General features: G+C 44.0%; 1 protein-coding gene and 2 long non-coding RNA genes across 5 annotated transcripts; 2 read left to right on the forward strand and 1 right to left on the reverse strand.

The window, feature by feature from the left end:
* Nucleotides 1–38263: 38263 nt before the first annotated feature.
* On the forward strand, nucleotides 38264–41073 carry LOC146892809 (uncharacterized). The gene is made up of 2 exons (XR_015003473.2): nucleotides 38264–38991; nucleotides 39424–41073. It is a non-coding gene; the product is annotated as an uncharacterized LOC146892809 (long non-coding RNA).
* LOC125399696 (uncharacterized) lies at nucleotides 39323–83692 on the reverse strand. Its single transcript, XR_007231755.3, has 4 exons — nucleotides 83343–83692; nucleotides 54273–54456; nucleotides 46585–46659; nucleotides 39323–39907 (listed from the first exon to the last, which is right to left on the reverse strand). It is a non-coding gene; the product is annotated as an uncharacterized LOC125399696 (long non-coding RNA).
* A 317-nt stretch (nucleotides 83693–84009) lies between these two features.
* Nucleotides 84010–113616, forward strand: Ercc4 (ERCC excision repair 4, endonuclease catalytic subunit). Of its 3 annotated transcripts, XM_048433227.3 has the most exons (11): nucleotides 84010–84216; nucleotides 85631–85811; nucleotides 94683–94878; nucleotides 95665–95872; nucleotides 97914–98094; nucleotides 98997–99125; nucleotides 99964–100074; nucleotides 103535–104132; nucleotides 106133–106225; nucleotides 110018–110130; nucleotides 111890–113616. In XM_048433227.3, the coding sequence occupies exons 1-11, from the start codon at nucleotides 84010–84012 to the stop codon at nucleotides 112621–112623; spliced, it is 2751 nt and encodes a 916-aa protein (XP_048289184.3). In that variant the 3' UTR covers nucleotides 112624–113616. The 3 variants fall into 3 exon arrangements, with proteins under 3 accessions (XP_048289184.3, XP_048289185.3, XP_085550663.2); XM_048433228.3 differs by lacking the exon at nucleotides 84010–84216 and having other exon boundaries at nucleotides 85672–85811; nucleotides 94757–94878; XM_085694537.2 differs by lacking the exon at nucleotides 84010–84216 and having other exon boundaries at nucleotides 85677–85811; nucleotides 94627–94878.
* Nucleotides 113617–144179: the final 30563 nt, after the last annotated feature.

Genomic DNA, 144179 nt, shown 5'->3' on the forward strand with positions numbered 1-144179 from the left:
TATCAAAGCAACAGCATATTAGTTACTTCTTGCAACAAAACACCTGTCAATAGCAACTTAAGGGAGAATGGTTTGTTTGGGCTCACGGTAGAGGGCACAGTCATCCCATCATGGTGGGTAAGTTTGAAGCAGCATCCACAGTCTGAACACAGAAAGAGACGAATGGTCAGTTCCTATGATGGTTAGTTTGCTTGCAAATTGGCAGGGTCTTGGATGACCATGAGGCAAGTCTCTGGGCACACATGGGAGGGAGTTTCTAGTTTAGATTAAGTGAAATGGAATGACAGGCACCCTTAATGCAGGTAACAGCAGCCATTGGCTCAGGTATTCCTTGTTTGCAGATGAAGGAGAAAGGCAGTTGCTGGTAAACAGCCATTGTGATCTGATTCTTTAGAGCAGCAGTAGCAGCGGCCTCAGGTGCCTGCTGCTCTGACTTCTCTATGGTGACTGACTGCAGCCACCATCTGCAAGTCAGAAACACCACCCCACCCCCTTTGGCTTCTCTATGGTGACTGACTGCAGCCACCATCTGTGAACCAGAAACACCTCTCCCCCGACTTCTCTATGGTGATGGACTGTAGCCACTGTCTGTGAGCCAGAAACCCCTTTTCTCTTAAGGTATTTTTGCTAGAATATTTTATCACAGCAACAAAGAGTGTAGATGGAAGCTTGTGTCCCAGTCCCCCAGCTGTTCAGTCCCAAAGAAACACACAGAGGCTTATACTAATTATGAACTATTTGGCCTATTAGCTCAGGCTTATTATTAACTAGCTTTAACAACTTAAATTAACCCATAATTCTTATCTATGTTTAGCCACATGGCGTGGTATCTTTTCTCAGTGAGGAATTCTCTTCTTGCTTCCTCTGCATCTGGCTGGTGACTATGTCTCTGCCTTTCCACTTCCCAGAATTCTCTTAGTCTGGTCATCCCACCTATACTTCCTGCCTGACTACTGGCTAATCAGTGTTTTATTAAACTAATATGAGTGATAAATCTTTACAAGTGTACAAGAGCATTATCCCACAGCATTTTTTTCTTACAAAGAAAACATATAATTGAAGTGATAGCTTATAGTTTCAAAGGTTCATGGCAGGGAGCATGTCAGAATACAGTCAGACATGATACTGGCTACACCTTGACCAGAAGGCTTCAGGAGACAGACTGACTATCACATGGAGTAAAGCTTGAGAAAAAGACCTCAAAGTCCACCCAACAGTGACACTTCCAGCAGAAGGTGTGGCCCAGATTAGAGAAGTCCCCTCCAACCTCAAGGTCTGAATTAAAGGCCTGTGTCATATAGTTTCCTCCAACAAGACCACACTTCCTTCAACAAGGCAACACCTCCCACTAGTGCCACACCTATGAGTTTAGAGGGGCCAAATACACTCAAACTACCACATTCCACTCCTATGAGTTTAGAGGGGCCAAATACATTCAAACTACCACATTCCACTCCTATGAGTTTAGAGGGGCCAAATACACTCAAACTACCACATTCCACTCCTATGAGTTTAGAGGGGCCAAATACACTCAAACTACCACATTCCACTCCTATGAGTTTAGAGGGGCCAAATACACTCAAACTACCACATTCCACTCCTATGAGTTTAGAGGGGCCAAATACATTCAAACTACCACATCCCACTCCCTATGAGTTTAGAGGGGGCAAATACATTCAAACTACCACATTCCACTCCCTATGAGTTTAGAGGGGCCAAATTACTACATTCCACTCCCTGGCCCCTATAAACCTTTAACGATATCATAATGCAAAATGCATTTAGTTAAATTTCAAAATTCCCCATAGTCTATCACAGTCTCAACAATGTTTAAAAGTCCAAAGTTCAAAGCCTCTTCTGAGATTCATATAATCTCTTAACTACAATTCCCTGTAAAGTGAAATCAAAAAGTAGATCACATACTTACAACATATAATGGCATGGGGTATACATTACCATTCCAAAATGCAAGGAAGAAAGCATAGCAAGGAAATTCTGGAACAAAGCAAGACCAAAAACTAGGCGGGCAAACTCCAAACTCTTCATCTCTGTGTCTGATGTCAAAATGCTCTCCATATCTTCAATTACATTCAACTTTTTTTGACTGCAATGCCCTTCTTTTTCTTGGGCTTTTCTATTCCTTGTTAGCAGCTCTCTTCAGCAAGTATCCCAAGACTCTGGCATCACTAACATTTTGTGTACTTACAAAACCCAAACCATTTAATGTCTGCAATCCACCCGTGATCTTCTGGACTCCTCCAAAGGGCTTGGCTCACTTCTGACTCTGTCGTCTGCAGGACACACAGCTCGTCTTCTAGGCTCCATGCCACTGCTGCTGCTGCTCTTGATGGTCAGCCCATGGCATTGGCCTCTCCAAAACACTGGGACCTTTTAATCCATCTGTGCTGCACTTTCACCAATAGTCTCTCATAGGCTCTCCTCATGAGACCAAGTCTCAATTTCTTTGCATGACCCCTTCAGTCCTAGGCTTTCAACCAGGATTAAAGGAGTGTGACACCACTCCTTGGCATCTAGTGACTTGGTTTTACCTTCCGATCTTCTGGCAAGCTTTATTTATAAAACATAACTAAAATATCACTTTAAGAAAGAGTAACTAAAACAGAACCTTCCTCCTTTTTGTTCAGTCAGGGAATTAGGGCAAACCTTTGTGCCTCAATTAAAACAGTCTAGAAAATCTCTCACCCAGGACTACATAAATAAAACCTGTAAACACAGATGGTGCTTTCATTTCCCAGCAGCCCAGTCTCAAAATATCCCAAAATAATGACACAAAAACTTATATTAATTACAAACTGTATGACCTATTGACTCAGGTTTATTACTAACTAGTTTTTACAGCTTAACCCATTTCTATTAATCTATGTATTGGCACGTGGCCCATGGCTTTACATATTGCTGCTCGAGCGAACCGCTGTTTTCTCCCCAGATTCCATCCTCTCCTTTCCCTGTATTTTCAGTTTGGCTTTTCCACCTGTCTCCATCCTGCCTTGCTGTAGGTCAAATAAGCTATTTTATTATTCACAGCATACATAAAGATCATCACACAGCATTTCCCCCTTTCTATCTAATCAAAAAAGGTTTTAGTTTTAACATAATTACATACAACAAAAGTGTTATCAAATAAGAATTACAATTACAATATCAAGCCTTTTATATTTGACAAAATTAAAGAAAATATTTCATTATCTATCCTATATTGGTGAGCTTAAAGTTTTATATATAATTTACCTTTTATCATAACTAAGAAAAACTATAATTACAACTATCTACTCTTCAACTCTATCAAAGACCCAAGAAGAAAATGATATTATTACCTGAGTAAGCAGGAAATGAAGGCAAGCAACTTCCAAAAATGTAAGAAATGACAGAAATAGCTGTCTGCCTAGACAGTCACCCAAGGTTCCTCTGTAACACTGGGGCATCTATCTTTGGCCTACAGGCCCAGTATATCTGATAGACTTTTTTTGTGAAGCAGGGAATTTTGAAGGAGTGTCCTACCTTGTCTTAGATAACGTTGGCAGTCACTTTTCTTTGTGTCCTTGTCTAATTTGAACAATAACTGCCAGCAATTGAAGCAAGGGCAGTTTCTTTGCCCACATGGCTAGTTTTTGCTATAAAGAAAATAAACTCCATACAGAGGTTTTTTGATGCTCATCATCTTCTCTGGAGTACATTGGTGCTGTCAGGAGCAGACATGTCTCACTGTCATAAAATGTCTAAGTTATTAAACCATTTTAAATGTCATATTCTGTAGGTCTTTGAAATGTTTGAAGATAAATACTTATCTGAAATTTATCTTTGTATATCTAGAAAACTTAACTAATATGACTATAAGGTTGACTATTATAGAAGACTAACTGTATTTCTGTAATTTTGTCTTTTTAATTATACTTTATACTTTAAATTGAACTGTATAAATATAATACCTTAAACAAGAATAAAATATACATAAAGTATAACAAAGTTAACCTTAGAGTTATATAAATAAACCAAAATCTGTACCAATGTAAAATATTTTGAGAACAACAGTTGTTTTTCAGATTAAAGTAGCTTCAATAATCTACTTCTTTTTTCCATTATAATACTCTACCCTTTTTATCATTTCTATAGCATATCCCCATTTCTTCTTCTCTAAAGAGATTGACTATAACCAATAATAATTTATAACCAACCCCCTTAAATGAAAACACACATTCATAAACAATATTTTGAGAATTTGGACATAGTTTTCTAAACTACTTTCTGCTGATTGGTTGGCACTGGTGGTCTTTGAGGGACCCTGAGAATATTTAAAATTATGGTCAAGTCCTAATGGGGGCATTTTGTGGCTGCAAATTTGAAGCTGTTCTGGACATATAACTCAGAGGAAACTGCAACAGAGGTGCTCTGAAACGTTGGATCATTTGGGCTATCTGTTCCCATTAGAGACTTTTCGGTTGTGGGGGGGATCTTCCTCAATCAAACCATATTAACCTGGAGAGACTCCCTAGCCTCTTGTTTCTTGTGGAAACAAAAGCAAAACCTTTCGTTCCTAAAGGAACATTTTTAAAATATATAGGCTGATCAAAATTCAAAATATCCAAAGAAAACAATAATAAAATACATAATCCAGACTCTGAGTATTTTCCAGCACCATTTGTTAAATATGCTTTCTCTTTTCCATTTGATTTTTTTTTGCTTCTTTGTCAAAAATCAGGTGTTTGAAGGTGTGTGGATTAATATCTGGGTCTTTGATTCAGTTCCATTGGTCTTCCTGTCTGTTCTTATGCCAATACTAGGCTGTTTTCAGTACTGTAGCTCTGTAGTAGATTTTGAAGTCAGGAATTGTGATGCCCCCAGAAGTTCTTTTATTGTACAGAATTGTTTTGGCTATCCTGATTTTTTTTTTCCATATGAAGTTGAGTGCTGTTCTTTCAAGGTCTGTGAAGAATATTGCTGAGATTTTGATGGGCATTGCATTGAATCTGTAGATTGCTTTTGGTAAGACTGCCATTTTTACTATGTTAATTCTACCTACCAAAGAGCATGGGAGATCTTTCCACTTTCTTGTTTCTTCTTCAAGTTCTTTCTTCAAAGATTTAAAGTTCTTGTCATACAAGTCTTCTACTTGTTTGGTTAGAGTTACTCGGAGATATTTTATGCTATTTGTGGCTATTGTGAAGGGTGATGTTTCTCTGATTTCTTTCTCAGCCTTTTATCATCTGTGTACAAGAGAGCTACTGATTTTTTTAGTTAATCTTGTATCCTGCTACATTACTGAAAGTGTTTATGAGTTGTAGAAGTTCCCTCTTTGTTCTTTTAAAGGATTTTATTATTTTTAAATCCTTTTTAATCTTTGACCGCTTCTACTTTCTCTTCCCTCTCCCAAACTACATATATGTATTTTAAATATGCTGCAACCCATTTAGAGGTCCTTCTGTCTGAATCTGTCCATTTTGTGGATATCTAACCCTTTTGGTCTGTATAAGCAAACCCTTAAATCACCATGCAGCACACAGCTGTGTTCTCAAGCCCATAGGCAGCAGCTGAGAGAAGTCTCTTTACTATGACTCCTGTAAGAGGCTGCAGGAACTCGCCATGCCTTGCCTGGCTGTGCTTTTAAGCCATGCATTTATGCCTGCATGCAGTTACTGGGAGGTGCCTCTTTGTACTGCAGCCATTAGAGACTGTGGGAGTACAGCATGCTGCAGCTTGTGCCCACCACAGCCAGAGGACACAGTTCTGTACCACAGCCCACAGTGAGAGATGGGAACTATCAAGCTGCTCTTGGCTCCATTTTTGTACATCTAGAACCTTTTTAAAGCTTTTTTAGGTCTTATGTGGATCCATGCCACACGTTGGACACCATTTATAAATGGAGGTGGCATAGTTTTGTTTTCCATTCTCCCAGTCTCAAAATAACCACACAGAAACTTAATATTAGCCAGTAGGAAAAATACATATTCACAGCATACAGAAAGATCATTTCACAGCAAAAGTCAACCGATTGCCAGGCATGACAGTACACACTTGGAATCCTATTAGTCAGGAGGCAGAGGTGAGAGGATTGGAAGATTACAAGTTCAAGGCCACCCTGGACTACACAGTAAGTTTCATGCCAGCCTAAGCTTTATAGCAAGACCCTGTCTAAAAGAAAGAAAGAAAGAAAGAAAGAAAGAAAGAAAGAAAGAAAGAAAGAAAGAAAGAGAGAGAGAGAGGGGGGGGGAGGGAGGGAGGGAGGGAGGGAGGGAGGGAGGGAGGGAGGAAGGAAGGAAGAAAGAAAGAAAGAAAGAAAGAAAGAAAGAAAGAAAGAGAGAGAGAGAGAGGGGGGGGGGAGGGAGGGAGGGAGGGAGGGAGGGAGGAAGGAAGAAAGAAAGAAAGAAAGAAAGAAAGAAAGAAAGAAAGAAAGAAAGAAAGAAAGAGAAAGACTCTTTGACAAAGTTGGAAAATCACTGTAATGAGGAAAGATAGACTCAGCTTTCTGGCAAAGAGTACTGGGAGAAAGCTTGGCATCCATGTGCCCAAAGAGATGAGCTAGTACACAGATCTGACAACTGCCACAAAAGCAACTCAGAGTAGATCAGTCCTATTGTAAAAGACAAAACTAGAAGAAAAAAGAACAACACAGAAAAATCTAGAAAGCCTGAAGTTTTCTAGTAAATTGCAGGACAACAAAACCACGGCCTGTACCTGTCTCCTCCACTGTTGTCTAAGTCACCTCCACCCCCTGCACCAAGGTAACCATAACTAAGACTAGACAGTATGACACCCCCCTGGTACCGAGATGGCCTCATCCATGGGCTCCTAACCAAAACCAGTGAAAGGAGGGCTTCCCAATCCCTAGCTCTCTGTGGAAATTTCACCCCACTGGGTCACTGGGTGAGTAGACTAGGAGGCTTGGCTAGTGACCTAGAATACAGCCTAGTGGAGACGATCTGATCAGATCGTCTAATGACGTGCTAACAGCAGCACATGCAGCCCTGATCCTGCTGCTCCTGAAAGCAAACTCTAGAACCTTCACTTACCCATGTGCCCCAGGAAATAACAGTTGCACCAGTTTCATAATTATTTATGTGTATCGTATATGTACCGTGCGTGAGGTGGAGCCTGACGGTACAACCGTGCCTGCTCAGCCAGTCCACTGCTTAGTATCTCCCTCTACAGCTCTCCTCTTGTTTTGTTATTTTTATCCATTCGGTCTTGGGTGTTGCTTGTTTGCTTGTTTGCTGTTTAAGACAGTCTTTCACTCACTTTCCAAGGATCCGTCTGCCCCACACATAAAGTGCTGGAGTTAAAGATGCACACTGAGATATCTGGTTCTGCATGCAGGCACTATGGCTCCAGATGCAGGTGCTCGCCCTTGTGCGGCAAGCCCTTTGCTCACTGAGCCATCTCCCCTGCCCACTCCACACTACTTTTTAAATTAAACCTGTGAATTGAACTTCTGTCACTTTAACCAATGGAATTCTAATAAGGAGCAAATGAATAAGAGCTCAAGTCACAGAAGGCAAGAATGGTGGGTGGTAAGCTAAGCACTTACAAAAGTTTGAATTGGTTGGCATTATGATGGGAGTAAGAAAGGCTAAGAAAAAGGGGGGGGAAAGCCAGATCCTGGGGCCTTCATATGGCTAGGATGGTTGAAGCAGGGCCTTTAAGTCCTCCCTTCTAAAGTTACTACAGTTCAGCAAAATTTAAAAGGCTCTGCTAATCTTGAAATGCTTTTGCAGAGGTCAGAGATTCACATCTCAGAGGTCCTACCCAGTAACTTACATAAACATAATGTCCCATCCTGGTTGACCCGGACACTGCCTTTCTTGTTTTGTCAGACAAGTATCAGCCTGAAGGAGGGATACAGTCAATCAAGGGAACAGAGACAATGGGAAAGACCAAATGTGACCCAAGCAATTGCTTTTCAGCCTCTGAAGGAATCCCTCAAGCTTCAGAACAGATGGGAAAAGAAACACCCTCCCCACAGTCAGAGCCTAGGAGCCCATCAAAACCCATACATATTACAGTGTGATAAAATCCAGACGCAAAGATAACAGAAGAGAGAGAAACTGTCCTGCTCCTCTCCTCCCTCCCCCGGTGGTCCTGAGCATCAGTCCTTGACAACACAGTGATATTTACATATTTGGAATAAAATTACAGCCTCTTTGCTAGCACAGACTGTAAGGCAACTCTGGATGCCAGCAGTGTTGGAGCCCGGCATCAAACAGCCCAGTTTCCAACACAGACATTGGAGCGCCATCTTGTGGTTATGTGTGAGGATGAGGCGGCCCAGGAAGAGAAGCAAGCACTTCTAGAGTTAAGAGAAGCAAGCACTGTCTAGAGATAAGCTATGCCTTAGAAAGTCCCACAGGCTACCTGGTCCTAGCAGCTAGCCTTGCTTGAACTCAGCTACCCAAAACCAGGGACAGCTCCAAAAAACCCCTCTCCGTGTGCTCAGCAAAGATGGAGACACGCTCTGTTGATTTTGAACCAGATTTGTTTTAACATTGGCTTTTTTTATTCTTTGAAAACTACATTTTATAAATGTATAAATGTAATTATATGTATTTACTATAAATAAATATATTTTGATATTATCTACTCCCTAACTAGCACCATCCAAACTCCCCTGGTACTTCACAGTGTGTCCCCATCTCGATGTCAGGTGCTGCGGTTGTCGTTGCTGTAATTGTTGCTGTTATTGTGGGCATCCTGAGAACAAATAGTGGTGACATATGTACATGGATGTGGGACCATCCACTGAGACCAGACTTTTTATTCCAAAATTGAAGTCTATTGATCAAGCTCTACCAATGCCTGGACTCCACCCTCTAACATTATATAGCTTCCCTAGAGTAACAAAAGGTTCATAGAGAACAGAAAAATATCTGAGGTGTAGTCTGATAATCTTCATTCTCATCCTGTGCATGTCACTTTACTAGTGCTATGTACTTCCCTCATGCATTTCGGGAGCAAGCCTTGCAAATGTCTCAAGACCAAAAACCATTCCCCTTTGAAATGCAGACCCAACTCTGCTCCAGGATCAAGCCTGTTCGTCTCCTCTCAGCTTCGAGTAAGCGGCAGAGCTTGTGGTGAAGGGAATGAGGAATGCAGGTATTGTCCTCCTGGTTGTGGTGAAGGGAATGAGGAATGCAGGTATTGTCCTCCTGGTTATGGTGAAGGGAATGAGGAATGCAGGTATTGTCCTCCTGGTTGTGGTGAAGACAATGAGGAATGCAGGTATTGTCCTCCTGGTTGTGGTGAAGACAATGAGGAATGCAGGTACTGTCCTCCTGGTTGTGGTGAAGACAATGAGGAATGCAGGTATTGTCCTCCTGGTTGTGGTGAAGACAATGAGGAATGCAGGTACTGTCCTCCTGGTTGTGGTGAAGACAATGAGGAATGCAGGTACTGTCCTCCTGGTTGTGGTGAAGACAATGAGGAATGCAGGTATTGTCCTCCTGGTTGTGGTGAAGACAATGAGGAATGCAGGTATTGTCCTCCTGGTTGTGGTGAAGACAATGAGGAATGCAGGTATTGTCCTCCTGGTTGTGGTGAAGACAATGAGGAATGCAGGTATTGTCCTCCTGGTTGTGGTGAAGACAATGAGGAATGCAGGTATTGTCCTCCTGGTTGTGGTGAAGGGAATGAGGAATGCAGGTACTGTCCTCCTGGTTGCTGTCACACAGCTCCTCCGTAGATGAGGTTCTCCAGCCGCGCTCCTACCAGAGCTCTGCATGGCTGGGCATGGCTAGCACTTTGATACTACTGCTGTTCTGCAACTCAGTGCTGACACCAGGTTCCCATCAAACATGCACATACCACACAGTCACATACAGAAAGAAAATCAAAAGAAAGAAATCATCCTTCTTAGAAGTCTGAATTTTGAAAAGCAAACCCAAAGCATTGTCTTAGGAGAGACCAGGGAGCCTGAGAGCCATGGGCAGAAAACAAGTCAATCAGCAGCATGTGGGAGAGACAGCAAGCTCCAGGCAAGCAGGGAAACTGCTCTGCTCACCCTCAGACTGGCTGCCCTGGTTATCCCTCTGCACTTTCTCCCATAATCATTGTAAATATTTGACTTGAACTAATTCCACAGCAGACTCCATCAAGTCCTCATCCCATTGGGTGCATTCAGTCATTCTCGGATAACCTTAATGCCATCTTCATTAGGTCCTGAGCTCAACGGAACTCAGCTAACAATAACCAAAGACCTGACGAGTACTCAAGGTACATGTACTCATTTCATCTTGCAGATGAAATCAGAGTAGTTATTAGCACTGGGTTCCCTCTTACAGATGACAAACACTGAGGCACATTGGAGCTGAAAACTTACCCAAAGTCACCGAGCAAGAAATGAGGGGCAAAAGTGAAATCCAGGCCCTGGGACCTAAGGGGTGACCACAGAGCCCCTAACATGGCTGCTACCCAAACACTAGAAAATCAAAACCTGAAACTAGAACTTCTAAAAGGAAGCGACAGTCAATGGAGGATGAGAAAGCTGTGCAGCTCGTAGAACCTCCTCACTAGGGGCTGGGGAGATGCTGGGGAAAAGGAGAGCCTGCGTGCGGGCCATCAGCATCCACACAAGAAGCCAAACAACCACGGCAGCACACGGCAGCACACGCCAACAATCCCCGCACTGGGAGGCTGGCTGGCCAATGATCTATCTAATCATAGGCTCAAAGACCTCTGAGACCCTGTGGAGAACAGCAGAGGAAAACATGTCAACACCCAGATGCATTCATTCGTTCATTCTGTCCTAGTTTGCATTCATCAACAAAATAGGCTATAATGGTCTTCACCTTGCATTAATTTGACAATGTTTCTGTTTTTATATCTTAAAGAATAACTTTCTGTGTTGTGTGGTCTGTTTGTTTGTTTTACTTTCTATACCTCTGTGTGTGTGTGTCTGTGTGTGTAAATGCCTATGTAGGCACATGATGTGGGATTTCCCTTTGCATGCTTGAATACCATTAATCAATAAAGAAACTGTCTTGGCCTGTTGATAGGGTAGAACTTAGGTAGGCGGGGAAAACTAGAAGGAATGCTGGGAAAAGGAAGGTGGAGAAAGAGACATGCCATGGAGCTGCTGCCGCCAGAGATAGACATGCTGAAACTTTGCTAGTAGGTCACAACCTTGTAGTGATATACAGATTAATAGAAAAGGGTTAAATTAATATGTTAGAGTTAGCCAATAAGAAGTTAGAGCTAATGAGCCAATCAAATGTTTTAAATAATATGGTTTCTGTGTGATTATTTTGGGGGTCTGGGCGGCCAGGAAATGAATAAGCCACCAAGCAGCCTCCTCCAACAGGAACACAAATGTGGGAAAACATATGCACACATCATAGGTCGGCTTTGGATGCTTCTTCTCAGTATCCACTCACTGGTTTTTAGGGACAGGGTCTTTCAGAGGCCTGGTACTCACCAAGTAGGCAAGCCTGGGTGGCCAGTGAGGCCCAGCGATTCACCTTTCTGCCTCTTCAGTGTTGAGCTCACAACCACCATAGCCAGCTTCTTTACATGGGTTCTGGGGTCAAACACCAGCCCTCAGGCTTGTGCAGTAAATGTTTTCCTAACTGAGCTACTGAGCTACCTCCTCAAGCTGACGGCTGTGTCCATCTTTTCTCGCTAATTTTAGAACTATAAATTCCTATACTAAACATATTTTTATAGGGGGATCTCTACCATGTATTAGATAGCCAAAAGCTATTCTGCCATATTCTACAACATCCTACTCCAAAATACAGAAAGCTGTAAGCTTTCAACAGTGGAAATGGACGGGGAGATGACTCAGCAGGTGAGTTCTTTCTGCTAGTGCAGAGGACCATGCCAGCCATCTCTCAGCTCCCCGGAAGTCAGAGCTCTGGCCTCCTGCACCTGCTCTCAGGTGCCCCCATGCCCCCCCCATACACAACCCACCATTTTCTTTATTCTAAAACCTCAAATATAATGTTTATGCAAATGTAATTATTAAGTCTAGAAAGTCAAGTGTAATGTCTGTTCACACATTTAAAAAGAAATGTCTGTAGGGTCAGCCTGGGAGGGAATGTGGAGGAAGACTGAGTTCTCAGACCTGCTCAGGAGGCTACCTCTGCTCCTACAGTTTTATCTCACTTTATGATTGCCTCGTAATGTAGAAACTGACCATCCATCAATGTTGCCCAAGCAACAATCTTACAATAATAAATCAGACAGGATTCTGAGCAACAAAGCTCCAGGAGACTTCAGGGACATCAACACTGACCGATGGTTAAGACACTGCTCTCTTGAGCTAGAGGGGAACACAGGAGAGATGTCAGCAGGATGCAAAAGTCAATATTACAGGAGGAACAGAACTGATGAGGCCATACAATAATGAAGAATAAATTCCATAGTACGACATCATCAGAGACCAAAGCAGAGGAAGCAGGACTGAGAGGGCACATCCACCCACATGGGGCTGCATATAGAAACCTGACATGCACATACACACAGCCACACGGGGCTGCACATAGAAGCCCGACAGGCATGTACACACACCCACGTGGGGTTGCACATGGAAACCTGACATGCACATACACACACCCACACAGGGCTGCACATGGAAGTCTGACATGCACATACACACACCCATACAGGGCTGCACATGAAGGCCTGAGAACACTTGTGAGAATCTGTCCTCTCTGGGATTAAACTCAGTTCATCTTGCTCAGGAGCAAATGCCTTGACTCATACAGCCATCTCATTGGCTTGACGCTATCTAACATAAGGGAATTGAGCTTCCTGAATTCTGGTACCCATTTTGGGAGTGAGGGTGGAGGCTTGGATGCTAAGAGATGATTTCTGTTGTGAACTATTATTTAACTAGGCAAAGACGTGTTATATTTGTTCATGCTGCAGAATATTACTTGTAGTTACTTTTGTTTCTGCTGTGTTTGTTTAGCAATGTAAGGATGTGTGTTTAATTGTGTGAAGATGTGCTGCATCTGTTTTGTTTTCCTTGCCTAAGGCACCTGATTGGTCTAATAAAGAGCTGGACAATAGCTAGGCAGAAAGAGGGACAGGCAGGGCTGCTAGGCAGAGAGAATACATAGAAGAAATCAAAGCTCTAAAGAAAAAAGAAGAATAAGGAGAGAACAAGGGACACATTCAGGACAAGGAGCCAGACAGACACCAGTCAGCAGACATAAAGAAACAGTGAAATTAAAATTACAGGATAAGAAAAGTAAAACGCTCCAAATTAAAAGAAAGATAAAAAGAAAGATTAATTTATGTTAAAAGATCTAGCCAGAAATGAACCTAAGCTAGGCTGAGCATTCAAAACTAATACTAAATCTCTGTGTCATGATTTTAGGTCAGTTGGTGGCCTAAAAAATAACCTGGTACAAATATCAGTTCATACAATGGTAAAGCCATAAAATGATCAATGATATATGTGAGACTATCACGGAAACTGCTGTGGTTCACAGGCCTATACAGTGAGAGTACAGCCGACGAAATCCTTAGGCTAACATCCAGCTTGCAGAGCTCCGGGGCCACTACCATCTCGGTAAAACCTCAGCAGTGTGTTCATCAGCTCTTGGGCATAACTCATATCTGTACTGGTAACTAGATGACATTGTCGGGTCTTGTTGGGAAAGTAGTAACTCCGTCAAGCCTTTGTTCTCATAGTCAAATCTTCTTAAAACCAGTCTCAGAGAAAGGAATTCCTTCTCACCTGGGCATCACTGGGTATAAGTGCCCCACTGCTTAGCCTGCTTAGCCCAGGGCTGGAAGCGAGTCTTTGGATTTTACATAGCCACCGCTTTTCACCTTGATCTAGTGCTAAGAGAAACCGTTTAATCAGTTAGCATTTGGCAAAAATGCTAAATGGGGATCAAGTGCCATCCATTTTCCTCCTGCAGCTTGCCCTGGTTGCCATGGTTACCACAAACGCTGTATTCCCAGCTGCTGCGGAAGAAAGTACACAGCAATCCCACATTTTCCCTTCCTTTTTTCTACATTTATCAATTACAAACTTCTAGCTTAATAATCACACAAATGTAGCTAAACACAACCTCCCTCTCTCCCCTCTTAGAAATCATAGTCCCTTCCTCTATTTACCCTTTTCAGAAAAGCCCAAGCTTCACAGCCACGCCCCCTCTGAGACATAAGGAAACTAACAAGGTCCCACTTTGTCAGTCTTATCTGATTTCTGGCCCCTGTGAAATGCATGCCTGGTATTCTTGCTATGGCCAAAGAATTGTTAATTGTTTCTGTCTAGGTATATAAACTGGAAATCTCCAGGAATCAAGAGAACACTGAGAGAGAGAACAGAGAGAGACAAAGGGGGGGGGAGGGAGGGAGGGAGAGAGAGAGAGAAAAAAAACAGCAGGAGGAGAGCAGGAATGGAATGACCTTGTCTCTTAAAGGGGCCTTTTACACCTGGTACAGACTACATAGTGATGTAGCAGTCATAGGACCCTGGGCTGGCCAGGGTACTGCCTGAGTGCATCCTGCCAGGTGACAGGGTGCCGGCAGGCCAGCATAATGCCTGTCTGAATCATAACAGTAAACGGGCACAAAACTCAAATCAAGGCATTTAGGTTTGAGATGTGTTTCTCTACACATAATCCTGACTCCGTTAAGAAGCATCAGATCACATGTACATGGCAGCTTGGCCAAAGTTTCTGCCTCTTCTTACCTTTGCCTGAGCAGAACTGCCAGACACTGACAGAGTCAAAGCAAAAGGAGGCCGTAAGGACAGAGAAACTGACTGTAAACATGCCCAGAGAAGCACCTCCCATCACTCTTGGCAGCCAGGTAAGCCACTCCTCCATCTCTACCCCAGGGGAGCAGTTGAGTAATGACCATAAGGAGTCAATATTTTTCCCCAGAATGTTTTCAAAGGGTTCTAAAGCATTGAAACAAATTCCAGTTTTTACAACTGATTGACCAGTTCTATTGATTTTTCTCAGTTCATTTCTATTATATTTTCTTTATGTATGTGAGCGGTTTATCTGCATACATGTAGCTGCACTAGATCTCCTGGAACTGTAGTCACAGATGGTTGTGAGTTGTCATTTTAGTTGCTGGGAATTAAACCTGGGGCCCTCTTTAAGAGAAGAAGGTGCTCTTGACTGATGAGCTAGCCATTTCTCCAACCCAACACCCAATTCATCTCTTACTCTTGCTCTCTCCCATGACAGACTCTCTTGCAGCTAGGAGTAGTCATGTGACATAATACAGACAGTAGAAGAATGTTGCACAGATATTCTGAGAAATGTCTTATTTCAGTGATTAAAAAGCATATAAACAGGTAGCCTTGAGACAAATAATGCTATAGGGATATAATCATCTTGTGATCACAGAGGCAAGAGAATAACAAATACCAACTTTGATGTGGCTGAGACACCAAACCACACCAGTGACAATTAAAAACACATAAGTCTCTTCCTCTTTTTCTTTCCTGCACAAGTTTGCAGCAAATCAAAAAAAAATAAATCTGAATTTTATGAGGTGGGGTTTTTATCATTTTTAAGAAATTATGTATTGTATTTTAACCTAAGTTCACCTGTTCCTTTAGTGATAATTGTATAGGCTTGTTTGAGACATGTGCAGACCACCAGTTCTCTGAACTGAAAAGGCTCAAAATATAAACTATTTCATGAAAATATCTTTAAAGAAAGTTGGGAAATGTTTTCTGTGCCACAAGCAATACCACACAACATGCTGTGTGTGCAGACTGTACTTTCCTGATGTTTTTACTTAAATGAACCCTAAATTGAGGTTTATTTTAGCTTAAATTGGTTATATTTGGTTTCTACTCTTCTCCATCAGTCTAGCTTCAGGCACTGGTGTACCCAACTTATTCACCTCTTGAATTGGTCTCACTTACTCTCTGTTAGCTTCATACTCAGATTATAACAACTTTTAAGTGCATGCTGGGCTCAATAGGTACTTAAAACTCCCTCTGCATTACTGCATTGGACATATCTCTAGCACCTTCTGATGTGAAGGGTCTCCCACTGGAGTGGATAGAGCACCCTTTCCCAGCCTAGAAATGGAGCTGGACCCTATGACCTGTCTTGACCAATAGAACTGAACCTATGTGACAGTGTGCAGGCTCACAAGAGAGGCCCTGGTGAGCACAAGTGGTTTTTGTTTACCCGGTTATGCATCTGCCATTCATGACAAGAAGATCATGACCCAAGTACCTACTGGTCCAAAACTATGAGACACACAAAACAGAGTGGAACTCAAACCTAAATTTTGATTATGGTTCTGTTCCACACTTTCTGTAATGGACTGCAAAGCAACGTAGACCCTTCGCAAACCATCACTGAATGCCCAAGACACAAGACACAACTCCTAAGATGTCCCGTACCCAGGAAATATCAGCATCTGGAAACCTGATTCCACAATTATTATTTCATCACTCAACCAAAGAAATGTCTAGGCTTGGAATGCAACTCAGTGTTGAGAACTTGCCTAGCATGGTGAGGCTCTGGGTATAATCCACAGATACACACATATACAAACAATACAGTGGAGAGTGGTGTTCATCCATACATCAATTCAACCAATGTGCACTGACCACGTTCTCCACAGCAGGCACTTTCCTGGGCACAGGGAACAGAGCAAAACAGGCTAGTCCCCACCTTCATGAACTGACAGCTTAGTGTATATATGTTTGGAAGTAAAGGAGAAGCACTAACTATATTAACAAATACAATAAATGTAAAAGCATGTCTATGCTCTGCAGAAAAAACATGCAGAAGTGCATGAGAGGATAGGAGGGACCGCCAGATTTGGCCATGGATGCCTCCCTTCTGGCTACAGGACAGAGCCGTGAGAGTGTCCAGGAGAACAGCTTTAAATAGAACAGTCAGTGAGAGGCTTGAGGAAAATCATGATCTTTGGAGTCAGAGGAAAAAGAATAAGGGGAAAGTAGAGGAAGCGGAGGGTGGAACTGAAAATGGGGGCCAGTTGATACAGGCCTTCTGGGAACTAGCAAGAACTTCTGAGGACACTTACACATTGGAAATGCATGTGTGTTCCAGACCTGTTCCATACATGTCTCTATACTTCCCATCACATGCACTTTGAGCTTGGATGACTGTCAGTAAAGCACATCCCTTGAAAACTTTAAGGACCTGAGACTGGATCCCTAAAACTCATGATAAGTCAGGTAAGGTGGTGTGGGTCTGTCACCCAGCGATGGTGAGGTGGGAGCTTGAAGGCCGTGTGAAGACCATGAAGTCCCAGGCCAGTGAGAGACCATCTCAGACAAAAGGCTGGAGAGCACCTGAGGAGTGGGAGCATCTGAGGAGTGGCACTTAGTGTGTCCTCTGACCTCTTCACATGCTCATGCACACACAGACTTGCACCCAAACATGCAAATACATATGATTAAAATTAAATGAGTAAAGAAACACAAGATACTTACTGAGTGTCAAGCATAATCAGTGTTTCTAGAAACCAAGGCAATACTTTCTAAACTGACAGTCATGTGGGAGGGAGTGTGTATTTAAATCTCTGACCTTCCCTTTCTTAGTTCAAGATGAAATCAATTCATGATTGCACTGGAAACACATGGAAACTGTGTAAACAGCACATTAAACTCAATCACTCTCATGGGGGCCTATTTCTTATTCTACCTGGGAGGCTGAAAATACCACTTTTAATTTCTAAAATGGTATCTCACACAATCATTGCAATTATCATCCTATTCAACTCCAGAGGTAATTTAAACCACGGGTCAGTTCTCCAGCAAACAATCTATTTGTAATATGCAATTTGGGCTTGGATTGCAAAGATAAATATTATTCTCCAAACAAATTCAAGTTAAAAGTAATTCGCAAATAATGGTGTGAAAAGAGCGTAAACACTGTGCAGACAATATAGTTTAAAAAAGAAAATCCATTGAAGAAATGAGAATCAATAGTAATTCCAAAAGATGGTGAATGGCAGGGAGGCTCAGAGGGCAGAGTACTTGCTGCCCTGACAGAGGCTCTGGGTTTGGTTCCCTGTGCTCCTATCCGTTGGCTCCAGAGAGATCTGATGCTCCCTCTGGCCACTAAGGACACAGCATGCATGCGATACACAAACAAATAAAAAGATTTAAATCTAAACAAATGATGGCAAGACATAAGATGTCTTGGACATAATTGTCCAAGATATCATATATATGGCCTATAAGAGATGTAGGCATGTACTTGTGTGTTTCCAGAATGCATGTGGTGGGAGGGGAGTCTAGCAACAATGTCACCAAAACATTTAAACTTTATATAAAAGAACTACAGATGCTTAAACATAAAAATAACGATTTATACTGATATACACCTCCCCAAAACATCACCTTTATCTATGAATGCTATTACATATCAGATGCTAAGAGAAATATTTCACAGAATTTGAACTCAAAGCACATAACGTGGATTATTTTTCTGTATCTTACAACTATGACTGGTGGGTACACTAGCAAACACTTTTAATCCCAGCACTCAGGAGGCAGAGAGAAGAGGATCTGTGGGTTCAAAGACAGCTTGGTCTGCATAGCGAGTTCCAGGCCAGTCAGGGTAGCATAGTGAGACCCCATCTAAAGTGTGTTTCATGAGTGTTTCATAACACACACACACACACACACACAGAGAGAGAGAGAGAGAGAGAGAGAGAGAGAGAGAGAGAGAGAGAGAGAGAGAAACTGAAGTGTAGAAGAAAGAGTGGTTTTCCTATTGTAGATGGAGACTACATTTCATTTCCCGGATGCCCAGGCCCAAATAATCAGACAGAAGCTATATTAATTACAACACTGTTTGCCCAAAAGCTTAGGCATATTCCTGGCTAACTCTTGTATCTTAAATTAACTCATTTCTATTCATCTGTGTACCACCATGAGGCTATGGCTTACCAGTGCCAGCATGTTACTCCTTTGGTGGTTTCACAGCATCCCTTTGACTCTGAATACTCTCTGTATATATCTCTTCCAACCTGGCTATATTCTGCCCTGCCATAGGCCAAAATAGCTTCATTCTTCAACCAATAAAAGCAACACATATACCGAAGGTCATCCCATGATGAAGAAGTCGGTGTGAGGTTGTCACATCCTAAGAGATGACTGTGTTCACACCCTGCTGACACTCTTTCCCTGGCCTCTGCTTTTCATATGGAATCAAATTTGCAAAGCTTTGCCTGAGATTCACAATCTCCCTGCAGGGTTTATTTCAAGCCTCTCATTCACTCCTAGCACAGACAGAAACCAGACTTTAGGAGACCCATCCTTGTCAGAATAGGATGTCTTATCAAGCTAGTTCATAGGGGCTGCGTTCCCAAGCTGGTTTTCATTTCTAGGTCAGATGAAATGTCTTCATACAGAGAGAAATGCTTTGTGCATGGTTTCAGATCTGTATTCTTTTATTGCAAAAATCATAATTAGTGAATAGGGCATGTACACGCCAGAGTGTACATGCGGAAGAAGGAGAGCAGCCTTGTGGGGCTGGTTCTCTTCTCTCACCTTTCTGTGGGCACAGGAAATCACATTTAGACCATCAGACTTTCATGGCAAATACTTTTATCTGCCGAGCTCTCTCACCTGCTGACCCTGTGTTTATTTTCCTGAATTTGAGACTGAAAACATAGGAAGAAAGAAAACAAGTCATTCTTTTTCCCATACAAATATTCATGCAAAAACTCCTAACTAAAATACCAACAACACAGAACCCACCAGTACCTACACCGTGCCATGGCTGAGTTTCCCTCAGTGGTATCCAAAACACACTGTTGATGCTGTGAACATGAAATATCCCCTATAGGCTCCCATCCTGGGGGCTTGTTTGACAGCTGGTGGGATCTGGGGGAAATGGCTGATCCTGAGACTCTGATTTAATCAATGGGTTGATCCCCATTCATAATATTCATAGTATGACAGCAGTACAGGGAGGTGGCGAAAAACACACCATGGAGCAACATAGGAGGAAGTAGGTCATGGGTGTGGGTAGGAGGATGCTTCCTAACTCTGCTTTCTGCTTCCTGTGCAGCATGAGATGAGCAGCGTGGCACCACCACACTCAGTAGTAGCAGCAGACCCACTCACCATGGGCTGAGACCACGGCCCTAGCCAGCCTTTCCTCCTTGAATTGCCTTCTTTCAGCTACGTCTGCACCAAAGCTCAAGGTGAGTACTCCGCTGCTGTAGCTCACCATAGAGAGGGTTAAAAGAAAAACTATCACTGACACAGATAACAAAAAAACATTTCACACTACTTTAAAACAAAAGTTCTTTGTAAAAGTAAATACTTTCTTACCATGATACAATGTTTCATATTATGTACCACAAAAGTAAGGTGTTTAATCAGGAAACGTCCCAGACTTCCCTGATGTTCAGAGCAAACCCCACTGTCTGCTGACTCATCCTCTTAGACTCTTACACACTCCTACCCTAGCCACCATCCTCCTGCCTCCTGCCTTCTACTGCAGTCTCCATCAGCAAGCACCACCCCCAACCTTCTGCTTAAATTTTTCCAAAACAAGACGTTGGTCAGAAAGTCAAATGTCAAAGGCAAAGAACGAGGGGTCAAGATCACTGATCACTCAGCTGCTTCCCTGTCTGTCTGTGGTCAGCAGTAGTGACGGGTCCCTAAGGCCAGCTCTCAGGAGACAGCCCTGCGATGAAGCAACTGTGAGAACTGGTGGCCAGGAAGGTCATGAGCCCCACAGCTTGGGCAGTGTCTGTATCCTGCCAGCTCCAGCATCTATCTCCAGGTGGGTCCCTTAGCCCTGCAACACTGTTGAAAACTGTCCCTCTAATAAACTGCTCTGCTTCCTGCCCTGACCCTAACAAAGCATCTGCTGTCCCCACTACTGTTTAAGCCAGCAAGATGTGGCTGCTGCAGTGAGACTAGGAAGAAATGAACGAAGAATGTTTCGCCGTTAAAGGAAGATGGACCTGGAGAGTGGAGTGTGCAGAGTAGACCAGCTCAGACTACTGCGGAGAGGAGCAGGGTGGCCGCGGGTGCGGAGAGGAGCAGGGTGGCCGCGGGTGCGGAGAGGAGCAGGGTGGCCGCGGGTGCGGAGAGGAGCAGGGTGGACGCGGGTGAGCCGTGACTGCAGCAGCTGTCACAGACACCTCGACCCAACACTCAGGGAAGAAAGATGCAGTTCCAGGTGCAGTCCATCAGGCCATGGAAGGCAAAGCAGCAAAACATTTTTTTTAATTGTTTTTATTGGGTTGGATATTTTTCTCCTCTCCCCTCCCTTCTTCTCTCTACTATGATCCCCACGCTCCCAATTTACCCAGATCTTGTCTTTTTCTACTTCCCATGTAGATTAGATCCATGTATGTCTTAGTGTCCTCATTGTTGTCTAAGTTCTCTGGAATTGTGAATTGTAGGCTGATTTTTCACTGCTTTATGTCTAAAAGTCACTTATGAGTGAGTACATATAATATTTGTCTTTCTATGTCTTGGCTACTTCTCTCAATAGGATGTTTTTTAGATCCATTCATTTGCCCACAAATTTCAAGATGTCATTTTTTTTCTTCTGTATAATACTCCATTGTGTAAATACACCACATTTTTCTGATCCATTTTCGGTCAAGGGGCACTTAAGTTGTTTCCAGGTTCTGGCTGTGACAAGTAATGCCAAAGCAGCAAAATCTTACAGCCGCTGGTCACATCACTTTCATAGTCAGGAAGCAGTGGAAGCAGGGGCTGTTCAGTTCCCTTTTCTGGTTTGTGGAGCCTGGTCAGTTCAGGGAAAGCACCCATAATGAGTTTACTGTCACACCTCAATTAACACTAAGATAAGCCCCAGACTTCCCCAGAGGTCCATCTCCCAGGGGTTCTAGATTCTGCCAAGCAGACAATTAACTTTGGTGCTAACCTTCACAAGGAAGAAGACACAGGACAAATGAGGGGATCAGATAATGAGCAGGGAATCAGGGAGTGAGCGCCAAGTGAGAGATCGCTTAGAGGAATTAGGCACCAAGTTTTGCCAGAATTCTTGCCTCGTTTGGCCTCAGCAGGCTAGGATGACTCGTCAAGGACAAGACTAGATGCGGTTGAGGTGAGGGACAAGAGGAGAGTCCGCAGAAGCAGATGTGATTTACATATCCCAAAATTCCAAGTTTGCAGACTGAACTAGAGAAAAATTACAAGAGAGTTAAAAGCAAACTGTCTAGAAGTAGACATTTGATTGCCCAAACTCAGAGCTTCCTTCTGTAATAGCACCCTCACGACAGTCTAGGGCCAGTCAAATCTGGCCTGTTGTCTGTTCTATAAATAAAGTTTTATCAAAGACCAGCTATGTCCATTTGTTTAACAATGGTCTGTGGCTGTTTTGCCTTGCAACACCAGAGCTGGGTAATAGAAGCAGAAGCTGTATCATTATTGTCACCCTGACTGCGGTGTGTGTGTGTGTGTGTGTGTGTGTGTGTGTGTGTATGTGTGTGTGTGTGTGTGTGTGTTTGCTTTCTCATTAGAGTATTCTTCAGTGATAGAGTAGTCTTGGCTATATATCCAGCCCTGAGGAAAAACAGATGATGGGTAGATGGCTGATTTATGCATTGATTGGTGGCAGATAATCAGATAGACAGATGATAGAAAATAGATAGATAGATAGATAGATAGATAGATAGATAGATAGATAGATAGATAGACAGACAGACAGATGAATGGATTAGTGAGTAGGTAGGGAGTAGATTGATAAATGATAGAGAAAGAAAGATGACACAGACATACCTTCTGAATCTAGAAAGTGTTACAAAGTACTATTGTTTATAAATAATGCTTAGTAGATCAAAATCATCTCTAAATTAGTGTACTACAACAGTAAGAACTTCATATAAAGTTACTAGGTAAAAATCAGAGAAAATATGTACAAAATCTATAGTTGAATATCAGCAGCAGAGAATGCAAGCCGTCTGAAGGTGCACAGGCATCCTGGGGAGGGCTTGGAATCTGAGGTGTTGTAAATCAAGAGATGGGCTTGGCATCTTAAAAAGTCAAAGACTCCAGCTGATCCAGTGACATAAATAATACAAGGCCTGAATCAGGTTTCCTAGCAGAGCATGTGCCATGTGTGTCAGACACCAGCCTCGACAAAAACATCTCTTGCCAGGGTAGGAGCATGGGGATCAGAAATATAAGTAAAGAATACAAAGAAGCATTTAAAAACTGTAAAACAGAAATCATAGAATAGTACCAGAAGTGAGTTCCAGTAAATCTGAAATTGCCCGCATTTAATTTTTCATTCACTTTTATACCCCAACACAAAAGGTGAAAGAAGGCAGCAAAAGACTTCTTTAACATGATACAAAGGACAATTTGAACAGTTAATTGTTTTAACACTTTGAGGTATCAAGGCCTTAGCATTCTGTTGTCCAGGGAGTGAAGAATCCTGAAGGCAGCCACTCCCCAGGTAACCTCATATTACAAAAGGAGCAGAAGTATGCTTGCATATCCTGACTATCTGTCAGGATGAAATGGATCTACTTGTATGAGCCATATTAATGTCAGAAAAACCAAGTAACCACATCCTGAGTCATGATGTGTAGCTACACCTGCTGACAACAATTTTGAACAACCTTCAAACTCTCTATCAGACAAGGTGGGAATAAGCTCACATTTTTGAGCCTCCACACATGTGCACTGAGAACAAGGACAACAAAGCATCGTGTTGAGACAGACTTACAGGCAGACAGAGACAGGAAAGGCATGCCAAGCAGAACTCAAGACTGGGAAGAAGGCAAGAGGTTACATGGTTTCTGGTACCCAAAGAAATGTACTGAGCATCTGGCAGCCTGCCTCAGATGTTAGTGGCAGAATCAGAGAAGGTATCCAAATGTCCACTATGCAAAGGATGATAGGCAAGTGCATAGATAGATAGATAGATAGATAGACAGACAGACAGATAGACAGACAGATGATAGCCAGGTAGCATGAATGTAGAGGTGAGATATTCAGGGAAGGGAGGGAGATTTGTAGGAGGTGAGAGAAGGAAGAGGTCTAGAGAGTGAGTGAATAAAGCCCACATATTCTTAAAGCAAAATATTTTATAACCATCACAACATACAGTGAATATATACTGTGGTAGTTTGAATGTAATTGGCCCTCATAATCTCATAAAGAATAGTACTATTAGGAAGCGTGACATTTTTGGAGTGAATATGGCCTTATTGGAGGAAGAGTGTTACTGTAGGGATAGACTTTGTTGTTCCCTATGCTCAGGATACCACCTAGTTTCAGTATACTTCCTGTTGCCTGCAAGATGTAGCACTCTCTGCTCCAGCACCACATCTGCCTGCACATTACCATGCTCCCCGTCATGATGGTAGCAGACTGAACCTCTGAGTGAGCCTCCTCAATTAAATGTTTTCCTTCATAAGACTTGCTGTGGTCATGGTGTCTCTTCATGGCAATAAAAACCTAACCAAAGAGAAGTTGACACCAGAGACTAGAGTCTTATTGTGATAAGCCTGACCATGCTTTTGTTTGGAATAATACTGACTTTGGTACTTTGGGTTTGTAAAGAAGTGGAATGCTTTAAGCACTGTTTAATGGGCCATACTAGTAGGAGCATGGGAGCATGAAAGGGGTGCTAAGAGTTATTTGAACTGTTGAGGGCTTACTCAAAAGGTTTCAGAGGAGAAGAATTTTTAGTATGTTGCATAGAAATAGTTCTTGTGATACTTTAGTGAAGAAAGTGATTGCCTTTTGCCCTTCTCTGAAGAGTCTTCCTCAGGCGAAAGTGAGGAGTTTTGGATTAATTCCATTGGCAGAAGAAATCTCAAGATATCCTATTATAGATTCTGTCATGTGGTTAATGAAGGACAGAAAGCTGCTGAAGATGTAATTGCACAAGGGGATCATGTTCCAACCCCAGTAAACATTAGAACTTGGCAATTTCAGCCCTGTGGTTCTGGGGGGTTAAAGCTAAAGATAGAAGAAAGGAGTTATGGAATAAAGCCATGAGACCAGGCATGTGTCAGGGTGTTCCTGAGCAGAAGCCTATTAGAGAGTCCATTGTGTGAAGCTGTGAAGTTGAAGCCTGGGTTGCCTTGGAGACACCAAGATGCTAGAGATGACAGAGCCATAGGATTTGCCTAGGAGAGCTGCTAACAGGGAGTGGAACCAGCTGAAAAGAAAGAAGTGTGTTGCAGGAAACAAAGGTGAACTGAGTTGGAGATAGGAAGAGTGTTTTGACATCAGACATGGAGATGCAGAGTTTGGAGTTTGCCCAACTGGTTTTCGGTCTTGCTTTGGTCCAAAATTTTCTTGCTATATTCCCTTTCCTGTGTTCTGGAATGGTAATGTATATCCTGTACCATTATATGTTGGACGTATGTGGTCTACTTTTTTATTTTGATTTTATAAGGGATTACAGTTAGGAGATTGTATGAATCTCAGAAAAGTCTTTGAATTTTAGATTTTAAAACATTGTGATAGACTACGGATTGTTCTATCTCTTTAAGAGACAAGCCACGCCCATTCCCTCCCCCATCCGCTGAGGCATACTGATCTTCAGCTTCTATTCTGAGTTCTCTCTTTTCTGGCTCCTTCTCAGAGAGGCAGCTCCTGTCTCTCCTCTCTCTCTCTCTCTCTCTCTCTCTCTCTCTCTCTTTACCTCTCTTTGTCTCTCTCTCTCCCTCTCTGCTCTTCTTTCCTTCTCCCCTCCATTCCATAACCACTAAATAAATATCCAGTCTCACTCTGCGTGGCGTGCCTATCCATCTGTCTCTCACCCACTGCTGCCACGTGGCTCGCCACCAGGGACAACCCACCTTTGGAGACCTACCGCATGATCTCGTGCACCATCCCTGCCTGGGACTGGCTGCTCTCGAGACCCGCTGCCCCCTGCCTGCCACCACATGGCCCGCTGCCTGCAGCCACTTGGGGATCTGCAACATTTCTGCTGCCTGATGCCTCTGGGAATCCTGCAGCATTTTTAATAATCCATTACATTGGTGCTGTGACTCGGATAGGCTCTTCTGCCCTGAGTTCCTCTCCCAGGATCAGGATCTTGAACCAGGTATTTTTTTTTTTCTACAACCATGTGTTCCATATGCCTGAGCGAAATTTCTACAGCATGATTTCTACTCACACCATCGACTTCGACTGCTACGTTTGCTTCCCTTAGCTAAAATTGTGTCTGAACTGACCTGAGGTCAGTCCTCCCACACTAGCACCGCACACTCTGGGCAGTGCATTTGACTGGGGGCCCAGGGTCCCTCAGATTCTTCTTTCGCTTTTTCATTTTTCTTTTCTTTTTTATTCCCTCACTGTGAAAGGCTGCTCAGAGTGGCCTCTGGCCTCTCTGGGTTTCGAGTCGCCCCGGTTGGATGCAACCAGGCCTTACCTTCCCACTTATGGCCTGGGGGGATGCCCTCCCACAGGTCTTGCAAAGGTCACATACTGATTCACACCCCGCCCACAGCTGAGAAACGTCTCAGTGTGTGCCTTGTGGTGTCGCCGTTTCACAGGCTTTCACAATTTCAGCTGTGGGTAGCAAGCCTTCCATGTCTGACCCCCTTGAGGTGGAAGCCTTTTAGAGGCCCCCGAAACCCAGGCCTTAATGCCCTGCTTCTTCAGCTTGTACCCTCACTCCACCAGTGTCCCGCCAGCTTCACTTTTATGGGAGCTTTCTGACTACTGTCAGTGCACAGTAAATGGAAGGAGTTTCCTCAAACTGTCCCTGTTACTGCTGCCAACAAGATTGGTCAGATCCATGAGGCAGCTTTTCCAATTCCAGCCTTTTGCTCCCCTCTGCTGCTTGTGGCATGGCAGCTCAGCCACAGGGCGGATCACACCTCTAGGTCTCTCTTATTAAGCTTAAAATCCCTGCAGCTCAAAAATTGTGACTTTTCCATACAACATGTGACTGCTGCCATTTTGACTGGAGTCAGGTGACTTCGCCGTCATCTTAACTGAGAGCCTGGTCAGGTGACCAAATTCTCCATCTTTACTGAAGTATACCCTGCCTTGTCCCCTGGTTTACTTATGTTTATTTTTTTTTCACTAAATTCCTCTTGTTGACTCTGCTGCATGTGTTTTGCACAGTGGTATGCCTTTGGTAGGGCCCAACAACAGCATCCACTTTGCCCAATTCCTGTTTACTCTCTGTTTGTGTGACCATACATGTAACTTAAATGCACCTATGTTTAATGTTATAATTATTCATTGCATCTCATTTCAGACTACAAAAACAATAAGTCTCATGTTTTAAACTAGTATGTACTTTTGAGTCTCTTACAAAAATACTTTATATTTAATCCAACCCTCATTTAAAATATATTAATCTGTTCTCTACTACTGTCAGTTCTGCCGTTAACCTTCTATTGCAAGCATTTTTTTCTTCTTTGTCTTTTTATAAGTGTAAATCTTACCTGTTAAGTTGAGAGCCAGTACAGTCAAGTTCAGACCTAGCCCTCCAGGCAGATTCTATACAATAGTACACCAGATAAACAGCCTTCAATTGGTCAGAGATCTGGGGAATATGGCATTTAAATATTTAATTATTAAAAAACTTTCCATAACAAAAAGAGACACGTTGGCTCCTAGCAGCAGCACTCTATTTCCTCCAAAGAGGACAGAAGACAAATGGGCACAAAACAATGTCCATCCGCAATTCACTTCAACTGCCAAGTGCTGACCACTGGGAAAAACTACCTTTCATCAAAACTGAAGATCTCCAGACGTGGACAGAATCTCTGGAATTGACAGCCTAGCTGCTCAGGTCAAGGTAGGCTTGTCTTTCTACAGATTTCTTAGCCCACAGGATCTTCTGGAGCCTAGCAGTTCCTGTGCTAAACAGCAAAAGGTAAATACAACCCTCAGCGACCATGGAGGACCCTGAGGAGTAGCTCTAGGTACCAAGCAAGTAAGTTCTCTGTCATTTTTTAATCAGTAACTCAAGTAAAATTTTATTCTTCTCAAAGATCTCTGATGCAGTTTGACAGTTGAGAGGATTTGTCAGTTTAAAAGGATAACCTCACCAAACAAATTTCAGTAAAGTACAAATACAAGACCTGCAAGTTACAAATACAAGTTATCAAACTTCTCTCCTTATGCTTCCTTCCATAGTCTTAAAAATGCTTTTCATTGTGCAAAAATATCATAATCATTCTGACATAAATATGTTACTGTTTATACAATGTATATGTATAAAACTTCTGTTTTCACAAACCCAAAAGAATTCTTCTGAGTTCCAGGGAGCCGAATTGAAGGATCCACCTTAAACAGGTCAAATACATCCCCCTCAATTCCCCGTTCCAAATTTTTTTTTCCTTAATTTAACTTTGTCCTCTATTCTGCCAATACCTTTAACAGGTGTAAGAGGCACCAGATATTTCCATACCACAAACACCGGACAGGAGCAAAAAGACCAGCTATGCCAGGATGTGACCAGCACCCAGCCTTCTCAGGTTTCCCCCAAAGACGACGACCACAAATAAGCAGGAAGAAGTCTTGAGAATCCACCACCCCAATTCCTTTAACCTATGGTGCTTAACCTCCCACCTTGTTATTATAAAAAAGAGATGGAAATGTAATTATCTGTTCTGTCTCTTTAAGAGACAAGCCAAGCCCACTCCCTCCTCCATCTGCTGAGGCAGGCTGATCTTCAGCTTCCAGCCTGAGTTCTCTCTCTTTTTGGGCTCCCTCTCAGAGAGGCAGCTCTTGTCTCTCCCTTCTCTCTTCTCTCTCTCTCTCTCTCTCTCTCTCTCTCTCTCTCTCTCTCTGCCTCTCTGTGTGTCTCTCTTCTCTCTCTTTCTCTCTTTCTCTCTCTCTCCCTCTCTCTCTCTCTCTCTCTCTCTCTCTCTCTCTCTCTCTCTCTCTCTCCCCCTGCCTATCTGCTCTTCTCCCCTTCTCCCCTCCCTTCCATAACCACTAAATAAATATCCAACCTCACTTTGCATGGTGTACCCATCCATCTGTCTCTCACCTGTCGCCACATGGCTCACCACCCGGGACCAGACACCTTTGGAGACCTGCCGTGTGGTCTCGTGCACTGTCCCTGCCTGGGACTGGCTGCTCTTGGGACCCGCTGGCCCCTGCCTGCCACCACTTGGGGATCTGCAGCGTTTCTGCTACCTGCCACTGCCAGGGATCCTGCAACATTTTAAATGATCCATTACAATGGATACTTTTGAAGTTGGACTAAATGAATTTTGCCTTATGATATTGTTACAAGGTTATGGAGGTCAGAAAGTAGATTGTGGTAATTTGAATGTAATTGGCCTCACAATCTCACAGGGAGTGGCACTATAAGAGGTATGGCCTTGTTGGAGGAAGTGTGTCACTGTATGGGTGAGCTTTGAGGTTTTCTATGCTCAGAATACCACCCAAGAAGTCAGTCAACTTCCTGTTGCCTCTGAGTCAAGATGTAGGACTCTCAATTCCAGCACCATGTCTGCCTGCATGCTGCCATGCTCCCCACCATGATAATAATGGACTGAACCTCTGAAACTGTAAATGAGCCAGCTTATTAAATATTTTCCTTTGTAAGAGTTGCTGTAGTCATGGTGTCTCTTCACAGTTTATTGCTGTTATAGGGGTTTTATTGACCCCTAACTAAGACATACACCATATTTAAGAGCCGATAAATTACCCTTTCTCTTAAGCTTTTAACTCCAATTTCTATTGCTTGGAACTGAAGTTCTTACTAGTACAAGGGGTGTGAAAACACAGGGACAACAACCTTCTAATCACCACTACTTATTCATTTAACAGACACGTATAGAATGCAAAAAACAAACAATAGCAAAAATAAAACAGAAAAGCCAGCCTTGTACGTAACAAATTCTAGAAAAAAAAATGCTCATGTCTTCTGTCATGATGTATTTTCTAACAAAAACAATGAACTAGGCCATGTGAATTAACTAAAAACAAAAGTGTTTTGTTGTTGTTGTTTGTTTGTTTTGGTTTTTGAGACATTATCTCTCTGTGTAGTCCTGGCTGCCCTGAAATTTGCTCTGTAGACGAGGCGGGACTCCATCTCAGATATCCACCTACCTTGCCTCTCCAATGCTAGGATTAAAGGTGTGTGTCTATGTGTGTGCCACTACACCCAGCAGTAAATGATTTAATCGAAACTAAATCCAGCCTAACACTAGTGGTAATATGAGTAAATCCACAAGGCTGACACATGAAATCCAAACTTGTTTATCCCATACCACCCTGCTTTATACCTGGTCTAAGCCCTCTTCCTGTGGTCTGAAGTCCCCTGCCACGCCCCTGCCACCCCCCCAGGACAGTGGCAAGGACCTTATTCTGCATGTGCATTGCACCAGTGCCTCAAGGAGGAGGGGCATGGCAGCAGCCCCTGCTCACTGGTGCTCGGGAACACACCAGAAGGTCATCTGGCTCCACCCTCTTCTCCCAGACACTGCTTTCTCGGGCTTTCCTTCATCTAGAGATGGCATGGGACTCGATCCTGTCTAGTAGACATGGTCTATGTGATTTCTGGGATTTGCCTACTAAAAGGAACTGCTTGAGCTGGGAGAAGCAGCCTTTCAACTTTCTGGTTGTAAAGAATGCAAATGAAATGCCTGGTGCTCTGGGAGCCATCTTGGACTATCTTGTGATCTTGAGAATGGAAGCCATGGAGTGGGCATGGAAAGTGGAAGAGACAAAGTCCCAAACAATTTTTAGTGTTACTGACACACCAGCTCTGACTGGCTACCCCTGGGGTGTGTGTGTATGTGTGTGTGTGTGTGTGTGTGTGTGTGTGTGTGTGTGTGTGCCTCTGAATGCTTTGTGTGTCTGTGTGTACCACTCCATGGACTGCTGAGCCACCATGTAAGGAGAAAGCAATCTCTGTTCCTTGCAGAAAAAAAAATAATTTTAGTTTCAAAATTTGCTGATTGCCTCTTCGGCCTCAGTATTAGACCAGAGACTCGGGTAACCCTGCAAATGCCTTCTTTAGGTCCTCATTGCTAGAGCCCCAGTTTCTTCTGAATTTATTATTTAAATTTTTTATACACTAGGTTATGATCATGTTCTTTTCTGTCCCCCAGTCTCTTAATGAATTAAAGATTTTACAGGAGCAGTGAAAAGAAACTATAGATTTTATCTGAGGAAAAGGAAAAGGAGGAAGAGGAGGGGGAAGGGGAAGGGAAGGAGGAGAGTGTCAAGGGCTTGAGCCAACAGGAAAGCTGACATCCCAGCCTTTGGGAGGCTGAAGCAGGACGATCAGGAGTTTGAAGCCAGACTGAGCTGCATGGTGAAAGCCCATCTCAGAAACAACAAGAACTGGGGAGGTGGCTTAGTGGTAGAGCACTGGGCTAGCACACAGGAGGTCCTGGGTTGAAGCCCCGTTGAAAACATGGATGTTTCTCTCCCTTTCTCCCCAACAGCAGTCTCTACAAGATGATCCTCCTATTTCCTTCTCATCACACAGAGATGGACCCCGAAAGTCACGAAGTCGGCCAGAGAGGGAGTGCTGAAGAAAAGCTGTAGTCAAGTTGCCTTTTGAAGGAAGGAAAATAATGAAAGCAAGTGAGTGCAGGCTAAGAAAACTAAAACGGATTATCCTCCTGAAATGGAATGATTAAATATGCTTACATACTTGGGATTCTGTTCTCTGGCCCCAGGCCTTTGTGCGTAATGATTTGTTCTTGTTTGAGAAAATGTGTGATTGTTTGGCAGTGTTTTAAATGACTAAGAAGGGAAGATACAGGCCTACAGAGGAGAGCAAGTAGCATCATATTTTATCCAGAATCAGGCCTGACTTAAAAGTCAGACAAAGCTTCTAATCAGAACATGAAATAGGGAGCAAGCTTGGAAACAATATTAATCATTAATAGAGAGTACTTAAGGCAATGAATTCTTCAAGGGATTCAAAGGAGCTCCGGGAAATTTTAAGGTCACACTGAAAGACTACATATCTTATTTATGTGTGATAGAAAGAGTGTGTATCTGTGGACTGTGCACAGTGTGGGAGTCAGAGGAAACTTTCAGGCGTCCGTTCTCTCCTTCCACCATGGCGGTTCTGGGGATTGAACTCTAGTCATCAGCTTGGCAGCAAGCACTTTACCTGCTAAGCCATTTTGTCAGCCCCATAAAATCATTTTAAATAAATATTTAAGTGGTTCCAGGCTCAAAATGTTGTAAAGGAAGAAACACGAGTTGGATGGGTTCCCATGTGAGTGGCTCCAGCATACACGGCACGTCACAGGTCACTTATTCCGCAGGACAGTGACCTTCACCTGTGGCTCCAGTCAATGCTGAGACACTGAAGCTGTAGCACTGAGGCTCAGGTTTACTTTGCCATTTAGTGTTTACATATGGCTAGAGGCTATCTTCTCCAGTGAAGAGCCCTGGCCCGTGGCCTTAGCGTGGCTTACTTCTCAAATCAGTAGTCCAGGTCTGGATTTGGCTGACAGCACACCTCAACAGGTTTTAAAAGCTGAACCAAGTTTAAATCTGTGCTGGCTGGTTTTGTCAACTTGGCACAAGCTGGAGTCATCAGAAAGGATGAGAAGTTGAGAAGATACACTGTTGAGAAGATACCCTGGGCTGTAGGCAAGACTGTGGGGCATTTTCTTAAGTAGTGATTGGTGGGGAGGCTCTAGCCCATGGGTGAGACTGGCCCAGAAACACAGATTTAGGTCGCTCCAAATTCCATGGGGTAATGGAGCAGCAATTTTTAAAGTTTTTATAGAAGTGAAACAAAGGAGAACATAAACCAACACACTTTTCAAATACATTGGTGGAAATATCAGACAGGCCTGTCAAAGAAAAATGGGGAAGGCTCAACGTGGTCATCAGGGCCATATGATGCTCTCTGACGGTGCCCCTGTGCTTTGAGTTGGTGAGAGCTGTTCCAAGGGATTTACTTAATGGTCACAAAATGTTAGTTCACACACAGAAAATGCCAATAAATGACTGTTGAGAGGGTTAAAGATGACCCAAGATAATTAGGCTCTGGAGTTGGAATGTCCTGGATGGTCCACATCACTGGGGTTCTTCTCTGTCTGTCCATTAACCTTCAGGAGGTTCCAGGGACCGTCGTCCACAAACGCTTCATCATAGAGAACCTTTTCAATTAACCTTCTATATCTTATATATGCTAATAGACCCCCAAGGTCACTTGCATCTGGGAGTACAAGACAGGGTGACCCTCCCTTCCATCATTCTATTGTGACAACAGCTCCATCACCATGGCCATATTTCTACATGTCTCCATACTGTTCAAATAGTTGCCATGGCTACAAGGTTAAAGTAATCTGCTCCAAGATGTCACTTTGTGCCCAGTGGGAAAGCCCTACTCAGCATCTTGAGAGTCCACTCAGAAAGGACAGAGCAGGATTCAGGCCAGCCTGAAAATATCATCCCCTTTCCAATCTGCAGGACGTAGACACCCTTCCATTATGCTTGATTGTGCCTGGCTCAGCAATGTTCAAAGCAGCAGGAAGAGGTGGAAGAAGGCAGGAAGGAAAAGTCATTCAAAGTTCAAATCTATACTTGAGTAAACTAAATAATCCGGATAAATGGCACAAACGAATCTTTGTCATATAAAAATAACTCCATTTCAAGTGTTGGCTTCACACTGTGGCTCTCACAGAGTGGTAACCACAAAAGCAGCATTGCCCAAGAAAATCTGCTAGAGATACAAACCCCAGGCCTCCAGTTGTTCTAAACCCATTTTGGGGGTGCATCCCAGAAACCTGGATTCCAGTCCATCCTGGAAGTCCTGATGCCCCCTGAAGTCCAAGAAAGACTTGAGTTTGACTGAATAGTAGCATCACCACCACCTCCATAGCTGCCATAGCCGCCGCCATAACCTGTGCTTGTCATTAGCTCTGTTGCCATGGAGACAGGATACTTGACATAAAAACTTAGGAGAAGGAAAGATTTTTTTCTTTAAGCGCACAGTTCCAGAGGGCTCCATTCATCATGGCAGGGAGGGTGTGGCAGAGCAGAGAAGCTCACATCATGGTATCTAGGGAGCATAAAGAATAGGCCACTACAGTAGTAGATTGGTATCAAGATCTAGTTCCCAAGGGCACACCCCAGGGACTTTATGCTTTCACCATTCCAACTATGGAGTAGTCTAGTCACACCTGAATCCATCAGTACATCAATCGTCCTCCTGATCTATCACAGACACACCCAGGTTCGTGCTTCACTAATGTCCTAGGTGACTCTGTCCAATCAAGTTGACAGCTGACAGTAACCATCCAACTACATGCATGTGAAAAAAATCACTACACCTCCATAAGGCTGAATATCTAGATTGCCTAAAATACAGATGGGGAGTCCTGTGCAAGGCTGGAAATAATGTAAAAAGGAAAGAAGCACTGAGAGACTGAGGTTGGTGATGACTCCATGCGTTGTGGCATCACACGCATGAGCAGGGACACAGCCTGGATTCACAGAAACACTGGATAAATCCAAAGACAGTAAGTAATTTGGTTAGCCACAGCTTGACAATGTCAATTGCTTCATTTTGCACAGACAGACACACCCTGGGAATGGGAGATGTTGCTCTTGGGGAAACTGGTGAGCAATGCTAGAACACTACATTGTCTCTGCAACATCTCGGCCAACCTAAAATTACTGTGAGATAGAAGACTTATTTCAAAATAGCTATTGAGAGCTGGGTGCATTGGGAAAGTACTTGCCAAGCCAGTGTGAGGACCTGAGATCAATACCCCAAAACCCATGTTAAAAAAAAACCAGTCAGGTACAGTGGTCCAGGCTTGTGGTCTCAGCACTATGTAGGCAGAGACTGTCTGTCTAGAATTCATGTAGATTTTAGATGAATTAGCAAGTTTCAGATTTATGAGAAACCATGCCTCAAAAACTAAGGTGGAGAGGGTCTGGGGGAGACACCTGACGCACATATGTGCACCCACACATAAACATGTACACACATACAGAATAGGGAATGTACCACCTAATACACTACTAAGGTGTTCAGCGTTTAATAGCCAGCAAAGAACAGCTGTGGCGGCCACACTTTCATCGTGACCTGAAGATAACTTGTCTCTTCCCCACTGCTGCCTTTCAACATTCAGATCAGGACTGTCAAGGAGCACAGAACAGCTCATTCACTAGAAAGGAGCACAGCAACATAATGAATAAAGCAGGTGCCGTGGATCTGTGCGTGCACTTGCACATTCACACACACACACACACACACACACACACACACACACACACACACCACTCTGCTCTCTTCTCTCCAAAGCAGAGAACTGCAACTGCTCTCCCACACAGTCATGGCAACTTTTTAATGGCTTGAACCAAGATTTATGGTCAACAACCACACAAGCAACCATTGTTTGCGGTTCTTATCCTCCACCGCTCCTCGAGTGTCAAGGCTCTTGGCTGGCTGTGCTTGTCTTAAGTATTAGATTTTTTTTCTTGTACAGCATCATCTGTTCAGCTGCAGCCCCTCCCCTGTGGCCTTCTTTTGTTGGGGACAGATAGCAAAGCAATGCCAGAAAAATCCTCAGCATCATGTAGCTGGAATCAAGGTACTCAGTTCCCATTTGATGATCCACCATTTCCACGGTAAGGACACCATTCCTTGTTCCTTCCCTGCTGACCTGTGGCCTTGTTTTGTGGTATGTGTATATGTTGGAATTGAATTTGTCTGGTTTTGCTGTCCCCTTCGAGTCTAGCTGGGGAAACACCGACCTCGGTCTAAAGGCAGGTTCTCCCTTCTATGTGTGTTGTATGCACTTCTCTCTGTTCCTCATTTGTGCTCCTCCCTAGGTAGACTTGCTGAATAAATTCATTGCCCACATGGACATATTTATCACTGGAAGGTGACAACCAAGGCAGCACTACAGAGAAGGTGGCAGGAGGAAAGAGAGCAGGGGCAATGACAATGCTGGGAATTTGTTATGGAGACAAGGGTCACAATAGACATCAAGATATTTTTTTTCTGCTGCTGTTCTTGGTTTTTGTTTTGTTTTGATACATCTGCTTTTCCCATGCAACCTTAAAGCAAAGTTTATACTGATAGTAGACACTAATGTATTTAAAGGTCGTTAAGTATGATCTCTAGGTGCCAGCAAGAAGGCTCAGTAGGTAAAGCACGTGCCTGAAAACCTGAGCTCAATCCCAACACCCACACTGAAGAACAAGAGAAACAACCCTCTCTGGTTGCCCACCAACTTCTCACTTGCACCACGGGATTGCATGCACACTTGCACACACCACACACACACATACCTCCGTGGATGGCCAGAAATTGTGTGCATGTGTCTACCTACTCAGCAAGAAGTTCTGAGCCAATTCTATGAGGAAAGATGCCTTTCTAAGCACACAGTGAGACTTGGAATTTGAACCTGGCATCTCCATCTTTTTTAAACAGATTTTTTTAAGCAAAATATTTCTTTCTGACTTTAATGACACTTCCTGCCAGAAACTCAGCTTCGTGCAGATGAAAAGCACATCTCTCCTGTCTCCCCAGCACAAGTCAGGCCCTGAGGGCATCCCTACTGACATCCTGTGTGGAATGGCAACTTCAGCAAGCCATTGCTCTGTAAGGCCACCTGCTATCTCTAAAAGACTGAAGCAAGTGTTGCTCCCACTGCAGATTGAAGCCTCTGAAGCCCTAGGTGAGAAAACTGCACACTGCTCCTAAGGACAGATGGGGGCCTCCAGGCAGCTCCTACACATCTTTCCTTGGGATGCCTGTGTTGTGCTGAGAAGCCTCCAGCTAAGCCTCCAACCAAGATGAGATCAAGGAAGGTAAATTTCCCCCACAGACTGCACAGAAAACAAATCAACCTCTGCACAAAGCAAGAGTCAGGCAAAGAAGCAAAGTGCTGGCACAAACAAGAACTTAAACGTTTTGATGTGGTCAATTCATTTGGTCAGTGTAACCAGGCGTGGGCATTGTTAATCTACAGCTCCAGTTAATTACAGCAGACCCTTCACTCTGCTGGCCTCTGCACTCCCTGTCGCCTGAAACAAGCTGTGATTTTTAATCCACTATTTGCTACTGAAGTCAAAGGCATCCTTAACTGATATTAAAAAAATCTATAATTAGAACTCCTAAGATTTTTCAGGAGTAACCAAAAATTGTTATTTAAAGTTTATTTAGAGGCTTGGGCTGCTAGTGAATGTCTCCCCATCTTCCACCACAGCATCATGGCTGTAGCTGTAGTGCAGTTGGTAGAGTGTTTGCCCAGCATACAGGAAGCCCTGAGTTCCATCCCCAGCACCACATAAACTGGCCATAGTGGCGTACACTTAAAATTCCAGCACTTGGGAGATGGAAGCAAGAGAATCAAAAGTTCAAGGTAATCCTTGGATCTATACTACATCAAGATAGATAGATAGAGAGATAGATAGATAGATAGATAGATAGATAGATAGATAGATAGATAGATAGATAGATAGATAGATGGATGGATGAATAGAAGGAAGGAAGGGAGGAAGGGAAAGGAGAAGAGGGTAAGTGGGAGATGGAGAAGGAAGAAGCAAAGGAAGAAGAGGAGAAAGGAGAGGAGGGAGGGAAGGGAAGGAAGAGAGAAGAAAAGGAGGTAAGGAGGTAGAGAAAGGGGAGTAGGGAGAGAAGGGAAGGAGAGGAAATCTTGGCCCAGGGCCATCTGTGAGTGTTGGACAATGAATGTCTTTCCCTCTTTCAGGAGCAGGAAGGGGTCATCCCTAGTTCACTTGGGAAGTTCGACATTTTCCTACTCCAAGACCACTCAGCCACCTTTATGATGTCCTGTCCCCATGGCAGTGGGCGCTCCCCGCCTAAGAATGTTGTCAAGGGGCTTCTGATGTGTGTTTTCATTTACGGTTCAGTCTCTCATCAATATATCAATACATCAAAGATGATTCGGGGGAAGGGGTGACCCCTTCTCTCACCCTACATGCACCTTCCCCATCTCCCCAAGTCAGAGATGTTCCTCAGCAGTTTAGGGGCTTGGCCCCAACAGTGATTGGGAGCTTGTCTTTATTGCTCTTGTTGCTATGGGGAGGGGCTAAGACACACAGGCAATTGGGGTTTTATATAAATTATCCTATCATAGTTGATGTTTTAGATGTGCTGTGAACCTTGTGTTTCTGAGTAAGCTTTCCAGCCACCTCTGCTCCAGTTTCCATTCTCACCTCGGTGGTCTTTGTCTTAACTGACAGTGTGAGGTCAGTGTGAGGAGCTGTAGCAAGGGACTAACCTAATTCTCCCTGTCCTGCCATCCAGCTTAGTCCTCCAGCACCTCCCTCCTCAAAGGCTCATTGCCGCCTTCCCACTGACCAGGTAGACTAGGTGGGGTGAGAGCTGACCATGAAGAGATCACAGCCAACTTTCCATTTTGGCAGAGTTAATCCTTCATGGGCCAGGAAAGCCTTTCTACAGAACAAACCTCCATGGTTCAAGAGACACAAGAAAGGGACCAAAGGAAGAGAGGTACACTGAGCAGGAAAGGTTATTGGCCTCAGTAATCCTTGAGACCGTGAGGGGAATGAAGGACAGGCAACAGCCTGAAGAGGGTCCCAGTGAAGGCCTTGTTGGAGACGGGCAGGGGATAGGGGGTACACAAAAGAGCAGTGGAGAGCATTTACCCCTCTCTGCTTTCTGACTGGAGGTGCAATTGACCAATTATTGGACCCTTCTGTTGCCATGGTTACCATGCCTCTCCCCCACCACCACCACAATGGACAGTATCTCTTCTCAAACTGTGAGCCAAAATAAACCCTTGAGTTGCTTTTGCCAGATATCTTACCACAGCAAAGAGATGGTAAATAATACAGATACCAAAGTAAGTTACTAACATTAATATTTTACTAGCCTCATTACCATGACTAACAATGCAAAAGGTGGATTTTAGGGTTGCCATGCCCTCCCTACTTCCAGGTTACTATGCACCCTTTGCGTCCTTCCCCTTAAGTGTGGCTATGACCTTTGACTTGCTTCAACCAGAAGAATGAGGCAAGGCGATGGCACGCACATGACTGGATGATTATATTACACAGACTGTGGCAATGACTTTGCTGGCATCGGTCTGCCCTGCGTTAACATCTGCTTTGAAGATGGAAAAGACGTACTGGAAATCCTTTCTTGGAAGGAGCTGAGGGTGGGTAAGAATGGGAATCTGGAAGTGGGACTACGGCTCAGCAGTTAAGAGACCTTGCTACAGAAACACAAAGATCAGAATTCAAATCTCAGCGCCCTGGTAACAAGCCCAGAGTCCCACCAACAACTTCAGAAGCTCTTATGTCCTCTTCTGATCACTGTGGGCACCTGCACCTGTGTGCACATCCTCACATGAAACTTTGAAATGTCTGCCCTGGCAATGCTGAAGCACGCATGGGCAGCCTGTATATGGCGGTTCTGTTGAATTTGTCCATGTTGGGTTTCATGGTCTAAGTTGATGAGGATAACTGACCAGGTCTCACACTCTCATATACTCTTAATTAAAAATAAGAGAGTTCTTTTATTTTAAAAGAAGAACACATAAAGGTGGTTTGTTCTTAATTATTTTTGTTTTTGTTTTTGTTTTTAACAGAATCTCTTGGAACTCACAGAAATGCTCCTGCCTTTGCTTCTCAAGTGCTGGGATTAAAGGTGTGCCCACCTCTCCACCCCACCTTGTCCTTTATTTTTATTATTAGGAATCAGTTGTCCAGCCAAAACCATAAAATAAGGCATTTTCCTATTTTTCAAGGGTGGTTTGCTTCTTGATGTTTCCTCCACAAGTGCTGTTTTTGATTGCCAAGAAGTTTTGAGTTAACCAGATCCCCAACTAGCCAGGATGGATGATGCTGGCTTCAGAGGCTGCTGAAGAAATCTTGCTCAGTGGTTCTTAACCAAGGTGCTCATGAAACCAGCACCAGGGCCTAATCGGCTGAGACTCGAGGGGGTGTTTCTCTGGAAAGATGAAGGAGAGAGAACGCCCATCTTGCAGCTGCTGTGGAGCCGTGCGCAGTCGTAACTGCAGAGATTAACAGCTTCTCGCAGCCATAAATACATTTTTTTCTCTTCAATGAGTCCTGGGGGATGAGAATCTGGTTATAATTGGATATGTTGCAATATTGCTTTTCATTTACAATTACAGTACCGAGGAAACAAAAAGGAATGGTATAAGATTTGAGTGCAGTGCTAATTAGGAACAATGCTTGTCAATAGGGCAGCTCCTTCCTCCCCAGTCCCCTCTTCTGCTGGGCATCTACAGTGCGGGACATGGGTACCAGGAAAGGGTGAGAGCACCATGGCATTGCTGCTACAGTCCTTCCTCTGGCTGACTTTCCAAGTAGGGCGGTCATTCAGCTCCTGGCTGGGGTTTTACTCATCCACAACCGTTTGTGGGAGTGGGAAAGGAAAGGAGACTGAGGAGCGAGAGAGCCTGCCTGGGGTTTGATCCCTAGCACAGCATAAAACTAGGCATAGTGTGCAAACCTTGCACCCCACAGTCAGGAGGGAGAGGACCAACAATCTGAAGTCATTATTCTCTGCCACTCCTGAGCTCTAGCCAGCCTAGTGAGGTCCCATCTCAAAGCAAAAGCTTTACATAAGCAGGTGTGGTAACTCAGGGGTGGCTGAGGCCAGAAATTGGCCTGTGCAATTCCAGCTTGAGCTACGCTGTACGATCTTGTCTCAAATGTGTGTATATATGTACATGTATATGTATATATAGTACATAAAACTATGTACAGAACATAATGTTAAGAGAGACTGTAGCTTACTGTCCTGCTGGCTCTGTGTGCCAGGCTCATTCTATGAGGATCTAATCTTGTGGACTCGTGGGTCACTCTGACTCCTCAGGGCTCAAACTCAAAGCTGACAAGCCAAGGCCTGCTGGGTAAAATCCCCAATTGGATGTCTTCAAAATTAAGGATCTCTGCTACTTTGATTTGGAGAAAGTATTCAGGAAATGAGGGGAAATTAGCTCCTTGATAGGAAAGCCACTGGAAAGAGAACTGTTTCCTTCCCACGCTTCTGCCTTTCACGACCAAGGTCAGTCTCCATGCCGTCCTCCATGACTCCACCCTGCCGTTACCAACATGCAGCCTGCTCTATGTCACAGCTGCTGGGATTATAAATTTAACTTAGACTTTCCCTTCAAGCTATAATTGTCTTTAGAAGGGAATTCAAAATCAATATATCACATTCTTGTGCTTTATTGGTTAGGGCTGAAATAAATGTATTCGTTTGGCTCCTTGCTGATTGCTTTTTCAAATGCAACGTATTGAAATGATAGTTTTCTTTTTGCACACAAAATGCTTTAAGGCCATAAAGCGTTGTGACAAATAGTAGCTCCTGTAGGGAGCCAGTGCACCAGACACTCCACGCAAGACCTGCTAGACAGACTGCCGCAATGCCAGAACGTGGCTTCATCAGCAGACCGCAAGATGCTTCGTCTGCACAGAGCCAGGTCCCTGGACAGCTGCTTGTGAATACACACACTAAGGTAAGAGTCCTGGAGAATGACACTCTGCCAACATGAAGAAAAACAAAGAAACTAAACCAGGCCTGGAAGCATGTGTTTGCAAACCCCAGCTACTCAGTAGGCTGAGGCAGGGGGATCTCAAATTCAGGGCCAGCCTGGGCAACTGGTCTCCAAGGAAAAACTAAAACAGAGGGTTGTGTTGGGCTGGGGAGATCGCTCAGCCGGTTGAGTTCCTGCTGTGCAAACAGGAGAACCAGAGTTCAGATTCCCAGCACCCATGTTCAAATCTGTCTGGGCACAGAACTTACCTATAATACAAGCTTTAAAAGAGGCAGAGACGGTGAACTCACAGAGATTATTAGCCAGCCAGACTAGCCAAAATAAGCCAAAATAGCAAGGAATAGTGCCTCAATATTCAATCATTCTCAACCTTGGGCCGCCACACCCTGGGAACAAATGCAAGGACCCCTGTGCAAACATACACATGCATGTATACCCCCACACACACACAGAGAGAGAGAGAAAGAGAGAGAGAGAGAGAGAGAGAGAAAGAGAGAGAGAGAGAGATCAGTCTGTCTCAGAATAGAAATCCTATCCTATGCACAAGAGGCCAGAATTTGGTTTCCATGACATCCTTCCTTCCGTGACTGCACACCGCTATTACCAAGATGCAGCCTGATCTAAGTTGCATCTAGGTGGTGCAGCCTCTGAATACCTGCAATTCGGGCACTGAGGCAGTACCAGGTGCCACGAAGATCCTGGGTAGCCAAAAGTGTCATACCTGACTAGGGCAATGGCAATTTGCAGCTCTCTTCACCGCACACAACAAATGTCCAGCATTGATATCACTGTCTTAATGCCACTGTTTAATTGGCCCTTAATAAAAACCGCAGCTTTCCACATTAATTGCAATAGTGATTAGCAGCTATTTGCCTACTAGCACATCACAGTTTAAATGGTCAAAAAAAAAAGTTTCTGCGTTAATTAGGAATTACATTCAGCAACAAATGACAAATCCCTGAAAGAGCACAGGCTTAAATGGACTGGCTGCATTTCATGTCTGCCAAGGCCAGAAGGAAGGAAACCCATCATTCTCAGTCCTTTCTGAGAATACAGTTTCCATCCTCAGGATGACAGAGTGCCTGCTAGGGCCCAGGTGGCACATCCATTTGCCAGGCAGTGCAAAGAGGTGTACTTATTCGGTACAGTTCTTTTACAAATAGAACTCATGTGACTTAATGTTATTTGTGGGTGTTATGTTGACACCATGTTATTTTGGCATGACAGCTAAAGCTGTCTTGTATGTTATCAAAGTTATGTGTCTCACCGTCTCGTCACTCACCACACATATGTGGTCCATGTGTCTGTCCACTCTGAAGTACTCTTCCACTCCCTGCCCCGACTCCCACCACAAAGCAGGCAAGTGTTGCACCGCCTTGATGTGTACTGAGGGCTGGACTGGCTGCAAAGCACTTGCTGTGAAGGAGAAGAGCCTACAGGTCCCAGGAGGACCACCTTTCTGTTGGGACAGGAAGTCATTAGAGACACCAGCTCCTTACAAGTAGCAAAATTTTCCTTGCTCTCAGTCAGTAGTCTGACTGGTTCTTGTGTACTCGAAACAAGTTTAAGTCATCTGGGAAAAATTTCGATTGAAAAAAACCACTTCCATCAAACTGTCTGTAGGCAAATCTTGATATATGATAGATGTGGGATAGCCCAGCCCACTATGGTGCCACCCCTGGGCTCGTAGGCTGGGGGCGGGGGGCGGCGGAGTGGTATATGAAAGCAGTCTGAGCCAGTCATGATGAGCAAGTCAGGAAGTAGGATCCTCCATGGCAGCTGCTTCGGTTCCTGCTGTAGGTTCCTGCTGTGAGATCCTGCCCTGACTTCCTTAGTGATGGATGTGACCTGGGTATTGTAAGCGAAACTTGCTTTCATCTTGCTTTTTATCACAGCAATAGAAACGCTAATGAAGAAGCCCTCAGGCTTGCTCAGCTCCAGTCCCTAGCCTGTCTGTGTCTCTAGCCTTGCCTTCTCAGAGGGGGACAGGTGGCTTAGCTTCTTAGAGGAATAATGGCCACTCCTTACATCTCACCCCCCAACACACAAACTGTAAATCCCTAACATGAGTCACTTTGCAATGACAAAAATGACTGCTAGGCACCTACTAATCTTTGCATCCTCTACTCTCAACTAAAAGAGCTTCAGCCTGGGAACTGGGAAGATGGCTCTGTGGGTAATGTGCTTGCCGTGCAAGCATGAGAATCTGAGTTCGATTCCCAGCGCCATGTAAAATAGCTAGCAACTGTAGGGCATTGTTGCAATTCCAGCACTATGGAAGGAGACAGGGGATCCCAGAGGATCGCTGGCCAGTCTAGCCTACTCAGCAAGCTCTGGGCCAATGAGAGAGCTCATCTCATTTAAGGAGCAGCATCTGAGATGGTCTCAGGCCTCCACACAGATGTGCACAAGCACCAGTGTACCCGTGTGCGCATGGGTACACACACACACACACACACACACAGACACAATTTTACTTCATGACTGTGATTGCTGTTCTTAGTTGTCAATTGAATACATCTGAAGTTAACTAAAACCTGAGTGGTAGGTAACTTGTGAGGGTTTTTTTCTTAATTAAATCATTTGAAGTGGTAATATTCATTTTTTAATACAGATTTTTTAAGGTGGGAAGACCCATTTCTAATCTGGGCCACACCTTCTGCCGGCAGCCTAAATAGACATGGAAGAGGGAAGCGCTCTTGTTCTCTCTCTCTCTCTCTCTCTCTCTCTCTCTCTCTCTCTCTCTCTCTCTCCTCTTTTTTGCCTTCTCCTCACTAGCAAGTCCATTCCTCCACTAGCATCAGTGTCTACTTCTTCAGGATTCCAGCAGATACTGGAGACCAGCTGAGACATTCAGCTGAACAACTATTGGATTTGTGGACCTTCCATTGGTAAACAACCACTGTTAGTCTAGCTGGACCACAGCTGCAACCCTTCCCAAAAAAAATCCCCATCCTCTCAGTCCTGTTCCCCTAGAGGACCCTGACTAATGCGCTAACAAGATCACATGAAGGAGCAGTTCTTGGTCACAGCTAACGCTGGAGCCAATCAATGTCGGGGATTCCTAAAGGGAGTCAAACCCAGCTAAGATGTGAAATATTTCCCCTTGTCCCTTAGCTTTCTGTTTACTGCCTGGGGAAGATAATGTGGTGGTGAGAGCTCCAGCAGTCACACTGAACCATGAGTCACTGTGACTCCAAAAGCCTACGTTTGAGAAGGAAAACAAGTAAGAAGCCCGAGTCCTCCATGGTCACAGAGTGTTTCACGGTTTCTGAACTCCAATCTTGGACTTCTGCTAGGTTAAAAAAAATTAAAAGCATTATTGCTTCAGTTTTCTCTTATACACTACAGAACCTCATCCTAGCCAGCAGAATAATCCTGAGCTTAGAGATTCAGTTTTGTACATACATAAATTCACTGACTTGTGGTTCTCAGCCTCAATATGTAGACACACATGATCGGCTCTCCGCAGTGGAGACACCAGGGCCGTCTTCAGGAGTCCTGACAACACCTTTGCTTGAGGGATCCTCCCTGAGAATCACCTGCATAATTTTCTTCTTCAGTTCTGAAGCAAAGGAGCTACCAGGAACTGAGTCATTTTCAGTTTTCTTTTTTATTAAGCCAAAAATTTCATTCCCAAACACCTCTAATGTGCCTTTTGCCTGATTTCTCCTGTAACTTCTTGGCAGCGTGCCGCTCCACATCTGCCACCACAAGGGCTCTTGCTAAGTTGCTAATGCAGGCTTCGCATTCTGGCAGTGAGCCGTGCAACGAACACAAGCCTGCCATGGTAGGCTATTCATCTAGTCCATGTGCTGTCTCCCCTTGGTCATCATTGCCAAGATTTTCTAAGACAATAGCTCAGAATCACTCTGTGCAGGTTCGCAGGGGGCAAGACTGTGGTTGTTCTGCATTTGAAGGGAGTTCACAGCTTCTCCACTACACTGTATCATTTGATTCACTATCTCTGTAGACAATCACTTCACACTACAGCCAAACATCAAGATTTTCCCTTCAATTCCAAACAGCCCATGTATTTCCTCTTCTAAAAGATACACAGCAATCTAATGTCACTGGACAGCGGCTGTTTTTGCAGCTGCATCCTTTCTGCTATGCTGTTACTACAGAGAAACGCCCTAAATCTTACTTGAAAATGGCCTCCCTCTGCTCAGTCCCTAGTTGTACAGTCCTCTTGTGCTGGTACCACAAAAAAACTCAAGTGGTGGGGGAGAGGCTTGGGTGTTGCTGTGTAGATGTTTCCTCTGAAGTGACACATTCCTTCCTAGAGGGAAGGTCATTAAGAAGTTCTAAGGAAGACTTTTTGAGAAGCTTCAGGAAGTAAACAAATCATAAGTCTCAAGAAGTCCATGCAAATGAGCACCTAGGCTAGGCTTATCCCTCCACAAGGGATATATACAAGCAGTCAGGACTGCTGAGAGCCAGCTCTACAACCGCGCAGCCACCTGCAAGTCCTGCACAAAAGTTCTAGAATTGTAGCTTGTGTGAGTCATAACTCACACTGACGTGACTGTGGCTGAGGCAGTTGTCTTTGAGCTGTCCTGCTTCTACAAGAACCTATCAGCTATACTCTCATACGTAACCACAGTGAACTCCCGGGTTCTCCACACTGGACTCTGGCCTCCTGTTGGTTTCTGCTGGGGCTTTATAAGGAATCTCCCCAGAGAGAGCACCATACAGCAAAGAAACGATCCGTGGTGGAGGGAAAGCTAGATGACACTAAGAGTGTGCACTGGCCACTTGACTTTATATCATGGAGGGACAAGAAGCAGAGTGGACAGAAAGTGGAGCCAGCAGAAGAAAAACTCAAAATTCTCAGTCTCATTCCCCAAGGGTCACTTCCTCTAGTGAGGTACCACCTTCCAGACAGCATTAACTGGAGACCAAGTGTTCAAACACATGAGTCTACAGAAATCATTACATTCAAACCTGGGGCACACATGACCCAGACACAGCTAACCCAAACTACAGTTAATCTCCTCATTGTGGACAGAATTGTGTTTCTCAAAATTTTTTAAGCCCTTGAAGTGCTATCCCAGAAGACTTCAGAAAGTGACCATAAAATATCTGATTGAAGATTAATTTGGATATTATATCTTTAAATAATCTATAAACAGGAAGTCATTAACCAGGACCCTAATCCAATAACTGGTTGCTTCATTTAAATAAGCAAAGCCTTGTTATTTTTTTTCTTGGTCATACCTGTAATCCCTCGATTTGGGAGATCGAAGAAGGAAGGCATAAGTTTGAGGTCAGCCCGGGCAACAGAATGAGACCCTGTCAAACAAAAGAAAAAAACGAGAGTGGGCAAGTCACAAAAACTCACAAGTGAGAGGGCCAGGGAGCCAGACCAGAGCCATGACAGATTAGTAATAGCCCCTGCCAGGGACCAGGCCTTAATTTTGGTTCTAGAGGTGACTGAAGCTAAGCAAGCAGTTTTCAGGAGAACCACAACTCAGGGGCAACCAATCAGCAGACCCACAGCCTTCTGCTAGCTAAAGATACATTTCCCTACCCTGCTGCTGGACAGTCCCTAACTGTCCCGCGCTACTGTCTCGCCAGCAAGAACGACGCAGGGCACGTAGGATCCTTCTGCAGAACAGCTTTTTAATGCATCTTGAGAGTGAGAGCATAAGCCAACATGGCGGAGACCCAGAGCGAGGTGAACCCAGCCCTTATATAGGAAACAGTCCCCGCCTCGGACATGTTACTCTCAGATTGGTCAGCTGCCCATCATCCCAGATGACGCCTCGGGAGAGGCAGGGACTACAGCATTGGAAATTTACCAACACATGCGCATTATCCTGTTCACCGGGCGGGGGAACCGGATGTCAGCGCCATCTTGCAATGGCGAATGTGGTTGCGGTCCTCTACATCTCCCCCTTTTTTTACTTCTTTGCAGAAAGGCAACTCCCTCAGAAGGCAGAGATAGAGGTCGCACTTCCCAAAGTGGAAACATTATAATGGGCTTGCACGGAATCTGCCCCTAGGTTCATGACACCTGGAACTTATCCGGCCTGCCCTCTGCCATTTTTCTGGGAAAGGGAATATACGGCAGGAAACCCTTATGCAGGGCGACATATCTCTCAGAGAGGGCCATTCTCTGTGCGATGCTCTTTAGCTCGACAACCTTCAGGGCTAGCTAAGCCAAGCACTCCACCCTGTGCAATGGACAGAGGTTTCCTAGGGGTGCAGGAGCTGGTTGGCATAAACCTTACTGCCTCAGCATAGATAACCACATCAGTAGAGGTTCCCTGTTCCAGGGCAGCCAGCGCTTGCGCAATAACCACACTTTGTCCCTATGACTTTGGGATTTGAGTCAGCAGACCATCCAGAGGAGAAACACTGATCCACAGCATAGGGCTGTTCCAAACATTCCCACCCCCACCCAATAAGCTTATAAATAGAAGGTAGGGGAGCCCCAGAGTCTTATTGGTTGTAAAATAAAAAAAAAAAAAACGAGGAAACACTGCCACTCTATGGCTGACTGGTGTCGGTTTCAGGAAGGCTGAGAGTATCCCCCATCGCTGCTCCTTCGTAACCGTTGTCATCCATCCGCAAAATGGTAGGAGGAACAGAAGCCAAATCTTCAGGCGAGTCCGCGTGTTGTGGGTCACCCCTCACCGTTCGGGTCAGTCTTTCTGGCACCCAGAATGGATTTTCCTGGTCCTGTGGGAACACACAAACAGCTCCCCTGGATCTCAATAGGATGGGATCCGGGCCTTTCCATTCATTAGAAAACACATCTTTCCATATAACCAAATCCTTAGGCCGCTGCGGATCCGAACTATGTCGTGTTGCAGCATTCTGGCCATTATCGTCCAGATTTAAAAAATTTATAGTGAACAGAGCCATGGCAATGGTTACTCTTGGTGTCGGGGGTAATTCCTCCAATATTCCCCCTTTTTGTTTAAGTAGATAAGATTTGAGTGTGCGATGTGCTCGCTCTACAATACTTTGCCCCTGGGGGTTATAAGGCAGGCCTGTAATGTGTGTGACTTGCATCTGTGCACAAAATTGTTTAAACTTTTGAGAAGTATAGGCAGGCCCATTATCCGTCTTTAAAGATGTGGGCTTGCCCCAAGCACTCCATGCCTCAAGACAATGTTGAATGACATAAGAGGTTTTTTCTCCTGTAAGTGGTGTGGCATGAATAACGCCAGAGCATGTGTCAATTGACACATGCACATACTGAAGTTTTCCAAAGGCAGTGATATGAGTCACATCCATCTGCCATATTTGCAAAGGCGCAATCCCTCTGGGGTTTACGCCAGTGTGTCTGACAGGGAGAAACTGGCAACAATTGTGACATTGGGTTACAATATCACGAGCCTCCTTTCTGGTAAGAGAAAAACGTTTACGCAGGGTTTCAGCTGTAACATGAAAATTATCATGAAAGGTTTTAGCGGTCTGTAACGAAGAGGCAAGAGCTACCGCAGCAAGCTGCGTAGCACGATCAGCCAGATCATTACCTAAACTCATGGGACCCGGGAGTCCCGAATGTGCCCTTATGTGTGTGATAAAAAATGGAGCTCTCCTATTTAGTAAACAGTCCTGTATCCTCTGGAAAAGAGCTGCCACTGTACTAGTAGGTTTTATAATTCCAGCGGTCTCTAATAATTTAACAGCATTAACCACATAGGCAGAATCAGAAACAATATTAAGAGGACAATGAAATTTTTGAAGAACCTCTAAAACCACCATACATTCCACCACCTGGGGTGAGGTGGCAGAAAAGTTCTTTGTATATATTTTAGAATCCACAACATAGGCTCCCACACCATTTTTGGAGCCATCTGTATACACCATCACCCCGTCTTTTAGTGGGGCAGAAGATGTAACTCGGGGAAACACAATGGGATGACATGCAGCAAACTGCAGCAGAGGGTGTTTGGGATAATGATTATCAATTTTTCCTGAAAAGGTGGTAACCAAAATTGCCCAATCGTCAGAGGTGGCGGCCAAAGTTTGTATCTGAAAGGAGGTATAGGGAACTATCATAACCGCTGGATGCTTACCAAAATGACTAACAGACATTTTAAGGCCTTTAAGGGCAATTTGAGCTATAGCAGCTGGATACCAATCAATACTTTTGTTAGGAGAAGCATGCGGATGGATCCACAATAACGGTCCATCCTGCCATAACACAGTAGTGGGTAGCTTTCTTGTTTTAAACACACATAGAACAAACGGTTGAGTTTCATCAATACGGCACAGCTGTGCCTCCTTGATGGATTCCTCCACTAGTAATAAGGCTGCTTCTGCTGCCGGCGTCAAGGCCCGAGGGGAGGTAATATGAGTATCCCCTTCCAAGATATCAAACAATGGCTTCAAATCAGCAGAGGGGATTTTTAAAAACGGTCGCAGCCAATTAATATCTCCTAACAACTTTTGGAAATCATTTAATGTTCGCAAATCGTCCCTATAAATTTTTATTTTTTGTGGTAGAACCTTTTCAGGAAGAATAACAGAACCTAAGAATTGGCCAGTGTCTGTAATCTGGACCTTCTCAGCAGCTATTTGAAGACCCCATAGCTGTAAACTCTTAATGAGCAATGGGTCTAGTTCTTCTACCTCTTCTCCTGAGCCAGAACTTTCATGCTCACTTTTATGGTCACTTTCAATTTGCGGAGCTTCAAGCTCCTGCAGAGGATATAAACTACTGTCCTTTCCTTTTTTCTTATTGTTGGTTCCAGAAATCTTTCGACCTTGTAAATCAGTCTTCTCCCCCATTCTTATTTTCTTAAAACCACTGGAGGGTCCTTTTTCCTTATTTGAGACTGTGCGCACACCTAACCTCTCACTGTACTCAGTTTCTGAAATGCTATCCTGGACTTCCTCCGTTGCAGCAACCGCCTGGTAGGATTCATCTTTTAAGCAATCTTTGGCGAAAAATAAGAGGACTACTAAAAGAGGTAGCAAGGCCCCTACGAAACCTTCCCAATGTGGAAACAAGTCAAGCCCAAAACCGAAAAATCCAGGAAAAGCCATATCTCTCTGAGTATACAGACCTGCAGTTCTGAATCCTCCTTGTGTCCAAGGGGTCTCCGGCGGTGCGAGCAGTTGTCAGGGTCCCTCAGCGTCCCGAGGGATTCGGCACCAGATGTCCCACGCTACTGTCTCGCCAGCAAGAACGACGCAGGGCACGTAGGATCCTTCTGCAGAACAGCTTTTTAATGCATCTTGAGAGCGAGAGCATAAGCCAACATGGCGGAGACCCAGAGCGAGGTGAACCCAGCCCTTATATAGGAAACAGTCCCCGCCTCGGACGTGTCACTCTCAGATTGGTCAGCTGCCCATCATCCCAGATGACGCCTCGGGAGAGGCAGGGACTACAGCGTTGGAAATTTACCAACACATGCGCATTATCCTGTTCACCGGGCGGGGGAACCGGATGTCAGCGCCATCTTGCAATGGCGAATATGGTTGCGGTCCTCTACACCTAACCATAAAAGCTGTTGCAAGGAGGGCCCGCTCGTTTGTCCCGGCTGCCCAGAACCGAAATAACCACACAGAAATTGTATGAATTCAATCACTACTTGGCCCATTAGCTCTAGATCTTTATTGGCTAACTCTTACATCTTAATTTAACCCATTTCTATTAATCTGTGTACCACCATGAGGTCGTGGCCTACCAGCAAAGTTCCAGTATGTCTATCCCTGGTGGTGGATCCATGGTGTCTTCCTGTCTCTGCCTTGTTCCTCCCAGCCCTCCATTTAGTTTTCTCCGCCTAGCTCTGTTCCCCTACAGCTCTGCTATAGGTCCCAATCAGTCCTTTATTGATTAACCAAGAAAAGGCAGAAGAACCTCCCAAACCACCTCCCAATCCTATGAACTTCTTGTTAAAGCCACCAATCAGCCCTAGACTAAGCTCTCCTCTCTGAAATTCCCCTAACTCTGCTTAAAAGAAGCCTGGCTGGCTCCTTGTTACTGAACTGACAAGAACAAATCAAATGGCCATCGACAAGCAGTAGTGACCATCTAGCATTTAGATTATTATATAAAATGTCAACTCTTTTATGAGATGATGGTCATCATACATGGGTGTTGTCCTGCTAATGTCCTGAATTAACCAAATAAGAATTTGGCAGCCACCCAAAATTTTATCAATTTTTAATTAATGTATAAAACCACTATAGTCGATGATTTCACCTACACTTTGTTTCAGCTATATATGATGCAGGAGAATTGTCTGTATTCTGTCAATCATATTTTAAAAAAACGCTGATTGGCCAGGCAGGCAGTATAGGTGGGAAAGCCAGACAGGAAGTAGGGGTGGAGCAAAGAGACTGGGAGTATTCTGGAAAGCAGGAAGCTCCCTCCGCAGTTCTGCCCAGACCACTGGAGAGGAAACATGTAAGCTGCCTAGCTGGAAAAGGTACTGAGCCATTATGGCTAACATAGATAATGATAATGGGTTAATATAAGTTACAAGGACTAATAAGTAGCCTGACCTAATGGGCCATTCAGTTTATAATCTTATGGAGTCTTGTGTGTGATTTTCTCTTTGGGATTTGCCGGTTGTTGGGTACCAGGCAGGATGGAAACCTCAACAGGCTGGCCCCCTCATGCTACATAGGAAGCTCTTGTGAGTGCCCACTTTTTGATGTTGAACATGCTTCCTTGTTCATTTCCCACAACATAAGAATGGATTTGTCTCAGTTTCTTTTCCTACTGTTGTGGGAAAACAGCCTGACAAAAGAAACTTGAGGAGCAGGGTTTATTCTGGCTGACAGTCCCGGGGACAGCCAGTCATGTGGAGCAGGGTTTATTCTGGCTGACAGTCCCAGGTCAGAGAGTCATGTGGAGTGGTCACAGTGGCAGGGGTTTGAGGCAGCTGGTCACATTGTGTCTGCAGTCAGGAAGCAGAGACCAGTGACTGCTGCTCTTCATCTGGGGTTGTTCTTCTTATATAATCCAGGACACCCTACCTAGGGAATGGTGCCACCAATAATTAAGGTGGATCTTCCCACACACTTAACATAATCAAGATAGTCTGTACAGGTGTACCCAAAGGCCAATCTCCTGGGTGGTTCTAGACATTTAATATTTACCATCATCTAGTGTTGTTCCTTAGAGACCCAGAATAAAAGACCCTGGTTCTCATGACTTTTGTTCCACTTTTCATTGTTTTTCTGTATAGAACTCACATCTAAGATGAACCTATTGATTTTCCCACCCAGACTCCTCCTCATATCCAACCTCCAGCTTAACCTTCCTTGACTCTACTAAGGATCTCTATGGGTGTTTGACCTGGACCAACAAGTCATTCTTTGGTAGCAGGCTCCTGAGGCAGGGGTGGGGAGCAGTGGATCAAAAATAACAAAGAGGACTTGGAAGTTAGGATCAAGAGGTCTACATGAGCTGATGACTCCTGACAGCAAGTTTGTTTCAAAGTACAGCACCTTATATACTATTTTCAGGGGACAAGCGGGACAGAGTCAAAAGAAAACTACCACAAAATAGGACAAGATCAGCAGAAAGCTAATTAATCAGTGTTACACTAAGGAAACACAGGGTATCTCAACTGTCACAGTGCAAGCACACAGCAGCCTTGAGGCTGATCACAATAGTCTCTTAAGTGGAAAGAGCTGGTTGTCAGTATCCTAAACTGAAGCTCCCACAAGGTCCTTGCTGAGCATGTTCCTGGTTTTAGACAAAGAACCATGTTCCTCTTCCTTACATTGGGAACTCAGGAAATGTCTCAGATTGCTCTGGCTCCCAACAGGTGACCTACCCACACACCTAAGAATCATTCTCAATTCTCTCTTTTCTTTCTTCCCTGCTTTCACATCCAAATCTTCCAGTATGTCTACTGTCCTTCCCGAATAGGTATCAAATTCACTCTTTTCTCAGTACCTCACTGGGTTGCCTTTTCCAAGTTCACCATCATTGTCCAGATGCATTATACATAAGCTTCCTGTTAAGTTGTGGGGCTTCTACACTTGCCCCTCTGATCCACTCTCTAACTGAAATCAGAATGACTCTCTTACAATCACAGTCACATGCCACATACTTGTGACTCCATTAGCAATGGACTGCATGCTCCATGATGGCCCCAGGAGGTGACAACACAGCTGACAAGTCCCTATCATTCAGTATTGTCGCTGTGACTTCAGATGTGGGGTTTGCAAAGGGACTGGGCAGTGAAGGTTCTGACCTCATCAATTACTTAATCTGCCTATGGCTGCATAGTGGGCTACTGGGAGGTGGTGACATCTGGGTAAAGTAGAGCCTGATTGGAGGAAGCCAATCATGGAGAGAGTGTTCACAGATTGAAATCTCCGAAGTCATGAGCCAAAATCTTCCCTCCGTCGATTTTCTTGGTTGTGATTGTGAATCTGAATTGTCAGCTTGATGAGACCTAGAATCATCTGAGAGATTGGCCTCTGGGCATGCCTGTCAGGGACTAAGTTAATGGTAGCAGGAAGATCTGCGCACTGTGGGTGGCACCATTCAGTGGGCTGGTCTCCTGGACTGCAGAAAAGGAGTAAGTGTGCTCTGAGATGATAAATCGCTCTCTGTCTTTTGACAGTGGATGGAATGTGGCAGCTGCTTCAAGCCCCATTCTGCTATGACTTCCCCACCATGACAGACCTCAGACTGTGAGCCAATGGAACCCTTCCTCCCTTAAGCCACATCTGTCAGGGTGTTCACAGCACAAAGACATCCGGTCTCATCATCGCTGTGACAAGACGTGACTACCATACAGCACCATGAACTGGACTACATCCACTCAACAACTCTACAACTATTTCCCCTAAAATTCTTTTTCCTATATCTTCAGACTAGCTTTGGCACAGCGAATTTAGCTGTTGAAGACCGAATTGAAGAGCAGCTAAGTTGCAGGAAGGTGGTCAGAGCGAGGCAAAGCAGTGTGAAGACTTACCTCTGTGAGAAAGGCAGATGAAGCCCTGGATAAATGTATATTGTTGATATAAGCATGGCCGTGTAGAGAACCACAGTGCTTCAGACCTAGGATAATTGCAAGGCCTTCCTCCAGTCAGGCTCAGAAGAGGGGCAGGGTCTTCCCTGGTCCTGATACGTATTTTGACAGTATGTGCAGGAAATATCTGTGAGGATGGAAAAGATTTCATTTTGGTGCTGGGACTTTGTGGTACTTCAAACTTCGCCCCCACCCCTGAGGAAACCCGGGGGTCACTAGCCCCATTTCAGGAAAAGTATTAGCTAATGGGAAAAACCCAAGGTACACAAAACTGCTGACAAGACGCTGACCACCTAACTTCCACTATCAGTTGAGTAACAAGGGACCAATCAGGTGAGTTTCCAAGCAGTCCCTGTGGTTAGCAGAGGGTCAGCAGATGTCCCAAGGACATGACCAGGGGACAGTTGCTATGGGTAAACAAACCCCCTAGGCAATGACAGCCTACCAGAGAATAACACCTAAGCTGTACCTAACCTTTAGCCAATTATGATATAGGATACGTACTTCTGTACCTTGAGACTGTAATCTTGTGACTGCTTTGTGGTTTTTATCTTTATAAACCCCTTACAAAAATAGATGGGGTCCTTCTCCCTCCATCTTCTTTGTCAGACTATGAGGCAAGGAACCTCTGCTAACCCATACATAATAAATGAAATCTTGCTTTTGCACTCCGAAGATTGTGGTTCTGTGGTGGTCTTCTTGGGGGGGGTCTCAGGACTTAGGCACAACAATATCGACCAGAGCTTCCTCCTCCAGGGCGACTGCTCACTTACAGAGACCTTATCTGGGATTATCTCACTTCCTTCTCCAACTTGCAGCCATATTTAATACATGACTGTGCTTCCCAGCTGCTGGTCAACTCCAACAGAGCCAACACAATCTAGAATCACCCGGAAAGAGACTCTCAATAAAGGATCGTGTTCAATAGGGATCGTCTACAATGAATTGGCCTTTGTGCATATCTTTAGAGGATAGTCTTTATTACATCAGTTGATATGGGGAAACCCAGACAACCATGTTTGACACCATTCCCCGGGCAGAGGATCCTAAACTGTGTAAGACTAGAGAAGCCAAGTTGAGCATGAGCGAGTGAGTAAGTGTGCATTCATTTCTCTCCGCTCTTGATTGAGGGTGGGCCTGGCTGCTCGACACACTGTAACCTGTAATCTTAAATCGAATTTATACCTTGTCCCTTAAGCTGCCTTCTGTCAGGGTAGTTTTTACAGTTACAGATAGGAAATCAGGACAGAAACCCACAGATGTCAGCTCATCCTCATAGATCATAGGAAAAACTCTTTTCCTTTAAAGCAAAGATAGCTTCCTTTTCCTGTCTGCCTGCTCTGACAACTGTCAGCCCAGTGCCATACAATGAAGCAACAACCAGAAGCTGACCGTTCATATAGTTCTAGGTCACAACCCCCAAACAAATTCTTATTCCACGTAATACCTAGCATATCTGCTTCTCCAGTGGACCCACGCCTCAGCGTGTTTCTGGAGAATCCATCCAAAGGCCATAGGTGTTGTGTGATATTTTGTGATGGTTAACCAAGTGTTAACAAGATGGTGTTAGTTGACCAAGATATGGAATTATCAAAGAAACAAGACTTGTGCGTGTCAATTATGAGTTATCGAGAATGGGTTAATTGTGATCAGAAGACACAGCCTAACCATGAACATCATCATTCCTTGAGCTGGGATGTCAGACTGCAAAGAAACCACAGTTCTCTGACGACCTGTTGCCTGCTGCCACACAATCCCCCTGCCATGATGGACTGTCTCCCCTGGTAATATGGGATGTCATTCTGTATATGTGTTGCTTTTATTGGTTGAAGCATAAAGCTGCTTTGGCCTATGGCAGGGCAGAATATAGCCAGGTTGGAAGAGATATAGAGAGCAAGTAAGCGGAGTCAGAGAGATGCCATGTAGCTGTCAAAGGAGCAGGACATGCCAGAACCTTAGGAACCTTAGCAGTAGGCCACAGCCTTGTAATGATACACAGACTGATAGAAATAGGTTAATTTAAGGTGTAAGAGTTAACTAAGAATGTTCTAGAGTCATTGGTCTAAGTGTTGAAACTAATATTGTTTCTGTGTGATTATTCATGTCTGGGAGGCTGGGAAATGAACGAGCAGTCTCCTACTACACCCTGGAACTGGAACCACAATACACTCTTCCTCTCTTAAGTGCTTTTGCCGGGCATCTTATTGCAGCAACAAAAGAAAGAGTAAGCAGGCAGCCACGCGTGCAGTGAGCTACCCTGGCTCTCAACCAGGTGTATGGGAGTGAAGATTGCAGTCAGTCGTCCAAAGCCCACAGACCCTGGAGGAGGGGATTGACAGAGCTCCCCCAGATGTGTGAAGCTGATGTACGGGGAACAAGAGGCAGTCCACACACAGAGAACATCACAGCAGGCAATCAGCAGGCAGAAACTGACTAATTCTCGGCACAGGTGTTCTCACTGGTATTGATAGTTGGTCTCAAGTCAAAATAGAGTCTCTCTGGCTCCTCCACCACTAGCAGGTGTTTTTCACTCTAGAGCCTGCAATGTATGCATCTCCTAGACTACAAAAATAGGCATCACTGGTGTTTCTCTGTAGGAACACTGAGAAACAAAAGGCATTTCACTTGGAGAGCTGCCTACATCTCTTATGAACTTGTTCTACTTCCATGGGGACTTGCTAGGTCTGTGTGTGAGCATGGGTTCATGGAGAGTAATAAATTTCTGGTGCTGATGTCCTTCAAATATTCGGCTTCTGAGAAAGGCAGTGGGATGGGTCAACTATAAAGAAGCATTACCTTTTATTTTAAACGTATTCACTAAACAGACTTGTAAATTTTTAAATTGCTTCTGTTGCTAAAATGTTGAAGTTATAGATTAGGATTAAAAATATCAAATTCTAAGTATGATATTGGGAAATGCTCAAATAAATTTAATTTTCTAATTTAAAAAAATAACTACTAACACAATAAGACAATCTTTATACAAAATATTTTCTAACTATATTTATAATTCCTCTTACAACTAGACTTTGTTCCCAGTAGAAGAAAATAAATTCTATACATAATAAGTTTTTTAAAGCTGTTTTTATTCTAAGACTCCAAAATAGACTGAATGCTCTTTTCTGGTGCTTTATAACTTGGGATCAAAAACCCATGTGATAAAAAGCCACATATCTTGCTATTCATAAAGAATGTTTTGGTGGAATCGTTAATTAAATGATGCGAAGGCTTCTGTGAAGTTATGATTCACATGTGAGGATTATAAAAAGACACAAAACATAAGGAAAGAGAACATCACCCTCCAGACACAGAAAAAAAGCTTCAGTTAGAAATGATTTTCTAAAGAAATGAACAAGAACGTTGTCAAATACCAAGCAGGTATTTATATTTATATTCATACCTATATAGGCTCCCTTTATAAATGCAGATACAGCTACCTGGTTATTAGCAGATAAGTATTCACCTTAATATCTGTATCTATTCATACATAGATATAATTAGATGCATATATAATTGATACAGACCTTGATATAATCAAGAATCCCCCATGAAATAAAAGTATCAAACTGGAAAAACTGAAGACAGCCCCTTCCTCTTTGTCCACCAGCCTTGCCTGCTGCACACTGCATCCCTCCCCAGGCCCCAGTACATCACATCACCATTTATGTCCTGGCAATACTTAAGCCTGCATGGGCAGCCCATTTGGGACAGTTCTCCAGTTGTTCCTGTCCTGGGCAGTCCTAGATGCTTGTGTTACTGTCATACCCAAGGTTCCACAGTCTTCCTTTAAGCTGTCTATCCAGCATTTTGTCCCATGCCCTCCTCCAAGCAGGGCTGTCTCCGGATGTCTGCCGTCATTCATTCTCATAGCATGGCCGAAGTATCTCAAGCGGCATTGCCGCATCCTGTAGTTTACGTCTTTCTGTAGATGGAGATGTTTCTTAACGTCATCACTGTGCAGCCTATCTCTTCATGTAATACCTAGAATCCTCTGGAGACAGGCCATTCCAAACACAGTCAGTCACCGTTCAGGGGAGCGTTTCACTGTCCAGGCTTCAGAGCTGTAAAGGAGGCAGCTCAAGACAAGTGTCTCATATACTTGTAATTTTGCTGTTGTCGTTATGTCTCTCGCTGACTGAACCTTTCCCAGTGCCTGGAATGTGGTCCTCGCTATCCCTAATCACCTCCACCTCTTGATGTCTGAAACAGTTCCTTCCTCTGTACTGAGGTTTCCTCCCAAACTAAGTTGGGTGTTTGCTTGAGGTTCTGATTCTTTATTACAATGTTAACAACCTTGTGCGCCCTTCCCACGTGCTGTATCTCAGTCTTCTTGATGCTGACTTTCATTCCAAGGTTTTCACTGACTTTCACCATTCTATATACCGTGGTCTGCAGCTCATTTAGACTTTCAGCAAGCAGTGCTGTATCGTCGGCGAAATGCAAGTTACTGATTCACACACCACCTATCTGCAACACCTATCTCCTCACCCTCCAGGCTGTTGCTGTTATTAATTTCAAGAATATATTAAAGATCAGTGGTGAGAGGACACATCCCTGCCACACTCCTACGGTTGCCTTAATCTGATCACTTTATTCTCCACAGACTTTGACTGATGCAAAGGTATCTTTATAGGCATTTTCCATATTCTTAGGATTTTCTCTGGGTACCTGTAGAACCTCATTGTTCCCAAAGTTCTTTTCTCCAAATGCTATCAAATGCCTCCTGAAGTCAATGTAACAGACATATAAGTTTTTTCAAAATTCTTTGCATTTTTCTGCCAGTTGCTTCAAAGGGAAGATCTGCTCACTTGTGCTCCCGTTAGCTCTGAACCCACACTGGGCCTCTGCTAGGGTTTCCTCTGTTCTGCCCTTGATCCTTTGCAGGATAACAGAGGAGAAGATCTTGTTGCTATGGCACAACAAGCTAATGTCCCTGTAATTTCAGCAATCCAGCTTGTCCTTCTTGTGTGCGGGAATTATGACTGAGTGCTTCCATTTCGTGGGAATCACTTCGTGTCCCCATATCTCTCTGAAGGGTCTGAGAAGCATCTCAGCCCCTGTGCCTATTGTAGCTGCCTCCAGCTCCTCCACCATGATGTCATCCACTTCTGGAGCCTTCTCACAGTTTGCTCTCTTGTTAGCTTTTTCTATCTCACTCCTGTCAATATTTAATATGTCCTCATTGTCTCTGGCATTTGACAAACATGCCCACATGTTTGTCATTGTCTCCCAGTAGCTGCCCCCTCATTTCCTAGTGCTGGCACAGGGTCAGATCACCAGCTTGTTATGGCCAACATTCAGCTGAAACTTAGGAGAGGCACGCCAGGCAAGAACTGGAAGATCGATCGTAAACAACTGAGGAGCCCAGCTATACAGAGAGAGCTGAAAAGATGAGGGAAATCATTAAACAACCTTTACAAATATAGAAAGTGAATGGAAGAAAATCAAAAGAGCTATACAGGAAGCTTCAAAGGAGATACTCAGTTATGCAAACAGAGGACATCAGTAGAATGGCTTACTGCAGAGAGGATCAACCTGGAGAAAGAAAGAATAAAGAGCAAATGAAGAGGCAATCTGCGGCAGCAAAACACCACAACTATCTGTGCAGGGAGGGCAAAAGAAGAGCGAAGAAGTAGAGAACTATATATACAAAGAGGCCGAAGACGCTAGACTCCATAATAAAACACAGCTTGTCTGCAGATGAATAACTGCCAGATATGCTCCTCAGATTTGGGTGATTAAAGATGGCATGGTCATTTATTACCAGAATCAGGGGCAGTAAAGCAAAGATGGAGACAACACTGTGACACCCTATACAATGACCCCAATGCTGTCAACATAGGTCACAGTGTACTGCACACCATATCTACCATCCTGACCTAGTGTGATGCATGCTACAATCACCCTTCAGGCCCCAGCACACTGCACACCATATCCACCCTGCAGAACCCAGTGCACTGCACATGGTATCCACCCTCCAGGACTCAATGCACTGCACATGGTATCCACCCTCCAGGACTCAGTGCACTGCACATGGTATCCACCCTCCAGGACTCAGTGCACTGCACACTGTATCCACCCTGCAGAACTCAGTGCACTTCACACTGTATCCATCCTCCAGGACTCAGTGCACTTCACACTGTATCCATCCTCCAGGACTCAGTGAACTTCACACTGTATCCACCCTGCAGGACTTAGTGTGCTTCACACTATATCCACCCTGCAGGATTCAGTGTGCTGCACACCATATCAACCCTGCAGGACTCAGTGAGCTGCACACCGTATCCACCCTCCAGGCCCAGCCCAGCTGTACATCCTGTGCTTCAATACAGCCTGGTAAGTCTTTTCTTTTAATTCTACCCCATGTGTATTCATTCCAATCCTGAAATACAATGCCTACCTATACCTTCCATAACCTCCAAGCTTGACTCAGGATCACATCCTGTGTGTCAATCAAGCCTGCTGTGTTCACATCAGATACAAAGTCAACAAAAGAAGTCTGTATGCCCAGGTCTCATCCCAAAACACAAACAATGTGAAGGGTCAGACAGAATAGCCCCATCAACAAATTCAGGGGAAAAAAAGAAAATCCATGTATTCTATGCAACCATAGTGCAGTAAAATAAAATCAACAGCAAAGAAATCAATAGTGAGTATACAAACCCATGGAGATTTAAGAGTTCACTACTTACTAGAGATCAAAAACTCCTAGAGCTAAACAGAAAGGAAAAGAAAACACAACAGAACCTCTAGAGTGGTGGAAACCGTCTACAGGAGAGTCTGTAGCTAGCAGCTCCTGTGCTGAGATATAAAGAAGAGCACAAACAACTTATTGATGCAACTCAAGCAAGTAGACGAGCACGAGCAGACCAAACACAAGTCCAGCAGAAGGAAAGAAATAACAAAAACTGGAGCAGAAATGAGTGAAACCGAAACAAAGAATCAATGAATCTAACTGCTGGTTTTTTAAGAGAATAAGTAAGTCAGCCCAACTGATCCAAAATAATAGAATCTGAAATGAACAGGAAATATTATAACAGATACCAAAAATCCAGAATATAATACCTTAAAAACCTATACCCCATTAAGTTGGAAACTCTTTTAAAAATGAATTAATTTCTAGATTCATCCTGACTGCCAAACTTAAACCAAGATGATCAACAACTTGAACAGACTCACAACCAATAAAAAGATTGAAACAGCAACAACAGCAACAAAAAAGCCCAGGCCTAGATGAATTCAAAAGAACTCTACCAGACTTTCAAAGAAGATCTACAACTAATGTTTCTTGAATTATTTTTAAAAATGAAACAGAAGGATCTCTTCCAAGCTTTTTCAATGAAGTCGGTATGCTTTAATACCAAAACCTGGTAAAGGTAAGGCAACAATGACAGACCAATATTCCTCATGAACATAAATGCAAAATTCGCAATAAGATACTTGCAGACCAAATATAAACACATGTCAAAAAGATCATTCACCATAATCAGCTTTATCCCAGAGATAGTGTGACAGTTTAGCATGTGTTAGATCACTAAATGTAAAGGGATTAAAGATAAAAATCACATTCTGCAATAGATGCAGAAAAGGCCTTTGACAAAATCTAGCATAACTTGATGATAAAAGTCCTAGAGGGAGGAGAACTCAACATAATAAAGACTGTATATGACAAGCCACAGCCAACATCATTCTAAATGGAGAAAAACTCTCAAGTATTAGGACAGGACTATACTCTATCTCCACTCTTTATCAATATAGTCCTCAGAGTATGAGCTGGAGGAATAAAGAAAAGAAGGAAAGCAAAGGAACACAAATAGGGAAGGAAGAAGTCAAACTATCCCTCCTTGCAGATATGCAGATATATGATATTATACCCTAAATACTCCATTTGAATAGAAGCAAAGTACCAAGATACAAGATCAACTTAGAAAAATCAGTACATACCTATACACCACCAACAAACATACTGAGAAGGAAATTCTGGGTATATTCATATTTACTATAGCCCCAAAGAAAATAAAATATCTTGGAATAAACCTAGTTAATGAGGTAAAAGATATCTTCAATGAAAACTTTAAATCTCTGAATTTTAAAAAAAAAGACCTCCCATGTCATGGATTGGTAGAATTGTGGGGGAAAAAAAACCATTCTACCAAAAGTCATTTCCAGACTCAATACAATCTCAATCAAAATCCCAACAACATTTTTACAGAAATAAAAAAATACTAAAATTCTGTGGGGATTACCTTTTCAAGTTTAAAGATGTATTACAGAGTTATAGTAATAAAAGCAGTGTGGCACCAGTACAAAACAGACATGTAGGCCAATGGCATAAAATAGAAGACCTCAACATGAGTACATATAATGTCAGCTGTCTGATATTTAACAAAAATATTAAAATTATACACTATAGAAAAGAAAATGCTTTTAACAAATAGTGTTGGGGAAGCTAGATAGCCATATGTATAAGAATGAAACTAGATTTCATATCTATCACCCTACACAAAAAGTAACTCCACATATAAGACCTCAATTTTAAACCTGAAACAATAAAATTGATAGAACCAAACATAGGTAGCACCTATAAGATACAGGAGCAAGAAAGGACTTTCAGAAAAGGACTCCATTTGCCCAGAAATTAAGACCAACAATTAACAATAACAATATTCCAATATTCCAATATTCCAATAACACTAGTGGAACCTCATAAAACTAAAAAGCTTCTGTACAGCTATAGAAACAATCAATTGAGTAAAGAGAAAACCCGTAGAATAGGAAAGAACCTTTACCAGTTATACATCTCATAGAGGATTAATATACAAAATATATAAAGAACTCAAAAACAGAAGAGTCAAGAAACCAACACAATTTTAAAAATAGACTATGGTTCTGAAAAGAAAGTTCTCAAAAGAAGAAATAAAATGGCTGAGAAATAATTCAAAAAAATGTTCAGAATCCCTGGCAAGTCAGGAGATGTAAACAATTTTGGGATTTCATTTTACCCCAGTCACAATGGCAAAGATCAACAAAATAAGTGACAACAAATACTGTCAAGGATATGATGATAAAGAAACTCCAAATCACTGTTGGTGGGATTGAAAACGGTTTTAGCCATTCTGGAAATCAGTGTGGAGAAGATTCAAAAAGCTAAAAAGAAATCTACCATATGACCCAACTTTACCACTCCTTGCCGTTTGCCCAAAGGACTCAATGTCCAACTCCCCAGATATTTGCTCAGCAGCATTCTTTGCACCTTTCTTCATAATAGTGAGAAAATAAAAACCATGTAAATGTCCTTCAAATGATGCATTGATGACAAAAACATGGTATGTGTACATGATAGAATACTTTTCAACCATAATGAAAACTAAAATCATGAAATATGCAAGTAAATGAACGGATCTAGAAAAAAAGGTAACTCAGACCCAGAAAGATAAACCACATGTTCTCTCTTGTCTGCGATTCCTAGCTCCAAATCTCCAGTGGTGAGTACATAATCTGGGATATTTTTCAGAAACCAGGAAAGTCCAAAGGGACCTGGACTGTCGAAGGACTGTCGGGAGGACCAATAGAAAGAATGGTAGGATGCAGGTAATATGGAGGGGGGATGGGAAAAGGTGAAAGATCCTTAGTTGCAGAAGGAAGAGAAAGGGCAATACAAAAGAAAGAAGGAAGGATAGATAACATTAAGAATTCCTGAAAAGGATACCATGAATGATTATTTTATAGTTACCTAAAGCTACTTATCAGTGTATGTATATACATGTACATATATACATACATATATAGTATAAATTAAGTTACACCACTTGGGATGATGACATTTGCCCCAAGAGCCATAGATTATCCAACACAAACCCCAGTGTTGGGCATAGAAAATGTTCATTCCTGTTGTTGGTCAAGGGAGTCCAGGAGACTCGAAAACAACATAGACTATTTTTATTGCCCTTAGTAGCTTTCCAGAAGTTGAAGGTGAGTTCCTATTATTGAAGACACCACACACCTTGGACATAGAACACAAAAAAAATAAAACTAGAACTGTCCCCCAAAAAGCCCTCCTTCCTGGAAACTAAGTTTCATGGTATGAGAAAATGCTATGGAAGCCACTATGGAAGAAAGCAACCAATAGCCCCACCTCACTGTGATACTTATGAACCGCAACAATGTCCAACATGGCAAGATATACCCAAATGTGCAATAGAGGTACTTATATCTTGTCAGTAGCTAAGCTGTCTAATTGGACTCAAAGCCAGTTTGACAAGAGGGAAATCACACATGGTACTAGAAGCCTATCCAACTACACACAGCGAATAAGTTCCTAGATCTTAGACACCTACTAGTGCCACTTTCCTAAACAACTGTAATTACTAACTACACTCTAAATATTCATCCCTATTCCCTTTACATAAGTGTGGCTCTCACACCTCATCAGATAAATTTCTTTTTGCAGCAGGTGGAGACCATTTACAGAAAGCCCACAACTGTTCAAAATGCAATAAACATCTGACCATGAGGTGCCCAGCCACATCTACAAATACACCTCCAACACAACACCTGTACCTCCAGCTCAAGGAACATCCCAGACAAAGGAGTGGATAGATTGTAAGAGCAAGAGAACCAAGGGGTCTTCTGTGAGATTGAGCAGTCTAGCTATGGCAGGGAAACTGCACCCATGAAATTTCAGAAACATGGTTGCCTAAACAAGACCTAAAGAATTCCAACAACAGATGCCATTCCAACTTGGACAAAGGAAAACTCACAAAGCCCATCCTAGGTGAAGAGCTACATGCAATTAACAACCAAAAAAGAATTAATCTTCCACAGGGAAGAGCACCCTGATTCCTAAGCAAGTGTACCCAGTGCAACACTGAGCAGACTCAGCAGGTTGTATTTATTCATTTTTATGCATATGTAATAGCAGGGGTTAAAGAAGAGAAGTGTACTTTTTGTTTGGGAGGGAGCAGAGTCACAGGATGGAGAAGACAGAAGGAAAATTAAATAATTATATATATATATATTTTAGATTTATTTATTTATTATATATACAGTGTTCTGCATAGAAGCCAGGAGAGGGCACCAGATCTCATTACTGATGGTTGAGAACCACCATGTGGTTGCTGGGAATTGAACTCAGGACTTCTGGAAGAGCAGAAATAATTATATTTTAATTAATTAATAATTTTAAAAAGATAAAATATAAGTGTCAAATTAAGTAATACAATAAGTCAATAAACTCTTAGTTCTAATAAGAGTTAAAATTCACATTGGCAGCAGTTTCAAGGAGAAAAAGCACTGTACAAGACTGTGAGTGATATAAGAGATAAACTTAAGTCATCCTAATGAAGGGGATGAGGCAATCAAAGTCAATTTCCTCTATGAAGAAGAACAAAAATGGCAACCATAAAATATTGGGCTAAATCAAGCATATTTTTTGCAAAGATAAATATAAATAGGTACATTTCCTTGTCATCTGTAATCCTAAAACGAAATAGCAGATGGAACACCAATCATGTTTATTGTGACAAAAAATATAAATGAGTTAAATTCCCAGTCAAATGGTTGGGAATTTCAAATAATGTTTTAAAATGATATATGCTTAAAATACATATACCAAAAATGAAGATTAAACTAATAGACCTAGCATGCCTATAATCTTAGCCCTCTGGAGGCTGAAGCAGGAGAGTAGGGAACTACAAGACATCCTAGGCCACTTGGTAAGTTCAGGGGCAGCCTGAATGTTGAGAGCCAGACCCATCCAAGGCTTTCTCAGAGGCCCTGATGAAAACACAAAATGTACCTAGTTCTGCACCCTTGCCCAAGTGCAGGCATGACAGGGCTCAGTCTGGGATGGCCATGGCCTCAGAGGAGTTAGGGTTTCAGTTCCTGCAAATCTTACTTTCTCCCTGAAGAGACTGAAGTCATCATCTCAAGGCCACGGTGTGTGTGGTCTTCAATGTACTTGAGCTAATGTGTTCCTAACTAACGTTGCTTAGTTAGCTTCCTTCTGACTTCATCCCACTGTATTATAGTTTCTGCTGACTTCATCTGTTTTTGTCCACAAACAGTATATAAGATGTTATACTTTTGAATAACCTTCTTGGTATAAAACAAAGCTTGTGCAGATCTTCTGACCCTAGTCATCCCCCGCCCCATCTCTGGGATCTGTCTCTGAGGAGTGACTAGCTAGTCCAGGTCACCTGAGTGAGGTCACAGTGAAACTGCATTCAATAAATAAAGAAATGGCAAGTATAAGCAAAAAAGGTGAAATATGACTGCATTATACACATATATGGAATTGTCGTAACAAAACTCACTGTTTTATATGATTAATATATGCTGATTTTAAAAAGATCATGATACAAAGCCAAGCGTGTAAGTTTAACACATATATGAATGCTCAGAGTGTGGAAACATCTTGTACCTGTTCACAAGAACTGGCTGTACACACCTCTTCTCAACTCCATGTTTGGTAAGGTCACCCTGGTAACCAGACACCAGTCACCTGAAGAATGCTAACACTGAAAACACCAGCGTCACACACGGAGATTAGGAGGGGCTCCTCTTCTCTTTGGGAAAGTGCTATACTTTGGGTCATAAATGTCTCCCCAAAGGTCTGCAGGTGAAAGGTTTCTTCACTATTATGATTTCTTCACTATTATTATTCAGTCCCACAACAATGGACTGAAACTCTGCACCAATATAAGCCTGCTTTGTTTACAAGCAGACTATAGAAGCAAAGGGCATGAGGGAGGGTTGTTGGCTGTGGCTCTGGCTCGGGTGGGTGTGTGGGTGTGAAGCTGGTTACTGGAGCTTACTATAAACGCCTTCCTTCATTCATCTGCTAGACTTTTCTCGGTTTTGTTACTGCCGACTGCTTTTCAGGCCCTAACTATGATTCCTGAAGGGCTTGTATTAATTGTCATGGCCTCCTGGTTTGCATTTTGGATCTGTGGTAAATACCATGGTCAATAGAACCTTGGGGAGGAGGAGGAGGTTTATTTTAGCTTACAGCTTAGTCTATCACTGAGGGGAGTCAGGGCAAGAACTTAAGGAGGGAACCTAGACATAGGAATGGTAGCAGAGGTCATGGAGGAATGGAGCAAACCATAATGGCTTGCTTTCCATGACTTTCCCTGTAGGGGTCGTCCTTCCACGCCACCCACATCCCACGAGTTCCATATTGTCCTAGGGGTTAAAACATAAGACGCACACACACAGATACAGAGTTCCAGTCATCCTCAAGAAGAGAATGCCCCTTTATTCAACTAAATCCAGGGTTAAAATACCTTTGGCCCCAGTAAAGGAAAACTCCTCCCACCCAGAGGGGGCTGGGGAAACTGGCCTCTGTGGGAGTTTTTCCCCAGGCAGGTGGTCGAGGGTACAAAGCAATGTCAGACAGATTAGATGGGCCTTGGCGCCTGAGCTTCTTTGAGGCAGGTTGAGAAATTACCATTTTAAAGTAAAATAGATCCCTCAGGCTAATGTACCAGGCTGTAGCAGAACCAAGGACGAAACTAGCAGGAAGCTTAGCTGGTTAGCGTAAACATTATTTGCATCCAGTATTTTGGTCTCAAGGATCATGGAGGACAGGTTCCCACATTTCCCAGCCTGATTTCTTATACCAACCAGGACCACCTGCCCAGGGATGGCACTAGTCCCAGGGGATCAACCATTAACCAAAATAACGCCCTCACACACTCGCCTATATGTCAGTCTGATGAAGGTGTTTTCTTAACTGAGGTTCCCTCTCCCCAGATGACTCTAGCTAACTGACCAGCACAGTATTCTGCATGTGGGTAGGCACCATCAAAAGAAGGCATCAAAGCACTGGGACTGGAATTGTAGATGTTTATGAACTGCCAGATGTTTGGGTCCTCTGGAAGGACACCAAGTGCTCTTAACAACTGAGTCATCTCTCCGGCTCCATCAATCTTTTGAATGCTGAACTTACTGTGGGTAGCCTTGAACTCTCTCTGTAACTGTAATGTTTTGAATGTAATTGGTCCCCATAATCCCATAGGGAATGGCACTATTAGGAGGTGTGGTTTTGTTGAAGTGAGTATGGCCTTGTTGGAGGAAGTGTATCACTGTGGAGGTGGGATTTGAGGTTTCCTTTGCTTAGGATATGGCTCCGTGTCTCAGTCGACTTCCTGTTGCCTGCATGATGTAGCACTCCTCCAGCACCATGTCTGCCTGTACGCTATTGTCATGTTCCCCACGTGATGATAACGGACTGATGCTCCGACACTGTAAGCTGCCCCCTCAACTAAATGTTTTCTCTATGAAAACATTTGCTGTGGCCATGGTGTCTCTTCACAGCAATAGAAACCCTCACTAAGACAGTAACCCAGGCAGACTTGGAACTTGTGATCTTCCTCCTTGGCTTCCCAAGTTCCTGGGGCTACACGAAGCACCAGCCCAGTCAGTAGTCTTCCTCTCAACCTTAACACACACCTTCTTGAGTCTCGAACTTCCCATGCCATGAAGTGAACTTAGACATGCCAATCTGTTTATCTTTTGATAATCTGTAAATATATATATATGTATCTTGGGGCTGGAGAGATGGCTCAGAGGTTAAGAGCACTGACTGCTTTTCCAGAGGTCCTGAGTTCAATTCCCAGCAACCACGTGGTGGCTCACAACCATCTGTAATGAGATCTTCTTCTTCTGGTGTGCAGGAAAATATGCTCTATATAACCAATAAATAAATCTTTTACATATATATGTGTGTGTGTGTGTGTGTGTGTGTGTATCTTTTGTCTATCTTTTGTCTCAGTTTCTCTGGAGAACATCAACTAACACATTTCTATTATATGCTTTTGCTTTTCTTTAATGATTTTTCTAAATATTTTGGTTAACTTAGAACTATGCTAGTAATAATTATTTAATGAAAGAATTATTAATTTGATAACTTAACACTTTATTTCCAATCATGAATTCTACATTTTTAATATCATTGATTCAATTTATCTCTTGACTTTCTAGAACATGATGGTCAGAGACTCGTTTAGGACACAGTGTGTTAGAGGGATGTACTGAGACTGCCTCTACTTCATACCCACTTCAATAGCAACGGAAGCATGTAGCAAAGTGTCCTGTACCGCTTCCTCCGCTGATCAACAGATGTTTCTGAGACCTGGTGCTGGGGAAGTAGCTGAGAGTGCTGTGTTCTGCGGGCAACAGGAACAGGAGCGTCCAGTTCTTGCTTCCCTTCCTCTTGGAGCCATCTTTCAAGGTGTGCATAATTTCTCTTTTGCCTTAGAATTCAAGTATTTCATCATAGTAGCCAATTTCATGCATTCAAAGATGAATTTTCCCCCATTGTTGTCCACTCTGAAATCACATGGTGCAGTGGTGTGCCACACCAGCAATGCTATTGTCCTGGCTGGTGACACTTCTGAACAACCACCTAAGTCCTTCCTTCCTCTGAAATTCTCACTCTTGTTCCTCTGTTCTTTTTTCTTTTCTTTTCTTAAGTTAGCATTTGTGTCTTTAGGCTCTGTCTTCCCCTTGGTTTGGGGAGAGACTGTATCACGTTTCCCACTCCTTTTGGTTCTGTTGTCTGAAGTACACTCCTATAAATGGGCAGCAATCATGTCCCTGCCAAATTTCAGTTTTCACATAATTCCTCTCCACACACTCCTTTCCTGTATTCACCTTCTTCCTAGAACACTACAAATATAGTGCTTATGAGTGCAGAGCTCTACAAAGTGTCCAGACAGATTCAGCAATATCTGTAGCACGTTCTCTCCTTTCTCGCAGCTCCTCTGGCTTACACGGCAGTGCTGGTCTTGAGTGTTGAGCCTCATCCAAATCTTCCATCTTGATGGACTAGTTACTTTACATTGCTGAGACCAAACTTATGACACACAAAGTGAAGACGGCAGCAGTTTATTCTGGCGCACAGTTCAGGGGATACAGACCATCACAGTAGGATGGCATACACCATGTTGTAGTCCATGTTGATGAATGCTTGCGACTGTTCACAACATAACCAACCAGGAAGCAGATAAAGGTTCTAATCCTCAAGGCTAGCCATTAGGACCCACCTCCACCAGCCAAACATTCTGTAACTTCTTAAAGATTCCCACCATCTGGAGACCAAGTGATGGAGCACTTGAGCCTGTGGAGGAGATTTTACACCCAAACCACAGCACCTGCTGTGCTTTCATGTCAGCTGATTTTTCCACACACTTGCTCCAAAGAAAGCAGCAACATCAAAGCCATTGCATCTTGAGTTAGCGATGTCTGTCAACTAAGCATGCCTCTACTCCTTCCCCACAGGAGAAATCAGTCCCTGACGATTAAAATATGTGGCTTACCTAGCTAGAGAGCGAACTGCTTGATCACCATCTCTCCATCCTGCCCTTAACATCTGGCCCCTCCTCCTCATCGCCAGTGCTCCCTCTCTCATCTGAGCCCAGCTAGTCCATCTGGCTCAAGTCATTTATTTCTTCTTGAAGAAGTCAGCACATTAATGAACATCCATTCCCTAGAGCTCTGTCAGTCACTTCCTACAGAGACAAAAGACGCCCCGGAGACACACTCTTGCTTTTGCTAAAATGATGTGAGATAATTAAGATGCTATTAACTCATTTGAATCATTTTGGAGTCTTTGAAGTTTTTTACCTAGTAATATTAAAGAATCACACTAATATCATAGGAAAGTTAATTTATTTTCTTCATCAGAATAAGTAAGCAATTTCTCATATCCCCACAAGATGGTGGGGTCTATATTTGGGAGCAAGACACACATACACAAAAAGGATAAGACAGTCTTTCTGATTTACTGCTGATCACATCAAGCTCAGAATCTGCACTGGTGCAAGTCAGTTAGCGTAAAGATAACCAAGCACGGCAATTATTATACATGCACGAAGCTACATTAAGCTTTTATAGCTGTATTCACACGTACTATATGTGCTCTTCACTGGTAAAGCACAAAATCGCATGGTGTGCATGTGTATGAACTAAAGATGCATCTATATTTAAAGCAAACTGAATTCCTATTTATGTTTCCTTCTGAGTTACCGTCAACTCCAAATAAATCTTCTGACCATTTTAACTGTCCCACTCCCAGTGTTTCCTCCCCTTTTGTTTGTTTTCTTGCTGGAGAAAGAAATACAGGAAAATTTCTCTTAAATATATTTTATTTAATTCAATAAAATAACTTATTTTAAAATTTAAATGATATCTTTATTTTATTTGCCTATATTTTGTATGCACACCATTTAGACTCCATAAGAGGCCATCAGATCCCCTGAAATGGGAATCAAAGAGTTGTGAGCTGCCATGTAGATGCTGAGAACCAAACCCCATCCTCTAGAAGAGGAGCCAACGCTCTGACCCACTGAGCTGTCTCTTCATCTCCTTAATTACATATTTTAATGTGAGCGGTCATAAAGAATAAATAAAAACTAAAGAAAGAAAATGTACTTTCCCAAAATATGCATAATTTAATACACAATATACTTCTTTGAAGCAACAACTCTAACAAAATTACCTATGCAGTGTTTTTAAAAATCTATGGTTACAAATTGCTCTGATCGGTCAGGGATCTACTTAATTAAATAACGTCTTTGCCCTAATACTCTCTGATCTCTAACTATTCTATAGGGAAAGTAAGTTAATTATTGAGACATTCCCACAAGATGTCCTCCATTTATGTATACCCATTTTACATGGAAAAGGGCAGACACTAAAGATACCTGTGTAAATGTCATGGATACAATGAAAAGAGAAACCCAGCACATACAGGCTCCAGCAGATCAAACCAAAAAGGCCTGAAATGGAGTTTCACCTTTGGTTACTATGGTTCTATCTCATATGTACTTCCAGGGGCTTCCAAAAGCGCTATTACCTAATTATCTAAAAGTAATGTGATAATCAAGTATGAATTAATATTAGGACATTCAAAACTTAGCCCATTTCTATAATAGGTCAAAGAGAAGATTCACTTGACCATAGCAATAGATGCTTGAAAGTATTTTTATAAAATTCAATACCCATTCTCAATTTATAAGCCTTATAAAGGAGAACTGTAGTATATGAAACTATCTCAGAGCAGAAGTATACAGAGTGACAGTGACCAGGTCTGGAGGCAGAGAGGAAACATGGTCATCATTAGACCTGGATCTACAAAAGGAGGATGGCAAAGTCGTGGAAACCATAGTTAGGCTTGTAACTATGTGGACTTCTCTTCACAGAGACAACCTGTTCAAGGGGAAAGTACTAGAGGTATGAGGCCCAGACATCCCCCAACGAAACCAAGAGGTCCAGAAGCTCCATGTATGCACAGAGTTGGCAGGCAACACTCAGGTACCTTACCCTGCCCTTCTCTGTTAACAGAATCACAGGTCTCCAGGCACCTGTGCCTGCCTCCAACAGGAAAGATGAAACCAAAGGAAAAAAACTAATATAAAACAAAAAACGGTTGATGATTCCCTTTCCAGACATTAAAACGGTCCCTTACAAGTCTCCCCCATTTCCTAACTGATGATTTATGCATAGATGCTTTCACACAGACTCCTGAGTCTGAAGCAAGAGATACTAAGAGACTGAGGAGAAGACTACATCCTCCATCCAGAGAGCAAAACTCCTCCTGCAGTCTTGATCTCTACTGTTCTTGGTTCCTGCATTCTCACTCTCTCTCTTTCTCTCTCCCTCTCTCTCTCTCTCTCTCTCTCTCTCTCTCTCTCTCTCTCTCTCTCTCTGTGTGTGTGTGTGTGTGTGTGTGTGTGTGTGTGTGTTTGCAGGGGGAGGTGCACACACATCTTCACTTTGAGTAGAGACAAGAGGGTCATTTTCAGTGTCATTGCTCAGGAGTTAGCCACCTACCCATCTTGTGTTTTGAGACAGGGTCTCTAGACAGCTTGAAGCTCAGCAATTAGGACTAGGGTGACACTCCAAAGTCCCAGGGACACACTCATCTCCACCTCCCCAATTCTGGGATTAGAAATTCATACCACTGTAACCAGCTTTTTCACACAAGCTCTGGGGATCTAACTCAGATACTCATGGTTGTGCGGCAAGTTCTGAGCTGAATAAGCTGTCTTCCCACCCTGTTCCTTTTAAATAACCTGGTTATTCATCTTCTTGGAAAGTATGTGAGTCACACAATAGCTTGCCACAAATTCCTAAGCTTTCTAATAAGCCAGAATTCTTTTCAGTTGCTAGCCATTCAGCATCTGTCTCAACTAACTCCCAAATGTCACTAGACAAAATATAATAGAATATTTATGGTATCATTTAAATAAAAATAAACCTTCCCACAAAGCAACAATTACAGCTGTCTTTATTCTCTTCTTTTTACTGTTCTGTATTTTCTAATTATTGTGCAGTATGTATGTATATAATAATGATAAATATGTTTAATAATTGATAAATGTATTCACTTACCATCACAGTCTCCAAAAGCTGATTCTGTAAAACAAGTCTGCATGCAGGAAGTTCACTGGGGAATTCTCAACACCCATGAGGAAACAGCCTCAGACTTGGTTCATGAAGGAGTTGAACTGAGATGCAGTCCCACAGACTGCAGGAGGGACTCTGAACTTAAGCTAACCCTCTGTCACCCTGAATTGGATGGAAACCACAGCTTAATCCTCACATAAACAGGGCATTATATATGGCCTATCCCTAACCATGAGCAAAGCAGCTTTTTAACTGAAGGCAAATCTTTGAAAAGAGTTTGGCTAAGAGCTTGCAGCTGCCAAAACCCAAGCAGCTGAGGGAATTATTCTGCACTGCCAGAGTGGAGCAATCTGCTCAGTACAGAGCAGTGCACACAACTGCTCAGATGTGTGCTTAACATAATCAAATCTGGAAATAGCTCTTCCAAGACTCCACTGGGCATCTTTTCTGGGATGGGTTTGGAAGAGGATAGTTAATGCAATGAACTATAATGACTCCACCTATCACTAAAGCTTCCTTCCTTCCTCGCTTCTTCCCTTCCCCCCTCTTCCCTTCCTCCCCTCTTTCTTCTTCCCCTGTTCCCTTTCTCCTCTCTTTCCCTCCTCCCCTCTTCCTTCTTCCTCTGTTCCCTTCATCCCATCTTCTTTTTTCCTCTGTTCCCTTCATCCACCTCTTCCTTCTTCCCCTCTTCCCTTCCTTCCCTCTTCCTTCTTCCTTTTTTCCCTTCATTCCTCTCTTCCTTTTTCCCCTCTTCTTTCTCCCCTCTTCCTTCTTCCTTTCTTCCCTTCCTTCCCCCACTCTTCTTTCTTTCCCTCTTCCTTCCTTTCCTCTTTTTTCTTTTCCCTTCCTTCCTTCTGCCTTCCATCCTTTCCTCTTTCTCCTTCCTTTTTTCCCTTCTTCCTACCTCCAGAATTGCTCTTGATTCCCCACCATGGACAGCACATTTGCTTGAGAAGTCGGAGACTGCCATCACCAAGAGGTCCAACCAGCTGAGCATCTGTGCCTCTTAGAAGGAGCTGCTGTTTCCATACTTTTTCCAGCAAAATTGTGTCAACAACAACCAAAAGACACCCATGGAAATCATGACCTGTGTGTCCACTGTATTCTCCTCTGCCCTTACATCAGAGGTTACCTTAGGTGTTACATCACCTAAGCCCAGCATTCTTTCAGTGACTAGTTAGAGTTATACCTGTTAAAATGGTGGCCCTGTTCTTACTCACTCTCTTTACTCTTACCATAAAAGTCTCAGGTGCCCAAGAGCATTGCAATGGCTTTTACTGTCTCCTCTAGTGTAAGTATTCCATCTTGGGATCCAGACCACTAAATCCACAGAATTCAGAATGTGCTTGTACAGAATGTATAAATTCTCGTGAGTCACTGGGACCATCCCTTGTTTCTAAGACTTGTTCTTCCTATGCATACAAAGCACCATAGACGGGTGATTCCCTTAGGGTTGAACTATGTACCGAATGATGCTGTGGGACAGTGGTTTTACCATGTAAAGATTTGTTTCTTGTACTTGTTTAATAAAATGCTGATTGGCCAGTAGCCAGGCAGGAAGTAGAGGTAGGGCAATGAGAACAGGAGAATTCTGCAGTCATCAATGAGACACAGAGGAAGCCAGACACAGAGCAAGCAAGATGTGACTGCCTTGCCAAAAAAGCTAACACAAATAAGTATTATGGGCTAATATAAGTTACAAGAGTTAATAAGAAGCCTGAGCTTATAATTAATCGGCTTATAATTAATGTAGACCTCTGTGTGTTTCTCTTGGACTGAATGATTGTGTGGCCCTCGTAGGACAGAAGCCTCTGTCTGTCAATAGGATGATGCTAGTCTACAGACCACCCTCACCTAGCTATGTCTCATCCACAGATCCACAGATCCACAGATCCACAGGCCATGTTCTCAATCTATCAAGCCAACAGCCCCATGTCCTTATTCCTGGGTCTGATACATTAATCTTCTTTCATCTATCATATAAATGGACGTCAAGGTCAGTGACCTATATAGTTTTAGTCAAAAAGGACCTTTGTTCAATTAATTATATTACTCTATTAGGACTCTCTCTCCTCCCTCTCTCTCTCTCTCTCTCTCTCTCTCTCTCTCTCTCTCTCTCGTGCGTGTGCGTGTGCGTGTGTGTGTGTGCGTGGGCGTGTGTGTGTGTGTGTGTGTGTGTGTGTGCATACAAGCACACATGTATGCATGATGGTCAGAGGACAACCTGTAATGCTTCACAGAAGCCATCCACATTGTTTTTTAAGACAGGAACTCTCATTGGCCTGGAGCATCCCCAAGAAGACTAGACTGGCTAACCAGGGAGCCCCAGGAATTCTCTTGTCTTCACTTCCCCGGTAATGTGCCCAGAATTTTTAGTGTGGGTTCTGGAAACTGGATTCATGTTCCCATGTTTACAAGACAGGCATCTTCCTGAATGAGCCACCTCCCCAGTGCCTGAATAATTATTTTTAACAGGATGCTCTGCATTTTTTCATGCTGAAATGAGCTCCACAGATTGTACAGCCAGTTATTCCCGCTGCCTCTTCTCGGAGTAAACACCAAGAAGAACAAAGCAGGAGGGAAAACATTCCAAAGAAGGATGAACATTTCACAAAGCTTGCCTGCTTCCCACACTACTTTCTGCACAGAAAAGCTTCCTCAAGACATCCAGTGAATCCGTACGGGTTAACTAGTAATCCATACAAATACTACCATGTTCCCAAGAGGGGCAGGTGTCTGGTGTTCCTGCTTTTCTCTATCCTTTCTGTTTGTGATGAATGGCTTGTCAAGCAGTGTAAAAATTGTTTAACAAGTCATCAGTGGTCCTTATTTGCAAGAAAGGAGTTAATGATTAAACACCCTCTCCCTCTTAGTGGTTAGGTACTAAATACAGTATCTCCAGTCAGTGGACACAGGCCAGTGTGCAGGTGACTTTCTCCACAGAGAATTAACATGATGCCATCTGGGTGCCCATTTTCAGAGAACTGATGTAAGCGGTGCAGACAGCAGGGTCCCCCATGGCTTCCAACCCTGGGCAGAGCTTCTGAGCCATTGTGGCTAACAACGGTTCCTTTTTTGCCAGCCTAACCAGGCCGCAGTATGACTGGATGTTTGGTGGGATATTTTATTCTAGGTGTTTCTATGAGGGTGTTTACTTCCTATTTTATTTACTTTTACTTGTACAAATTGTGCTTTAGTAAGAAACCTCCCACTTTATATTGTAACTGTCCCCCACTTCTTGGTTCCCTTCCCGCATAGTTCCCTTTCTCCTTTCACTTGATTTTTTTTAACCTAGATCTGCATATGACAGAATACAATGTTTCTCTTCTTCTTAGCCTAGATCTGTATATGACAGAATACAATGTTTCTCTTCTTCTTAGCCTAGATCTGTATATGACAGAATACAATGTTTCTCTCTCTGGCTATTTTGTTTTGCTTAATGATGCTCTCCAATTCTACCCATTTCCTCTAAAGGTCATAATGGCATTCCTTTTGTAGCTGAATAAAACTCCTTGTGTATATTTACCACAAGTATTTTACCCACTGACAGATGTCTAGGCTGATTTCATAACTTGACAATTTTAACAGGCTCACAGCAAATATAGAGATATACAACAAACAACTGTTTTTCTAGTCTCTATCTCGTTAATCATTGTCAAAAAACATAATATGTTAAAAGTATAACCTGTCTAAAGATGGCTACTGAATTCTTTAAACATTTGCAGATGTTGTTGGATTAACAAAACACAATCTATATGCAATTGTTGCTAACTCATAAAAGTCCTATGACATCACGGCACTGTAGGCATTTCCCAGCACCCACATGGATGTAACGCGACTTCAAAGGAATCAGATGCCCTTTTCTGACATCCTAAGTCATTACACATATGTGGTGCAGGAAAATATACATATAAAACAAATCTTTTTTTAAAGTCTTGTAAACATCAGTGGACATAAAAGTCCAACTCTAGTCACTACATGTTGATCTAAACTTTATGCTAAAGGAATACTTAAGCAAGGAGAAAATGGAAACCACCTGACTCTCAAGTTCAAGTCTAAAAGGCAATCGATTTAAGTCAGGCATCCAAGGCAGCCTATGGGAAAGGGTGATGAACAGGTATGGCAGGCATCCTGGGCTCTGTGCTCCAGGCTTAGCCAGGTAGACTTGGGAAACTTATTTAGTATCTTTGAGTCTTATTCATTTGACAAGTAAAGAGAATAGCATTCCCCACCTTTGCAGAGACATGGAGACGTGCTTAGTCTGCTGGTGGGGTGCATCAGCCTCTCACGGAGCGTCATCGTGATTTCCTGCCCATGCCCAGCAGAGGAGCCTGATAAACACATGCCTACCAAGAATCAAGCAGTGTCCCAGCCTTATCACTAAAGATCAACTTATCACTTATCACCCTGTGTTAATCCCACTCCACACCCTGGCTGAGCCCCTAAACCACCACAGCAAGCGCCATGAAGCCCCAGGGTGACCTGGCTCTAGAATCAGGCAAACCCAGTGATCAATTGCCCCTTAGCTGGTCTCCTTTCTGTCTTAAAGGATTTCTGCTTCTGGCTCCTCTACCCAAGACATGTTTTTCTCTCTGTACCCTATTTAATCAGGTCTCAAAGTTGTGCTCACACACTACTAGACAATCAGAGCAGAGAAGCCCTTAGGATGCACTCTGAGACCTCTGAACTTTCTTTCATTGAACCCAATTATTAGTTTTGACTTATTTTCGTTATGCTTAACTTTAATTGTCAACTTGGCACGAATACCAATGTGTGACATTACTGTTGCCCTCCATAAACATCCTAAATCTAGAATCACCTGGAAGAGATGCTCAGAGGATTATCTACATTGGACTAACCTGTGATTATCTATGGGAGAGAAGGATTATCTACACTGAACTAGCCTATGTCTATCTGTGAGAGATTTGTCTTAAGTTATTGCTGTGGACAGACCCAGCCCACTGTGGGTGACACCAATCCCTAGGCAGGTTTCTGTGAGGTAAGAAATGGAGCTGAGTACAACAAGTGAGCACGTAAGTGAGCATGCATTAACCACACTCTGCTCCTGACTGTGTGATGTAACTGAGCTCCTTCCTGCCAGGTCTTCCTCACAGAGCTGGGCTGTGACCTGGAATTGTGAACTGTTGGAAATTCTTTCTCGCTTTCTGACAGGATATTTTATCATAGCAATGTTGGACCCTAGAGTCCAATCACTGAGGAGGAGTTGCCCCAAGAGACCATCTCTCACACCACAGCTGATGTAAAAGCATGAGAATTTTATTAATTCTGTCATGACAGGGTCTTTCAGCATTCAGGAGGCTAGAAAGACTCAGAATGGCTGGTACAGGCTATTTTAAAAAGTCACAGAAGGAATGGGGTGTCTGGGGGTTGTTCTTTAACTATTACGATTGGCTTATTCAAAAGGGCTATTTACCAATAATTGGCTGGAGAGTGGTTGCTAGATCAGATGAGGTAAGGGGGAAACATCTGAGGGTCACTTTGTCCCTTTCCCAGGACCTAAGTCAAAACATCAGTAACTGAGTCAACACCTAAGGGTTATCTTGCCCCTGTTCAATAACTGAGTTCTATTTGGAGACCATTCACAAGGACTCAGGGAGATGATGGAACGTTCCCAACATCTCAGTACGTGTGTGGGCAATTGTTAGGTCCTTGGTTCCCAGGGGGGAAGAGGGGAGCATTACTGCTGAGACTGAGAGGGCTCAGAATTGTCATAAATGGCGTCAGAATTGTCTTAAAGTTTTACAGCAACAGAAGCAAAATTAAAACATTTGGTTAGCACCCTTTTTTGAGTGAGAACTCCAGGAGTGACCATCCCAGAAAGGTCTAGATTTAATGAGCTTTTGATGTAGCTCCACCCTGTATCTCTAAACTGCATATTTATGCATCCGATCAGTCACAGACAGGAAAGAATGGCAGCTGTACTACTGGTCATGAACAGACTTTTTCTTGTCAAAATCTTCTCACAGACAATGCACTACAGCAAATGGTTACGCAACATGTGAATTGTGTTAGGTATTGCAGTCAAAGCTGTGCAGCAGGACAACTGACACTCTGTGCAAAGACTATGCCATTTCAAGTTAACACTTTTGTCCTGTGACAGAACCCAGGGCTTTGCATGTGCACAGCAAGCCATGGTCTGTGTTTCCAGCCCACTGTGCCACTTTATATAATGAATTTGAGTATCTGCATATTATGGGAGTGATGGGGGAGGGGGAAATGGAGCCATCCCCATGGATAACAAGGGATGGCTACATATAAATTGAAAGATTAAATGCCGAAAGAGATGTCAATGGCCTGGCTCTGGCAGATGAGATGAGATTGGGATATGCAGAAGAAAAGTGATGCTTAATCTCATCATCACCAGCCTCATGTCAGAGACCAGAGAGGGCTGCCTATATCCTTATGGGCAAAGTAAGAAAGAGATGGATCTGCTCAAGAGAAAGAAGAGAGGAAGAGGCACGGGAGAGGGAGGGAAAGGAAGGGTCAGAACAGGGGAAGAAAAAAGGAGAGAGGGAGAGAGTGAGGAGGGAGATCAAGCTAAGAAAGAAAGGCTTGGAGAATCATTGTGATAGTAACACGGGAGGAAACCATTGCTCTGCTCATGAACGACCACAAGTGAACTGTAAATCCAACCTGTGGAAAATGTACAAAGACCCACCGCCACAAACGCCAGCATGAGACCTTAGCTGTTGTCCACCATGCACGTATTAAATCTAGACTTCACAGGGTAAGAGTTCTGGTGCTGATGAAGTGTATACACAGTTGTTGCGAGGTTTCTCCTATGTAAGTACGAGGGAAGGACGGCAACGGAACAGAGGGGAATAAATAGAAAATGTAACATTTCAAAGGTCGTGCTGGCCTCCTGCCTTAACTCCCAAAGGTGGCTGCTTGTGTTAAGAGATTTGGTTTCTTTCTGGAACTTTCCATGCCATCCTCTGAAAATAAATACTATTGATATTTTTGACAAGTAGGGCCATCCATGCTATCCATTTTTGCTTCACAATTTATTCTTCCTTCAGTAGATATTAGATATTGGTCCTTTTCCACATTAACATTTTAATAGTTCTCTGTAGTCTGCTTACTAGGGATGCATAATTTTTCTCAAGTACTCTCCTGTGGTTGGACAATTAAGAAAACTGCTCAAGAAATAATCACAGTTCACATATTGAGATGATCAATAGACTTCTTCATGCACGAGCTCCTCAGAAGAACATAAGGCAGGGATTTTGCCTGCTTTGTTCCCTGATAAGACCCTAGCACCTGACACATTGTATGTTCAATTAACATTCTTTGAAAGAGTAAATCCTAATGCATTTAAACATCTATATGGCTATTGTGTGTGCACATGTGTGGATTCACACATGTATTCATGTGTATGTACTATGTGCACACATGTGTGGAGACCAGAGGCTAACCTTGAAGGTCAATTCTCAGTAACTGTCACCCTGGTTGTTTATTCTAATTACATGCATTTATTTGTGAAGGGTGCAAGCCGTAGCGCACATGTGGGGGGAGGTGGGTCAGTGCACACGTGGGGGTCAGAGGGGAACTTTCAGGAGCCAATTCTCTGCTTCCAGCATGTGCACTCCTGAGACTTCATGACAAACATCTTTTCCTACTTTGTGCTGAAGACAGGCTGCCTCACCAGCCTGGATGACAAGCCCTGGTACTAACCTGTCACTGTCTCCCATCAGTGGGTTCTGCAGTTCTTTCCATGGGTTCTAGGCACATACAGGTACCTGTTCTTTCACAGTAAGCACCTTCTGTACTAGCTATAGCTATAACCCAGTCGCTATACATATGCTTGAACTTTCAATAAATCTTGACCTTCTAAACAATTGTTTGCTTTTCTATTGCTTCCTTATATATTGCTTCCTTATATATTTTTATCTATAGGGTTTTTAAAAGTTTTTTTATTTATTATGTATACAGTATTCTACCTGCATGTATGCCTACACACCAGAAGAGGGCACTAGATCTCATTACAGATGGTTGTGAGCCATCATATGGTTGCTGGGAATTGAACCCAGGTCCTCTGAAAGAGCTTCCATGCGCTTAACCTCTAAGCCATCTCTCCAGCACCCTATCTGTGGTGTTTGTTGGTTTGTTTTGATAAAGCTGGGAACTTCATCTTCAAAGTTCAGTGAAGTCAAATTAAGAAACGCTTGTTCATTCATTTCCCATTATCATTGTGACAAATTCCAGAGCTTAAAATAACACAAATCCGTGCCTTCCAACTCTGGGCACCAGATGTGCAAAGTGGGTTTTGAGAGGCGGCTGTAATATTTCTTGAGGTGCCAGGGGAGACGCCGTGTGTTCTCCAGCTTCTACAGGCTGTGTTCCCAGCTCTTCATGCTTCACTCTGACCTCATTTCCCCTTACATCTTCTTTGAAGCTACCTCTCCCGCCTTTAAACACCTTTATCATTATATTGGACACACCTGGATAATCCAGCATCATTTCTCCATCTAAAGTGGTTAGCTTAATCACCTCTACAAAGTACCCTTCACCATGAAAAATAACATAAAAGATTCTGGGAATTTAATGCAGGCAGGCATCTTTTGGGTTGCATTATTCTGCCTGCCACAGTGTGGGAAGAATTGGGTGTAAATACCGGTATTGTCACCCATGCACCTACCTACCTCTGAATGTGTGTTTGATCCCTACTTACTGTATCCCAAACAAAAGCTAAGAAATACATCACCTGGCTCTGTAGCCTTGCCTGGTTATATAACCTACTTGTAGAACTACAGGCATTACTGCATGGCTCGCGGAGACACTGCAAGTAAAGCATCTCTGCAGGCATCGCTTTCCACTTCAGGAGAATTCGGAAATTATTATATGCTGTTTTCACTGTGACTAAACTTAAGGAAAACACTGGGGGAAGCAGAGGAGGAAGAGAAACAGGTCCTCTTATAGGCTGCTGATGTCAAGGGAAACTGGTAGATATTTTGGAAGGCAATGTAATGGAGGTAATGAAAACTCAGATAAATGTTTCCCTTTTATCTTACTAATCATCCACTTCCAGAACTGTACCTCGAGGGTTCGGTTGAGCCTCTCTACAAAGCAGCCAGTGAAATGGTATGTAAAACGCTGGCAGAGAGGAGCGCGAGCAGACTAAACGTCCTCAAATAATAATGAGATAACCAACATATGCACCCACGCTACAGAAAACTCAGCCACATAAAAGAACTTTAAAATATCACTACATCAGAGATTTGCGAAATATTAGGGACACATTCGGGGGTCTACCACTGAGCTATACCCCAGAACTGTTTATACTTTGTGTTGGAGGGTCCCCATCTGTAACTCGGACTGACCTTGAATTTGCTTCAGCATGTGGAATAGCTGGGATTGTAGCCTGTGCCACCTGTATAAACCAAACCTCGAGTTTCAAATCCGGGTTATTTATTATTTCATATCGATAAAATGTGGGGGAGGGGGTATCGTATGAATTCCATAACGTTGACCGAGGTTATTCCTGTATAATGGAAGTGTAGCATCGTGGCTTCACTTGTATTTCTTATGGGCTAGCATTAAAGGGAAGTGGAGGATGATGGGAGAGAACAGGTCTCTTACCTAGTATTTCTTGGCAGTTACAAACACGACCCAAGATGTCCCTCTAGTGGAAGGCAGAACGCGACCGCAGTTGGCACCTGATTGTGACTTTGTGAAACAGTATATTGTATTCAAGACTTTTGCAAATAAGAAGTAGAAATTCATATAGTATTTTGCTTATTTAAAATTTTTGAAGGGGATAATTAGAAAACAGAGACTAAACCGTACGCTGGGTAAGCGGTGCTGATTCTCGGTGCGCTTAGAATATTAACAGCTAACATTCTGAACTGTCGATATTGGAGGGTTACGCCTTCTCCTCTGTTTGCATTTTGTAGGTCTAGAGAACCAAATTCCGAAGTCACGCGGTTACCGCCTGAATCGAACATCTTTCCGCGCGCTAATGCCTTCAACAGCTTTCGCCGGCTCTCGGCTAAATTCGTCTACCTCCGGCATATTTATCCCTGTCTTGACTCTTCTTCGGCTACAATCGGTTGACTCTCCTCTTGGATTCGGCTCCCTTCGGCTATGTCCGGCCCCTTCTCGTCTCAGACTCCTCTGTTGCTGTTAACTTCCTCCCGCGATCCTCCAGCCGCGGTGTTCAGCCCTTGCGTTCTGCCAGCACTCGGCTAGGCTCGGCTCAGTTCGGCTCTTTCCGTTCTCGTCCGGCTACAACCCCGGAAGGACGCCAATGGAGCAGTGCCTGCTGGCCGTAGGCAAAGCAATGGCGCCGCTGCTGGAGTACGAGAGGCAGCTGGTACTGGAACTGCTCGACAGCGACGGGTTGGTGGTGTGCGCCCGCGGGCTTGGCGCCGACCGACTTCTCTACCATTTCCTGCGATTGCACTGCCACCCGGCCTGCCTGGTGCTGGTGCTCAACACGCAGCCTGCCGAGGAGGTGGGACTGAGAGATGGGTGTACTCGAGGGCGTAGGGACATCCGACCCGAGACCGGCGCGGCGCGAACGCGAAGCTGTGTGGTTGCAGGGGCCCCGAGCCAGCGCAGGTCTCAAACGGGATATGAAAGGGAATGAATTGAGATCCCTGGGGAGAGATTCAGAGCGTCTACATAGTTCTAGGGCGCTGCGAAGGAGGGAAGAGAACCAACCCCCAGGGAAGTCCAAGTAGCTGTCAGGACTTGGGAGGGCGTTGAGTACAGGTCCTCGAAGGAGATCCAGGGCTCTGTCATTGCAGGAGGACCCTGCGAAGGAGGGCAGCGCGAATCTTGACTTCCTCTCTTGACCAGGAGGGCACTGAATGGTGCTGTTCCGGAGAGATACAGAGCCTACAGCTTGAGTACACTAAAAGTACGGCTCCCACACACTCTCTGACAGTGAAAAAGAGGCGACTAGGGTACACTTTAGGGGAGTGGGGTGGATTACTCTACAAAGGAGGGAAGCTGTAGGAATAATGTTGAGCCTGGAAGTTAAGTATTAAGGGTGTTTCTGGTGATTGCTGAGTGGGGTTCCTAAAAAGGTAATGATGGGGATAGGGATGGCAAGGTCTCTGAGAGTAGTAGAAGATGGAAAAGGAGACCTTTAAGGATGCACAAAAGAAGAGGGACTAGGGACATAAGGCCAGGAAGGAAGGGACTGGAAGCTAAGGCTATTAGGAGAGGTCAATCCGAGTTAAGGAGACTAGGTGACCCTGAGGACAGTGGAGTGGGAAATGTTGAGAGATGGGAACACAGCCTAGCATGATAAATCTGGTGATCCTCTTGATGGTGTGGCCAGGAAGAAAATGTCATCTGAGAAAAGGCTCTATGGGACTCCCCTGGGTATCGCCTTTTCTTGACATGAGACTTCATACAATGTAAGATGCCCAGGAAAATGTCATTGAACCAAGAGACCATCAGCCATGGGACCTTTGGACATTCTGACATTTCTCTAGGATGTATCAATACTGCTGTACTAGTGATACAGCACCAGTAGTGTAAAGCATTGGCTGCAGAAAGGAATCCCTTACCTCACAGAATATGTTGGCTGAAAACCTGGCTTTGATGGGAAGTAGTTTCTAGGTAGTAGAAACCTTTTAACCCAAAGTTTTAAAAGGTTCTGTTTGGGGGTTTGGTGTTGAATGCAAATAACGACTGAAGCGCAATTATGTCTTAGTGCAAACTCCAAAGCACAACTAAACAAGAACCTTAATTAAAGTAACGCAATTGGCTGATGGGTATAAAGAAATAACTTAGTTTGTATATTTGCTGTGATATTTAGGAATCTGAGAGTGGAGACATTTTAAATCTCTGCAACCTATTTCAAAAGTGCCCGGCCCTGTATTAAACAACTTCCTAATGAGTATACTCTGATTTAGGAATATTTTATCAACCAGTTGAAGATAGAAGGAGTTGAACACCTCCCTCGACGTGTGACAAATGAAATCACAAGTAACAGTCGCTATGAAGTGTACACACAAGGTGGTATTATATTCGCAACAAGTCGAATACTTGTGGTTGATTTCTTGACTGATAGGATACCTTCAGACTTAATAACTGGTAAGAATTTGAAATCTTCCTTATATACAATGTGAGCATTTTTATTTGTGTCTATCTTCTCTGCTAAATGCTACACTGGCTCTTATTATCCAGCATTGTTGTCAAACTGCTGGCATAATACCCAATACGTTGTAGATGCTCAGCAAATGTTTCTGACATAAGTGTGGCTACATGTCACTAATGGCCACAGGTTCTCAGGCTGTATGATTTAACTATTGTATGAAAACCTTAGACCTACATACAGAAACCTGCGTGGATGGGCTAGAGGGGGGAGCAGAGGTTAAGGTTGCATCCTCCCCTTGTAAAACACAGCTGCTCAGCTCCCAGCAGCCTTGCCAGTGGCTCACAGCTGACCCATAACTCCAGCTCCAGGGGAATCTGATACCTTCTTTGGCCCTCCAAGAGCACTACACTCAACATGCACAAACATATGCATAATTTTTAAAATAAAAATAAATTTTTAAAAATCCTAAATGCCAAAACTCAATTAGATGTTGACCTCTTGATGCAACCAAGAGACACAGTAAACACAAGCTGTTTGGGCCTGATGCCGCCATTAGCACAAAACACTGTTTACAGTTGATTTGTTTTTATAAGAAGAGGACCTCCAAAATAAGGAAGAAAAGCGCAGTATAGTAAATTAGCCAGACAGTCATTTGCTGCATTACTGAGTATTATGCATGCAGCACATAATTGCACATGCTGTATGTGACTGGTGGCGCAATGGTGTATTTATTATAACTATTTGTATGTTTATGATGTTTTGCCTGCACCGCATACATGTCTGGTATCTGCAGAGGTCAGAAGAGATCATTAGAATCCTGGAACTGGAGTTATAGGTGGTTGTGAGCCACCATGTGGGTTCTGGGAATCAAACCTGGATCCTCTGAAAGAATACTTGCTCTTAACCACTGAGCCCTCCCTCCCCAGCCACAGCCTTGTGTCAGCATACAAACCTTCAAAGGTCGTGATCTGACAGAGGTGTACCTACTGTAGCATGGGTACTTTTCAGCTCTGTTTTAGCTTTTACGTCCGTTGCTAGTTGAAGCATCATTGTTCAATGTGTGACTTTGTGTAAGATGTGGCCCACTGTTTCCGAATCTTACTTTTACTAATAGCACTAGAGGGGACTATAAGACAGGAGGAGGCAGGTTTCAGGCTCAGTCTCATTCTAGGAATTCTTCGAGGCAGGATCACCATTTTTGGACTGAGGTAGATGTAAGAGCCAGTGGCTGACTGCTTTGCTTTTCTGGTCTTCAGCTTAAACCCCAATATCTTTCTCTGGGTTTTTATTAATCATGCTACATTGTAGTTGGCAGGCATTTGCCTTTTGGGCATAGCCAGACTTGGTGTGTTTATCAATATTCTTCATAAATCTCTAAATGAATTTGTTGCCCTTCTTTATCCTATGATTTAAATTAACCTAGTTAGTTAACTAGTTAGTTAACATAGTTACCTAACACTTAGAGTGGGAGATTTTAGCTAGGAGTAGTATAGAAGCAATCAATTACATTATCATTTATTTCTTCAGAAACGACTGCTTTCCCTGAAGCCAATAATCTAAGAGCCCTGTCACTCTGCCATTAAACTGCCCCGGGCTTCCCTACCCAGAGCACACAGGCTCACCTGTAAGATCAACTTTGCACCAGGAAACTCTTGCTCGTCCTGGCCTGGGGAGCGGTGCAGGTTGCTCACACACTTGCCCCCTGCTGCTGCCCTGCATGCACACTGCTCTCCGCTGAGTGTAGGAGGCAGGAAGCTCAGATTCATGAGCACACTTCCCAATGTGCCCACCTTTTTTCCAGACTTTAGAAGCACCTTAAGGGACTTGTGACAGTAAGTGAAGGGCTTGGTGAGGTTCCTGGGGCTGAGGAAGGAGTCTTGTCATTCCTTTCTAGCATTTTTATTGTCTCAGACAGTGACTTGAGCCTCTTGGCCAGACATACCTGACTTACAAACACCAGCACCTCCTTACAAACAAGGTCCTTCGCTTTCCTGAATTTCACTTGCTCATTTCTTTTTTTAATTTTTTTTATTGAAAATAGATTCTTCTCTCATATAAGACATCCCAAATCCAACCATAGTTTCCTCTCCCTCCACTCCTTCCAGCTCCCCACCTCCCCTCTTCCCCAGACACCCTCCCCCTCCATTTCCTCTTTAGAAAAGAGCAGGCCTCCAAGAAGTTAACAGACAAGCACAACCAAACAAGATACGATAAGACAAGGCAAAGCCCTCATATCGACACTGGACCAGGCTACCTGAGAGGGGGAAAGAGTCAGAGACACGCCTGCCCCACTGTTAGGAGTCCCACAAGAACACCAAGATACCAGCCGTAATAATTACATAGAGGACCTTATGCAGACCCATGCTGGCCCCATGTTGGCCACTTCAGTTCTGTGACCACATGTGAGCCCTGCTTAACTCTGTGGGCCATGTTCTCCTGGTGTCCTCCATCCCTCTGGCCCCTATAGTCTTTCCTCCCTCTCTCCATGGGGTTCCCCAATCTCTGAGGCCTGGGACCCAATGAGACCTCCAATTTAGACTCTTCTCTCCCCATAATGTCTGGCTGTGGGTTTCTGCTCCTGCTCCCCTCTGCTGCCAGAGGAGCCTCTCTGATGCTGACTGTGAGTATAGCAGAATATCATTAGGAATCATTTCATTAATTTTTTTTAAGATCATTCCTGTTTGGTTCTACTGCAGTTCTCTGGACCACACAGTCTCTAGACTCCGGCCATCTCAGTCCCCAGACTCCGGGCTATCTCAGTCCCCAGACTCCAGGCCATCTCAGTCCCCAGACTCCGGGCCATCTCAGTCCCCAGACTCCAGGCTATCTCAGTCTCCAGACTCCAGCCATCTCAGTCCCCAGACTCCGGCCATCTCAGTCCTTAGACTTCGGCCTATCTCAGTCCCCAGACTCCGGGCTATCTCAGTCCCCAGACTCCGGCCATCTCAGTCCCCAGACTCCGGCCATCTCAGTCCCCAGACTCTGGCCATCTCAGTCCCCAGACTCCAGGCTATCTCAGTCCCCAGACTCCGGGCTATGTCAGTCCCCAGACTCCGGGTTATCACAGTCCCCAGACTCCGGCCATCTCAGCAGTGTCAGGCATGTGCTCCCTCTTGCACGATGGGTCTCAAGTTAGATCAGACACTGTTTGGCCACTCCCACAAGTTCTTCATCACTATTGCTTCAGCGAGCAGGACAGATTGTAGATCAAGGTCTTTGGTCCTGGGTTCATGTCCAGGTTTCTCCTTCCGGAGCCTGTACCTCCCCAGGTCAAAGAGACTAGAACGTAGAGGTGAAAGTTCCAAGCCCACACCAGCTTGGCCTCTCTGTGTTCAGTGGGCTGAGCAGAAGTTGTTCTCAGCAATGAGACCCTACTGTCAGTTTTCAGAAGGCTACATCCGTCCTAACATCAATCTGGGTTATTCTTTTGTTGTTATTTTTGTTTTGTTTGTTTTTTTGAGACAGGGTTTTCTATGTAACAGCTCTGGCTGTCCTAGAACTTGCTCTATAGACGAGACTGGCCTCAGACTTGCAAAGATCCACCTGCCTCTGTCTTCCTAGGATTAAAGGCGAATGGTGGCACCGCTTGGCTCGGTCTGGGTTGTTTAGGGATCTCTATGGGACCTCCTCAGCCAACATCCAGGCAAGCACTGGACGACTTGCCTGGTACAAAAGATGGCCAGTTCATACTCCGTATCATCCATTACCAGGAGTCCTCACTAAGACACCCTTACAGGTTCCAGAAAGTTTCCATTGCCACCCCAAAACCCCCACTCCAGCTGTGGAGCCCCCTTCACCCCACCCCTCTGTTCCCATCCTCACCCACCCCTAGTTTACCCACAGAATCTATTCTATTTTTCCTTTCCAGGGAGATCCATGCCCCCACCCATTAACACTCCTCTTTGCCTAGCCTGTCTGGATTTATGGATTGTAGCTTCATTTACTAACAGCTGATGTCCACTCATAAGTGAATACATACCATATTTGTCTTTCTGGGTCTGGGTTACCTAACCCAGGATGATTCTAGTTGGATCCATTTGCCTGAAAATTTCATGGTGTTATTTTTTTTAACTGATGAATAATACTCCACTGTGTAAACTTGCCATGTTTTCTTTCCATTCTTCAGTTGAGTGGCATCTAGGTTGTTTCCAGTTTCTGGCTATTATGAACAAAGCCACAATGAACATTGTTGAGCAAGTGCCCTTGTGGTAGGATGGAGCAGCCCTTGGGTACATACCCAAAAGTGGTATAGCTGGGTCCTGAGGTAGATTGAATCCCCATTTTCTGAGAAACTGCCATATTCATTTCCATGGTGGCTGTACAAGTCTGCATTCCCACCAGAAGTGGAGTGTTCCCATTGCTCTACATTCTCACCAGCATGAGCTCTGTCATTGATCAGAGCCATTCTGACAGGTGCAAGATGGAGTCTCAAAATAGTTTTGATTTGATTTCCCTAGTGGCTAAGAATGTTAAACATTTTTTTAAGTGTTTCTCAGTCATTTAAGATTCCTCTATTGAGAATTCTGTTTAGATCTGTACCCCATTTTTAATTGGATTTTTTTTTTAAAAAATCTACTTTCCTGAGTTCTTTATATATTTTAGATGTTCGATCTCTATCAGATGTGGAATTGGTAAAAATCTTTTTCCATTCCTTAAGCTGTTTCTGTACAGTGTCCTTTGCCTTGCAGAAACTTTTCAGTTTCATGAGGTCCTTTTCTTAACTGTTGATCTCAGTGTGTGTGTGCTGCTGTTCTGTTCGGGAAGCTGTCTCCTGTGCCGATGAGTTCCAAGTTATTCCCCACTTTCTCTTCTGTCTGACTTAGTGTATCTGGTTTTATGTTGAGGTCATTGATCCACTTGGACTTGAGTTTTATGCAGAGTGATAAATGTGGATCTATTTGCATTCTTCTACATGCTGACATAGAGTTTGACCAGCACCATTTATTGAAGGTGCTATCTTTTTTTTTTCCAGTATATATTTCTGGCTTCTTTATCATACGAGCAGGCAAGACACCCATACACATAAAATTTTATATGTACATATATATAATATATTATGTATAAATATTAAATATATATTTAAAAAACAGTGCCTCTGGCTGGGCAGTAGTGCTGCACACCTTTAATCCCAGTACTTGGGAGGCAGAGGCAGGTGGATCTGTGAGTTCGAGGCCAGCCTGGTCTACAGCGTGAGTTCCAGGACAGGCTTCAAACCAACATAGAGAAACCCTGTCCCGAAAAACAAAAACAACAGTGCCCGCTGTGCCACGTGCACACAGAACCCCTGGTAAACTGTACCAATAGTCGCCCTTTTATCGCTGGAGATTTCTGTCCTCCCAAAGCTTACTGTTGTGTAAAAATGTTGCTTACATGAAAACATTTTCTAGAAACTACCATTAGATGTCAGTATTGCACCATACTAGATGTCAGGTTGCCTGACTGGGCCTGCAGTCTGATTAACGCCCCTCTCCCGCCTCTCCCGGCTCAGCCTACAAGTGGGTGCTTTCCTAAAACTGCCAGAATCAAGTCCATCCTGGTCTATGCTGTCCTGTCTCATGACAGGCTTCTGTGGCACTGAAGCCCCTCCACACACATGCTAGGACCCCAAGGGGCTTCACTCAGCAGGAAGCATGTGGTAGAGCCTCTGTCAGCCCTACTTCTGGATGGTCTTGGTCAGCTTCTCCCTCCCCCCACCCCCGTACTGCCTTTGTAAAAAAATTTTTAAGTTTTTTCATTTCACATACCACCCACAGTTCCCCCACCTTCCTCTCACCCAACCCCCTCCATCCACTTCTCAGAAAGGGTAAGGCCTCCCATGGGGAGTCTGGTATATCAATTTGAGGCAGGATCAAGCCCCTCCCCCACTGTGTAGCAGCTGAGCAAGGGATCCTACCATAGAGAATGGGCTCTAAAAAGCCAGTTCGTGTACTGGGGATAAATCCTGGCCCCACTACCAGTGGCCCCACAGGCTGGCCAAGCCACACAACTGTCACCCTCATTCAGAGGGCCTAGTGGTCCTCTGCAGGTTCCCCAGTTGTCAGTGCAGAGTCAGTGAGTTCCCACTCGTTTAGGTCAGCTGTTCCTGTGGATTTCCCCATCGTGGTCATGACCCCTTTGCTCATATGATCACACCTCCCTCTCCTTTTTTTAATCTTAAAATAATCCTTACATAAAATGAAAACACACAAACCCTCTGAGCACGACCGTAGGAGCAAGCCTTGACTGCACGATGAACCCTTGGGGACATTTTCTATCCAAGTCATAACATCAGATGGCCCAGAGTGACCCAACCTCAGAGAGCTTTACCTGAATCCTGTTTGCCAGGCCTGGGCTATGCCTGGGCCTGGAGCTGGGGTCAACTTTCCCCTTGCTCAGGATTCCAGGGCAATGGCAGCCTCTTAGAGCACATGTCCTGTTGTATTGTTTTCAGTCTTATGTGCTATTTCTGTTATGTGCACTTGCGTGGGCCAGAGGAAGAGAGCGGCCATCCTGCTGTATCGCTGTGCACCTTACGCCCATGGGACAAGGTCTCACGGGACTGAAGGCAGGTTGGCAGCAGTCCCAGTGATCCTGCTGTCTCTGCCTCTTACAGCTCTACAGTCAGTGTGCACAGGGTGGCCATGCCTGGCTTTTTATGTGGGTGCTGAGGATTTGAACTCAGGTCCCCGTTCTCATGCATCAAATACTACTGGGCCACCTCCCAGCTCCCTGTATAATGTTTCAACACAGGCTGCAGGATCCTTTGGAAGGCCACCTGCTAAGTTTAGAATATTTTTAGAGCAATAAGTGAGTCCACCACGTTCACCAGTATGATTGGAAGGTGTTTGTCCATAAATTTATAAATAAATTTTCACGTACTTGTTCATTGACTAGGGAGAATAAATTGTCAGCCACCTTAGTCCAGAATTTCAAAATAAAGTAATAGAATCTGTGAGTTATTGAATGACAAGAAGGGCACATTGATCTCTGTGTCATTTTCAGGACCCAATTAGTGAGGAGAGCAGGCCCCAAAACAAGTGCATGTATGTGCATTTATATGTTGATGCAGCTTGATTTAGGTCTAAAAAGACTGAGAATCATTACAGAATGGTAAGTTGACCCAGAAATGATGTCTGTTCTCTGTTATATCTCCTGCTTCTCTTTGTGACTAAACTCAGATGGTACCAACAAGGCCAACAAAATGGCTCAGTGGGTAAAGGCACTTTGTCTCCAAGCCTGACCTGAGTTCCATCACCAGAATCTATGCAGTAGAAGTAGAGAACTAATCCTGGAAGTTTTCCTCTGACCTCCACCTGTGCCACGCCACACACACACACACACACACACACACACACACACACACACGTTCATGCACACTAACAAATAATCAGAATGGTAGTACATTCAAGATCTCCTGTTTAAAATTAAGAAACATTTCTAACTGTCTTTCTACATGCATATGTGTGTATGTGTGCTCATGTGTGTAGGTGTGCACATGTGTGCATGTGTGCATGTATGTGGAAGCCCAGACATCAGGTGTCTTCCTCACTCTCTCTCTACTTTATTTATTGAGACAGGGTCACTTGCTGAAGCTGGAGCTTTTCAATCCTTGCAAATTTAGCTAGCAACTTGTTCAAGGGATCCCGTGCCTCTGCTTCCCCACACATGCCTAGCTGTTCTGTAGGTTCCAGGTGTACATGACAAGTGCTTTATCCCCTGAGCCATCTCTTCAGCCCTCATTCTTGTTTTTAAGATTCAGAGGTATCATACTAGTCAGACCTCAAAAGTCATGCATGGTGGTGCATGCCTGAAATCGGGAGACTAAGGAAGGAGGATCATGAGTTTAATTAAGGCCAGGCTAACTTAAATATCAAGTGCTTGCTTCTACAAACAAAACAAAATGTTGTATTAAGTTTGCTCCTTAAAGGTTTTTGTTTTAACTCATGTGATTTGCCTCTTTACTTTATCTAATGGCATGTAGATGCTCCCCTGACTATAACCGGAGCTCTTTATGTAGTCCATCTGTTCAACCGTGTGCCATTCAAGTTGTCTGCTCTTTATCTACACTCAGCCTGGCCCCTTTGTGGTCCAGACACTCATGGACTCCCTCCCTCCCCTCCACTTTCCATTTTCACACTCATCACTGAAGTGCAAACACAGAAAACCACTTGTGCACTCTAGTTTCATGTCCACTTGACAGAAGCTGGAGTCTTTGGAGAGGAGGACGCCTCCCTGAGAAATACCTCAGTAAGCCTGGGTTGTAGGCAAGCCTGTAGGGCATTTCCTTAGTGGTCTCCATGGAGGAAGACTGTGGGTGGTGCAACCCCTGGGCTGGTGGTCCTGGGTTCTATAAGAAGGCAGGCTGAGCAGCCCAGGAGGAGTGGGCCAGTGAGTAGCACTCTCCATGGCCTCTGCATCAGCTCCTGCCTCCAGATTCCTGCCCTGTGAGTTCTTGCCTGACTTCCTGTTCAGTGATGTGGAAGTGTAAGCCTAGTAAATGCCTTCCCCACTAGCTTGTGTTTGGTCGTGGTGTTCCATCACAGCAGTGGCGACCCTGACTAGGGTGCCATCCTTGCTCACACTCCTCCCTCCGACTGGTTTCCTCCTTTGCACTTATAACATTAAATATTTTACTAAAGTTATTTCAAATTCCGCAAAAGAACATGATTTACGTCTGTGCCCATCCTAGAGCAGGGCCTGCCTGTTTTCAAGTACATGTTCCAGAAAAAGGGAATGAGCCAGAGTAAGCATGGCAGTCACCTGCGGGCACCACAACCCCTGTCTTCTCCAGAGTTACCGCTGTACTCTACTAAGTCCGCCTTCTATCCGCAGAGCTTCACCCTGTGAGTTCTGTCCCTTCCAGAGCCTGACCACCCCAACCCCCACAGGCGTCCTTGTGTACAGAGCGCACAGGATCATTGAGTCCTGCCAAGAAGCCTTCATCCTGCGTCTTTTCCGCCAGAAAAACAAGCGTGGCTTCATCAAAGCTTTCACAGACAACGCTGTAGCTTTTGACACTGGTTTTTGCCATGTGGAGAGAGTGATGAGGAACCTTTTTGTGAGGAAGCTCTACCTGTGGCCAAGGTAATTACATTACGGGATCGCTTTGTGAGCAGAAAAGCCTTATACTGCAGCTGATAAAATCCATGTGAAACTTGCCATTCTGTCCATAAGGACCTTTCCTTTGTAAATTCATTTGTGCATGTGTGTATCAATTTTGTGAAGAATACTTGTTGTATGGTTATTCTTTTGTTTAATTGTTCCTTATTTCAGAAGTAAAACCCACCAATAAGTGACCAAATAGTAAGTGTTTTGGTACTGGAGGCACAGTTAGCTCAGCCTTGCTGTTAGAAGCACAGGGCAGAGCCAACAAGACCACCCAGGGGGTAAAGGTGCTTGCCGTCAAACCCTGAGGATCTGAGTTCAATCTTGAGGACCCACATGGAAGGAAAGAAAGAATTGACTATTGTCTTCTGAGCTTTGAGTGCTCACAAAGAAATAAAAATCATGTAACTTTGAAAAGAATTGGAGTAAGGGTAGCAAGATGGCTCAGTGGGTAAAAGTGCCCTTGATGCCTCGAGATCAGACCCCAAGACCCACGCGGTTGTCCTATGAGCATCACACATGCACACAAAATAACTGTGAATGGTTTTTTGTTCTTTTTTTGGTTGTTTTGTTTAGTAGGGACACAAAGCAGCTGAAGATAGTAGGAACTCAGTGGCTGGGGCTGTGTTCCCTCGCCAACACTTGTTTTGAGCCTGTCTTGCTTTAGTAATGCCCCTCTTCAGCCAGACCCAGTGTGTTCTTAAGTCCTGTCATTTTCTTCCATTGTGTTTGTAGCTGTTGACTTTGGAAACTCTGTCTCCTTAGGTTCCATGTAGCAGTCAACTCGTTCTTAGAACAACACAAGCCTGAAGTTGTAGAGATTCACGTGTCCATGACTCCCGCCATGCTCTCTATCCAGACAGCCATACTAGACATCTTAAGCGCATGTCTGAAGGAACTGAAGTGCCACAACCCATCACTAGAAGTGGAAGATTTGTCGTTAGAAAATGCTCTGGGGAAGCCGTTTGACAAGGTCCACTTCCTTCCCTTCTTTCTTTCTCAGCACAGCTGGTTGGGTTGTCATGTTAAAGAACACAGGGCATTCTAATATTCAGCATTTCCTGGTTTAAAGTGGGGCTGCTTTACCTACTGGGAAATAGTCATTTAGTGCCATCTGTGTTTGGCATGTAAGCATAAGGCTGACTTTTTCTGCTACATGGTGAGTAAATGTCTTATTGAAAGTATAATCAATGTCTCTGTTCCAAGATGACCAGAGCTGGGTATCTGGAGACAAAGAGTCTATAAGTGAATGCTTTGTAATTATACGTTCCTGAATTTACCATCTTTTTTAAAATAGAAAGTTAGGTGTGTTTTTTGATGGAGGGTATTTCTGTTTTTGTTTTGAGACAGGGTCTCACTATGTATCCTTGGCTGGCCTAGAACTTACAGAGATATGCATGCCTCTGCCTCCCAAGTGCTGGGACTAAAGGCAATTTTTATTACTGAGACCTCTGTTCTGTCTTCAAAATTATGTTCTGAACAGAGAAAATGCTAAGTCTTCAATACAAGGAATTTTTCTTGTTTTTTCACCATAGCTTAATATTAGGTATGTAAGTGTTCAGTCCTATAGTGAATTAAAGAGCTCCAGAATGGTGCCTTTCAGAAGTTCCAGGTGGCATTTTTTAAATTTATTCATTATGTATACAGTACGTGGATACATAATATACATACATATATGTATATGTATACCTGCAGGTCAGTAGAGGGCACCAGATCTCACTATAGATAGTTGTGAGCCACCATGTGGTTGCTGGGAATTGAACTCAGAACCTCTGGAAGAGCAGTCAGTGTGCTTAACCTCTGAGCCATCTCTCCAGGCCCCAGGTAGCATTTTTAAAGAACATGCTACTGTCTTTTAAACTGTGACTCCGTCTTGGTGTTACTGGGAACAGTGTGTGGGGACTGTGCAGAAGCGGTCAACCTACATGAAGTACTCATGTGTGCTCTGTCCTGTCTCTCTTTGTCTTAAAGTGCATGTGGCTTAGTGCGTGGTGATAACAAGTCTTGTTGTTGTGATAGAGCAGATATGTCCTAGAGAAGCAGAACGCTTTAGTGAACACTGATTGCTCTCTGATGTCCCTGGCTGGGGAGAATCAAGGATTGGTTTGGACATCCTAACATTAATTATATCTAAATATAGATAGCTCTTGCATCAGGTAAAACAAAAACTTGAGGTTCTGTACATCTTAACAGAAGTTGCCATTGTAGAACGGCTCTAGCCTTCCTGCTGTCCTGTCACGTGCATCCCAGTCTGGAGCATGAATTGTGAGGCCCCCAGGTACCCCTTCTGCTCAACGTGCACTATGTCAGATGAAGCTACTTTTGCTGTTTCTAAGAACAAGTTGCTGACTTTCGATATTTAGCAGACCTTTTCTGTCTGTAGTATGTTTGTGTATGTCTGCATACATGTACCACTGTGTGTTATGTATGCGTGTGTGTGCTGTGTGCACATGTGTGTATGGGTGTTGTACACGCTTCTGAATGTGTAGAGGCCAGCAGAGGACATAGGGTGACTTCTCTATCACTTCTCTGCCCTTTACTTTGAGAAAAAGGTCTTTTGTTGAACCTAAAGCTAAGCTGACAGCTAGAATGTCCCAGAGCTCTTTCTGTCTCTGCCCCTCATAGTTCCGGGGTTATAAGGCACATGCCCGTCTTCTTATGTGGGTGCTGGGGATTTTAACTCAGGTCCTCCTGAGCCATCTGACAGTCAGTTAATAAGAATTAAAGGAGATTAACTTCATCCCATCATAAAAATAGTAGTAATAAGATATACTTTTAAAACATTAATAGTACCTTATCTCAAAAAAATATAAATATTAATAGGATTTGGTGGCCTTAAGTGTTCTAGCCACTTTCTTGGAAAGAAATATTTAGTAAAATATAAATAACAAAATATTTAGCATTTTAAATATACTTTTACATATACAGTGAATAACCCTTACTGAAAGTATGGCCGTGTTGAGAAAAGCTATAATGAACATATTTTAGCAGTAGTAAATTATATTCTTTTTCAGACAATCCGCCATTACTTGGACCCTTTATGGCACCAGCTTGGAGCCAAGACTAAATCCTTGGTGCAGGATCTGAAGATACTAAGGACCCTACTGCAGTATCTCTCTCAGTATGATTGTGTGACATTTCTCAATCTTCTGGAATCTCTGAGAGCAACAGAGAAAGTGTTTGGTCAGAACTCAGGTAGGAGATGGAGACACTAATGTTATTCTGGGAGCTGGTTGGGACCAAGTGCGCGGGAGGATGCTGTATTCAGCTACATGTTATAAACTGCATTCCATTTCACTGCACAAGGATGCAGAGCTTTATTGAAAGCTAATGTTCCCGCCTACTTAACTTCTGTTCTGTATATTAAATATTCATATCCATTCCAGGGAGCTTTATTTCTAGAAAAGACTTTGTAGTACAGACAGTCTCCAATTTGGAAATAGGTTGTGTTCTGGAAGTTTAGTTGGTAGGAACTTAAAATTAATTTTACTCAAAGAGACCCCAAGGGATGGGTTTTAGCTACTAGAGTGCCAAAACACTAAGAGATTTGTTTCGAAATATATCCATGTACAGTGACTGTAATGCTAACTACTCAAGACCCTTGAGTTCTAAGGTCAAATTTTATGCAATCAATAACTTTTACTGCTTCTTTGGACATTCTTAAGTAACAAGATACAGAAATAGGGATCTAGCGCCATGTAGAGCACATACATAGCACAGGTACTGTTCCCCAGTATTGTGTGCACCCAAAAGTCATGAACTATGAACTACGAGGTACACGAGAAAAGGATTCATTAGCTGGTGGTACTTGGTACCACTGCCTCGGGCTATTCAGAGTGGCGCTTCCTACTACCAGCCATGAAAATGTCAACACAGTTGTCTTAAAATTATTGTAAAGAAAGTTTTGATATCTCATACCCCATGGAGACCTCTTGGGGAGCCCTAAAGTATCTAGTGAAGCAGAGGCCACAGCAGTAAGAGACACTAAGGCACAGTTTCTGTGAAAGCAAGATTGCGGCAAGTGGCCCATGTGGGTTATGTGCCATTAGATGTTTAAATTACCACTAACTGAAGCCTGTTTTTAACCGTCTTCTCAGGGTGGCTTTTCCTGGATGCCAGCACCTCCATGTTTGTGAACGCTCGTGCACGTGTGTATCGTGTTCCAGATGCCAGACTGAACAAAAAGGCCAAATTGTCCGAGAAGATGGCGAGTGCAGAAGTGCAAGGTCAGGTCTCACATTGGTGTAGAAACAGGTGCCAGCGTAAACCTTCTGTTACACGTGTAAATGCCTGCAGTGTGTGGGAAGAGCATGCATGAAGACAGGCCAAGCGCCATTGCCAGAGAGCACCAGTGTCAAGGCCAGGCATCAGTCCAGAGTGTTCTTATTGCTACATAAGAAACATTTCAACCATTACTATTTTGGGCACTGAAAGTCTTAATGAAATATTTTAGCATTCTTTGCAACGTTTAAAGATTATAAATACACTAGACAGAAGTAACTGTAGTCTATTCTAGTTTATACCTCATAAGTGCCAAGTGTCACTTTTTCTAAGGCCTGGGATGGAATAGTTAACACTTATTTCTACCTAGTTTAAAGATCTATTCAAAATAGTATGTTCATAATCTGTTTGAATGCTTATATAAAAAAATAGTTGTTACCTGCTTTTAGCCACCACGTTTGGAACTGTAGAAAGCACAGGCACAGTAGAAATAATAAATATTAATGACATCTATTCCTTGCTTTGTGTAGCTGCTTACAGTGTCACAGGTGACAACAGAGCTGTCTCTGTCGGCCATGTACACAGCCTATCCATGCATGCCGTCACCTCTGCACATTCCAGCAGACTGGGCAGCCATACACACAGCCTATCCATGCATGCCGTCACCTCTGCACATTCCAGCAGACTGAGCAGCAGCTTTTTTCCAGGGAAGCAGCTCCTGTGTAGTATGTTAGAGAAGGGCATGTCTGTTCCCAGCAATGCTAGTTTTCTGTTGTGGGAAAGCTTTTGGCATGGTTTGGCTAAAAATCATACAGGATGTGATTATATTTTATTTCTATACAGAAACAAAAAAGGAACTGGTCCTAGAAAGCAACCCAAAGTGGGAGGCACTAAGTGAAATCCTGAAAGAAATTGAAGCTGAAAATAAGGAGAGTGAAGCCCTTGGTGGTCCAGGTAGGAGCAAAGGGAGATGGTGACATTGGGATAATCTTTGTTTTTGTTTCTGAGACAAGAACTCATTGGCCCAGATTGGCTCTGAGCTTGCTGTGCGTTTGAGGCTGGCCTTGACATTCTGATTTTTCTTCCCTATACTTCCTAGTAATAGATTCTGGGCAGGTGCTACAAGACCCCACACAGCACACCAGCATTAGCTGTCAATCACATGGCTCCCAAGGCCACCTCAATTTGTTGCGCTTTTCTCCAGATTGAGTTATTCTGTATTCACAAAGCATATTCTTCACTGCCTGGCTTCTTGGAACCTATTTAAAATTCATCAAATTTCAATGTATATATTCACCAGGTTTTAAATCTTGAATCTCCAAGGAATCAGTTAATGGTGTTTCTGTTTTATATCCCTAGCCAAGTGTCTGTCCAAAGAAGCTTGAATGCCTCTGCTAACTGAGCCTTTAAAAAACAATTCCAAGCCCTAGGCCTTCTACTTTCAACCATGTGCTAACAGACAAGCACAGTAGACTAAGCCAGAACTGTAAATTCAAAATAAAACTAGATAAAGAGTAAATCCACATGTTTGAAAGTACTGACTTAATCTTTTAACTGCAAAGTAATAAAGGCAAGCCGGGTGATATAGTGAGCCCTGGGTAAATGAGAGCACGGTGCAATGACACTGTGCAATACTACAGTAAAACCAGTTAGTCTGTGCACTACTTAAATGAGTAGCCTTTCTAACGTTGCTGAAGGGGCTGGTGGGATGGTGCGGCAGTCAAGAGCCCTTGCTGCTCTTGCAGAGGAAGATGTTCAGTGACAGCACCCATGTTAGGCAGCTCATGACCGAAATGGATTTGCTGCGGGATCCCGGTGGCAGCAGACAGTGGATTCCAGGACAGTACAAGTCCCTGGCAGTGGGCAGTGGGCAACGGGAGCAGCCGGTCCTACGCAGGGACTGCACACGAGGCCATGCTGGCAGGTCTCCAAAGGTGGCTGGTCCCCGGGTCCCTGGCCAGGCAGGGATGGCTCACGAGACCACGCGGCAGGTCTCCATGTGGCGGTTGGGGGCAGGCAAGAGAGAGACAAATAGACGCACCATACAGAGTGGAGTTGGATATTTACTTAGGGGTTAAGGAAGGGAAGGGAGAGGGACAGAAAGGGGGAGGGGGAGAGAGAGAGAGAAAGAAAAGAGAGAGAAGAGAAGAGAAAAGGGAAGGGAAGGGAAGGAAAGGGGAGAGGAGGGGAGGGGAGGGGAGGGGAGGGGAGGGGAGGGGAGGGGAGAGGAGAGGAGAGGAGAGGAGAGGAGAGGAGAGGAGAGGAGAGGAGAGGAGAGGAGAGGAGAGGAGAGGAGAGGAGAGGAGAGGAGAGGAGAGGAGAGGAGAGGAGACCGAAGCTGCCTCTCTGAGAGAGAGCCGGAAAAGAGAGAGAAGAGAGAGACAGAAGTGGGGGCAGAAGCAGCCTTTCCAGGAAGAAGATGGAGAAGAGAGAGAGCTCAGGCCAGAAGCTGAAGATCAACCTGTCTCAGGTTGGGGGAGGGAGTGGGCATGGCTTGTCCCTTAAAGAGACAGAACAACCATTACAATGACCACTTGTAACTCCAGCTCCAGAGGATCTAGTGCCCTCTGATCTCCAAGGCATCTACATGTTCACACTCGAATTTGGGCACATGCACAAATAAAATCTTTTTTTTAAAGGCATTTGGTCCTTATATTAGTATATACTGGTGATAATTACCCAGAACTTACAGTACTGTGATCTAAGATCCAAGGTCAGTGCTCACTTAGATAAGGTATAAAGACTGATACAATGTGGGATGAGGTGTTCCAATACCAGATGCTGTGATGTTGACATCCGTTTATCTCCGTCTAGGCTTCTTGCACACGATTGTTGAAGTCATTTAGATATGCCCAACCCTTGTTCTGCAGTCAAGGATAGCTAGGCCTCTGGACCAACCAAGAGCTTACACTTAAAGCATTAGGAGCGGGCTGGTAAGATGGCTCAACCTTTGCTGCCGAACTAGACAACCTAAGTTCATTCCCTGGAAACCACATGGTGGAGGAGGAGAACAGGGTTTCTGACCTATACACACACACTGAATAAATAAATTTAACCAAAACTTATAGTTAAAACAACTGAGGGGTTTTGTAACTTGGTTACACAGTTCTCAAGAAGTCTACTAGAAACTTGGTAATCCAGACTGTCCTTGAACTTGGAACAGCCCTCCTCCCTCTTCCTCTTGAGTGCTGGGATTACAGGCTGGTATGGCATTGGTTTTTATGACAATCATTTTCATTTGGCTTAGCTAACTAACTGGAAATTCTCTCATGTTTATATCTCTGTACACATGCTTTACACATACATAAAACTTTATTCATTTGAGAAGACATCTTAAATTTTGTTATGCCCCTGCTCTCAGCTGTATTTCCAATGCATGTTAGCTGCTTGGAACTTAATCTCCACCAGTTTCTCAGCTCATTGTTGGTTAGGATAGTGACATTGATCAGCTGATTATGTCTCCAGACTTTGTAATGCTGTTTTTATTGCTCTAAAATCAACCTTTAGATAAAATCTTCTCTATGAACTACTTTTCTTAAAAATTTCATTTTACATTCCAGTCACAATTTTCCCTCCACCTCCTCCCACCCTCCCCTCACACCCCCCCCAGCCCACCCCACCCTCACCCACTCCTCCCAGAGGTTAAGGCCTCCCTTTGGGAGTCAACAAAGCCTGGCACATTAAGTGGAGACAGGACCAAGCTCCCACACACACACACACATCAAGGCTGAGCAAATCATCTCACCATAGGGAATGGGCTCCAAAAAACTAGCTCATGCACCAGGACTAGATCCTGGTCCCACTGCCAGAGACCCCTTCAGACAAACCAAGCTACACAACTGTTTCCCACATTCAGAGGACTTAAGTCCCGTGCAGACTCCACAGCTATCTGTCTAGAGTTTTGTGAGTTCCCACCAGCTTGATTCAGCTGTCTCTGTAGATTTCCCCTTCATGATCTTGACCTCCCTTGCTCATAAAATCCCTCCTCCCTCTCTTCGACTGGATTCCTAGAGCTTTTCTACTTCTAAGATAGAAAATCACCTCCATCTTGGGGGTGAAGACAAGCCATCTTTTCTTATGATTTAAGATTTGACATTTGAATATATCCATTTGGAATGTATTTTGACATCTAGAAGCCTCTAGAAAATTAGTCATTAGAAGTTTCATTAAAGCCTCTGTTCTACCTCGGCTCTGCTTTCGTTGGAGTAATTAGTCCTGGCTCTGGCGTCACTCAGTGAATCAGTCTGGAGGTAACAGTGTGGGATTGGGGGTCCCAGCCCTTTTTTGAATAATCTATAAATTGGGTTCTTTACCAATTAAGATGCCTTTCTCTAGAAGGGGACAGGGGACCCAGGGTGACCCAAAGGAGCCGAGAATAGGAGTGAGCAAGCAAGCATGCGTTCTCTGATTGCAGGCCAGGTGCTGATCTGTGCAAGTGATGACCGCACGTGCTGCCAGCTGCGAGACTACCTGACCGCGGGGGCGGAAGCCTTCCTTCTGCGGCTCTACAGGAAAACCTTTGAGAAGGACAGCAAAGCTGAGGAAGCGTGGGTGAATTTTAGAAAGGAGGATGGCCCAAAGAGAGCTATGAAATCTGACAAGAGACCCAAAGATGCCCAGAACAAAGAACGCACCTCTACCAAAAAAGGGGCTCCCAGAAGGAAGAAGCGAGAGCTGACTCTGGTGCAAGTGATGGCGACTGCTGAGGAGCCGGTAGAGGAAGGGGCTGCGGAGGAAGGCCGCCACAGACAGGTCGCCAGTAGCCCAGAAGACTGCGGAGGGGAGGTTCAGCACGAAGCTTTTGATTTAAATTTGTCATCTGATGCAGCCTATGGCATCCTGAAAGAGCCTCTGACCATCATCCATCCGCTTCTGGGATGCAGCGACCCCTATGCCCTGACACGGGTACTGCACGAGGTGGAGCCCAGATACGTGGTTCTGTACGATGCAGAGCTCACCTTCGTCCGCCAGCTGGAGATCTACAGGGCCAGCAGACCTGGGAAACCACTGAGGCAAGTATGCCTGGCGGTTCTGTGGGCTTTAAGACAAAAGCTGTCTGGCCTGCATGGTGGTTTTCTTACCTTTAATCCACCATGAGGTTGATTCGTCGCTGTTTTGTGGTATGAGGAAGTCAGCCACCCCTGTTAAATTACAATCTTCCAGCACCTCTGGCATTTTTCCTGCCCTGTTCATAGCTGTCTTTATGTCTGAGTGTGTCTCTTCCAGGATACACTATCTGTAAAGTCTAGGAAATTTATGATGTTCTGTGTAATATCAAAGAGACTATGCTAATGACATAGCCAAATGTTCTTAATCTCCTAAAACACCCTGCAAAGTTTTAAACGTTCTTCACTATGTGTGTTGGTGTGTGCGCACCATGACAGCTTGCAGGAGCTAGTCCAGGCCTTCCCTCTTTCTGTGGGCTCCAGGGATGGCACTCAGATGGGAAGACTCCACCTATTGAGCCCCCTCACCACTGCCCAGCTTACAGACATTAGGATGTGACTCTAGGTTTCATTCTTATAAAAACCAAAGTGTTTTAGGAATTACTGTACCAGGTTTTCTTGGGTTTCTAGAAATATCTCTTAAAAATCTGTCCGTCTATCAGATGAGAAAGTGATGTTTCCCAAAGAATACAATGTTCTCGCTCTCCAGCTAGCTAAGGGGAAATAAACATCAAAATTAATATCTTGAACTCAGTCTGAACCAGAAACAGAGCCAAGAGAAACCTTTGTAGCAGGGTAACTAAGGCAGCCTTTCAGAGCAGAGGCCTTCTCAGGAGCCCGGGGATGAAGGTCCTAGCAAAAGCATTGCCAGCCGGTCAGCTACTCAGCCCCCGGCCATGGGCTCCCAGGTAGTGTATGTGCACCAAGCTTCTTGCCCAAGAACACAACCCTGTCTTGTTTGAAATCAAAATGTCAAGAGTAGAAGATACCTGGGAATTCAGCTGTTCGCTTTGTCGGTGGGAAACTGAAGCCCAGAAATAGAAGTTGATTTGGCTTCAGACAATGTGGCACATCCACGGAGCAGCTAATGTCTTCTACCTCACCCCAGCGACCTGTCCCCTCTCTACACCTCAAAGTAAGATAGTCTGGGAAAATGTGCGCTCGAAGGAAAGCACTTTAAGGGATGTACCTCTAACAAGGTAAGGTGGAGGTGGCACGAGGCCCTGGACGCAACCTCAGCCACAAGAAGAAAGCTGTCTGGTTTTTAATGATGTATGTGTACGTGTGCACCAGTTGCCAAAGATGCGGGGTGAGGGTTACAAGCTGGAGTTACAGGCACCTATAAGCCACCGAATGTGGGGGTTACAGGCTGGAGTTGCAGGCGGCTATAAGCCACTGAATGTGGGTGCTGGAAGCTGAATGCTGGCCCTCTGGAAGGGCAGAAAACACTCTTAACCAACATCTCTCCAGCCCCAGAGCAGAGCCCTTTAGAGACAAAATACATGAAAAGAATGAGATTCCTGATGCTATCTGTGTGTTCGTGTAAAGCATTTTTAGCTCTGGTCTGTTGTGACGTGAGGAAGAGGAACTGAGAAAGTACTGTGAGATGAAGGCCTTAAATATTTAATGTGCTTGCTTGTCGCCAGCAGTGAGCTGTCCTAAGCTGGTTCTAATGATGATTGTCCAACTTATAAGCTATAGTTTGGCAGAAGTACAAAGAAAAAAGTTGAGAAAAGAGGCCTCTAAGAGATGTATTTTTTTTATTTGTTTATAGTTATAAAGAAAGAGTTCTTCTATCCTCCAGTTATATTTCAGTATTTACCTAAACTGTGTTCCTCCATTTGTTGAAAAGAAAAGGAAGCCTCACAGGTACCAGCCCTAGGAGACAGGGTTCGTGTAGCTCCATGTGAGCCTGTGAGCTGCACGGTGAGCAGGCCTCACTCTTACTTGGCTTTCTTTGCTCACGTGTCCAGAGCTACCTTTCTCAGATTCTCCACTGTGTTGTCTTTCCAGGGATTAAGAATATATAGTTCTACGACTTAAAAGAGTCCTGTCTTAACCCACAGGGTTTACTTTCTTATCTATGGAGGCTCCACAGAAGAACAGCGCTACCTGACCGCTCTGCGAAAGGAAAAAGAGGCCTTTGAGAAGCTCATACGGTGAGATGGGTGGCCCACAGGACCATGCTTAGAATAGCCCTTCCCAGGGTCAGTGGAAGGCCATCGGACACCCTGGGAAGAGAAGGCAGGAGAAAAGGGAAGGGGAAAGGCTGGTCCCTGGGGCCTGCTTCACACAACCTTCCCTTCCCTCTCTCTCACCCCTGCAGGAGCTTAGTATGGGTTTAGTGAGTAGAATCTAAGTTGTATCCCTTACCTGAAATACTTGGAACCAGAAGTATTTTAAAATTTGTAATAGTTTCCTATGCATAATAAGATGTGTTCTTGAACATGAAGATCGTGTGTCTGCTAGATCTGTGGCCTGAAGGCCATTGGAGGAAACATTTGGGCGTGACTGTAGGTCCCTTCAGCACAGACTGGGTGTGGGATTCCCTTCCCGCCCTGCTGTGCTGAGCAGCCACACACTCTGCATTTCATAGCGCTTTGAGTTTCTATGAGAAATGTGTGAAGGAAACTACTTCTTATACATAGCGTGCAGCACCAGACGCACGTGCTGCCCCAGGAAATGGCTCTCCAGCCTGCACCCTCCAAGCTGTGGATTTTCCCGCCTTAGACAATCCTGCTTGTCTGCAGATGCTAAGGTAGCTGCTCTCCCTTTTCTGGCCACTGGAACTAGAATCACTCTAAGGTGGTATTTTTTAAAAAGGTGTGCTACTTTTTGAACGTGTGTATGTTTTTGAAAGTGGATAGCATGTTGTCAATCCTGGTAGGAAATAGGAAATGTTTTTCGGTTTAACATGAGCTGTTATGGACAGTCACAAACTGACTGTTGGCCTCTCACCCCTAAGCACCTGAGGAGCTCAGATGACCCACCAGTAGCCGTATCAATAGACTGACATGGACTAAGAAGTCAGGGTTAGGCCAACCATCCTAGACCTGACCCAGAGAAAGCAATGGCCTACATCTTCTTAACTTACTTTCCATGCCTTGAACGTTGGCAGTGTGCAGGGGCAGTGAGCCTAGCTCTGAGCCAGACAGAATGTCAGAGTGGGCGTGTCCCACGGGACCAGCTGTGGTGCTCATCCTCTGGATGGTCTTTTTTTTTTTTTCTTTTTTTGGTTTATCGAGTCAGGGTTTCTCTGTGTAATAGCTCTGGCTGTACTGGAACTCGCTCCACAGACCAGGCTGGCCTCGAACTCACTGCCAGAAGTACTTTTTTCTAAACTCGGTCCTATTTATTATAAATAAAGTCTTCCACTTTGCCCAGTAGCCAAGTAGTTATACTGTTCAGCATCTTAGGACTTACTTTCCTAGAAGATTGGAGGATTTGAGTGGTGTTTGTCTTTAAAAACGCAAAGCAACATTTGGGATCCATTGCCAGTAGGGTGTTTGCACTTCAGCTGAGCCAGAAGAACAGTTGCTGTAACAGGACCTCCAAGGTGACGTTGTAAGAAAACAACCAGAGAGGAATGACTTGGGCAGACTAGCCGTGAACAAGGCCTGCTTAGCTGCCTTCGAGATGAGTAGGTTCAAGTGCTGGAGAGTAAGGGCAAGATGTCACCTGTTGGTCGGGTCAACAGTTCACAGTGAAGGGTCAAGACTGCGCGCCTTTGCCAAAGAGGCCTTGCCTGTATGCCATCCAGAGACTCCTTCTTCCCACGTAGTAAGAAAATTAGCATTGGAGATTTTAAAGCAGCACTGGAAAATGTCAGTACCTGAGGGATGAAGTGGAGAGAGGTCTGGAATGTTAACATCTCATGTCTGTCACAGGGCAGCTGGAACAGCTGTGCTGAGTGACGCCGGGAAGGGCCAGTGCTTTCCGTGGCAGTAAATGTCTGTTAAAGGAGTTTGTGTCTGCTGAGCGAGTCTAGCTTTCTTTATGGTTACCAGTTCCTTTCTGGGCCGTGAATTTGCTCAGACGGGGAAACAGCGCCAGCCTCCTTTGAAAGTAGACTGTCAGCTCCTTAGCTAACCCCGATAACTGGGAGGCGGGCCAGTGCCCCTGAGGGCCTCACTCAGCATAGCAAGGACGAGACGCAGGAACCAATCTCAGGACAATACGCGCATCCTGTAGTCGGTCTTTTCAGGTAGATTTTATCAGCATTATCCCCATTTTACAGATTTTTAAAGAATTGAGGCAAGGAGCCACTGAATGACTTATTCCGGGTCACACTGCCAATAAGGGCGAAGTCCCTGCTACTGACTACACTATCTAACCACAAACAGCAGATTCATCAGGAAGCTGGGGCACCCCCATACACACACACACATACACCATGTGACCTGTAACTCAACATGTGAGAGTAGTAGAAATAAAGAGGAAAAATCAAAAAATGTTAGTGAAAAAGATACTGAGGTTCTGCTAGTGTTCTTGAGTATTTGGCTGTCCTCTCGGGTCCCTTGGGTATGGCCAGGGGTGCAGCTGGTCAGAGGTTTACATTAAAGAGCCCTTGACCTGGCCTACAAGACAGCAAGGAAAGCAACCAAACCCTTGTCCATCCCCACTGGACCAGGAGCAACTCTGTCTTGGGGGTTACCGTGCACCATGTAGAGTCCAAATTATACTTTCTGGCACACTTGTGTCCACACGGATCTACTCCATTCTGCTCCAGGAAGAGTGTCACGCTGACGCTGGTGGAGTCTCATGCGCCCTGGCAGCCCCTCCTGTCTTCCCTAGCCCCAGTCCCTGCTGCAGTCAGTTCTGAACCCACCCCCTGTCAGTGCTGTGGGTTCAGAACTGCTTTACGTCCTCGGCGCTACTGCAGGACTCAAGAAAAACGGTCCAGGTGCACATGTTCTCACACACCAGGCACACTTGGTAGTTCAGTCTCGTGAGTTAGCCGTCCCAGGCTTAGTGGTTTCACCATGGTGAGTCAGGGACTTACTTAACGCCATGATGTCTGTCAAGTCTTAGCAAGTGACACAGTCCTCCTAGCCCACGTGTGTGAGATACTGGGTTATTCCGAAGACTAGAAGAAGGATTATATGGTCATCTTTATTACGTTTGTTTCCTTGTTTCATGCATGTCTGTATCTGTATTCATTCATGTATGCATGTATACTATGTGGGGGTCAGAGGTCTCTTCTTCCATCAGGTGGGTTCTGGAGCTTAAACTTGGATAGTCAGTTTTGTGGCAAGCCCCTTAACCCACTGAGCCATCTTGGCAGCCCAGGGATTACGTATATCCCGAGCACCTACACAGAACAGGGGATGCTCCATATTGCTTTCGAGCAAATCCACGAGGAGTGACTGCTGTTCCCAACTCTTTCCCAAGATGTTGGTTATCAGTTTTGATCCCTGACAGAAATCTTATTCTTAGATTGACCTTGATTCTCCTTTGAAGCTCATGGTAGTTGATGGGGCCTCCAACCTAGAGGGTTTCTAACCAGAGTCCTGTCATGTCTGTTTCCACTGTCTTTTTCTCAGTCATTGACTGAGCCCTACCTACTTATGACCCTGAAAAATATTGGACTTTAAATAATTTGTTTTTCAATATTGATATTGCCTTAACCTTGAAGCAGGCTCAGGCAATTTCAATCACATCATGGAAACTAAAGAATTTCTTATTTGAACTCTGGAGGGTGAAAAAGGAAAGCACAGCCAAGTGACTCTTCCTGCTCAATCTTCCCATTTGCTTATTTATTTCTGATGCATTCCTTGCATTCACTTTCACCACTACAGTCAATATCATAGACAATCCTCCTGCCTCAGCCTCCTGGGTGCTAGCATTACAGGGGTGCACCCCTAGTGCCACCTTAGAGATGAGACTTTTCCAAAGATTCATCTAGAATATTGGAATTAGTAAAGTAATGCTTAGCATACTTGTTCCCCCAGGGAAAAGGCTAGTATGGTTGTCCCTGAAGAACGGGAAGGCAGAGATGAAACCAACCTGGACTTAGCAAGAGGCTCGGTGTCCACAGATGCCCCCACTGACACTCGAAAAGCTGGTAAGTCCTGCCTGGGCCTAGTGCCATTTTTGCCAGTAAAGGAAGTTGTGAAGCCCCAGGGCTACATAGCTTATTTTTTCTAGATAAAATATTAAAAACACAAATGGGGCTGGGGAGATTGCTCACCTGTTAGGAGTGCCTGGTTGTTATTGCAGAGAACTTAAGTTCAGTTCCCAGCACCCACGTCAGGGAGCTCACAGCCCCCTGTAACTTCAGCACCATCCCATGGCTGCGCTGAGGACCTGCTCTCCTGTTACATATATAACCCATGCAAACACACACACACTTCAATAAATAAAAATAATAACTATTTTATAAAGAAAATAAAATAAGGGGCTGGAGAGATGGCCCAGAGGTTAAGAGCACTGACTGCTCTTCCAGAGGTCCTGAGTTCAATTCCCAGCAACCACATGGTGGCTCACAGCCATCTGTAATGAGATCTGGCGCCCTCTTCTAGCCAGCAAGCATACAGACAGACAGAACACTGCATACATAATAAATAAATAAATCTGAAAGAAAGAAAGAAAGAAAGAAAGAAAGAAAGAAAGAAAGAAAGAAAGAAAGAAAAGAAAAGAAAAGAAAGAAATGATTGGGGGAAATTTCAGATGAACTCTACCAGTGATGCCTTGGGAGAGCCGCGTAGGTTCTGTAACCCAAGGAAACCCGAAGATTCACAAGGGAAGGAAGCTTTCTCTAACTTCCTCTGCCTGCCAGGGTCACACATTGCTGGGACTTCTTGGGGCATACCTCTGCCTGCCAGGGTCACACATTGCTGGGACTTCTTGGGGCATACATGTGCCCTCCATGCTCTGAAGCATTTTCTGCTTCTTGCTATCTCTCCAGTCCAGGTGTTTGGCATGCCCAAGGCCTGCTGGCCTCCACATGAACCGTTATTCACAGAGATTTCCATTTCTGTGGCAGCTGTTGTCAGCCAAGCAACATGAGAGGGTTAATGTTGATTTAGCCTCTGATGCCATCAGGTGCGTTCAGAGGCCAGTGGACTTGAGGTGAACAGCTTTCGTGCATGTGCCTTCCCTGAGGCGGTCTGCCTGCCACAGGCTGAGAAACAGTGGAGCCAGCTACCAGTGCACAGAGGCCCTGATCCAAAGTGATCCGAAGTGAGCCCCTCTTCTTGTGTTGCTCACTCAGGGCTTTGTCAGGGACCGGGAGAGAGAGCTGGGAAATGGGCTGAGGTGATGTAGAAGCACTTGCACGAAGGCCTGACAATCTGAGTCCCATGTCCCATCCCACTAGCTAGCAGGAAGGAAGCCACTACCGAGAATTGTCCTCTGAACTCCACACATGTGCTGTGCATGTGTGGCTCACTGGCTTCAAATAGACTCTGTTTCTGTGGGTGGGAGCATCTGATGGTGAAGGACCTTAGACTGCGCACCCCGAGAAGCACTGTTTCAGAATATCTGTGCCATTTTTGAGGCAGATTTTTAACTGCCTAGCTTGGTGACCTTTTGGGAAGAACTACATTCCATAGGCAGGGTGAAGGAGGGAGGGCCAAGCGTAGTACCACACACAAAGCACTTTGTAGAGGTCTGCTCTCTGTCTCAGTTTCCTATTGCTGCTTAAAAAAAAAAAAAAATTACACAAACTTGATTCCATTTCATTCAGGGAGAACCACCTGTTTTTTCTACAAATACTATTTTTTGGAATATTAGAAAGTGTTATAGCCATCTATGCGAGTTTAACAACAAAAACAGATTGAGCACTCTTCCTAAAGACGTGACCTAAATAACCCTTTTCGTAGGTGGCCAGGAGCGGAATGGCACACAGCCCAGCATCGTGGTGGACATGCGTGAGTTCCGGAGTGAGCTACCATCCCTGATCCATCGGAGGGGCATCGACATTGAACCAGTGACACTGGAGGTGGGCGATTACATCCTGACGCCTGAACTGTGTGTGGAGCGCAAAAGTGTGAGCGACCTCATCGGCTCACTGCACAGCGGCCGCCTGTACAGCCAGTGCCTAGCCATGTCCCGCTACTACCGGCGCCCAGTGCTGCTCATCGAATTCGATGCAGGCAAGCCCTTCTCCCTGGCGCCACGTGGTGCCTTCTTCCAGGAGATGAGCAGCAGCGACGTGAGCTCCAAGCTCACACTCCTCACCCTGCACTTCCCACGCCTGCGGCTGCTCTGGTGCCCCTCACCTCATGCCACAGCCGAGCTGTTCGAGGAGCTGAAGCAGAACAAGCCGCAGCCTGATGCGGCCACAGCCATGGCCATCACCGCAGACTCGGAAACGCTGCCTGAGTCGGACAAGTATAACCCCGGCCCCCAAGACTTCGTGCTAAAGATGCCCGGGATCAATGCCAAGAACTGTCGCTCCCTGATGAATCAAGTGAAGAACATCGCAGAGCTGGCCTCGCTGTCCCAGGAGCGGCTCACCAGCATCCTGGGGCACGCAGGGAACGCCAAACAGCTGCACGACTTCCTCCACACCGCCTACGCAGACGTGGTGTCGGGAGGCAGAGTGAGAAAATGAGCCACGGCACTCAGATGGCTGTTCATTAATCATTTGCATAGCAGTTCGTTCTTTCCCAGGACTTTTAGGGACAGATCTTCTGTCCCACCATTTCCCCGAGCTCTGGGCTGAGGTGTGTCCTTCCCTTCCCTTCTGTGCCCTGTCTGCGCTAGGCTTGCAGTGCTTATTTAAAATAAGGTGTGGCAGGATTGTGCCACCTGAAGCAAGCAGTGCCAATGTTTGCTGCTCAGGTTGGTAAAAGATCCTCCATCGTGTTCTTAGCACTGTGTACACAGGGTGTGGCAGAACTGAGACAGGGCGGATGTTCTCACATTCCTTCCCGGCACGGGACAAGCCAGCCCACTAGTCTCCGGTCACCACGGATGTAGCATGTACTGTGACGTGGTTGCTTAAACCGGTGCTTTGGCAAATATTGTTGACAAGATTTGATGAGGTCATGAATGATTCCTCAGAAATCTTGGTTTTCTCAATGTTTGACCTCCAAATTCCTACTCTAAGCCCAAATCACATCACAGAGTCTTCAGACTCCTTCCACTCCGTGTCACTGACATCATCCACACGTCAGTAACGTCGGCACCGTACTAGACGCACGCCATCCTGCCCTTGCCCCTGTGCTGACCAGACAAGAGCAGAGGAGGCCCGGGTGCTTTCTAGATGTGGGTTTCTCTTCTTCACATCAAACGGTAAATGCAAGATCAGTGCAGAGAGTGCATACAAATTCAAAAGAAATCCATAGCTGTTTACAGACCCACAAACCAAATCTCATGGTTGATTTAGATTGACCTTCCTGTGTTAACATGGATTCACATGCCGTTTGCAAATTGTGATATGTAAGTACTAGCTGTTGATGTGTGCAATCCAAGCAGTAAATTTTCTACCTCAAGAGCTGATGCCAACATGAACTCTAGCCTTGCCACACAGTTGATTGCATCATCGGTGTCAGCCATCTTTGGGTTTGTCGTGCTAAACTGATTAAAGTGGACTTTAACAAAAGCACTTTGAACTGAAATTTCCTATTGACATTGTGATTTATTGGTACTTAAGAGTGCAGTTGTCCCTCAGTGTCCATGGGCGGTTGCTTTCAGGACCCTCTGATGGTGCAGAGTCTAGGTGCTGCAGACCTTTAGTGACATTTGCTCATAACCCCTCCTGTGAACTTCAAACCATCTCTAGGTGATTTACAGCTATAATGTAGCATAGGTGGCGTGGGGGCTGTCCCCTGGGCTGTTCAGGACTAACGACATGGGCTAAATAGGGCATGTTTAGTAGGGGTGCATTTGTTTCCTGTGTTCCCTATCCTTGGTTAAATCAGAAGACGTGGTGGATGCTCAGGAGGAGCCGGTGTTCTGTCCAGGCCCGTCAGGAGTGAGTTGAGAGTGTCAAGACCCGGTTGATTATTGGAGGCTTCTAGTATGTGACGTGGGAAATAGGGGGAAGATGAAAAAGTGGATTCAAGGAAAAGGAATCTGAGCTGCTTGTTTCTTCCCAGGACAGAAACATATTTGCCTTCCAGACTAGGGCAGAGCTGCCTGCTGAGCTGCACTCACGTGCTGGCGTGAGTCCAGCTCACTGACACTGGCGTGTCTCTTCCCGGTGTAACTCCACCTCCCTTTTCTGTTGTTTTGTTCCATAAACCAAAAATCTTAGCCACTATGATGGGTGTTTCATTCAGGGTTCAGTTCTCACGACTCCTCTCAAGGCCGCCATTTTAAACATCCTTGTCTCCTAGTGCGGCAATCTTTAACACACTGACTTCCTGTGTCCGTCTGCTCCCCGCGTCTCCCGTGGGCTTTAGCGTGACTGACGGTTTCTACTGAGCCGTAAGTGGTTGTCCCGATGACAGCCCACCACCTCTTCCTGACTGTCTCTCGGATTTCCAGGTGTGGAACCTTCCAGTCCATCCGTGAGTTGTTTGGTTTTCTCAGACTTTTTTACACATTTTTAGAATCTGTGCTAAAGGAACAGGAAGCTGCAAAGTGCGAGTCCCCGACTTGGTTTGCAAGCAGCGTTCAGCTGCCTTTGACTTCTGTTGTTGCTCAAAGTCATAAATACCCAGTTTGCTGATGAAAGCCTGGGCAGCTCTTAAAAGGCCTTTCCAGGCTGGGTCGACCTTGTGGTTACAGCTGCTTACATAAAGCCTTGAGCCCCAAAATTACAGGAAATTACCCTTGGGTTTACTTGTTTAAGTCCTAGCACCTCTCTTGGTGTTTTCTTAAAATTATCTAAGGAGATATCCTGCTTAATAGTAGCCATCAAGCAAAGCGTGGTGGCACACAGCTCTAACCCCGGCTCTGACAGGATTAGACCAAAAGTGGTGGCCGTCAATACTGTCCTCGAGTAGTCGCGACCGTCCCTTTGGTGGACAGTCACCAGACCAGCTCTGCAGATGTCCGAGTGCTTCATGGTGCAATCCTAACTCACAAGTACTGGAAATGATCTCATCCAGCCCCGTCAGGTCCAGAAAGTATTGAGATACAGGGACTGGGAGGAAGGAGGCTCAAGTCTGGCCTTTCCTTTTGTTTTTCCAGCAGAATTTGATTTCATGTTGCCTTAGAGAACATCTTGAGGGAAATTCTCTGTTAGTTTAACTTAGAAATGTCCACTCAAAAGAATCTTAAGAAAATGTAGCCAGCCAGGCTTTGACAAGAATTGTTACTTTCCTTAGTTAATTGGCTCTCATTTAGATGTTAATTAACTGTGTCCTGTCTGGTCCAAGCATCATCACATGATTGTCCATGTTTGTCAGCGGCACTTGGTAGCTACACCCTTGGACTGCTGGGCGGCTGCTCCTGTCTGTCTGTCTGTTTTAATTTATGGTTGTATAAGCCAAGATTCGATAAGAGGGAGTCAAAACTGAAATATCTGTGTGCGTTTGTGTGTTTATTCAGTATCTTCCTCAGCTTCATGGGCAAAAAATGTTTTCGTTATACGGAATACATGGTTAAAGTGGATTTGCTCTGAATTTCTACTTCTGTCTGGAGCTCCGTAATCCACATTCTAGGTCATCAGCACACCTTCCTCGGTGTCCCCTTCTCTGCACTGTGGCAGCTTAGGAAAGGAGGTGGAGAAGAAAAGGATACCAATTGGTGGTCTGGAGCATCCAAACAAAGAGTCATATCCTGTAATTTTTTATTCCTTTTAACCCAAAAGTTGGAAGAGGTAAATTATCCTTTTGATAGCAATGGAATTTATAATCTCTTAAGCAAGTTTAATTATAGTTTAAATTGGGTCACTACAGTGGTGTCCTGGTTGCTGCCTCTGCTTTGAAGAGTGCTGTGCACAGCCTTTGTAATGGATGGGAGACAGGCTGTTCTTGATGTTTCTCCCTCTGAATGAAGACTGACAAACTACTGAACCTTTTCTTTTCAACAGTGCTGTGCCCCATTGATTGACCCTCATGCCTTATCCCCTTAACCCCCAGCACAAGACCATGCAGGTGCCGCCATGTCAGCCTTCTTCATGGTGACAAAGCTGAGACCACAGGGCTTGAGCAGTTTGACTAGTGATTGAAGCCCACATGGTGGGGCTTCAGAGCCGTTATGAAGCGTGGGCATGGGAGGGCACCTGGAAATTAACCTAGCAGTGCTTACAGTCAAATATCTCTCAGCAGTTAGCTCATTAACAGTCAAAAAACAAAAACAAAAAGAAAACATATATAATTCAGACTCTGTATTTTCACCTCACATGACTTATTTCCTTCTATTAGTCTATTTCCCCCTTTAAAGGACCTGATTTCATTATTTTAAATCTGTATTTTATTCTAACACTGTATATATTTTTTCCATTCTCTCAAGCCTACATACATCTTTTAAACCTACTGTTACCCGTTAAGAGGCTTTTTTTCCCCTCTGAATTTGTCTTTATCACATGTCTGTGATCCTTTTCTGACCACATGAGCCTTTAAACTTTGCTAAGTGGGCCTGGCTAGAACCAAAGCCGAGGGCTTTGCCAGCTGGGCTTCCTAAGAATCTCATTTCATGGTGGAGGTACTAGCAAGAGCCGTGCTTAATGTTCAAACTCTAGGAAGCTGTTGCATCTGTGCTGCCTGCCACCAAGTAGCATGCAGCCCCAGCCCACAACCCCATTCCAATGCTCCTAGGACCTCCCAAAAGAGCAGGCCAAGCTGGGCCAGCTAGAACCAGGAAGCCACACCTCAGAGGAGCCATGCCTCTGCTTGCCTCTAGGCAAACAGCCTACCTGAGAAAATGTTGCTACCAAGAAGCCATGCATGACTCTGTTCTTTTGTATGTTAAGGATCCTCTTTTTTAAGTTCTCTCAGGTTTTGTGTAGAAATTCTTGCCAACCGTGTGAGTGTCATATGTAAATGGAGTTTCTTTGTTCCACCCTATCCTGTAGCAGCTTCTAAATAATCACTGAGACTTAATGTTAATTACAGAACGTTTGTTCTATAATTCAGGCTTATTACCAACTAGCTCGTACATTTAAATTAACACATTTCTGTTAATACATCTATGTATTGCCACATGGCCCTGGCTTTTTACCAGTCTGGCATTTTGCTTTTTGGGCCGCTGACTAGAATTTCTCCCCACTCTGCCCTCCTTTCTTTCTGTATTCAGTTTGACTTTCCTGCCTAGCTATATTCTACCTTGCTATAGGCCAGACAGCTCCTATTATCAACCAATGACAGCAACGTATTTTCACAGTGTATAAAAGGGTTATCCCGCAGCAGGCTGGAGAGGTGGCTCAGCAGTTAAGAGCACCAGCTGCTCTTCTAGAGGACCTGGGTTCAATTCCCAGCACTAACATGTTGGCTCACAGCCCTCTGTAACTCCAGTTCCAGGGGACCTGGTGCCCTGTTCTGCACTAGGCACACACAGAGTGCACAGACATACACACACATATAAAATTTAACCAAAAAAATGCACTTTTTAAAAAGAGGATGTATATACATACACTGAATGCATATATATAAATATTATGTATTTTAGTAAATATATAATTATATTTTTATATTTATGTTTATATAATAAATAGTATATAGTTTACATAAATATATATTTTTAAATATATTTATATAAAATATAGTTTACATAAATATATATTTTAAAATATATTTAGATAAAATATAAATGTATTTTATATATGAATTAACTATATATAAAGTACATATAACTAAAATAAATGTATGAATACATAAATGTGGATATTTTCATAATAAGATATATATAATTTTAAAATAAATATGTAAAATAAACATTTTAATGCTTGTGTTAGCATATGGCATATTTCATTATAATACTGCTATATATACATAGCTATATATAGCAGTATTATATGTATATATATAAAGTATAATAATTTGTTCCTGTTTGTGCCATACCTGTCTTTCCTTCCTCTGGGTCCTCTTCCCTCTCCCAGATAATCCCCTCTGTTTTCAGGGTGTGACTGTCAGTATTATAGAAGTGTAGTTTGGTACTGAGATGTTAGTATATTTAAAACTACAAGTTAATGCTTATTTTTAAAGATTTATTCTCATATATATGTGTGTATGTGTGTATGTGTGTAAGCACACATGCGTGTATGTGTACACATGAGTACAGTGTCCAAGGTCAGAAAATGGCCTCAGATCCCCCTGGAACTAAAGTTCCAGGCACTTGTCATCTGCCTGTCATGGATGCTGGGAACCAAACTCAGGTTGGAAGAACAATGTGAGCTGTCAACCGCTGAGCCCTCTGTGCAGCCCCAGTGGTACCGATTTTAAGAATATAGCCGATTTTAAAATGCCGGCGTGGTGCGTGCTCAGTGGCATGTGTCAGTGGGATCTCTGTTCTGTTTGCAAGAACTCAGTGTTGGTTGGGGCCCTTTTCTGTGAAACCACGTGGTGCTCCATGTTAAAGAGACAGATTCATGGGTAACAAGAAAGAATTTTAACTAGTTTCAGGATCTAGTTCTCCTAGAAAACACAGTTTACTAAGGATTGGGACCTAAACAAAATCCATTCCTGCTGTTAGACTAAAGGGGTTTCCTAGGATTCCAGACAATGGCAGATAAGAGCCAGCAGACAAAGGTATTTGTCACCAAGCCCAGGGGTCTGATGAGTCCCTGGGACCCACATAGTAGGAGAGAACTAATGCCTGGAAGCTGTAATCTGACCTCCATACACAAAATAAATAAATATATATTTTTTAAATATTTTAAAATGACAAACAAGCCAGAGCTAATGAAATGTTGACCAAGCCTATCTTTCATGGCACTTAGGATCCTTCTCCCGTCAGTTAGAGGTCTGGAGTCTGTGTCAGTGAGAGACTGCCCCTTGTCTGGCCCGGGACTGGTCTCTCCAGGCAACTTTATTTCTGGGCAGAGCTACATCCAGCAGCAGCTGAGGAGAGAGCCGTGGGCAGCAGCTGAGAAGACAGAGCCGTGGGCAGCAGCTAAGGAGAGAGCCGTGGGCAGCAGCTGAGGAGAGAGAGCCGTGGGCAGAAGCTGAGGAGAGAGCCGTGGGCAGCAGCTGAGGACAGAGCCGTGGGCAGCAGCTGAGGACAGAGCCGTGGGCAGCAGCTGAGGAGAGAGAGCCGTGGGCAGCAGCTGAGGAGAGAGCCGTGGGCAGCAGCTGAGGAGAGAGAGCCGTGGGCAGCAGCTGAGGAGAGAGAGCCGTGGGCAGCAGCTGAGGAGAGAGAGCCGTGGGCAGCAGCTGAGGAGAGAGAGCCGTGGGCAGCAGCTGAGGAGAGAGAGCCGTGGGCAGCAGCTGAGGAGAGAGAGCCGTGGGCAGCAGCTGAGGAGAGAGAGCCGTGGGCAGCAGCTGAGGAGAGAGAGCCGTGGGCAGCAGCTGATGACAGAGCCGTGGGCAGCAGCTGAGGAGAGAGCCGTGGGCAGCAGCTGAGGACAGAGCCGTGGGCAGCAGCTGAGGAGAGAGAGCCGTGGGCAGCAGCTGAGGAGAGAGCCGTGGGCAGCAGCTGAGGAGAGAGCCGTGGGCAGCAGCTGAGGACAGAGCCGTGGGCAGCAGCTGAGGACAGAGCCGTGGGCAGCAGCTGAGGAGAGAGACGTGGGCAGCAGCTGAGGAGAGAACCGTGGGCAGCAACTGAGAACAGAGAGCCGTGGGCAGCAGCTGAGGAGAGAGCCGTGGGCAGCAGCTGAGGAGAGAGAGCCGTGGGCAGAAGCTGAGGAGAGAGCCATGGGCAGCAGCTGAGGACAGAGCCGTGGGCAGCAGCTGAGGAGAGAGAGCCGTGGGCAGCAGCTGAGGAGAGAGCCATGGGCAGCAGCTGAGGACAGAGCCGTGGGCAGCAGCTGAGGAGAGAGAGCCGTGGGCAGCAAGTCCGTTTTCTGCATCAGGCACTTATCACAGAGGGCATAGAGCCCTCTCTGTTTCTGCTGTCACCGTCCAGGTCACCAAAGCTCACTCAGTCCTGCAGCAAAGCCAATCCAAAGGCAGAGAAGGCCATGGGAGAGATGAAAGGGCTCCAGGGACCAGAGGGAGAAGTGACATTCACGCATGGCCAGCCAGGGCATCAGAGCAGACAGAAATTGAGCGGGGAAATGACTGGGAGTTTGGCAGACAGATGTGGAGGTTACACCTGGTCCCATCAACCGGATTAGCTGTGGAGCAGATGGGAACTGAGCTGTGCTGTTTGTAGTCACAAACAGCGAAGCAGGAGCTGCATGGCTGTATTGCCAGAGGAGCCTAGCAGGAGGGGCTGTGTGTCATTGAGAGATCTCTTTCCTTGGCTTGTGGTTCTCCCTGGTAGTTCATTCAGCAGGCTGAAGTAGACACCACACAGGTTTCAGGTCACTTAATAATGAGCAAGCTTGAAACCAGCCTGAGCTTCTTAGGGAGATCCTGAATTAAAAGTGTAAGAGCAGGGGCTAGAGATCTGCTCAGTGGTTAAGAAAGCTAGCTGTTCTCCTAGAGGACCTGGGTTCAATTCCCAGCATGGTTTCACAGTCATCTATTGTGGAGTATTTGTTTAACTTTGTAAAGATGTGTTACAGTTGTTTATGTTGGAGGATAAATGTTTAACTATGTAAGGATGTGTTGCTGTTTCACGTTGCCTGTCAAAGACACCTCATTGATCTAATGAAAAACGTAAAGTCAGGCGGTGGTGGTGCACACCTTTAACCCCAGAACTCAGGAGGCAGAGGCAGGCACATCTCTGAGTTCGAGGCCAGCCTGGTCTACAGCAGGAGTTCCAGGACAGCCAGAGCTGTTACACAGAGAAACCCTGTCACACACACACACACACACACACACACACACACACACACACACACACACACAAAAGCTAGGCAGAGGAGGGATTGGCAGCCAGTCCGCCAGGGTCCAGTCAGGCACAGAGGAAGCAGGAAAGCAGGATGGACAGTCATAGATGCAGTGAATGAGCCTCAGGGCAGCACATAGGTTAGTACAAGTGGGGTGATCTGAGTCAAAAACAAAGCTGACTAGAAATAAGCCTAAGCCAAGGCTGAGCACTCATAATTAATAATGTCTCCGTGTCATGATTTGGGGGTTGGCAGTCCAAGAAAGCACGCTGCAATCATCTATAACAGTAGGTCCAGGGGTTCATCACCTTCTCTGACCTCTCTGGCATCAGGCATTCACATAGTGTACAAAACACCCCTACACTTTCTTTTCATTGAAATTGGACCTGGTAATTCATGCTGTAATCCTAGCACTTGGGAGGTCGAAGCAGGAGGATCGGGAGTTCAGGATCCTCCTAGGGTACTAGTGAGTTTTAAACCATCCTGGGCACTGTCTCAAAATAAAATGAAATCAATTGAAACTGAGTTTGAAGTGGAAAGAAACTAACATTGAGTACTTAGTGTGCTGAGTATCTATCTGATTGTGGTAGTTTGAATCAAATGGCCCCATATGGAGTGGCATTATTAGGAGCTGTGGCCTTGCTGTAGTGGGTGTGATTTTGTTGAAGGAGGTGTGTCACTAAGGGGTGGGCTTTGAGGTCTCAAGCCTGGCCAGTAGGTCACTGTCACTTCCTGCTGCCTATAGATCCAGATGTAGAACTCTCTAGCTACCTCTCCTGTGTACCACCATGAAGATAATGGATTAAACCTCTGAACTGTAAGCCAGTCCCAACTGAATGTTTTCCTTTAAGGAATTGCATGGTCATGATGTCTCTTCACAGCAATAAAATTCTAACTAAGACACTGGGAGTCATTTTAAATCTCTAAAAGATTTTTTAAAATCAAAATCTTGGAAGCCCATCCACCCCTTCCAGCTACACTGGAGGAGTAGGGGGATTGAGACTACTTTCACAATCATCATAACAACACTCTCAACAACAGGAAATGAGGGTCATATATGTATAGTGACTTCAGAAATGGAAAGAAAGATATAAACTGAAGAAGCATTATGGGCTGGGAAGGAGGCCCAGTGGGTAAGAGCACTTGCTCTACAAACAGGATGAACTCAGGAGACTTCAGATCTCCAGTACCCATGTAAGAAGCTAGGCATGGCTGCACGTGCCTGCAACCCAGCACAGGCCTAGAGCTGAGCCTTCTGGTTCCATGGGAGACCCTGCCTCAAGGCAGTAAGGCTTAAGAACAGTAGACACCTGACATTCTGCTGTGGCCTCCACACATGCATGCATTGCACACACATGTGCGTGTGCACACGTGGACACACACATGTCAAATAAAGCAAGTCTGGAGAGGGTTTGGTTTTATTGGAGGAAGGACAGTTCCATATTGATTATTTGATTGTAAGTCAGAGACGGGACAGTGTCATATGGAGATGTAGCAGATGCTAGCATTGGAACAGGGCTGTGATAAATGTAAAGAAACACAAGAGACCAATAGACACTAGGAAATGACTGCTCTAGAGGAGGAGGAACTGAGTCAGCAAACACTTGCAATGCTAGAGGTCTAGCTGGGAGTGCAACTTACACTGCAACCAGAAACAGGCAGGGGTGAGTTACAGTGGTGTCAGGTGGGAGAACCTGGGGGCACACCACCATTTGAGAGACTGAGAAACTCTGGAAAGGGTGAGGGCCAGAATAAGGGATGCAGCAAGCATCAGTGCAAAGGCCGTCTTGCTGGCTGGTGGCCATGGTGAAGGGTCAGAGATGACTAAAAAGATACTGGCATGCAAGATGGCTGCGAGTATGTCTCATGACCTCAACAGGACCCACGTGGTAGAAACCAAGAACCTGCCCGTTGTCCTCCAAACTCCACACGTACACTGTGGCTGGAATGCAATGGTGCAGGCACACATGGGTGCGCTCTCCTTCTCTCTCTCTCCCTCTCTCTCTCTCTCTTGCTCTTTCTCTCACACACAGAGAGAAAAAATGAAAAAGGATTTTGCTTTTGTAACATGTCCCACCTACAGAAACGTATTTTAGTTGTCTCTTCTGAAGAGCAGCGTTTATGTTCTTGTTTGTACCCCAGCCTGTGATGGAACTGCAAGCCCCAGTAAATAGCAGCGAGCCACTTGCTTGTGTCTACTATTTTGCACAGCATTGCTGTTTGGCTGTTGAGTCTGCAGGTGTGGACGGTGACTGAGGAACAGCCTAGAACCCCTTCGTATATGTAACCCAACATTATAGGTTTATTATTACCTTCTGCAAACTTATAAAATCAAAATATGTGCTGGCTAGTGTTACCTGAAACCGAAAGTCGACATTCAGCAGCTTGGTGAGGATTTTTATTTTGATGGTGCTGGGAGTACTGTAACTGGGGCAGTGGGGTTGCTATGGTGACTGGTTCTCAAAACAGAGCCCGCTGCGTCCAGGCATCACAGCAGATAAATCCCAGGTTGACATGGTCGCGATATCCTACTTGAAGCATCCCCCATCAGGACTTATGAAGGAAAATTTGGGGTCAGAGTCAAAAATTGCAACTTGGACCTTTTTTGACCCGGCCCTGCTCAGTCCTCACACTCCTGAGAACCGTTGTCTCACAGCCCCGAGCTCTTGAGGGTATTGTAGCTCAGGAAAGGCTCGTCTCTGAAGCAACCGTGTGATTAATCGCTCCAGTGTGGACATAGGCTGAAAGTTGAGACCTCATCTACTGAGAGATGGAGTGGGGAGTGTAGGACTGTCCTGAGGACCTAGCTGCTGCTTCTGGGACATCTTGCAGATCTATGACTTACTAAGACCTGTCTGGAGCAGCACGCAGCAGGTCCTGCCCATCCACATTTGTCACTACACTCTTGGCAAGAGCCAGGTTCTGCCATCAGCACATTAAGAGAATGTGATGTTTTATTCAGCCACCAAGAAAAATCCTGTCAATTCAGGGAAATGGGTGGAACTGGAGACAATTGTGTTTGTTTTTTTTTTAAAAAAAAAAAAGCCAGACTGAGACAAATATCACTTTTCTGTCATGAGAGGAATCTAGACTTTAAAAAAATAAAATATAATATAAATGTATGTGACATGACATTAGACAAGGAAGCTCTTCCGGGAAAAAGGAGGGCCAGGAGAAGGCAGCCCAACATTTTCAAAACAAAACTAACAAAAATTATGTCAGCGCTTTGCTGAAGAGAGTAGGCGGGGACAGACGCTGCCTTTGTGGTGCCCCAAGCCGACCTCCGCGCCCACGCCGTCCTCCCGCGTCTCGCCGGTAGGGGACCCCATTGAGTTACGCGTCTTATGCTGCGTTGGGGTTTCCGGACCCTAAGGACGGCGGCACTTTGAATAGGGTGTATCTGCCTCTGGTTCTTGCCTAAGCATGACATGGGAAAGGGGAAAAAAAAGATTCCTGATTTGCAGAATGACTCATTCTGAACAAACGGAGGGCAGACTCTTATCAGAGCTCCAGTACGCCCCAGGACAAGCCTGAGTCAGACCAGAAGTCCTGAGTCTCCTCCGCCAGAGAGCATGTTCCCCCTTGAGGGAGAAATGTATTTAGGGCAAGTGCTACGGATTTCTTAATATTGTCTGTGACCCCATGTCAAACCCTGGGCTTCTAGGTGACGTCACATCCCTCAGAAACAAGACTTCCAGATTAAAGATAAAAACTGTCCTCTTCCGCAAAGAAGCCAAGAATAGGTAAAAAAAGATTTGTGATCTTGGCAGTAATAGTTCCAAATCCATAAGCCACGCCTGACTGTGCTCACCTTCCTGCATACAAATTGGACCAATGGTTTTTATTTTGTTGGTATTTATTTTGTTTTTAAGACAAAGTCTCAAAATGTAGCCCAGACTAGCCTCAAATGCAAAATCCTCCTACACCAGCCTCCTAGGAGCTAAAATTATAGGCGTGGACCATCACACTAAACTTGAATGTGTTTTTTGTTTGTTTGCTTGTTTTGTCTGTCTATTTTACAAGAAGAAATACAGTTAGCCAGGCATGTTAGCACAGACCTGTAATCCCAGCACTAGGAAAAAATTAAAAGTAACTGAGATGTAGACTGAGTTTAAGGCCAACCAGGGCAACTTGGCGAGACTCTGTCTCAAAATGAAAAGTAAAAAGAGGGCTGTGGATATATAACTTAGCATGAGAGTGTTTTCCTGGCATGCACATCTCCTGGTATGTTCAATCCCCAGTGTTATATAGATGAGACAGAGAGAAAGAGAGAGAGAGAGATTTTAGTGGAGGGAAAAACAACTGCCCAACATGCTATATTCACTGCGCGCTCCCAATGGCTACTCGCTTGCCTAGATAGATGGGACAGGGATAGATAGAAGGATGTATTGATTATATTTAGTGCGGATATATAAAATGACCAACACACAGGGACCACAACACCAAAGTATCTAATCTCCATTTTAGCCCTCCAAAGTGTGTATTGGTGGATGCCCTACTTATTTTCATTCAACTCCTGTTCACTGGCCTGGAGGGAATGGAAGCCAAGGGACTCAGTGGAGCAACAGCTCTGTAGTCAGTGTGGTAGAAGAGTAGCAATGGAAAAGCTAGACACCTTCAGCGTACCCCGCCCCTCTCCACCCCCGGCAGCCACAGGACAGGGAGGATAGACCCGAGGGCCGCTGCAAGACACACGTGAAACTACTAAACATGTAGAGGCCTGTACACCAGCAAGACAATTAAAGCAGGGGGAAATAAACACACATTCACTTAAAATGGCAAAAAAAAAAAAAGCATCTTGGCAGGTGGAGTTAATCGAAGAGCACATAGCCTCAGGGGCGGGTTGGCCCACATTTTTTTTTTTATGTAAGTATCTCTGATTGGAAAAATATGAGTATGTGTCTACACATGGGCTTGCTTATGACCTTCTAAAAACTATGTAGGGTTTTTCTGCATTTTGATAAAATGTCCTCAATGGATAGGTATTTTCTTGAGGACACGTGTTTCTGCTGGCTACTTGTATGAGAAAGGGTCTTCTGCTCTCAGTTTGATGGCTTAACCCCAAAGACTTAAGGATTTCTTATTTTTTCCCTGCAGTTTCTGATGTGGTCTTTGTCTGTTCCTGTGACTGTCTTTTAACACATACACTATATATATGCACATTTAAAAATAGATTTTACTTTTAATTATCTACATGTGTGTCTAGATCAGGATAAATGCATTTGAATGTAGGTGCCTAATCCCTGAAGCTGGAGTTACAGGAAGTTGTGAAACCCTAGAAGTGGATGCAAAGAACCCAAATTCCAGCTCTTTGCAAGAAAAGTATGTGTTCTTAATTGCAGAATCATCTCCAACCTAAGAAAGTTGTTTATGTAAGTTGGTTGCCTTTGTCTTCAAATCTATCACTTTTGCCCCATGTGCATATGTGTGTATGTGCATGTGTGTGTGTGTGTGTGTGTGTGCGTGTGTGTGTGTGTGTGTTGGTGAAGGCCAGAGCTCGACTTCAAGTGTCATTTCTTAGATCTTGCTTGTTAGGTACTATATCCTGAGCTACTGGGCTCCTCCACCACCAATGCAATAAGCCAAATCAAACCGAATTAATAAATCCAGATTTAATAAACAGGGCAATGCAAAGCAGAGCAGCCCCAGGTGACTCTGACGAAGGCAGGAAAGAGAACATATGTGGCAGATCTGTGGGCCCAGTTGAAGTCTGTAGGTGGTCTTGAGCAGTTCCAGGAAAGGAGCGGCCAGGGGCAGGGTCTGGAATGGGAGGAGCAGGGTTGAGGGAGCATCCCAGCGTCGCCCATCTGTACGGCCTGGACACCCAGCCAGCAGCCCCGGGACCTGCCGTCCCCACGGGCCCCACTTGGTGGCCAGGTAACAAATGGTACCACAGTGTCATTTCTGTTCTATTTTGTTTTTTCATTTTTTTTCCACATGGGCTCTGGGATCAAACTCAGATCCTTATTTACAAAGCAAGCATTTTACCAACTGAGCCATCTTCCTAGTTCTCTTTAAACCCAGGATCTTCACAACTAATATTCAGGAAATCATGCCAATTATTCAATAAATCCTGATGTGGCTACCGTGTGCCAGAACAGTAGAATGCAGTCTGCACACTGGTGGCAGCTTGTGATTGTTGTTTTCCAGGCCTTGGAGAAGTCAGACTGCAAGGACGGCCTCACACTGGCATGTCCCTGACACCTGTTTGGTTGTTTGTTTGGTTGGTTGTTTTTTCGAGACACTGTTTCTCTGTGTAGCTTTAGAGCCTGTCCTGACACTCCCTCTGTGTAGACAACCTGGCCTTGAATTCACAGAGATCCTCTTGCCTCTGCCTCCCAACTCCTTTACCAGACTGGTTGCCTGCAGAGTGTTTAGATGTGCTTGCTGTACAGGGTTCTAGGGTGCTGTGAGAACAGGTTTCAAAACTTGAAGATGGATCTTTCTCTGTGGCGAATGGTCAGGCAAGGCCTCATTTCACACCTAGTGCTGTGTAGGATAAAATACCACATGATGTGTTTTCTGGACAGTGGGAGAATAGTGTGGTTCTATGGGGGCTCAGTACTAGTCACTGATTTTTCTTGAGGACAGCAGAGAAAGGTTTTTAAGATGAAAGAGAATTTTCCTAAAAGAAAAGAAGATTCCCAGGTAGGCCCGTGACATCTGTTCCTCAGAGCTGCTCTGGATATCACCTTTATTAACTTTGTTGGTGGGGCTGCAGGACCGAATGTTCAGTGTCTGGACGACAGAAAGCTTGTGAGGCTCCCTGGATGTTAGCCACATTCCACTTGGCTTCTCACTTTTGCACTTTTTGGTTTGACCACCAGTGCATAACATTACAGTAATCACACTCTTGGGTTCAGTGAAGCACACCATTGATTCAAGCATGACCGACTTTAATTTAGTAGTTGCTCTTTAATAATGCAGAAAATACCCATGAAGCTACCTCTCCCCGGTGGACAGGATTACAAGCTACACAGACCGTGTATGTGTGTCCGTGGTCCATCCCTTCTCCCGCTCCCTGCCAAGCCATTGCTGACCTATATCCCGATGCATGCTTAATACTGCTGTCTCTTTCCCACGTGACCTTTGTCTTTATTATGTTTATTTGTTTATCTTGTGCATGTGCACGTGGGTGCACACAAATCTGCTACAGCATACATGGAGAGCTAGTGAAAGTCAGGTCTCTCCTTCCACCATGTGAGTCTCAGGGACTGAACTCAGATCATCATGGTGGCACGGATCTTTACCTATTAAGCCATCTCACTGGCCCCAACAACTGTGAGTCTAAAGTTTCATATCTAATTTATCTTTTATCAAAACTAAGGAAACTATAATTGTAACTATTTGTCTTCAACTCCATCAAAGACCCCCAGAAGGATATTACCTAACTAAATATTACCTAACTAAACAGGAAATGCATTGTCAACAGCTTCCAAAACTGTAGAATTGACAGAGAGATCTTGCTGCCTGGACAGTCACCCAAAGATCTTCTGTACTGTTGGGGTATCCATCTTCAGCCGTCAGGCCCATAGTATCTGGCAGACTTTCCCATGAAGCAGGAAACTTAAAAGACTGCTTTGTCTATATTGACAGTTTGTCAGTCACTTTCTTCTTTGTCTTGCAGAATGTCTGGCAGTTTCTTCTGTGAAGCAGGGACCCTGAAGGACCATCCTATCTTTTGGAAAGTTTAGCAGTCACTTTTCTGTGCGTTCTTCATGTCCAGTTCATACAATGTTCCATCTGGCAGTCAAGGCAAGAGCAGTTTCTTGCCCAAATGGCAGCCTTGTCACATTGAAGGCAAATTCCATAACAAGTTTCTTCAATACCTATCAACCTCTCCGAAGTAATTGATGCTGCCAGAAGCAGACATGTCTCACTGTTGAGAAAAGTCAAAAATCTTAAAATCTTTTAAATGCCATATTCTGTAGGTCTTTGAAATGTTGGAGATTTTCTAACTGAAATATATCTCTCTATATATAGAAAACCTAACTAACATGACTAGAAGTTTATTATAAATGACTATTAATCTGTAATTTTTAATTATACATTACATTTTAAATGAGCATCTAAACATAATACCTTAAATAAGATATATATACAAAATTTACCTAGTAAAATTTGTATAAATAGACGAGAATCCATACCAATGTATTTGTTTCTATATCATATCCCCCTTATTTCCCTTAACCTTTTATAACTAACCCTTTTAAAATGAAAATAAACATTTATAAATAATCATTTTGGGACTTTGGGCATTGTTTTCTCCAAACTGCTTCCTGCTGTTTGTTGGGCAAAGTATTTTTAGGGTTCACAGAGGCCTTTCAGGGGTCTTATTCCATCAGACTTCATTAACCTGGAAGAAATAAAAAGGTTCTCATTTTCTGTAGAAACAAAAGCAGAACTTCTTTTCCAAAGTAACATGTTCTTAGACTCAAAGTCAAGATACCTTTAAAACATATATGTTGATTTTGCTTAGCAGCCCCCAGAATCAAATGTCTCTCTGCAGTCAAAAAATTCAAAGAAAAAACAATAATATACATAATCCAGACTTTCTATGTATATTTCATTTTTACATGGCTTATTTGTTTTGTATTATTTTTACTGTCTCTTTAAAGACTTTGTCTTATTTTTTTTAAAATTTCTTTCTATAACACCCTATACCCATTTCCTTCTTTTCTTAAGTCTATATACATTTTTAAAACACTGTGAGCCGTTCAGAGGTTTATTTATGTCTGAGTCTGCCTTTATTGCATATCTGTGATCTTTTTTGATCACTGTGGTAAACTGTTAAGCAAGCATGGCTAGGACCAGACGGTGGCTTTGGCTGTCGGTTCCACCCTGCTCAGGTTTCCAACATGGCAGAGGTTCATTTACTGCCAGCTCTGGTTGCCATGTTTACCACCCCAATTCCCAAAAGCAGTTGGCCCACACTGCCACCAAGTAACTTGCAGCAAGCCACATACAAACCCCATTCAAGTGCTCCATATGAGGACCTCCAAAAAGAGCCAGAGCCATTTGTGCTACCAGCATGAGCCAGGGAGCTCACTCTCTCTTTTTAATCTTTTTTTAAAATTGATTTTTATTGAGCTCTACATTTTTCTCTCTGTTTCCCTCCCTGCCTCTCCCCTCCCCACTTCAACCCTTCCCTCAAGGTCTCCACACTCCCAATTTACTCGGGAGACCTTGTCTTTTTCTACTTCCCATGTAGATTATATCCATGTATGTCTATCTTAGTGTCCTCATTGTTGTCTAAGTTCTTTGGGGTTGTGATTTGTAGACTGGTTTTCTTTGCTTTATGTTTAAAAACCACTTATGATTGAGCACATGTGATAATTGTCTTTCTGTGTCTGGGTTACCTCACTCAAAATGATGTTTTCTAGCTCCATCCATTTTCTTGCAAAATTCAAGATGTCATTATTTTTTCTTCTGTGTAGTGCTCCATTGTGTAAATGTACCACATTTTCCTTATCCATTTTTCAGTCAAGGGGCATTTAGACAGTTTTCAGGTTCTGGCCCTGACAAACAAAGCTGCTATGAACATAGTTGAGCACATGTCCTCATGGCACAATTGAGCATACTTTGGATATATACCCGAAAGTGGTATTACTGGATCTTGAGGAAGGTTGTTTCCTAATTTTCTGAGAAATCACCACACTGACATCCAAAAGGGTTGTACCAGCTTGCATTCCTACCAGCAATGGAAGATTGTTCCCTTTTCCCCACAACCTCTCCAGTATAAGTTGTCATCAGTGTTTTTTATCTTGACTGTTCTTGCAGGTGTAAGGTGGAATCTCAGAGTTGTTTTGATTTGCATTTCTCTGATGACTAAGGATATTTAACATTTCCTTAAGTATCTTTCAGCTATTTTATATTCCTCTGTTGAGAGTTCTCTATTTATGTCTGTACTCTATTTTTTAATTGGATTATTTCTTCTTTTGATGACCAATTTCTTGAGTTCTTTGTATATTTTGGAGATCAGACCTCTGTCTGATGTGGGGTTAATAAAGATCTTTTCCCATTCTGTAGGCTGTTGTTTTGTCTTGTTGACCGTGTCCTTTGGGAAGTTCTCTCTTAAAGGAGCCATACAATTTTTGCTACTAAGGCTGAGTCAGGAACCCTTCTCTTAAAGGAGCCGCACCTCTGCTTGTTCCCAGCAAATAGAGCCTATCTGAAAAACTGCTGCCACCAAGAAGCCATGCTTAACTCTGTTCTTTTGTTTCTAGAATTCTTTCCCAAACTCTCTCAGGTTTTATATGGATGTTGTTACCCCACATTAGCACCACTCGTGAGCAGAGACTGTACTCACGTTTCCCAGCCGTCCAGACCTGAATAATCACACAGAAACTATATTAATTACAACACTCTTTGGCCAATAGCTTAGGTGTATTTCTAGATAGTTCTTACATCTTAAATTAACCCATTTTTATTAATCTGTGTATCACCATGGGACTGTGGCCCACCGGTAACATTCCAACATGCTTCTCCGTCAGCAGCTACATGGCTTCTGCTTGACTCTGCCTACTCTATATCTATTTTTGGGTTTCCTGCCTGGCTTTACTCTGCTAAGTCATTGGCCAAAACAGTTTTATTTGTCAACCACCAAAAGCAGCACATATACAGAAGGACATCCCACATCAATTAATAGATTGATGAATATCTGGAATATGAATCCCTCCTATAACATTCAATAAGCCAACAGCAAAATAAGTATCTGCCTCTGGAATGGGGGAAGGCTGGACAACTTTTGTAATTACAAATTCAGTTTGTGTGAGAAAAATCTCAGTTTACCAGATAGCTAGTTGTAATGAATAACCTGAAGCAAACAGAATCTGCTACATCTGGGAGGGGCAGGAAAACATAATCTAAGAACAGTTCTGAGTTTTGAAGAAACTGATGTCACAAGACTCTTGCTTTCTTGGCATTTTCTCACAAACACTCAGAATTCTCCTCACAGGACTGCAGTCTTGGACTGTGTTCCAACATATGGGTAAAACTTAAGTCATTAGGAGTTGGTTTAATATTATATCCATTTAGCAAAATACTACTGGTAGGCTCCCCTCCATGGCCTGTGACAAGCCTAGCCATAGGTTCTTGGCACAGTAATGATGCTGGGTGTGGGTTTCATCTTCTGGAGTGAGTTGTTGGTTGCTCCCACACTGTTTGTGCCACTGATGCACCATGAGCATCTCTACATATGAACTCATGTAGGGTTCATAGCTGGGTAAGATTAGTAATCCTCCAGTACTGTGCACGTCGCCTTCCAGCACTATGGCATCTAGCCAGCAGGGCTGAAACTTCCAGATCGCGTTAGGCTTGAGTGCCAACTGTTTTTACCTACATAACAATCTCACCTGCCCTCAAGCTGACTTTTAAAGTGGCTGTCCTAGTTATCAGTAGTAAACCAAAATATTACAAAAACTGTTGTGTCTGTAAGAATCCTCTGCAGCACAACCTTGGTCTCGTCAGGGTTAGTTTATGCTGAGCCACTGTTAATGAGCATCACATAACTAGTGCTAACATGTGGTTCCTGAGGCTCACACCCAGGTCACTGTGCTTGGTGGCAGGTTTTGCCAGCCCTGTCCACTGCTAGGGCTTACTTATGGTGTACAGTAGGCCAGACTGCTCTCTCTTGCTTTTCTTCAAAAGTGTCCTACTGATTCCTGGCCCCAAGTAAAAGTTAGAGAGAGTCATCTTATCAAGCCCCTAAAATCCCTCTTGTGATTTTATCTGTGGTGGCCTTGGTATAAACGCAGTCTTCACAGAGCAGAGGGTGTCTCTGCGCCTCTCTCTTAGCCAGGTTTTATCACTTTCCAAGTGGGATCACAGATTCATCTTTTCAGATTATTTCAAGATATTTTACACTATCTGACACTGTCGAGTCTCTCCTCTTTCACTGCTTCTTCTGCTTTAGAATGTTAAATGCAACCTGAATTTTCTTGAATGTGATACTTAGGGCCATGGTTAAGTCCCATTCGTAACAACTTAACTATGACTTTTATATTATCACCTTGCTATTTGCAAGTTCTGGTGGTTTTACCTCCTACTTTCTGTCCTTTTCTTTCTATTGGTGTTTCTTATCCCAGGAGTTATCCTAGGACATTGTTGGATGTAGCAGTGGTGTTAAATTCCCTTTTCTGTATTGTGACATCAGAGAATATTTGTAATATTTTGGTGTATGTGTGTGTGTGCACTGAGAATCAAGCCTGTGGTCTCATGCATACTCCATTGAGTGACATCCTGGCCATCTACTGTCTGTGGATTTGCACAAGCTTCCTGGATTCCCTGTGACTCATCACCACACACCCCCTCATATTTCCATCTGTTCAGGGCAACCTTTAACTGATTCTTCTCTATATAAATGTCAATAAATTAGATACTGGTGTCCGAATACTTATGAATTACAAACCATGAGAAGCTATAATCTTGTGATTCCAGCCTTAGGAAGCTGAGGGAGGACTGCACATTCCAAGCCAGCCTGGACAACAAAGGGAGACCTGGCTCAAAAACTAAAAAGCTGTGTAGGGTAAATTTAAAAATTTACAGTCAATAAAGTTTTTGTTTTGCCCCTCCTCACTTTCTTTCTTCCTTTCATTCATTCATTCTTTTATTTACATATCTTTTATTTTAGAGTTGCAATTATTTATGCATTTGTGTTTGTGTGAGGGACAGCATGCCTCATGTGTGAAAGTCAGAGACGACTTCTGTCCTTTGACCATGTGGGTTCCAGGGGTCAAACTCAGGTCATCAGGCTTGAGGATGGCACCTTCATTGGCTGACCTTGTTTGTTTTGTTTTCTGAGATAACCTAGTATAAAATTCACAGAAGTCCCCCTGCCTCCAATTTAGGCATTGGAATTACAGAAGCACAGCACAACCACCGTCCAGCTCCACCCCACCCCCATTTTCCTTGTAATCTCCAGAGAAGTCCCAAGTTATCCCACAGAAGGGAGATAGGTGAGGGGCCAAAGCCTTGCAGCAGCGTTTCTGGTCTGTGCTGCCTCAGGTGCCCCCTGGAGGAGTGCTTGCTTAGGCCAGAGCCACCATGATGAAGGGGTAAGGGCCCCATCTCCCACGAACTCCAGTACCTTGGCAAGGCAGACACCCATGGAAACTCTCATTGCTTTCATTCTTAAAAGGGTGATAGTAGTACAGAAAGCATAAGTTTATTAGAAAAATTAAATGACATGCTGGTTAATATAGCTGTTAGTCAACTCATTTTGTGACTAACTCACAGAAAATCAATTTACAGAAACTCAGTTTACTCAATGACCAATATACTGAAGTCTGCAAGGTCCCAAGTGGTTTTAATTGGAATATTCAAGTCTGGTCTATAACTGAGAGGTGAGGGGATGCAGCCAGTGCATGTGCAGTCTGCTACTTGGTTACTTTTCATTGTTGTTGTTGTTAATTGTTTGAGACTGGGTCTCTCTATGCAGCCCTGACCAGCCTGGAACTCACTGTGTGGCCAAGACTGGCCTCAAACCTCTGGGATCCTCCTGTCATGTGCTCGCTCTTCTGTTCGGTCACTGGAGGCATGAGCCACTCTGCCTGACTACTTTTTACCCCTGTGTTCTCCCGAGTCCTGGTGCTGAAGGGGGAACCCAGGGCTTTGCACGCACAGACAGCCGCTCTGCTGTTGCGTCCTCAGGCCTTGAAACCCCGCTCCAAGTGTAAGGCCAATGAGGGGAAGTGTTTCCCATGTCTGGTAACCGCAGCTGGATCACAGGAACCCACATGTGGAAGAAGAGAACACGTTCCACACGAGTACCGAGGTACAAGTACATCATGTGCACACACTCAACTGCTGTGTAACAAATTAATTCATAAAACATTTAAAGGATATTTTTAAACAGGTGGCATGTGTGAAGCCCTCAATTAAATCCTAGACATGGGAAAAAATGACAAAGTAAAAATAAGTAATTTTTACAATGAAGTACTATTTACCTACTATTTAATTTTTAATTTTTATTTTTATGATATGTCTATTTTATTTTCAAGTATGAGTATGTGTATGCATTCCATTGTGCATGTGTGGAGGTCAGAGGACAACTTAATGGAGTTTGGACTAAACTCAGTGGTCAGCTTACAGGAGTCAGTTCTCACCTTCTACCATGTGGGCCCTAGGATTGAACTTGGGTCCCCAGACTTGGTGGCAAGCACTTTCACCCACTGAACCATCTTGCTGACCCCTACCTACTAACATTGAGGCATCACATGCCATTAACTCCAATTTCTCTATTCCTTTTGATGCTTGTGAGCGTCTTCTGTTTTTCACAGTGTAAGCATTGGCAATGCTCTCTTCTCTGTTCCTTTCATGATATATCAGACTTAAATGAATTAAACTTAAAATTGAATTTATTTCAAATTAAATTTCAAATATATTAAGTTTCAATACACATCATAGCAAGGAAATCTGAACTCTTAATGAAACATGAAAACAGACTAACGAAGGCTTGGCTCACTGAAACTGCTTTCCTGGAAAATGTTAGAATTTTGGTTTCCTCAGGGATCATTTGGGATAAGTGAGTGAGCAGCAGTTCACATTCAAGACTGACATGAAACTTATTAAGAAATTCAAGGTAGGGGAAGTTAATTTCCCCATAATGAATTGTTATAGTGGATCATATCATCAAGATATCAAGATATTGCTAAGGAGGAGATTGTGAAGAAGTCATCTGTAAAGCCAACCCAGACTGGGGAGATGGCTCACGTGGTAAAGCGTTTGCATGAGGACCTGGGTTTGGATCTCCAGCACCCGTGTAAGAACTCTGGCAATGTGACATATGCCTAAAACTCCAGCACTAGGGAGCAAGGTGGGGGGAACCCAGAAGTTTACTCACCAGCAACTCCAGTCAATCAGTGAGGTTCGGTGTAGAGACCTGGTAAAGGGGGCCTGCAAGATTGCTTTGACCTAAGCGGTGGATAATGGACTTGAACAAAGGTCATACTGAGACATTAGTCGCAGGCAGGGGCACACCTGGGATGGTGCTTGCTGACTTGGAGCAAGGCCCTGGACTCCATCTCTAGCACACAAAAAAATGTATTATTTTAAAAATATCATCATCGATCCAACAAGATGGCTCTATGGGTAAATGTACTTGATGCAGAACCTAACAACTTGGACCTCAATCCCTGGGGCCCACATGGGGAGGAGAGAACCAATGGTCCTTTGATCAGCACACAATGGTGTGGCATGCCAACTTCTGTCCCTCCATAAAATAATATGCCAACATTAAACCATTCTCCAGTAAGACGAGTGAAGTCTGCTGATCTAGTTTCATCAGTGTGCCTGCTAGAATACATGTATTTGGGGAGGGGTGCTGAATGTCGAACTCAAAACTGCACACATGCTAGATAGATAGGCATGGATGATTGAGTGACATCCAGCTGGGGAGAGTCTTATGGCATGTTTAAGAAATCTGAATATGAACAATTCAGGTAAAGCAAAATATCCTGCAAGAAACACTGGGAGGTGTCGGAGCAATCCTCAGTGGCTAAGAGGACTGGCTACTTCTCCAGAGGTCACAGGTTTGATTCCCAGCACCCACATGGCAGTTCACAACTCCCTGTAAGCCCAGTCCCAGGGGATCTGATGCTCTCTTCTGGCCCTTATGGACACTACACACACGCTGCACAGACATACATGCAGGTAAACACTCATACATGTAAAATAAAAATAAATAAAGTCTCAAAAAAATTAAAAATCACTGAAGGTCCATCCATATCAAGAACCCACAGTTAGCAGTCTATCTACAGCTACTGAGGCTTCCTGTTTCAGGAAATAAGCAAGCTGCCTTGTTTCAGCCAACAGTTCTTGGAGGTGGGGGCATTTTGATGACTTTACCACAGACAGATCTAAGCGTGAAGAAGAGAGAGCCATCCTTGCAGAAAGCTGTGTGGACACAAACAGGAAGCAGGGAACAACAAGATGGAGGTCATATGTCTGGAGGAGGAAGAAGGACTATCCAGGGACCAAGTTGTAGGGATCCACAGAGCACAGTTTTCTATTTACTAGCTGTGTGCTTTTCCTTCCTTGGTTAGAATAAGCATAACTTTATCTCGTTGAGTTTGGGCTTTGGACAAAAGTCTGGAAAAGAGAATGAAACTTAGTGCTGTCATAGTTATTCACTGTGCATATTAATTATCTCATCTCTTAAAATAGTGCTCATTCTCCTGAAAGGCAGAGCCCTTGACATGGTCAAGCACTGTAAGCCAGGACTAACTTCCCCTCCCACTGGCTGGACTCTCTTGACCCTGCAGTGGCATCTACCACTATTGATTTTTTTTAAAGTCTTGAATGAAGGTTTTTTAACTTATTTTTTAATGTACATGCATGTCCAGTGTCCTTCCTTGAGTGCCATCTACCTGTTGTTTGGAAACATTGTCTCTCGGCAGCCTGCGACTCATTGTGAGCACTTTATTGACAGTGATTTATCCCGTCTCTGCCAGTCCCAGGCTATTGAGTTTGCATTTCTGGGCTGTTCTTTCAGGAAACAGAGATGAAGTGAGCATCTTTTGCAGCCAAACTTTGTGTGCGTTGTGATCACTTTCTCGGGAGGTGAGAATTCCCAAACAAGGATGCGTGAAGGGTTTTGTTAACGTCCACTTGTCATGTATAAGCACTTCTGTCTTGGTTCATCACATTCTCACGATGGCTTCTCTCATCATCTCTAAGGTCACATAGCTCATTATTCAAGTCTGTAATGGCTTCATTATGTTACATCTTTCACATCTCTTGACCATTTGTATTCGCTTGTTTTTGGAGTGTGTGAGTGTGGTGTGGACATAGGTGTGTACGGCCCAATGGTGTCTTTCCTCCTTTTCGCTTTTAATTGTTCGTTCATTTATTTACTTGTATGTATTATGTCCACTGAAAATACCGTTTAAACCTTCCAAACCTTCTTTTAAATTTGTCTTACTTTTTTTTCTGGTTTTGCCTTTCCTGTTAAATCTTATTGTTTTTTTGATATGTAAAGTACATCCAATTTCTTTGGAATTCACACACACACACACACACACACACACACACACTGACATATATAACATCTCAGTGTGTCCTGTGAGGCACAGATCTTTTTCAGGATGGTACGCTAGCTCCCTGTGCTGTAAACATTTCCTTCACTAATTGGACTGTTACTGAACTAGGGTTAAACCCAGGCCCTTATGCATGCTCGACCATGGACCATGAGCTACAGCCCCAGGCCAGTCTGCTGATCTCAGCTGACACCTTTGTCCTGCTGCACTGACATCCGCAGCTGAGTGTGTCCCTGGCCTTCCATTCTGTCCCTCTCTTTCTGAACTCGTGCATTTAATGATCATTCTTTGTTCTGGCTTTATTCCGTCACTGTGATAGGTACAACCTGACAAAAACAAACCAGGTGAGCAAGAGTTGATTTCAGACTGTGGTTCTCAAAGTCTACCACGTAAGAAAGCACTTGCAGGAACTAGGATCAGTCGTCAAGGCACCCTGAGCCTGGAGCACGAAAGCGACGCTCACGTGCTCACTACACACATTCACTTTGTGCTCACTACACATATTCACTTCTTAAAAATTCTGCTTTGAAGGTTATTTTGTGTGTATTTTGTCTGCATGTATGCCTCTGCACCACTGTGTGCCTGGTACCAAAAAGGCATCAGATCTCCTGGAACTGGAGTTACAGATGGTTGTTAGTAGTCATGTGGGTGCTGGGAAGCAAACTTGGATCCTCTAGAAAACCAGCCAGTGCTCTTAACCATTGAGCCTGCTCTCCAGTCCCAACTTCTCCGCTTGTATACAGTTCAAGACACCCCTACTTAGGGAATGGTGCCACCTGCTGAAGGCATGCCCAGAGGCCAACCCAATGTAGACAGTCCCTCCCTGAGACTGTCTTCCCAGATGACTCTAAGCCAAGCTGACAAAGCTAAGCATCCACAATAAATGTGAATCATTGGCTGAATAAAGGCCACTCTATCACAATAGCCTTCAAGTTCCTATTAGTTAACTGGCCCTCCTTAAACATTTATTCTAGTTTTTATTATGTGTGCAGTGTTCTTTTTTTAAAAAAAATTATATATTTTTTTAATTTTTTACTTCCCCCATCCACTTCTCAGAGAGGTTAAGGCTTCCCATGGGAAGTCAACAAAGCCTAGCACATTGCTTTGAGGCAGGGCCAAGGCCCTTCTCCCTATTTCTAAGCTGAGCACTGTATCCCTCCAGAAAAGCCAAAACAAGTAGCAGGGATAAATCCTGGTCCCACTGTTGGTGGCTCCACAATCTGTCCCAGAGTCTGCCTCAGCCATACAACTGTCACCCACATTCAGAGGGCTAGTTTGGTCCTATGATGGTTCCCTCACTGTCAGGCCAGAGTTGATGGGCTCGTGTTAGCTCAGGTAAGCTGTTTCAGTGAGTGTCCCCATCTATATATGTGCCTTCAGGCCAGAAGAGAGCACCCGAACTCATAGGATGATTGTCAGCACCACATATTTTCTGGAGTTGAACTCAGGACCTCAGGAAGGGCAGCCAGTGCTCTTTTGTTTTATTCAGTTTACATACCAGCCACAGCTCCCCTCCTATTCACCTCCTGCTCCCTTCCCCACCTCCCCCCAGCCCACCCATTTCCACTCCTCAGAAAGGGCAAGGCCTCCCATGGCACATTCAGTTGAGGCAGGACCAAGTCCCTCCACCCCACCTCACATCAAGGCTGAGCAAAGCACCCCAACCTATGGTATGGGCTCATGCCAGGGATAGATCTTGATCCCACTGCCAGTGGTCCCACAAACAGATCAGGCTACACAACTGTCACCCACATGCAGAGGACCTAGTTTGGTTCCATGCAGGATGCTAAGAGTGCCTAAGCTCCCATAAGTTTGTCTCTGTGGGTTTGTCTGTCATGATCTTGACCGCCCCCCGTTCATATAGTCCCTCCTCCCTCTCTTTGACTAGACTCCCATAGCTCCACCTGCTGATTGGGTGTGAGTCTCTGCATCTGCTTCCATCAGTTACTGAATGAAGGTTCATTGATGACAATTAAGGTAGTCATCAATTGGTTTACAGAAGGCCCATTCAGGCACCCTATCCACTATTGCTAGGGGTTTTAGCCGGGGCCATCCCTTGTGGATTTCTGGGAATTTCCTTAGCATCAGGTTTCTCCCTAGCTCCCTCACTCCATCCCTCCCCCTACTCAGCCATCCCATTCCATTCTTCATGTTCTCATCCCCTCTCCCCTTCCTTTTGCTGCCCCCACCCCCAGTTTACAAGAAGATCTCATCTCTTTCCCCTTCTCAGGGTATTCCTTTTGTCCCTCTTAGCGTCCTCCTTGATACCAAGCTTCTGTGGAGGTGTGGATTGTGGTCTGGTTATCCTTTGTTTTACTTATGAGTGAGTACACACCATGTTTGTCTTTCTGGGTCTAGGTTACCTCACTCAGGATGATTTTTTTTCTAGTTCCATCCATTTGCCTATAAGTTTCAAGATGTCATTGTTTTTAATAGCTAAGTAATTCTCCATTGTTAAATGTACCGCCTTTTCTTTATCCATTCTTTCATTGAGGGGCTTCTGGTTGTTTCCAGGTTCTGGCTATGACAAATAATGCTGCTACAAGCATAGTTGAGCAAGTTTCCTTGTAGAATGATTAAGTATCCTTAGGTGTATGCCCAATAGTGGTATTGCTGGGTCTTGAGATAAACTGAATCTCAATTTTCTGAGAAACTGCTATACTGATTTCCAAAGTGGCTGTGTAAGTTTGCATTCCCACCAACACTGGACGAGTAGTTCCCTTACTCCAAATCCTCCCCAACATAGGCTGTGGTAGTGGTTTGATCTTAGCCATTCTGACAGAGGTAAGATGGTATCTCAGAGTCATTTTGATCTGCATTTCCCTGATGGCTAAGGATGTTGAGCAATTCCTTACATGTCTTTCAGCCATCTGAGATTCTTCTGTTGAGATTTCTCTGTTTAGAACTACACCCCATTTTTTATTTGGATGATTTGGCATTTTAATGTCTAGTTTCTTGAGTTCTTTAAATATTTTGGAGATCAGTCCTCTGTTAGATGTGGGGTTAGTGAAGATATTTTTTCACCCTGTAGACTGCCATTTTGTCTTATTTACTGTGTTCTTTGCCTTACAGGAGCTTCTCAGTTTCAGGAGGTCGAATTTATTGATTGTTGTTCTCAATGTTATATTTAGGAAGTAGCCTCCTGTGCCAATGCATTCAAGGCTACCTCCATTTTTTCTTCTGTCTGGTTCAGTGTATCTGGATTTATGTTGAAGTCTTTGATTCTCATGGATTTGAGTCTTGTGCATGGTGGTAGATATGGATCTATTTGGAATCTTCTACATGTTGACAACCAATTGTGCCAGCACCATTTGTTGAAGATGTTCTCTTTTTTTCATTGTACAGTTTTGGCTTCTTTGTCAAAAAAAAAATCAGGTGTTCATAGGTGTGTTGGTTAATGTCAGGGTCTTCAATTCGATTTCCTTGGTTCATATATCTGTTTTTATGACTATGGCTCTCTAGTAGAGTTTGAAATCAGGGATGGTGATGCCTCCAGAAGTTCCTTTATTGTACAGTATTGTTTTGGTTATCCTGGGCTTTTTGTTTTTCCATATGAAGTTGAGTATTGCTCTTTTGAAGTCTGTGAAGAATTGTATTGAAATTTTGATCAGGATTGCATTGAATCTGTAGATCACTTTTGGTAAGATTGTCATTTTTGTTATGTTGATCCAAGAGCATGGGAGATCTTTCCATTTTCTCATATATTTTTCAGTTTCCTTCTTCAAAGACTTAAAGTTCTTGTCATACAGGTCTTTCACTTGCTTGGTTAGAATTACTCCAAGATATTTTATATTATTGGCTATTGTAAAGAGTGATGTTTCTCTGATTTTTATCTTATCCCATTTATCATTTGTATATAGGAGGGCTATATACTGATTTTTTTGAGTTAATATTGCATCCTGCCACATTACTGAAGGTGTTTATTAGATGTAGGAATTCCCTGGTAGAATTCTTGGGATCACTTATGTAAACTATCATATTATCAGCAAATAGCACAAGTTTGACTTCTTCCTTTCCAATTTGTATCAACTTGATCTCCTTTTGTTGTCTTATTGACCTAGCTAGAACTTCAAGTACTAGATTGAATAGGTATGTAGCAAGGGCTATTGAATACCAGCCTCAGTTCTCTCTCAGGGTACAGAGAGCACGCTACATCAAGCAAGAGGTTTGGGACCTGAGGGTGTGCTTTTTCATGCCAGTATCTTTATTGTTCTGCTTCTATTCTAATAATAATTACAACTTATAATTCTTCCTACCTACTTCTCACTTCTTTTTCCTCTCTTAAAAATTCTTTTTCTACAGCAGCCTTGAAGCGATAAAGAAATTACAATGGCCACCTTTTCATTGGTCATAAGCACATTTTTAGGATAAATGTTTAGAGAGCTGAGCCATCGCCATGGCAACATAAAGTCCCAAGGCCATAGGAGGAAAACCATGGCCAGATTAGGGGCACAGTGCCCAATGACAACTTTGAGTCACAGATCCATTGTAGTAGACTGGCAAGTGAAGAATTGGCATGCTTTTCTTAGCAACCTCGGTTGGACATCTGAGGCTCTGTACACAGCTGTAGGGTTTTAAACTTATGGTCTATTTACAGAAAGTCTTTAGTCTAGTCTGAACTTGCTTTGAGGTAAAAGTGAGTTAATTATGTGTGGTTAGTTTGAGCAAAAGAATAAGCAGTTTGTTAAGTGTCCACAGTTCTTATGGGACAAATAGATCCAGTTATGAAACTTGTCCCAATATATATTCTACATATCAAAACTATGTAACTAAAAGAAAAGTAACCCTTTTGACCACTCACAGGTATGTGCCCAGCAGATGGAATATTTTTATGAGATAAACACAAAACAGTGGGAATACACCCAAAGCTACTCTTGAGGAAGAAATGGAGTGACTCATCAGAGAACTTACAGACACAGGCAACCGGTTTTCAGTGTCAGTGGTTCTGTAAGCCTTGCCAGACAGGATTATCTCCTTCAGTGTCTGATGGGTCGACACCTGAATTGTCAACTGCCATGTGTTGTATATTTCCATGGCCTCTGACAGGTGTGGAGAGACTGGAAAGCCTTGTCTTGTTCCTAGAGGATGCCTTCCTCATTGTCACATGTGAGGAGATCCTATTTCCAAATGCAACCACATCCTGAAGGTCAGATGGACATGGACTTTGTGGGGACACTCCTTAACTCACCACTTTAGTCCTAGTAAGTACTGTTCATGTTTGCCTTTCTCTGTTCCTTGGTATTTGATTACCAGGGTAGAGTTTGTTTTACAAAGTTAATCAGAACAGTTTTATTTTCTTTATACTCTGGAACTGATTAACCCCTTGAGAAAATGTTTACTTCTTTTATGTGAGGAGTTTGTCCACCCACTTCCCACTCTGAGTTTTTGTTTTTGTTTTGTTTTTTGAGTCAGGGTCCCAAATATAGTCCAAGATGAACTTGAACTACTGCCTCCATTTCTCAAGAGCCAGGATTATAGCATGCCCCACAATACCAGCTGTGTGTGTGTGTGTGTGTGTGTGTGTGTGTGTGTGTGTGTGTGTGTCTACATGAAGGCCAGTGGTTGATTTCTAGTGTCTTCCTCAGTGTTTCCACTTGATATTTTGGGGCAAGATCTCACTGAGCCTGAAACTCACCAACTCAGCTGGACAGCCAGCTCCGAATGTGCTCCCATCTGTGCTCCCACCACTGGGGTTACAAACTTGTGCGGTTTTGTATGATGCTAAAGACCCTAATGGTGCCCACGCTTGCGTGGCACACCTGACCAAGTAAGCCCTACCCTATGCCCATGTTCTCTCTCTGTCTGAGATCAGTGTTTTTATAACGTTCTGTCTCCGCAGACCTTCCCCTTCTGGTGCAGGTCTGACTGCCTTATCTCAGCCTGTGTCTCAGTGACATAAGTGTAACGAAGTATGATTTCAACTCTTACCTACAGCTCTTTGGAAGCCCTTTTGAATTCTAGCATTATTTATTCCTACTTTTCTTTTCACAGGTGACTTTGTAAATGTCTGTTCCTTTTATTGGTTTTTTTAGAAGAGCTTGCTGCTGTTTGGTTTATCTTATCAATTCAGCCACTTTCTGGTTTCCAGCTTCCTTCGCTCTCTTTATCGTTCACTTTTTCACTTCTACCATCTGTTACCATCTCCGTTTTTAAATATAATTTTTATTATTGATTCTTTGGGAATTTCCCATCAAGCATTCCAATCCCACTCATTTTCATTCCTTCCATATCTGCCCCTCACCCTTGCAGGACCCCACAAAAGAAAATTTTAAAAGTAAAAATATTAATAAAAAGAAAAAACTCACT

The sequence above is a fragment of the Myodes glareolus genome, chromosome 9, assembly GCF_982192425.1.
Source record: "Myodes glareolus chromosome 9, mMyoGla1.1, whole genome shotgun sequence".
NCBI classification, from domain to species: domain Eukaryota; kingdom Metazoa; phylum Chordata; class Mammalia; order Rodentia; family Cricetidae; genus Myodes; species Myodes glareolus.

Excerpts from the sequence above, each read along its gene's own strand:
- Ercc4 (XM_048433227.3), top strand. The coding sequence starts at position 84,010 with ATGGAGCAGTGCCTGCTGGCCGTAGGCAAAGCAATGGCGCCGCTGCTG. Across the intron at positions 100,075-103,534 it reads TGAAGCCCTTGGTGGTCCAG|GCCAGGTGCTGATCTGTGCA; the intron begins GTAGGAGCAAAG and ends CTCTGATTGCAG. Across the intron at positions 106,226-110,017 it reads GCCTTTGAGAAGCTCATACG|GGAAAAGGCTAGTATGGTTG; the intron begins GTGAGATGGGTG and ends TTGTTCCCCCAG.